We start from the raw sequence: 144,179 nt of genomic DNA, 5'->3' as shown, positions 1-144,179 counted from the left end.
GGATGGTCACAGGAAGTAAAGATGGTCGCGAAGGTGGCAGTTCTTTAGTGTTTGTAGTCGCGTCGCTCCCCTCAACTCGGCTGGCTTTCGCTTCGCCAATAGGCTCCTTGGATGGGCCGATCAACAACAACCCATGACTTTCTAACTCGGCTTCCCCTTGAGTGTTTATCTCTTTGTCTGCTAACTTTGTGGAGTCACTCAGCAAAGCCTTCTACATGATTTTAGTTGTAAAATAGAAAAAGAAATCAGTTAGATCCAACAATAATAGAAGAATGAATTTCTCATCGAAGCTATTAGGCTATCTGGTTCGGATGGGATTCAATCCAAATATGTATAGCACTCCCTCAGTCATCAACTTATGAATATGGTACTTCAGACCGACTAGCTGAGCAAAGGTCATGAGGTAGACCGACTCCCACTTGTACTTGCTTAACTCAGGAGTGTTGGCAATTCCATTTGCCACCCGGTCAGCAAGGTTACTAGATGGGTCGATCGGAGGTAGAAGTAGTGGAACTTCCATCCTTTATTAGACAAGGGCATTTTATCAAAAAATATTGCACCCACTCGAGCTTGGACCGGAAGATAAAAAATATCTGGCTTGGACTTCTTTGGATAATAGTAGTGAAAGACCTAGGGGTGTAAGGGGACATAGTACAGACGGAACAATATGATGACCTTGCACAGTAACCTAATGGAATTAGACGCTAATTGTTACAAATGGATATGAAAATAGGAGTAAACTTCTGAGAAAAAAGGATGCAAAGGAAAATGAAGGTCGACTATAAACTGGTCCTTGAAGAAATAAGAAAGTTGACCGGAGGAAGATGAGGGTGGTCGTAGCTAGAGGGGATGATAAAGCGATGGTCGAGGGAGTATTGTAAGGGAACACATCTGGTCCATCTCCTCGCCATTGAATTCAGAGGCTGTGGAGGTATACCAAAGCCTGTGGACAGTGACAGGGGGATGATAACGAGTCTGTCACACTCGTAAAACAAATTAACAATGTATTTTCCACTGAACCCCTTATCTACACAGTCATGTTGTAATAACGAGCCCAGGATCGATCTCTCGAGAAACCAACAGTAGGATGCAATCTAGGATTGTCAGTTATTCCTATTTTTGGGGTTTTAATATAAAAATGGGGGTTTAAGCTTTGAATCTAAATCAAACAATTGACAAGCAAGCAAATAAAAAACTTATCTAATGCATAAATGAAATCTACATGTGTGCCAACAATCAAACCCAAACGCATTGTCACTCTACGTTGTGATTAAATTATTAACACACACTTAACCTAAGATTGAAATAGCAAATATCAAATTAAATATGATCTACAGCAAAATGTAAACCCTAACTTATAACTTAAACTCTAAACAATTAACCAAGCATCAATTAAACACAATGAAGCTTCAACAAGGAAATGAAATACTAGATTACTTGCTAAAACATAACAAACATTAAAAGGAATCTGTTCTAAGCTATAAAACAGTAGCAAAATGAAATAAAACCCTAAACTAATCCATTCTCACAATCAATCTAACAAACAACACATTCTTGCCGTCACACAAGAGTGCCGAAGTCGAGAACACCCAACTCCGGACCTCAGCGGAGAGTCCCTACAGCGTATCAGCTCAAGGATTGCTCAACAGTGTCGACGGACCACCCCCGGTATGCTGGAAACACCCAAAACCCTATGAATGGCCAAAAATATGGATTTCTGCTAACCGGAGCTCTCTGAATCTGGATGAAGGTTGTGGATTGCGGATGATCATCGGATAAAGCTCAGGAACACCGGAGGACCACCGCCGAGTGTCACTGATGAGAATCAGAACCTCAGATTGAAGGAACACCTCCAAATCTGAGGTGGAACAGAGATATGCCGGGAGAAGAAAACGCGCTGGAGGGAACACCCGCCGGTGGCACCAGATGATCGGGATTCAGCTGACTTGAAGCTCTTCACTGAGGTAGTTGCTTGGAAGGTTGATCGGAGAAGAAAATTGGGGCCGGAACTCGTCGTAGACGCGCCACGGGATGCGAACAGTGTGAAGAGATCGACAACCACGAACAATGTAGCTTCTCTGTTTTAAATCAGATCCAGATCTGAACGGACGACTGAAATCGATTTGGAGCTTGATCAACAGTAAAAAGTCACTAAAAATCCGATCCGAAGGTGCTGATCTTGATCTAGGGTCTGGATCTACTCTCCCTTAGGTCTGATTGACCAGATCTTCACTGGATGACTCCGATCTATCAAATCTTTGATGAACGCCCCATAATGCTCCATAGCTTGATCTTCTCGTTTGAACTCCGATTCGAGCACAGTTTCGGTTCGAATAGATCCAAATCCAAGATCCTTTGACGCCTACAAAATAAGAATCAAATATTAGCATCAAATAACACAAAAATAAAATAATTTGCAATTAAGCCCAAAATAAAAATAATACATAAAATGTGATGTAACCATGATTTAAACCTATGAAATCAACATCAAACCATGCATATATGAATCAAAATAATATAGTAAAATCATGGTTATCAGGGGAGCGAATGCCATGAAAGAAATATGACTTACTAGAGGATCAAAGGGTTTGAACAAGCATTAGCAATAGCGAGCGAAAAATGAAGAAGAAGAAGATAGAGAGAAAGACGCAAGAACGATGAAGTGGTATTAAAATGTAAAGCTTAAAAACCCTACCGAGAGTCTCAACAAGCCATCCGATCAAGGGTACGGAGATCAGAGATTTAATCTAGATTATTGAGTTTGAACAGTCAATAGTCACATTGAATCTCAAACAGGCGCCTGTCACATTAGATATTCTTTTCACCCGTGTGCAACATGTGGCGCCCTGACACATGGTGCATTTATAAGGGATGGAAGACAATAAGCAAGCTTATGATAAAAAGATGTGTTCATCATGTTCAACATTAATAATAAGTGATGTACCTTATTTACAAGGTGTCAGAGTGATGTCAGCTCGAGCTAAGCGATGGTACAACAAATGAACGCCCAGTTGGGAAACATTGGATCCTAGAAACACTACCGGCTAAGTATAACATCAGTTCGAGCCAAGTGGAAGTAAAGAGAATAAACGCCTGATCAGAGGACAATGAGCATAAACAACACAAGTGTCTAGTTAGTTGAGCTTGCAGTCTCCTTCGACTATACTTGAATGGGAGGCTTGTGATACGACAAGTAAGGTGAGGCCACCGAGTCATGTCAAAGGCCAGGAGGCCAGCTGATGTGGAGGTAAAAGTCAAGGAAGGGTCAACCCTCGAATTTAGCATAGTCGATCATCACAGTCGAGAGTCTATCCGACCAAACCATTGGGTCGGTCGGTCGGATGCCGAGTCCCTCAGTATTAAGGGATAACTAAAGATGAGTTAACACCCTCAAGAGCCAAGTCCTCTTCATCATTCGAAACTTCCATGATTAACTACTTACTCCGGCCGAGTTATTTAGCCGATCAGACTTATGGTCTGACCAGACAAACTAGATACTTGGTCTGATCAAATTCAATGGCTAGACTAAAAGGTCGATCAGAGGAGGAATCCCCGACAACATCCCCAAAGCCGCCCCAGTGACTCTTGCGAGCAATAGCCGGTCGGGCTTTACGAAGGACTCGGCTAGCTTGCCAGGGAAGCATATTGTGGGCTCCTCAACCCAATGACTTTATATTTCTTTTTGGTATTTTGTGCCACGGAGGACAAAGAATACTCTATATGCAAACTTTACATCAGAAGCTTCTAGCATGTCAAACGCAGAGATTGCGTGCATATTTTGGGAAAGGTGTCAGAGTATCTTTATGGTTTGTCCTTTTTGTTGGGACTCATTAACCAGCTAGAAGGGGGGTTGAATAGCCCTGCACAAGTAAAACAAACAACCCTTCTCGGACTTAAAAGAACACTTGCATAAAATAAAATAAAGAAATAAATTAAAAGACGAGGCTCACAGATTTTACTTGGTTACAACCCGGGAGGTTGTTAATCCAAGGAAATGAATCGCACTAAGTATCTTCTTCAGGCGGAGAAGCCTCTTACAGCAGTGAAAGCACAGAAAGATGAAGCTAAACTAACAAAATGAAGCGCACAAGTGTTGAAACTCAAATTGCTTGTTGTTGTTAAGCTTCTGGACCAAGGCTGTATTTATAACTTCTGTCGGGGCACTTGGAAGGGTTCCAGGCGCCTGGAGTGGGATATATTTCTATCCCGGACGCAACAGTCAACATCCACATCGATGATGATAAAAGTTGGGTTCCGGGCGCCCGGACCCTCAAAGTCAACCCTATTGACTTTTTCGGTCCTGACCCTCTGCTCTGGTGCTGCTCGCTTCGATCTGGATCTTACACTTCGGTTCTGCTCGCTTGAGTGATTTCGGTCAACCGAAATAAGACTAACCCGAACCCAATTTCGGCCTTCTCCTCGAGCAGCCTTCCTCCCCAGCTTCTCGTCCCTCGAACGTCGTGCACATTCTTCTCGTCCACCGGTGTACTCTTCCGCGGCACCTCATTCCTCGGATGCACCGATCCCGTCGGCTCTCTCCCGTGCCATCCTTCTCTCTAGTTGCGTCTTCCGCTCGACTTCCTGTGCTCCTAAGCTCCTGCACACTTAGACATAGGGATCAAAACTAACAGAACCTAACTTAACTTGTTTGATCACATCAAAATAATCTTAGGGTTCCAACACTTTTTTGAAAATGCTTTGAGATTCTTGTACAAACAAACAATAATATTATAAAAAGGGATCTCCATCTACAAGCATGGGTATGTGATGTTACGTAATTTTACATACTCATAGCCACTATTTATCTTATTGTTCACATTACTCGATTCGATCACTGACTTGAACGTTAGAGTGCTTGTTGGGGACCCCTTCCCTGACCCGATTGCTAACGCTCCTTTTGACACGTAGAATCGCTCGGAGTCATCATTCCAACGAAGAGTCTTCATTCCGTCAACATTTAAGTCACATTTCTAATTAGCCATCTTCTTCATTTTTGGACAGTGGACCAGATCAATAATGAAACTATTGTATAAATTGAAATTTTAAAATAGGAAGGTTCGAAAAGAATAATTATGTAATTATTTTATAGTGTTTTATGATTATAAGTTTTTATATTTTTTATGTTATTAATTATATTATATTATTATCTATAGCGAAATAAGATGCGAGCTCCGCTCCGTAAATGTTATAAAAATATTAAAACGACCGGTATAACCATTATAATTGAAGCAGACCCTGAAGAAAAATAGAATAATTTAATGTATATAACAGTATGATGTAGTAATTTTAATTAAAAGTTGTTGATCGTCCTCTTATTATTTTTTGATAATAGTTATACATTTATACACCTTCAAATTTGACTTCTAAAACCAAATTAAATAAAAATTACAATGTTGTTCGAGTAGTTTAAGCATTGCTGGCGTAACTTAGCTGTATAAGGACGGGGGAGTGTCTTTACAATATATCATTGTTATATATCGGTGATATTAATGATTCTCAAATCAAAATTGTGGATAAAATGGCTTCCCACTCATGTCTTGATCGCAATTGAAAGTTCATGTCTATTAAAAAAAAAAACATATATATATTCTATTAGTTCGTCTTCCATATGTGAAGATAAATCTTGTATTTATAATATTAGATTGCATAATATTATTTATGGAATTTATCATATCAGAATCATAAATGAATTATGTTATCATAATCAATGTTATTTTTCATAAAAATTTCTCCACCCTCAAAGTGCCCTTCAGGTTTCAGCCAAGGACATTTGACCAAGAGGCCAAGAGCAATGCCATACATTTTGTTTTTTTTCAAAAATCATCTTTTTATGCAAAAAAAAAACAAAGTCAACTTCTAACCTTACTCAGAGTCAACTCTAAAATTTTGTGAGAAGTTAGGGAGAACCATTAAGTATTACTTTAATAAATAAATAAATGAGTAAAAATAAAGTATATTTATCTGAATATTTGTCTTTGCTCATTATTATATTTCATCATCCATGCTAGTCCCGTTCGAACCGAACCGAGCGAAATGTGGGTCCGGATTCTATCACCCAATCAAAAGCCTAGTACGCGAGGGTGTATCAGGGTTTAATTTGTATTCGCAGTCGCCTACTGGAGAAATCCACGCGAAGGAGAAGTCGCCGTCGAGCTCTGGGAAATGGAGGGAGGCGGCGCCGGACGTTTTGTTGGTTGATGCGAGCGATGTCAAATCCGATCGCCATTTCATGCTTCCGATCGACGGATCGCGGCTTCTCTCGCACTCCATTTCTTCCCTCGTTCTTCAAATCGGAGCTTGAGCTGCGCGTGGATTGGATTTGGGAGGTGGTTCGTCGTCCCGTCGTTTGATTTTGTTCTGGATTTGGAGCGGTAAGCTCGAGATCGGCTACAGTTTATCAACCAAAGCCCTATAACCAAAACTTGGTTCGGAGGGATGAACTGTCTTCCGCAGAAATTTTTGATCTGATAAGCGGAAAGATCAGTTATTTGATGAATTTGAGGCGTTCTCGGTCGGTGAGGCTGCTTTCCCCCAATTCGCCGATGAGTCCACCGCCGGCCATCAGCACAGTCTACTGCTGCGTCGCCAAAGGCAGAAAGGTGATCTATTTCTACAACAACGCCGGCCAGGAGCTTGAGACCCTCGCCGCCGAGTGCCTTCAGAACGCCCCCGTCTTCCATTACTGGTACTTCCACACCGCCGGAATGAGGACCTTCGGCTTCTTAATAGCCGACGGCTACACTTACTTTGCGATCGTCGATCCCAGCGCGGGGAGTTCGTGGGTCCTCACATTCCTGGAGAACATCAGGGCCGCCTTCAGGAAGTCCCCCAGGAACGAGTTGATCTCGGTCATCGAACACTTGGTGTCGACGCTCAAATACACGCCTCGTTCCTCCTTTTTGATCCGCGATGACAACGGCGAGGGGAGCCATGCTTCACCTTCAAGAAGAAGTGAGGAAGACGAAGATGACATGGTGATGATCAACATGCCAATGCAGCAAGAACTGGAGGTTGCACCCTTGCAGAGTTTGAGCTCAAATAGGCCGCCGCGGTCGCAGCCAGTCGTCGGATACAAACTGTGGTGGCGCCATGTAAAGCTCATCGTCTCCGCGGATATCATCCTTTGCCTGGTCTTGTTTTCGATTTGGCTAGCGGCCTGCAACGGTTTTCATTGTGTTTCCAAGTGATGAGCAAACATATCGAATATGTGACTGAAGAAGATCCAGGTATACACATACATACATCTTGTGAATTATTGATGTTTATCAACTGATTTTTTGCATCCTTTGTTTGTGTCTCTTAATTTGTATTCTTCAGTTTAATTCAAGTTGTTTGGTTGATTCTGCTTGTTTTACTTAGTACATTGAAGATAAGAAGTTGGAGTAACAATTTGGTTCTTGATGTCAACTTTTAATGAGCAAACTGTGAGACATCTGCGAATATATGTTTTTGATTTAGTAGAATTCTCAATACAAGCAAACATCCAAAGATAATGACATTTTCGATGAAGATTTATTGAAAGAATACTAACTATAAGTAGCAGCGAAAAAGGTATGCGAAAATGGGAATAATAACAAATATTTACCAAAACAACCTATGCATTCACAAAAGCTAATTTTAACATATGTCCAGTATAAATCTAAACCTAAACCTAAAAAAAATGACTAATAAATGAAGCAACATGTACAATTTTTATTTTAAAGTAGCAGATCATGGCTATAACCTGAGTTCATGACCCTAGTCATCTTGTCTTGGCTTTCTGCTCAAATCAGAATATTGCCCTCCCATCAACTGCAAAATCTCTTCCCACAAAATTGGAGAGTGAGCGGAAGACTTGATCAAACCCGAGCTGCAAGCAGCGACGACCCAGTAGTCGGACTTGATTTCTTGCAGCAACTGATCGATATGCCAACTGGCATAGCCAACGAAAAATCTGATATCATTTGGATTCACAACTCCTTTTTTGACCAATGCTGCAACTTCCACTACGTTGTTCATGTCTCCGAAGCAAATGCCTGATATCATCTCGTTGAATCTTGGGACCAGAGAGCTGTCTTGGGAATTCATCAAGAACAAGTCACCCACGAGTGGCCCTCCATAATCAACAGTACAGTTGGCAAACGTAGATGCAACCTCAGTGTTCGAGGGATTCATGTCCTTGATCTTAATATGGAGATGGTGGTTTAGGATGATTCCAATGGGGCCGTCTCTTGGATTTTTAGTTCCTAATCTGAGGAGGAGGATGACAGTTCTCCCAAAGTTGGGTTCTCGGTCGAGCTTTTCTGTAGCAACTAACACGCATCCAACCTCTGGCATCGGAATGGGGTGTGCCCACTTTACACTCAATTTTGTTGGGGAATCGTTAGAGGATGTATGATTGTGCAACTGCTCCTGAATCAACAATGAGCACATGCATCAGAGTTCTACTAAAAGAAACATGTGATCTTCAATAGGCTATGTGCCAATCACTTCTTTGGAATTTACAAAAATAGCATAAAAGATAATTCTTGTGATTAAGCCTAAATCCAAAGCAAAGATTATCCCAATGATTACTTGCTTTGGCGTTTCAAACATGCACTCAGCGATTAGACAAAAAACTGCAGTGATCGAACTAAAAAAAGGAACTGAATTGCTCTCTGAATCAGTTTCATTGAAAGTTTAGATAAGAAAAAGAAAAAAAAAAGAGGTAAGGGGTTCAAGAACCAGAAAAACTATACTATACTGGCCCTGATATTTAACTCCTGATCTGGTAATGAAATTGATTATATAATCTTCCATAGGTTCAATGGTGCATAGAATCTATGCCACAAAACCAGAATCGTAGCAGCATTCAGGAGCAGTGTTTCATGCATTTGGTAGATTATAGACAAGAAAGTGGCTTTAACTAGCATAATGACCACAAGTGGAACAGCAAATGAACAATTGAAATTAACCAACTCAGACAAATACAAGACTCTACCGCAAGACTCTTATGTGACAATAAACAACTCTGGGAAATACTGTATATAAATACCTCATCAGTTTCATCAAATTGTGGTTGTCCTAACTATTTGGATCAACTACATGAATATTATCTCTATATATAACTCTATATCCTTCACATCTAGAAACTTTCACTTTGATAGAACGAACTCTTCTAACTATTGAATTTATTGATCGCCTTTGGCCATATCCATATCATCTCACTTAATTTCTCTTATTTTATTATCAACGGGAGACATTCCTGATTGTTCTCAGATATTGAATCAACTTTATGTACCTATCTCTTTCTAATAGCTTTACACTCTGACCCATAAAACTTATGAGCATGGACTTTGAATTATCTTAAGTATCAAAGAATAAGCCCACAAATAACACACACCATAAGTTTAAATTAAAAATAAAAAAGTAAAGATTTGTCACCACACATTGCAAAATTTGTGTATCAATGATGCTAAAACATGACATGTGAAGTGCTTCATGGCTTGCATTGGCCATGCAAGCCCAAAACAGAGACTAGTTTAGTACCAGGCAAAACAACCATTAATGGATGATGTACTACTTGCATTTGTTTTCAACTTACCTTCTCTCTAGCAACAAGATTTGCCCTGAAATCTCGCCAACCCCACAATTCATGATGGGACTTGCTTGTGAGCTCATTGGGCTTTGGTTCCTTAAAGTGTGGAAAGTTTTCATCAAGATCATCCTCTTCTTCAGGGATTGAAGGGTTGCCTTTTCCTGCTGATTGGGACTTCATCATGGGATCGTTGGACTCTTGTTTCCCATGGTGTGCAAAGTTTTCATCAAGACCATCATCTTCTTCAGGGATTGAAGAATCATCTTTCCCTGCTAGAACATTTGATGAGATAAGAAAGTATCTCAAATTTGTCATTACAATATCAAACGGTTGACTAGTATGTAGTACCATGAAAGTTTAAATCAAGAAATAACTCTTTACTAATGCTTCAACTGAAAACATGGATGTGGGGAAAAAAATGCACAGTCAAGGCACGACCTATTATCATTTTTTTGCTTGTAAATTAGATCACTTAGTAGCTTATACAATATTATGCTTCACTTTACAACACAAAACAAAATATAAGTGTAACCTTATTAAACTATTGCACATAAAAAAATAGGTCCGCTCAAAAATTTATACTTAGTCTGAACAAAGATGGAAGAACCAACTGCTGAGACCTTCAACCAAGAATTAAGTTTAGTACCTCTCAAGGTATGGATTTGATTGAGTTCAACAGAAACATATTATTGCCATTTTTAAATAATCATGGCACTGCTGATGAGGCTTAAGTATGAAACAACCACTATGGCTTTCCACTACCTCAATAGCTGGTATAATTTATTGTAGTATTAGCTTAAAATTAATGTTCCTCCTGTTGTCACTAGTTTATATTTGCTTCTTCAAAATCATGGCACTGTTGAAACGGCTTAAAACACCTTGACATAATCTAAACAGATAATATTGCTTCATTATTGAATGAACCATTTTCAGCCTAAATTACAAAAAGATAACACCAATCTTCTATATAAATTTAGAGTCTCCTTCAGCACTCTGAACAGAAGATAAACTAACTTGATATCATGATATCCAACTGCTAAATGTATTGAAGTGTACTTTTGGGTTGCTCTTTAATATCATTTATATGAAGGGGATAAAATTCCCATCTGTATAGTCATATTTCATATTGATATACCCAAGTACAGATATGAAGAACATATAGCAAGTTCAGAAATGTATTCAGAATGGGTACAATAACGTTTATCCATCCACACAAACAAAATCCGCAAAACACATTTTTGTTGAGAAGAATAAGCATCTGGTATACTCAGAATCAAGAAAGGGAAAATGATGTTTTCTTTCAAATGTATACAATGATACCAAGTCAGCAAGCTCAAAATTTTCGCTATTAGGATTATCTTGATGTTCTGGCTGATCCAGTGCACCCTTCTCCACATACTAATGCCACAATATAACGCAGAAAATCGAGAAAAAATAAAATAAAATAAATCTCATATATCAATAACATTTTTGAAGTGATATAGTATGGAATGGTAAATCTATAAAATTTCTTCTCTTTGATCAGAATCCGATATCGTGCTAGAACCCTAAATATATTACCAAAAAAAAAAAAACAAGGGAACAAGGGAGAAGGTGAGGCCTTTACCTGAAGAAGAGGAATTTCCATGGTTGTTCTTCTTCTCACTGCCGGATCTCACCACCGCAGACCGGAACCTGGAACTCGGACTCCACCTCCGCCCCCTTGCCGATACACGGACCTTGATCCTTGAGAACGCTTCTCCGCCGACGATCGCCCAGCCAGCTACAGAAGAGTAGAGCGGGGCTGATCCCATCGTCACATTATTCCTCGCCGCTCGGAGTTGGGGAACCGCTCCTCCGCTGCTGAGATTGAGAGCACAGGCGTCCATGGGCGATCCCCGAGTGCCCTCCCTTCCAACGATTCGCTCGCGGTCGAATTGGAGATGATGTGCTAATGAGTACAGTCACCGGCCCGTGACGCTAAGAATGTTAGGACATGTTAGGATTTGTGACTCTCTTTAGTTTCACCTCTGACGTTGGGTGCGAGTGCGACCCGAGTGCCTTTGTCTCATGGGAGGTGAGAACACTGGCGGAGCAGTTGGAATCTTTTGGTCCGCAAATTGCAGATCAGGAGATGGTCCATTGTACGAGAGCCCTTAATTTAAATGAACCCTATCTTTACATAGATAGGGTCCATCCAAATCAACGGTGTAAACAAGTGGACCATCCTCTGATCCGCAATTTGCGGACCAGAGGATCCGTGCTCCGGGCGGAGGCCGGTAAGCCTATTGGCTGTCACCATTAGACGGTCAGATCCCATAGGAGAAATGATCTAACGGTGTAGCAAAGTTTTATAGGAAAGGCCTTAATCCGACTTGCTCATCACCATTCGACGCTCAGATTCAATATGACAAATTGATAACCATAATCATCAATATTCTACGATCAGAGTTGATGTAGAAAAAATGATCTAACGGCTCAGGAAAGTATTACGGCCTCACAGAACCTAGTCCACTTTAATATTCACAAAAACTTAATCGGTCAGATTCGATATGGAGAATTAATCCAACGGTGAAGAAAAGCATGGCTTAATCTGCTTTAACATTCACGAAGTTTTCAGGTGTCGTTGATTTTTTTTTAGGCATTTTACTGAACAGAAGTTTAGATAAATTTTTAAACTCGTAAATACTTGATAAATTTTATTTCATTAGCACAATGATATCCACCGACCAATAAATTTTTAAAATTCACCTTAGAAAAAATATCATACTTTTAAATTTATGAATAATATAAATTCACAAAATGAACACTGATGGCCGATGGAAGCTAATAAATCTAAAGCAATCTGTATCATTTTAAATTAAAATTAATATATTTATCTAAATTTTTTTAATAACCAAAATTTAAGGGGGCGGATCCTCTAGTCCTAAAAAGGGAATCAATTCAGGGTCCAGTCTTTACATTGGTAGGGAATAATAGCCCCCATTTATTAACAGGTGGAGATTATTATCTCTGACCAATCTCTTTATCCTGGTTTAGGAATAGATCAGGATAAAGAGACCAAGAGACCAGAGGATCCGGTCCCAAAATTTAATACTTTAAATTGAGAAGATTAAATTTGTAATCATGAAAAAAGTTCAAGCTTATTATAAAATACAATAATATTTACAAACTAACATTATCAATAGATTCTACGACTCCCTAATTCAAAAAAATATTTTTTAAAAAATTTTGAATGATGTATATCCCTGGTTTAGAATTTAAGTTTGTTTAGAATTTAAATTTTTTTTAATGTATCCATACCTTGTATCTATCTGAATTCCATAGTAATACGGTAGATGATATGAAGCCTCTAAGTCAAGTCAAAATAAAGAAGGTTGATTGATATGACAGTCAAAATTAAGGAGAAGTCAATCCTCGATGCTAGCGTAGTTGATCATCATGACCGAGAGTTCGTCCGACCGGACTGATGGGTCGATCGGACGCTGATATATTGAATACCAATAAATAATTAAACATGAGTTAGCACTTGCTCAAGCCAAGACTTCTTTGACATTCGAAGATAGCAAGATTAACTTGCTCGATCGAGCAGTCTAGCCAATTGGAATTACGGTCCAATTGGATAAACTGGACGCCCGATCCAATTAAACTCTTTGGCTAAACAGATAACTCAAGTGAAGGACAAGTCCTCGATAATACTTTATAAATTCGATTAGTCGCCCTTGCAAGCGATGGGCGATCAGGTCATAAGAGGACCTTGGTCGGCTTGTCATGTAAGTATATTATGGGCCCCTCAATCTAACAGTCTTATATTCCTTTTTAGCATTTTGTGCTATGGAGGATAGAGAATACTCTACATGCATGTTGTACACTAGAAGCTTCCACCCTGTTAATCATCGAGATTGTGAGTCCATTTTAAAAAAGGTGTCAAAGCATCTTTATATATGGTTTGTGCTTTTTTGGAAATACTTTAGAGATTCATTCATAAACATTAACACTATAAAAAAAGGTCTCCATCTAAATGGCAGGTACGTGATACTACACAATTACACACGCTCATAGTCACTGTTCATTCATACTATTGTTTACTCGACTCAATTGGATCACTGACTTGAGCATTGGATCATTAACTTGAGCAACAGAATGTCTATGCCGAAGACCTCTTTCCTGGTCGAAGTGCTAATGCTCTTTTTGACACGCGAAAGCACTTTGGAAGCATTTTTTAGACAACATAGAGTCTTCATTCAATCAATATCAGAGCCACATTTTCTAGTCTATCATTTTCTCCGCTTTAGAACACGATCATATAAATTAAGATAGTAAACTTTTAACGGCAATTTACCAAAAGGTATTTTAGGTTTTTCAAATTTACCAAAAGATGCATGAAACTTTGTTATTTACAAAACGGTGCACCTTTTACCGTGCTTTTCTTTTTATTTTCTCTGTCATTTCTCTCTTTCTTCTCTTTCCTTTTATGCATGGAACATCTCTTCTCTTTCTTCTCTTCTTTTTTCTTTCCTCTTTTTTGCACGCCGATTCTTATGAAAATATTTTAACATATATGAGAAGCCAAAATAAGAAATGAATAGCATCGTTTAACTCCTTACAATTCTAGAAATCCACAGGAATTAAAATGAATGTAATCGGAGCTTTCTAGCCTTATGAATAGTGACTAACACATAAGGGAGGTATTTACCTCGGCTATGTCGAGACTTGAACCCCAGATCTCATGGTGGCAACTCATGTGTTATCATGCATGGTGGCAAAAAGATAAATACGCTCGCCCCCAGCGCCCCCGCCAACCCGTCCTAACGCCAACATGGAGGAGGTAAATCACGGACGACTACTAGCTTTAGAATAGTGATTAGCACATAAGGGAGACATTTTCCTCGGTCGTGCGTTATCATGCATAGTGACATGGTGGCAAAAAAAAAAAAGGCGAGTACACTCGCTCCAGCGTCCCCGTCAACCTGTCCCAGGGCCAACACGGAGGAGGTGCGTGCGTTATCATGCATGGTGGCAAAAGGCGAATACGCTCGTCCCCATCGCCCCTTCTAGACCTGACCACGGTTCGAAACCGACTGTTCGGAACCGCCAGTTCGACGGTTCCAGGCAGGCCGACCCTTAACCTTAACCGCCCAAGACGGTTACGGTTCACGGTTCAGAACCGCCGGTCATGGTTCGGAATCGCCAGTTCACGGTTCATCACGGTTTGTCACGGTTCAAGATTATTATGTTAAAAAAATTAAAAATTAAAAATTAAAAATTATTGGAAAATTGACTTGCACTTATTTAAGTTGCCTACGTATCCCTTTGGGAGAATCAAAGCCCACGTAGTTCTTTTACATTTTTATCGTTTTACATTTTCTTTTACATTTTTATCCTTTTACATTTTCACTCACTACTATTTCTTGTTCTTGTCGTATTTGTTCATTCAGTATCAAAATCTTCAACTTCGTCATCTGAAAGTTGCATTCCTTGGATTCTTTTCTCCGCTCTGGTCCAATCGTCCAGTAATGCTTGGGCTTCCAATGAGTCGGGAGACAAAGTTGATCGTCGTTCATCTAATATGTTGCCGCCGGCACTGAACGTCTGCTCCACAGCAACAGTTGACACTGGACAAGCTAAAATTTCTTTTGCGATCACGGAGAGAACGGGAAAGCTTTAAGCCTTCTGTGACCACCACTTTAAGATATCGAAGTTTTCACTATCTGCTTCATTAAAATCAAAAGAAGTCGTAAAATAATTCTCAAGTTCCTATGTGGAACTTGAGGATCCTCGTGGACGTTTTGTCCGTTCTTTTAATAAGAGTTATGCTTTTGTAAATTTTAAATTACTACTAGTAGTTTGTTGTATTTTAGAAATATTAATTTGTGTTCCATATTTTGCATAATATTAATTATAAATATCATATAAATAAATTCTAACATTATATATAATATTAACTGGATAAGGGGAAAAAGAATCTTTAATTGGAATTAAAGTGTCATAATATAAAATTAATATTTCTTGTAGAACTTCTAATTTAAATCTAGGATCTGAAGCAAATGCAATTAAATAAATTTCATGAATTAAATAAAAATAATTTTCCCATTTAGTTTTCATAGCTAAGATGCAGAAAGATAAAGATTCATTATTAATATGTTCATTTAAAACTAATACTATATTAGAAAAACTTCTAAAACTAATTGAGCAGTGGGATAATAAACACCGGAAAGTTGTTCGGTTGTATCATCAAATACTTTTAAAATTTCACAAATACTACTACAAATATTCCATTGTTGTGAAAATAAATATATATTAGTATTAGTATTTTGTGTAAAAAATGAACATAATAATTCTTTATATTGAAATGAATCTTGTAATAATTGGTATGTTGAATTTCAACGTGTTGGTACATCACATGGAAAATTTTTAGGTTTCATCCCATTAATTTTACAAAACCTACCTCATTGTTTCATTATAGATGGATGAGACCATAAATAAGAAATTACAATTATAATTGGTTTAATATAACTTTCTAAAAATTTTAAACCATCTTGAACACATAAATTTAAAACATGGCATACATAACGAATATGAAAAAATAAATCTCCAATAATAGGTTGACAAACAAATTTTAGATCATCTATACAAGCGGTATTGGAACTAGCATTATCTAATGATATTGAAAATATTTTATGAGTTAAACCATATTCTTCTAAAATTAAACATAATAATTGTGTGATATTATGAGCATTATGTGATTCATCAAAAACTCTATAAGCTAATAATCTTTTTTGGAGGTTTCAAGAGTTATCGATCCAATGACAAGTCACACCCATATACGAATGTGTTTGCCAATGATCACTCCAAATATCGGAACATAAAGAAACTTTATTATCTAATTTACTAAATTCATCAATTAAATTCTTTTTTCCTTGTTTTACTAATTTTTAAATTGTACGAGTAAGTGTAGTTCTAGGAACACGTTTAGCACATAGATTAAGAGATTCTTTACAAAAATCTTCAAATGTGCATTTAGATCCAAAACTAAAAGAAAGATGTTCTACGGAAACAAATTTAGCTAATGATTCTCTTAATTTATTATCCGAATATAAAAATAAACCGGAATCGATACTACCGCTAGTTGAATAAAATATTGATAATTGTGTTTGAGAACGGCCGAGTCTATATTCCGTCGGGTGCTTCGTTTCTACATGTCGTTTCAACGACCCATAGCCGCTGCCGGCTTGGAATTTGTAGGAAGCATTGCAGTGCTTACATTTTGCACTCATTTCTCCCGACGGAAGAGTAACCTTCTCAAAATATTTAGTGAAAATAGAAGACTTTAGAGGAGGAAGTTCCCAAACCTTAGAAGTAATTGCATCGGTACTTCCTTGTGTTTCGGGTGTCGGATTCAGAAGATGCTCGATCTCATCATCGGTGGATTGAATGTTGGGGGCCTCCTCCCGTGGATTCATTATTTGCTTTCCCTTCCGAGCTCGAGATGATGCACCTCCGCGGTCTTCTTCCATTGTAATTGAAAATTGGAAACGAAAGCGTGTAGAGTCTAGAGATTAGAGAATATGAAAATGAGATTAAGAGTAGAGAAGATGTGTGTGAAAAATGATGAAATGAGCTCTCTATTTATAGAGTTTTGATAGTAACGAATACTAAACCATAGCCATTGATCAAAAATCGGTCAAATGATCCTAACCGTTGAAAAAAAATATTCAAAAAAAATCCTCCCAACGGCTACGAACCGTCGGTTAACCGGCGGTTCCAACGGCTATAAACCGCTGGTTAACCGGCGGTTCAAGCCGCTTAAGGAAAAAAAATTATCGGCTGAACCGGCAGTTCAACCCGACGGCTAACCGGCGGTTCGCCGATTTTACAACGAATGAATCGGAACCGGCCCGGCAACTTGCCGGGCCGGTTCCGGTTCCGGTTCGACCCGGCGAACCAGATCAACGGGCAACCGACCCGTTGACCCGGTTACGGGCCCGGGCCGGGTCCGGGCTAGACCCGGCTCGGGGTCGAGTCTACCCCCGCCAACCCGTCCCAGGGTCAATACGGAGGAGGTAAATCACGAGCGGCTACTTGCTTTTGAAATAGTGACTAGTACATAAGGGAGACATTTACCTCGACTTTGCCAAGATTTGAACCACAGACCTCATGGTGGCAACACCTCATGCGCTAGTCACTAGATTGTCCCGAGGGGACGTGTGCGCTATCATGCATAGCAGCAAAAGGGGAATACGCTCGCCCTCAGCACCCTCGCCAACCCGTCTGAAGGCAAACACGAAGGAGATAAATCACGAGCGACTACTAACCTTTGGAATAATGACTAGCATATAAGGGAGGCATTTACCTCGGCTTTGCTGAAATTCGAACACAGATCTCATGGTTGCAATACCTCATTTGCTAGCCACTAGATCATCCCGAGGGGACGCGTGCGTTATCATGTATAGTGACAAAAGATGAATACGCTCGTCCTCAATGCCCCCGTCAACCCGTCCCACAGGCAACACCTCATGCATGCGTGTGTTATAATGCATGGTGACAAAAGACGAATACACTTGCCCCTAGCGCCTCTGCCAACTCACCCCAGGGCCAATATAAAGGAGGTAAATTACGGACGGCTACTAACTTTTGGAATAGTGACTAGCGTATAAAGGATTAAAGGAACAATGTGACATGCGTTATTATGCATGATCAACAGAGGAAAGAGGAAAGAGGAAAGAGGAAAGAAAAAAAATAGAAAAAAAAAAAGAAATAATAGAAAAATTTTAAAAAAATAGTCAAATTTAATAAGATAAATAGAAAAAGTATAGTAAAAAAGTACGTTTTTTATAAATAATTAGTATTTTTTTTTATAAAATTTAAAATCTAAATACGCTTTTTTGATAAATTGGCGAACTTTTAAACGAATACAATACAAAATTTAGAAATGCACGTGCCTAAATTCATATAATTATTTCGTAATAAAAGAAAACGGAGTATAAGTAAGCACGTGATATGTGTTTTTAGAATTATGAAAGTTAAAGTAAATAAGTTAATGGTTAAATTTATAATTCGAAAATTTATTTATAGAAAGAAAATTGTAATGTCAAGTACAACTTATATCAATTATCTAATTAAAACAAATAATTTAACCACTACGTATTATTTAGAGAGGTAAATTGCTTTTCCCACCCCTCTCACAGCACACCCTTTCTTTCTCCCTTGTTAAATGACTTTTTTATCCCTTTTCTTTAAAATAACAAGTTATTTTATTTACTTTCTTAATTTTATTTTTTCAATTTTATTTACTTCCTTAATTGTATTTTTAAAAATAAATTTTATTTATTATTTTTTCAGTAATTTTTTTTAATTTTTTATCCATATTTTACTTTTAAGTTTTTTATAAATAATAACCCCTAAAATCTACTATTAAAAAAAATAAAGATTATAAGATATCGAATCCTCTATCCCAATATCACGTGTCCCTGTATCCTACTCATTGTCCCAGCCCATCGTCGGTGGCACCGTCGGCGGCCTTCGGCCGTTGTCCCGATTTAAACTATATCCTAGGAGGAAGGTGAATGTGGTCGCCATCGACGCGATCAACCCCGAAATTCGATCAGATTTGAATAAACTTTTCTTCGTCGACGATATGAGTCCCTGCTTAAACTCGTCCGAATTTCGGCATCGATCGCCTTGATAGCGACCCCCGGGTTCACCTTCCCTTAGGGTATAGTTCTGATCGGGGTGACGACCAGAGACCGTCGGTAGTGGGCTCGAGGCGACGAGTGGGATAAGAGGACAGAGAAAATTGAGGACAAAAGATCCAATCTCATATTACAAATATAAAAAAAGCATGATATTTTTGTCGAGAAAATACTTAAAAAAAATAAAAAAAAATGATATAAAGATAAATAATATGGTGAGACTGGGAAGGAAGTGTGTGTAAAAATCTACTATAAAAAATAAATAAAAGATTATAAATATATAATAAAAAATTTTAAAAAGAATTAAAATTATAAAAAAAACTGATTAAGAAAAACAAAAATTAATAAAATAAAACAAAACAAAATAAAACGTGGCACTCCCCCCTCAATATATAATAATTATATATATTGATCTTGTCTGAATGTTGAACCAACGGACGCTGGGCACGTGACGCTCCCCGGCTGCTGACGTGGATCTTCGACTGGTTGCACGAACCTCCGACGAACCTGCACGGAAGTCGGGCCGGGAAGGGGTTCCCGGCGGCGACCCTTCGACGCTCAAGTCAGGCAAGCAAGCAGTGAAAAAGTGGCTCCAAAGGTGTTTAACGCGTACCTCCGGCGAAGTATAAGGTTCTTTATATAGAGCGGTGCAAGAGCTCACGCACGTCCACCGAGGCGCATACGTGTCCGCAGCCCATACTTCGGTATGTGTCTGTCAGAAAGCTTACCTGACGCCATACCGCTACAGTCCAAGCACGCCTTGGATGGGACAACAGAACACCTCGTTGTCAGACTTGGAGTATGGCCTAGCCATAGGACTTGACAGCTGTCATAAGATGTTCTTGTCCTTCTCTACCCACCACAAGCCGGGGCGTCCGGCCGGCCGGCTGGACACATCACGTCCGGCCTGCCGTTTGCATCGATATGCTGGATAGATCCTCGGTAAGGTGCTGTGGGGACTGCTAGCAGTATGTCACCTTGTCTTCGGCCTTCCGCTCGGCTCTTCGCTACTGTTCAATTGAGCGCCGGAACCCCGACTTCTGTCAGGGTGCCTTTTGCCATCGGTTATTCACCGGTCGGCCGCCCGGGAGGTCGGCCCATCCTTCTCCGGTCGGCCACATGGCCCTTTGACTCCCACGTGGCATTGACCCCTCAGAATGGGGGTCCCCTGTTCTAACCGCCGGATCACTTGCCTCCCCCTCAAGTCTAGTCGAAGGAGGCGAAGTCCGACTGACTGGACTGCCGATCTGACTGGATAACGGCTGTTGCACTAGTCCGGTCGGCCAGGCATAGAGGTGCTCATCCGGTCGGCGGTGTCTTGCTCGTGCCTTGTATTCCCTTGAAATCCCTATCAAATCCTTTCCCTTACTGCCAATCACGTGCGCTGCGCACGGTAAGGTGCGCTCATTAAATGCGACCTGTGTCCTGCTGACACGTGGCAATCCTGCTCTTGTCAGCGTATGGCGGTGGCGTCACCTCCGATGGGACATCCGCCGTTTGAAATGAACGACCGGATGATGGCCTCGTTCTTCACAACCTGAATCAGACGGTGGAAATTGATTGCGGCCGTCATTATAAAGCTTTCGACTTCTCTTCGCCGCACTTTGGCTTCATCGATCCTCGACGCCCCACTGCTCCTTTCTTCTCCGGCGACCTCGCTTCTCCGACGACCTCGAAGCCCCTTTCGATCTTCCCTTTTGCTCGTAAGCCTTCCTTTTCCTCGCTCCTTCCTTCTTTTTTCTGTTTGCTGTCCCCTTCAAATCCACCATCTTGTTCGAACTTTTCTTTTTGCCCAGCATCTCTTACTGCTTTTCGCCCATGACTAGTACTTCACAGTCGACAGGCGGCGCTCCTGGTCTCTGGTACACGACCATGGAGAGCCGGTTCGACGAGGAGGACGCACTGCGCCTCGCTCGAACTTATGACCTCCCTTCCGACCACCATATAGTATTAGCCACCCCCGCCGACCGGCCACATGAACCGCCGCCCCGCACCGTTCTTTTCTTTCGAGACCAATTTTTGGCCGGGCTACGCTTTCCACCCCATAAATTTTTCTTGCAAGTTTGCAATTATTTTCGCATCCCGCTCGGCCAATTGGTCCCGAACTCCATTAGGCTGCTGAGCGGGGTGGTAGTTCTCTTTAAATTGAACAACATCCCATTAGACCCCAAAGTGTTCCATTACTTCTACTACCCCAAGCAAGCCGAGTGGGGAACTTTTGTTTTCTAATCTAGAATAGGTTTCGTCCTTTTTGATAACATGCCGAGCTCCAACAAACATTGGAAGGAGCACTTTTTCTACGTGCGTTTCCCCGAGCCACCTGCCTTTCGTATCAAGTGGCAAACGGCGATGCCCGCGCAACCGGAGCTTGGCAAGTTTAGAGGCGATGCGACCTATCTTCATGCAGCCGATCGGCTGGTCGGCCAACATTATCACATCGACAAGCTGCTCCTTCCGGGAGTAATGTATCTATTCGGCTTGTCTTCCGTCCCAGCCGATCTGCCTTGCAGCATGAGTAAGTTCTCTTATCTTCCCGTTTCTTTTGTTCTAACTGATTTATTCTTTGCTTTTGCAGCTGAAGTCATGTGGCGCGTCAATGCTACCGATCGGCTAAAATTGAGAGCCGCTGAGATCGAGGCGGCCAAGAATAAGGAGGTCGCCGAGCGGGGCTTGGCTTCAGCTGATCCGACCGGCGAAGAAGGTGAGGGGACTCAGGATGTCCCCGAAGCCTTAGACGCTCCTGCTTCTCACGGCTAGGTCGCAGGCGACATAGAACCCTCTACTCAAGTCGAGGTAGAGGGCCGTTCGGCCGACGACGTTCCCCTGGCAACTCGGAAGCGCAGACGGCCAGAATCAGCATCTATACCAACTCCATCTGATGAGCCACAGTCTGAGCGGGGCGATGAGGCTCCAATATTATCCGGGACAGTTTCTATAGAGAGTACCCCGACGCCACGCGACTCTCCAAGGGCTACCTCTGAGGTGCCGCCCTCCAGTCCTCCCCGAACTCTGCGGCGTCTTAAGCGGTTGGGTGACCGTCCTTCTTCCTCCACCGGTGAGCCGTCCGGTAAGGCCGCTGCTTCTCAGGGTGATCCGAGCGCAAAAACTCCATGATTGGTGTCCTCCAGTCGCTCGACAACGTGAGGCCCTCCATCCGGTCGACATGCGCCACCAAAGATACTTGTTCAATTGGCTGCTGGATGGCGCTCGGCGTTATTGAGCTTGCAAGTTTGGCTAACTCATCAGCCGCTTAGTTCTCCGCTCGGGGTATCTTTTGGATAATAACTTCTCTGAAGTCGGCCTTGAGTTTCTCGAAGGCTTGAGCGTAGAGCTTAAGCCGAGCGTTGTTAATCTCAAAAATACCTGTGAGCTGCTGAGCGGCCAACTGAGAGTCTGAATGCAGCGTTACCCGTCCGACCCCTACATGTCGGGCTGCTTGCAAGCCGGCTATGAGGGCTTCATACTCCGCTTCATTGTTTGTAGCTCTATAATCCAGCCGGACAGATAAGTGCATCTTTTCTTCTTGGGGAGAGAGCAGCAGTATTCCAATTCCGCTTCCGAGCCAAGTGGACGATCCGTCCACATATATTCTCCACATAGCTTCCGGCTCCGGATTCTGCACCTCAGTCACAAAATCCGCTAAGGCTAGCGCTTTAATCGCCGAACGAGGCTGGTATTGAATGTCGAATTCGCTCAATTCTGTAGTCCATTTGATGAGCCGTCCGGACGCTTCTGGATTCGACAGAACTCTTCCCAGAGGACTATTCGTACGGACGATGATGATATGAGCCAAGAAATATGGTCGAAGGCGCCGAGCGGCGAGGACCAGAGCGAAGGTCAACTTCTCGAGCCAGTGTAGCGAGATTCAGCATCTTTTAAAATATGGCTCAGAAATATACAGGCTCTTCTCCGCTTGCTCTCACTAGTGCCGAGCCGACTGCTTAGTCGGTTGAAGACAAGTAAATACAAAGCTGCTCCCCTACAGCTGGCTTGGCTAGTATCGGGAGAGAATTCAAATATGTCTTCAGATCTTCGAATGCCCGATCGCATTCTTCGTCCCATTGAAACTTGGCGGCTTTGCGTAAGATTTTGAAAAAAGGTAGGCTCCGGTCGGCGGTCTTTGAGATGAATCTGGACAGAGCGGTTATCCGACCGGTCAAGCGCTGCACTTCCCTCAAATTTCTTGGGGGCGGCATATCTTGTAAGGCTTTCACTTTGCTGGGATTTGCTTCAATACCCCGCTCGGTCACTATGTAACCCAGGAAACGCCCTCCTTTGGCTCCGAACAGACATTTCAGGGGATTTAGTTTAACTCCATACCTTCTTAGCGTTCGGAAAGTCTCCTGCATGTCTTCCAAGAGATCAACCGCTCGGACGGACTTGATGAGAATGTCGTCCACGTATACCTCCAGATTTCGCCCGATCTGCTCCTTGAACACTTTGTTCATCAAGCGTTAGTAAGTGGCTCCTGCGTTCTTCAGTCTGAACGGCATCACATTATAGCAATATGTGTCGTCGGTGGTGACGAAGCTAACCTTTTCTTGGTCTTCACGGGCGAGCGGCACTTGATGATAGCCTTGGTAAGCGTCGAGCATACATATCAGCTCGCAGCCGGCCGTAGAGTCCACCAGTTGATCGATCCGGGGCAGGGGATAAAAATCCTTTGGGCATGTCTTGTTGAGGTCCCGGAAATCGATGCATACTCTCCACTTATTGCCGGGCTTGGAGACAAGCACTACGTTAGCCAACCAACTCGAGAATTGGACCTCGCGTATGTGGCCGGCCTCCAGAAGTTTCTCAACCTCCAACCGGATGATGACATTCTGCTCGGCGCTGAAATCCCTTTTTCTCCGCTTCACTGGCCGAGCGTCCGGTCGGACATGTAGCTCGTGCTGCACTATGCTCGGCGAAATTCCAGGCAGCTCGTGCGTCGACCAGACGAAGATATCACAGTTTCTCTGGAGGCATTTGATCACTTCCTGTTTTCGGCTTTCCTCCATGTCGGCTGCGATGAACGTTGTGGCCTCCGATCGGGTCGGGTGAATCTGCACTTCCTCTTTTTCTTCATAAACTAAAGAGGGAGGCATTTCTGTTATAGCGTTCACCTCGATCCGTGGCGCTTTCCGAGCGGAATTGGCTTCTGCTCGGACCATCTCAATGTAGCATCGCCGAGCTGCCAGTTGATCCCCTCGTACTTCTCCCACTTTGTCCTCGACGGAGAACTTGATCTTCTGGTGGAAGGTGGAAACGGCCGCTCGAAATTCGCTGAGTGCTGGTCGCCCCAATATGATGTTGTATGCTGACGGAGAGTCCACCACGACGAAGTTTTCTGTGCGCGTCCTTCTGAGTAGCTCCTCTCCCAGAGATATGGCCAGACGGATCTGTCCGACCGACTGAACTTCATTGCCCGTAAACCCGTAAAGGGGTGTTGTCATGGGCAGCAGCTCGGCTCGATCAATTTGCAGCTGATCGAATGCTTTATTGAATATGATATTGACCGAGCTCCCTGTGTCAATAAAAACGCGGTGAATAGTGTAGTTGGCTATTACCGCTTTGATGAGAAGGGCGTCGTCATGGGGGACTTCCACTCCTTCCAAGTCCCTGGGTCCGAAACTAATTTTGGGTCCGCTCGCCCGTTCCTGGCTGCAGCCGACCGCATGGATCTGGAGCTGTCGGACGCTCGCCTTTCTTGCTCGGTTAGAGTCACCTCCGGTCGGCCCGCTAGCAATGATGTTGATCTCGCCTCGGGAAGTGTTACTTCTATTTTCTTCTTCCCGAGCGGACGGTCGAGACCGTTCTCTAGACATTCGGCGATTCTCACGCCTTGGAGAGCGATGCCGATCGGGAGTTTGTTGTTTTCGCCTGTCACTTTGAGTCCGATCGGCTTCATGAGTTCTCTGTCGCCTATCGGATGAGGGAGATCGTCGACCACCATTCCGGGGAACGGGTTGAGCAATCAAGGGAAGACTTCGACAATCCCTTGTGTTGTGCGTATCCATCCGGTGGAAGGAGCAGAACATCGGGGTCCATTTCTTCTTTGGCTTGGGCCGGGAGGCAGCTACCTCTTGCACTTGGAACCTGGCATGGGGGGAGCGGATTGCTTCAGCTCTTGGTCCTCTGGGTGAGTGAGCAGCGTGCTGCTTCCGCTCGGCAAGAGGAGCCCGCTCGGTTGGAGTTTCTTTTTTTCGGGCTGCTTGGGCTTCCTCCACGTTGATGTATTCGTTGGCCCGGTGTAGCATGTGGTCGTAGTCTCGGGGCGGCTTTCGAATGAGCGATCGGAAGAAATCCCCATCCACTAGGCCTTGTGTGAAGGCATTCATCATGGTCTCCGAGGTGGCCGTTGGAACATCCATGGTCACCCGGTTGAACCGCTGGATATAAGCTCTGAGCGGCTCTCTTGGCTCTTGCTTGATGGTGAACAAGCTGACACTCGTCTTCTGATAACGCCGGCTGCTTGCAAAATGATGGAGGAAGGCCGTTCGGAAATCCTTGAAGTTTGTGATGGACCCATCCGGCAGCCTCCGAAACCATCGTTGAGCCGATCCAGAGAGGGTGGTTAGAAAAACTCGACACTTCACCCCATCCGTATATTGGTGAAGGGTAGCAGTGTTGTCGAATTTACCCAGATGATCATCCGGATCGGTGGTCCCATTGTATTCGCCGATCGTCGGGGGCACGTAGTGCTTTGGCAAAGGATCCTTCAAGATGGCTTATGAGAACTGGCGATTAATTCGCTCGGGCGATGTATCCGCTCGGAGGGCTTTCCCTTTTTTGTCGTCTCGTCTTGGCCTTTCATCCGAAGAAGATCCCCAATCTCGATTAGTTGTTGCGGCTTCAGGAGTGCGGAATAGGGCCCGAGGGAATGCAATGGTGGCCTGAGGCGCTTCCGCTCGGCCTCCTGATGCTGATGTTGCTTGCTGCTCAGCCCGCTCGGCTGGTGCCTTCTGTTTCTGTTCGACGAGCTTAGCGGCCCTCAACTCGATCAGAGCGTCGAGTTCCTCCGTGGAAAGAGTCACCGTATGCTGTCGTCCAGCCTCGTCCATTGTTTCCGCTCGGATGCAGGAGCGATTCCCACAGACGGCGCCAAATTGATCCTGTCCGAATGCTGAACCAACGGACGCTAGGCACGTGACGCTCCCCGGCTGCTGACGTGGATCTTTGACTGGTTGCACGAACCTCCGGCGAACCTGCACAGAAGTCGGGCCGGGAAGGGGTTCCCGGCGGCGACCCTCTGACGCTCAAGTCAGGCAAGCAAGCAGTGAAAAAGTGGCTCCAAAGGTGTTTAACGCGTACCTTTGGCGAAGTATAAGGTTCTTTATATAGAGCGGTGCAAGAGCTCACGCACGTCCACCGAGGCGCATACGTGTCCGCAGCCCATACTTCGGTATGTGTCTGTCAGAAAGTTTACCTGACGCCATACCGCTACAGTCCAAACACGCCTTCGATGGGATAACAGAACACCTCGTTGTCAGACTTGGAGTATGGCCTAGCCATAGACTTGACAGCTGTCATAAGATGTTCTTGTCCTTCTCTACCCACCACAAGCCGGGGCGTCCGGCCGGCCGGCTGGACAGGGAGTCCGCCCGTCCGACCCTCATCTTACGCGTCGGCCGGACGACACTCACATCACGTCCGGCCTGCCGTTTGCATCGATATGCTGGATAGATCCTCGGTAAGGTGCTGTGGGGACTGCTAGCAGTATGTCACCTTGTCTTCGGCCTTCCGCTCGGCTCTTCGCTACTGTTCAATTGAGCGCCGGAACCCCGACTTCTGTCAGGGTACCTTTTGCCATCGATTATTCACCGGTCGGCCGGCCGGGAGGTCGACCCATCCTTCTCCGGTCGGCCACTTGGCCATTTGACTCTCACGTGACATTGACCCCTCAGAATGAGGGTCCCCTGTTCTAACCGCCGGATCATTATATATATATATATATATATATATATATATATATATATATAATTTTTATTTTGATCCATATTTTTATACTATTTAAATTTTTACAAATAATAATTCTTAAAATCTAACATAAAAAATAAACAAAGATTAAAATATATAATAAAAAAATTATTCAAAAAATAAAACTCATAAAAAATAAAATTAGTTAAAAAACAAAATTTAAAAAAATTAAAACAAAAAAAAAACGTGAATAAACGTGAATGAGAAATAAGGAAAAGGGTAGAAGGGTAAATATAATTATATTTTAGGATGGGTCCGGGGAGGGAAGGGTGTCAGCAGGGTGGGAAAAACAGATCTCAGACAATTAATAGAAGGTGAATAGCAAATTAATAATTTGTTTACTTGATTCTACAATAACAATTAATAGACAATAATAATATACAAATAAAAGAAACTAAATAATTTTAGCAGTCCTCTCGTTACTAGGAAATGGGAAAAAAGGAAAAAAATTAAGGATGAATGGAAATGAAAAGATTTCGAGTCAACAGACGGCAGCATTTGCACCTACCCCCAATCTACATAATGAGACGACACTTTCATTTTCACCCACCATCGTACCTTCTCATACGTTAAATGTAAGTAAATTAAAATACTGAAAAAATAGGGAGAAGGTAGTGGTGGTTGGTGCAAGGGCGATGGCGATGGCGATGGCGGTGGCGGTGACCACCACGATCGCCTTCTCCCCGTCTCCATTAAAAGCCCATGGGACGGTCCTTCCTCACCTCGCTCTCGCCCACGGCAACCCTCACCTACTCCCCTCTTCCTCCTCTGTGATCTGCTGATCTTATGGCTGGCGAAGCTGGGGATGGCGTGGTGGTGCGGAACAAGCAGGTGCTGCTGAAGAACTTCATGGTCGGATCGGCTAAGGAGTCTGACATGGAGTTGCGCGAGAGCACCATCAGCCTCAAGCTTCCTCCCGGGACGGAAGGCGCCATCTTGGTCAAGAATCTCTACCTCTCGTGCGATCCCTACATGAGGGGGCGGATGAGGGAGTACTACGAGTCCTATATCCCGCCTTTCCAGCCCGGGAAGGTACTATCCCTCCACATCTAGGGTTTTGTTTCGCTTCCCCTTGAATGGTCCTCGATTTGGCTATTCTCTTTTCTTTTGTATGTTTCCCGAGGCTGCTTCCTCCAAATCCTCGTCATCTGTTACTTCTCCAGTAGGCTACAGAAGTTCTAGTTACTCTTAGAGCATCTGCAGTGCTTTTCACGCCTTAATGTTTGTTTTTTTTTTTTTTTTTTTTTTTTGTCATACATATATTAACGCGTTCATATGTTTGAACGCGTAAATGTTACAGTATTCAAAGAGGGCAGTCAAAGAAAGCGTCACGTCGGCAATAATGCCTCTACAGAATTAATAAAAAGGCGCCACAACGGTGTTAATGCCTCAGGCATTAACGCCGTTACAGATGCTCTTAAAGTTCCTTTTTTTTTTTTTAATGAAAACCATGTTAATTTTAATCATTTAGGATTTTTAAAATCAACAGTAAGGCTCCGTTTGGTAGGGGTGGGTGATAAGATTAGGATTATATTTTCAAAAACTTACCCCTACCAAACGGAGCCTAAGTGAGTAATTTTGTTTCTTGATAGGAACGAAAGGAAGTATAGAACCCTAAATTAGGCAAAGACAACTAGGAACGAACATCTGGCAAATAACTTCTGTGAGCTAAATTATACTTCAGCTGAAAAGAACAATATTTATTGAGATTTGATTACTATTCTTACATTGACAAGGAGCTTCTGTGAACTAAATCATGCTTCAACGCAAAAGAAACAACTTCAATTATTGGTGTGTTTAGCCATTTATAAATAGGTAATGTGGGTAGGTAGTCTCAGTATGATCCACATACTTCAAGATGAACATATTCAATGACAGTGCTGAGATAGGATATGTTTAAAATATAAGATGGAAAACTACAGGGTAGGTTGACATATGAACAAAGTATAATGTGATCGAACTCTAGTGGAAATGATACTACACTGCTTAATGTCTAAGATTCTTTTCGAATTAAGTATCTTACAATATATACTTTGATTTCTTATTACCAAGTTGTATGCATTGGTTCGATTAAGAATATGACTTGTATAGGCAATCATAAGCAATCCAGGTTCATGATTTATTTGTGTTGCTGTACCTATTTGACTCATTATGCATTGCATTGTAAACGAGAAGTCTAGAACCAAATTGTTCTATTGGATACCATGTTCCCCAGTTATGATTATTCAAAGTCGTCTAATGACTGCCTTTTGTTGTTCTCATGAAGCCCATAGAAGGATTTGGGGTGTCCAAAGTGATTGATTCCACAAACCAGAAATTTGGTGTGGGTGATTATATCACAGGTCTAACTGGCTGGGAAGAGTACAGTATTATTACAAGGACCGAGCAGCTGAGAAAAGTTGAAAGTCTTGACATCCCTCTTTCATATCACGTCGGACTTCTTGGTAAGCAACTCTTCTTATCCTGGGCATAAATGACATTATTTTACTAAACTATGGAGTTAAATGAAGCTATAGCTAATCTTATAAGAAAACACTTGTATCATTCACCTCTGTTTCCTCTTCTTCATTTGTCATTTGTACTTGGTCATATATGTATAAGAAACATGGTTTGAGAAAATACCGTTTGGAACAGGTATGCCCGGTTTTACAGCTTATGTCGGCTTCTATGAGATCTGTTCTCCAAAGAAAGGTGATTGTGTCTTCATATCTGCTGCATCTGGAGCAGTTGGCCAACTTGTTGGTCAGCTTGCCAAACTACATGGTTGTTTTGTCGTTGGAAGTGCTGGGTCAGCCGATAAGGTATCGCGGCTTCTTAGTTAAAGTTATATATCTTTGTTTTTATTTCCCACATGACTAACTCAACTACATGTCAGATTGAACTTCTGAAGCACAAGCTAGGATACGATGAAGCATTCAATTACAAAGAGGAACCTGACCTGGTTGCAGCCCTCAAGAGGTTAGTATCAATCATCCACATGAGCGAGTGTATTGTTATACCAACTTATGTGTCCAGTAGCTGTGTATCGTTATACCAACTTATGTGCCCAGTAGCTTACACGTCATCAGAGTCCATTCATCTTGCCGTGACTTTTATTGATGGCCTTCATTCATCTTCTGCGTTATCCATGTAAATCAAGTGTACTCAAAACTTCTCTCATGTCTGACACCAGGTACTTTCCCAATGGCATCGACATCTACTTCGACAATGTAGGTGGAGAGATGCTCGATGCAGCACTCGTCAACATGAAAGTCCACGGACGAATTGCTGTATGCGGGATGGTCTCTCAAAGTGCTGTCTCTTATCCTAAGGGTATCACCAACCTGTACATGCTAGTGACCAAGCGCCTCACCATGAAGGGCTTCATCCAGAGTGACTACCTGCACTTGTTCCCTCAATTCTTGGAAGCCATATCAAACTTGTACAAGCAAGGGAAGATTGTTTATATAGAGGACATGAACGAAGGGCTGGAGAATGGCCCGGCGGCCTTTATTGGACTGTTTTCTGGCAAGAATATTGGCAAGCAAGTAGTCCACGTCGCGGACGAGTAACTGAATTTGAAGTCTATGCGTTCCTCTCATGTAATGTCGAGTAAAAGAGTATCGCACAAGAGGCATATTGATTGTTCGCATTCCTCTTGTATCGTTTGATTTTTGATTAAGACAATCTATTTATCAAATATGAAAAATTGCTTCCATAGGGATGCCATCTTATGAGTTTGCAGGAGTTGATGCAATGAAAGCTGCTAGCTAAAAGTGTAACTTATATCTATATGGTTGCCAGAATAGTTATAATCTGTTTACTTCGGTGGAAGGAAAGGGATCAACAGAGGAATCAACTAAAGCATTCACATTTGGATTAGAGGAAGGCTTCAATTTAAAATTTTAATTATAACTTCTATGACCTTTACCAACTTGAGCTAGTTGATATCGTCAACTATGAATTTAGCTTTGACACCAAGTGTAGTTTCAATTTTAATAAATAATTTTTTTTAGCTAATATACGGTATCTCGCCCTTTGGAGCCGATTAATCCTAGAGATGCCAAATCGATCATGAAAATAAATCTGAAAGGTATCTCGCCCTTTGGAGCCGATTAATCCTAGAGATGTCAATTTTATGAAAATTTTTCATCGATCATGAAAATAAATAAATCTGAAAAGATTCGTAGCGAACGGTCTTGCAATCCAACATTTCATATTTATCATCCCACTAAAAAAAACATGAGAATCAAACCATAAATGCTTGAGAAAGTACATTAGCACCCTACAGTTACACCCTAGCGCAATAAAAATAAATTCAGAGTGGCTGATAATTGAATCAAATATACTCCAAACGGTAGGAATATAAGGAGATTAAATATCTTTTATCAACGTAAACTTTAAATTCTAGATATTGTTTACAAAAAGTTTAAGATTAATTATATTTTTAAAGAATTGAGTTATATAACGTAATTAAATTTTAAAAATAACCTTAGATCATTTTGAGAGGTTTTATCATCATCGTTAGTTGTGTTTAGAGTTTAGACACTATTATATGAACAAAAAAAAACACACGATAATTAAAACAAAAAAAGTGTCATCTTGTTGTTACATGCAGAAGTCTTCATCAACACTAATGAAAAAGCCTTAAAACACTATTTTTCTCCACCGAATCGAAATTAATTGAGCTTGATAATAGCTTATTGGGCATAAGACACAATAGAGTATACTCTGGATAATGAAACATGAAGGTTATAGCATGAAATCTCACTCTTGATCTACCTTTTTGCCGCAATCTTCTTCACTATCCTTCAAGAAATGAGAAAACCAAAGGGCACTCGATTTGGGGTACCTAGTAAGACCATTCTTGTAGTCGATATAGACCATCCCAAACCGTTTGGTGTATCCTTCGGCCCATTCGAAATTATCCAAGAATGACCATGCAAAATATCCCCGGACATCGACACCATCCCTGTAACAATTATGACAAATACACGAGCTATATAGCAAGAACCACCAGCTTATGCTGCCTGAAAACAACTAAAAAGATGTTGTTTAGGGACTGTGATAACGTACTTGATTGCATCAGCAACTGCTCTGAGGTATGTTTTATAGTAATCAACTCTCATTTGGTCATCGAGTAATTCCTCAAGACTGGCTGTTTCAGTTTCTTCTTGATCCATGCCTGGCAGTTAATAAAAGGTAGACAGTTATGAAACCAAATCTTACGAGGGGTAAGCAGGAACTAGTTTGTGGAGCTTTCTTTCAGTATTCATATAAGTCTGCGATAAATCTCTTAGGGAAGTATGTAAGATACTTTTGTTTGTTCAGCTAAGTTAAACTACTTTTGGGGACTTTCAGAGGTATTTTCCAAGTCTACTACAAATGAGAATTAGTAAACAGGCCATTAATTTTCTAGTGAATTTCTAAAACAGAAACATAAAACCTGATTACTTTTTATGGTTGTTCCAAATCTGAATAACTTTTGTTAGTAGAGAGAACCCTAGAAGAGGAGGTCAAACCTTTTATTGCAGTTCCAGAATATTCTAGAAATGACAACGGGTAATGTGAATTTTATAAGGTTTCATCAAACAATTTTATTGTTTACCATATTCTTGTCCTAGTTCAGGAGTGATACATCAAAAAACAATACAAAGAAAGGCCTAGAAGAATTGTGACTTACCATTCTCAGTAATGTATATTGAAGGATTGTGGTAGCGCTTTGCTATATAGTTAAGAAGCTTCCGTAAACCCCATGGAACAATGTAGAGCCATTCTGATGCAGCCTGCAAGATAGAGTTTACCGAACAAGATTATGCATCCTTATGAATTATGGGGGGGAAAAATCATTATTTTTGCAGACGGATAATTTCATCAATGAACATGAGTAAATTTTTATTTGTATACTTTGGGAGGAGGATTTCATCGATGAACATGTCTAAATGTTTATCTGTGTACTTTTTGAGGAGGCAGATGCTTACCCTTGCACCAACAGCTTCACCATCACTCCCTATGGCTTTTCATGGCAAACAGAATAGAAAATTGTTAAATAGAGAAACACTATTAAACGTAGAACTAATGTAGTTTCTCGAAGTTAGGATGAGCAAAGGAGCTAACAAGCATTCAGTTTGATAAGAGTAAAATTGTTCTTTTGAGGATGGTGCAATAGTAGTCATTGTTTTCCTAAATGAGCAGTATGAATACTAATTATCTTGCACATTGAACTTGAGAGTCCAACTTAACTAGTACACATTTAAAATGTTTCTGAATGCTCAAGTAGAAGAAGTAAAGAATGTACAAGAATATTTTGCTATGATAAATTCCCCAAAAACTACTTAAATAGTGTACCAAAAGAGCATATTTACTGAAATATAAGGTGGCATAATAGGTTTCTGATATTAAACATATCTTCTAATGTGCATAAAGAACAATGACAATTAAAACAATATACTAAAGTCTAAATGTAGATCAACGGGTAGGCATTTTGCCTTTGTTTATACCTGTGATATGTGATTCTTGAACTCGATAAAAATGAAGACCTCCTGTGTTTTCTACATGACGAACAAACTTAGTGGTGTAATGATTAAGACCAATAAAATCAGTTGAATTCCTCAACAACTCCTTATCTGCCTCTGAAAATTTTGGAAGTTGATCTCCAACCCTCTCGCGCATAGACAAGGGGTACTCCCCATGGTAAATTGGATCCAGATACCTTGGGACAAAAAAACTGTGTTAGATAGCTTCTATAAGCTCAAACAACTTGTAAAATGTTACCCAAACACAAAATTGGCCAAGTATTTCAATCTCAGGGATCAAGAAATAGCTATTTCTAGCTTTACTTCAGGAAAAAAAAAATAGTAATACGAGTTGTTTGTAAATAATATTATCTCTAGTGTCTCAAATTGCTAATAACCATTTTTCACAAAAAAAACAGGATTAGAAATCTCATGTTAGGGGTACATATTGCCCGAACTGGGAAAGATAGACCTCTCAATTTCATATATACCATGCCAGTTCATCCTATACAGAGGTTTGAGGAAACGAGAAGGGATAGGACGAGAATTACATGACAATGACTAGCATTATTTTGCTTATTTTTATTGGTAGGTTCAGAATTATTTCATATCTCATCCTCTCATTTCAAATTCTTTCTTTAACTTTTAAAAGTTCAACACAACATTCTTTCTCAAATTCTGTTAGTTCCAGAGATGCATGGCCCTGGAAATATAAAATGACGATCTTCAAAAAGTCGGACTGAGCAAAGTTGGGAGACATCATGTAATTGGCGGTGGTGGTCTTGCCGTCAACAGAACTTTAACAATTAAACAGCAGTTAAATCACAAAGTTAGCTCAAGCTATGCAAAAAGGAGCTCAAAGAGTGAGCTTTAAAATAGTTAATTTACAATGTACTCACAGAAATGAAACTGAAGAGGAACCTAAAAAGGTAGATTGCCACATTCTTCCATAGTATAAGCATGAAAAAAGGTGGCATACTGGCTCAAAAATATGGTAATCGCTACATCTATAGGTAGGCCCCAAAAATACTTCATTATCTGTACAGGATTAATGTTTAAAAAAAATGGAGAATTCCAGAAAACTCCTGAGTAAAGAAAAAAACTTCGTCCATTTCCTTTGACAATCCATACAGTGTAGTCACTAAAAAGACAAAAAAAATGCGATATAAAAGAAAAGCAATTGTTCGAAAAAACAATATAAAAGGTCACAAATAGTGGTTTAACTGAGGTCAAACTGTCATGAAAACAAGACTTAACAATAGAAAGAAATTAAATGAGCAATTCTAATAAAAATGTAATTGACAATAAAGAAGCGCTATATGAAATGGTACAAGGTAGCCCTATTTTTGATGTGGCAGTATAAAGAAGCAAGTTGACCTCAAAAATGAAGATATCCAACTGGAAATTAAAAATACAAAAAAATTACCATCCAAGCTGAAAGTCCAGCCATCTCTCAGCAGCAAGTTTATCTTCCAGTTTATCAGAAAATGGTTCAGCCCACTCACAATCCACTACCAGGCCAATTAGACCACCTTGAGTATCCTGGAGAAAGCATAGTTAACCGAACTCATTGTCATAATACATGACCAAAATATGGTAAAAATGAAGAACAAATTATAGTTCGATCAACAATAAGTAGCCATCTATTATGCTTCTAACTTATGCAATAAGCGAATCACAGGCTAAACATCCTTTGACTTAACATGGTATCCTAGGTTTCCAAAAAATGCAGATAAATTGTACAGACATCAGACCTTAAATTTCTTCTGGTAAACAGAAACAGCAGCTGCATGAGCCAAAAGTTGGTAATGGGCAGCTAAATAAGGCTCCACAGATGAGTTTTGATGTCTTCCAGGAGCAAAAACACCATAACCATATCCATTAATAGCTGTTTGTCGTGGTTCATTGATTGTTATCCAGTGCTTCACCCTGTCTCCAAACTTCTCAAAACAAACTTCAGCATACAATGCAAAATATTGCCTGTCATAAAAAGAGTGACAAATAATCAAAATAAAAAATCATCTAAATTGATTGATAAAACCATAAATACTAGAAATGAAGATTAAGAACTATAGTGTTTGAAGGTGACATTTATTAGCTGTACTGACTGTATAGTAGAGATGACATGTATTGGAGCAAAAGGTGAGAATGCTCACTTTAGGCGGCTGCCGACCCCTGACTAGATACAGGCAGCTAAATCAAGGAGGTATTTTGCCCTAGCACAGCGGCCCTTTGTATGGGGAAAGTCAGGCACCCAATGAAACATTTTACACCCGCTGGAATTGACTTAAGATCTATTAGCTATTGGAACAACCACTCCTATAAGTACCAATTGTGTCGATCCGTGGGAACTAGAGATGAAGTGTATTGGCTGTACTGATTGTGTAGTAGAGATCATTATTTGGGTCAAATAATCTGGCATCAAATTCTAACAGGAACTTCTCAGGTCATGAGAGCAATGATATTTACCTATGTGTCCCCAGGAATTAGGCTTCTATGACCCAAATGACGAAGTAAATGATAATAGAATGGTCATACTAGTTTCTTGGGAAATTTGGATTATCTCCTACTATATCAATCAATTATGTTTTGATGGAGGGCCTCAAGCAGAATAAATAAAGAATAGTAATATGAAAGAGAAACTAGAAGTACTATGCTTCAATTTCACTAAAATTCTAATATAGGGGGAACCTCTCAATCAGCGGGTTTGAGGAAAAAAAAGACTTCCATCAGTTATAATGGATCATGTGATAATAATGTTGAACAAAAGTGATTGTAAATTGTAGTGATAATTCAAGGATTTGCATAATCACAATATGAATGATGTACGACAATAAACAATGTTTCTCTAGTAAAAGCCACTTTCACAAATAGGATGAAACAAATGGAAAGTTCATGCAAACAAAGCAAGCAAAAAAGATCAGTATGCTTTCCACTTAAGAACCATTTAACTTAGTTGTAGCATTATGACAATCCAATTTAATAACTTCCTCAGGTGCAAGAAATGCTATTGTAATCATATATACTATGACAAGTCAAAATACAGAGACAGCAGATGTTTTCGAAGTGCCAGTTGTATGGTTCTGTTTGTTATAAAACAAGATTGGTTGAAACAAGAGACGTAGATATATTATAGCATCCATGATTGAATTTCAATAAACCTATATCAAGCATGAACTTTTTATGTTCAGACATACACAATATTCTCTGACAGCCATCCCCCTATAGACTCGTGCAGAATATTTGGAAGGTCCCAATGATACAGTGTGGCATAAGGCTGTATACCTGCAATTCAAAGTTTTCAAAATCTAGAGCATAAAGTTGATGGTCTAAATTACTGTCTGAAGGTACACATGATAGTTAATGACCTTTTTCTAGTAGAAAATCGATCAAACTGTTATAATAAGCAACTCCATCCTCACTGATCTTACTTCCTAATTCATCTGCCAGAATGGAAAAACTGTCAAAAAAAATAATGAAATTCTTCAAAAGCATTAAAACATAATCTGGGTAAAGAAAATATAGTCCAAAAATTTTAGTGAAAGAGATACCAAATAGTTTACTTCAACCATTATGGAAATGGTTTTACAATCATTACCTTGTATGAAAGAAAAAGGATGGACCTGACAACCAGACATTTTTAATCTTCAAGTCATTGGTTAGTGAACCTGTTCTTCAATTAGATCCATTTTATGTAGTCAATATGACATAATTGACGTAGTTTTATCTCACTGAACACCATTTAGATTTTAGTGCAATAACAATATGGTTGTAATGCAAAACAAAGAACTACAGATTGACTAATTGAACATCAGTTAACAGGAAAGAAATAGAAACATCCACCCTATTTAAATGGATTCTTATGCTGGTGTTAAACTTAAAAAATTTAGTAAAATTTCCATAATATTTATCAACAAGTTAAAAGGAAACTGAGAAAATTTTGGGTTTCTAAGAGATAACTCAAATTAATTATAATCAACTTGTTCTCTTTGTGTATTCTTAATTTCCTATGAGTAGCTAGTGTAGAAAATGGGAAACTTTCTGATGGCTCAAATAAATGTCTAAGAGCAATCGGTGATAATTGATGACTTACCACCTTATATAATGTAGCTCATTTAATCACCAAGTTTAGGTCAACACTTGTATGTTAGAAAATGTACCAGGAAATATTCGAGTCCAAGCTATAGAAAATCGATAAGCTCCAAACCCTAGAATGCACATAAGCTCCACATCCTCCTGTATAACAAAAAAAATGCAGGTTGTAACAGATAGCATTTATGTTCCATCAAAAAAAAAAAAGGGGGATCATTTATGCATAGTGAATCTTGAACATAAGCTCTATGGTTCCCTTTTTTTATGAAGTATTATAGTTGAGTGTTTGATATGTTATAGTACATTGGTTTAATAAGACTATGTTGCTGAACTCGAATCTGACTGGTTAGAATTTGACCCAATAATATTGTTCCACACAATAACTAACAAACTAGTTACAAAAGGCATTTGCTCTTAAACTTTCCTCTTTTACATTTGTTCAGTTATAAGAGAAGAGACCTCTGGGTTCTCTTTTTCTTAAAGCAAACACAATTCTAGTGATAACATAAATATCCTTCCTTAGTTTTTGCATGATTTCAAATTTTGAAATGCCTGGAGTAGGTTTATATGAAAAAATTGCAATAGAGAGAAAGGTAAAATTGATTGAATTGTGATGTTAAATAAAATAAACAAATAAAAAAAAGACAACTGCCAAGAACTAAAATGTTTCTCTTTGAATTGAAGAATGGGTTGTCTTGTTTCAAACTCCATATTCTTTAACTTAATTGTGCAAGCATGATAATCATGTGACAAAAGTCCCAAAATAAGGAACTGCATCAAGATTCATCATTCAAGAATGACTTATATAAAAATTAGCTCCAAACATATTGGTTCAGAGTGAAAATACTTGACTGAAAATATGTGATATATTATGGCTCTGCAACCTGAAGCATTAGAATAAATAAAATGATAAGATTCATTAGGTAGTCAAGATGAGAAGAAGTATATTTGACCTTGAAACGATGATATTGATCTACTGCAATGTCTCCATTACATCCATCCTTTATGTTCTCTGATCATACAAAAAATTAATAGCAGATAAATTGAGGTTGGAGGAAGTGAAGTTTACAGAAAATTTTGAATCTGTACCTTTTTTCCCTGAAAAAATATCCCAAATGCTATCTCCTTTTCCACCCTCTCTTCTTGCTCCTTCTACCTAATAAATTGAAACAAAAAGCTTCCTTATCATCCAAAAGAAATAATTTCTCATTAAACTGTCAAAAAAATGAATGTGCTGAAAGAATTTAATGCATTACCTGTCATCATGAAAACAAGATATAAAAAATCTAGTAAGATCCATCTAAAAATTTAAGTTACTGTATTGAGAGATGATAATGAGGATTTATTTATCTAGTTATGTATAAAGAACTTAAAAATGGTAAACAGTCATATATGAGATACTAATTGTCATGGAATCTGCACATTGAGGAAATTTCAAAGATATATAATATTCTAATGTGCACTATTTTGGATTGATAAAAAGATCTATCCTCTGAAGGACTCCTACTAAAATGGACAAGCTTTCCTCCAAGCATATCTGGTAGTAGGTTACACTAGCTTTCTTAATGAGTTTCATATTCCCATTGTACAAGAACAACTGTGTCAGTCATTACCCAGGACTTTTGGTACTCAAGTAAGTACGTCGAACCCATTGCGAGTAGGGAAAGAACAATGCATCCTCTTTTATAGGCAGAGACAATATTGAGCATTTCCACGTGTTAGATAGGTTGGTTGACACTCGACTAACCGGTATGATGCGGCGAGGCATATCAATGAGTGTGGTTTGGTTGGAGAGGAGTTGGGACCTGAAATGCGGTAGGCTATTGATAATAGGTATAGTGTAGGATCAAGAGTCACAGAACTCAAGCAGGTACTGTGTACAGTCAAGTCACTCACGGAACTCAAGCAGCACGTTTTTTGTGCAAAGAGAAAGAAAGATATGAGACATACAGTCATACAGAGTCACTTCACTAAGTCACTCAAACACTCGTCACTTGCAAGAAAACACCTCACTCACACTCTAACTAGTGTACTTCACAGTTCACACTCATACATTTGCACTTGCAGCTTCACCTACATTTGCACCCACCACTAATTTCTTACAATCTCACTTAGATTTTCAACACACAAACTTATACTTATAGCAGGCTAGGAACTTCATGTGATTCTAGATACAAAGTCCGAAAATGGTAGAAAAAGTTGGAACATTTGGAAGCTTGTTAAGTGAAGTGATTAATACTCTAGACAGAGTATATGAGGCTTATGAAAACGGGACAATACTTCATCACATTCCTCTCCACGATGTTGGAAAAATAATAATTGGATCAAATAAACTCATTGTTGAAGATAATTTGAAAGGTACCTTTCTCTCATTGCAAACAAGCTCACACTGACATTTGTAATATAAAGAAATAATTGTTAGTAAAATTTACCCGCCATTGGACTGAGCTATTTCAGCATCACAAGAATAAACCAAGAGAACAAAAACAATCAAAGGGGAAACAAAAACGTAGAACTGTGTTCGAGATTCAGAAAGAAGCAAGAGATAAACAGGGAGAGGAATGAGGCGTCTCGTGAGGACCAGAGAAAAAGGACGCAGGAAGATCGAATTGAGATCCATTACCTGGTAAGCCGAGGTGGCGGATCCGAAGACGAAGCCCCCGGGGAAGTCGCGCCGGGTGACCTCTCTGGCGACCTTTACGCCGCCATTAACCACCTTGGAGCTGGCCATCGACAGGAAGAGGCGCGGCCCTTTCAGATCCCCACACCATTCGCACCGGACTCCACCATGGCTCTTTAAATCGACCCAAGCGAACGAAAGAGGGGTCGGCCATAGCGAGGGCATTATAGTCAGCGAAGTGAACAAGTAAGGGTATCTCTGCTATTTCAGAAACTTGTAGCTTTTAATTGAAAACATTTCATTAAAAATTAAAATGTTCAATATAGCTGAATTAAGAATCACCAAAGCTGCTGCCCTACAACTTTACCACGACTCCAGGATCGCTTTTCGTCCAATCAACGAAAACTGATGGCTGACTCATGGAGGCCTACAATTATGATTTACGATGACGTGTCGAAACAGTGGTGCACGACGCGTCAGGATGCGTTGGATTATCTCGCCTCACAGGTTGTCTTAGACGGGGACCACAACAGTCTCCAATAACAGAAGGCCACGTATGTAAATATCGAATAAGCACGCACTTAACCTAACGTTTCCAATATGGTAGTTGAAGGGCGAGTAGGAAAGGTTGGAACGACTGACAGTTGATCGGTTTGGAAGATTTTTTAATTAAAGATTACGGTTTATATTTGTATAACTGTATTTTTGACAGAAATTTAATATTTTTATTCTTATTCATATTCTTATTCTTAGGTTTGAATAAAATTAAGAAAACATTTGATTTAAGGATTTGAAAATAAGAGAATAGATTTATTTCTAAATTTTATATTTAGTTGATGTAAATAAAATCAAGATTTTAAAATGAAATTTAAAATTTTAAGTATTGATGAAACTCATCTCCTCCCTAAGTTTTAATGGAAATGAGATGAGAATTAAGTTTTAGATAAAAATATCCTTAATAATTTGTTCAATTTTTTTTTCATTTTATTTTTTCTCTCCTCATTCTCTCATCACACCTCCTCTTTCAACATATTTTCTCTCTCCTCATTTTTTCTCATCACACATTCTCTATTATTTTCTTTTTGTATTCTCGTCTATCACACACTCTCTCCTTATTTTCTCTCTCTTCATTTTCTTTCCTCACATTTTCTTTCTCAAAACATTTTTTCTCCCATTACACACCTTTTTCATTTTTTCATCATATTTTCTCTCTCATCATACTTTCTCTCATCAATCTCTCTCATCACACTCTCTCCTCATTTTCTCTATCACACTTTTCCTCTTTTCATTCTCTCCCATCACATTGTCTCTCCTCATTTTCTCTATCACACTTTTCCTCTTTTCATTCTCTCTCATTACACTATCTCTCATTTTCTCTTATCACACTTTCTCACTCTTCACTTTTTTCATCAAACTTTCTCTCTCAATACACTTTCTTTTTCACTCTTCTCTCTCATCATACTTTCTCTCTCTTTCTCTCTCCTCATTTTCTCTAATCACATTTTCTCTCTCATCATACTTTTTCTCTTCTCAATCTCTTCTATCATGTTCTCTCCCTTTATTTTTCTCTCATCACACTTTCTATCTCTTTATTTTTTCCATCACATTTTTTCTCTCATCACACTTTCTTTTTCATCATATTTTTCTCTCACATTGAACTTTTTCTCACATCTAATTTTTTTCTCTAAGGGTAAAAAAATATTTAAATTCATTTCGATTGAAAATATTTAACTAACCAAATATTATTTTTAAGAGTGATACTTAAACTTATACTCATTTCCATTCCATAATACTATGATACGTATTTTTATTTCGATTTCTATGAAATGACTCAACGTCACCTCAATTCTATATTTAATATTCTAGAGAAATACCTTTTGATAATAAAATAATAATAATAAATTTAAACAATTAAGAAGAATCCTACGTTGATTATTATATTTTTTCAGTAATTTATTTATGATAAAAATTAGAAGGATATCAATTTTTTTTATAAAAATGACATCTCACTCACTTTATTTTTTTAATGTTAAAAATATTTTTACTTTATATTATAGTAATTTTGATTAATTTTAATCAAAATATTATATATGCAGTGGTTCTAATTAAAATCATTATAACTGATCCTGTCCGAATGCTGAATCAATGGACGCTGGGCACGTGGTGCTCTCGGTTACTGATGTGGATCTTCGACTGGTTGCACGAAGCTCCGGCGTACCTGTACAGAAGTCGGGCCGGGAAGGGGTTCCCGGCGGCGACCCTCCGACGCTCAAGTCAGGTAACCAAATGGTGGAAAAAGTAGCTCCGAAGGTGTTTCGCGCGTACCTCCGGCGAAGTATGAGGCTCGTTATATAGAACGGTGGAAGGGTTCCTGTGTGTCCACCGAGGCACATACATGTCCGAAGCCCATACTTCGGTATGTGTCTGTCAGAAAACTTACCTGACGCCATACTGCTACAGTCTAATCACGTCTTCGATGGGACAACAGAACACCTCGTTGTCAGACTTGGAGTATGGCCTAGCCATAGAACTTGACGGCTGTCAGAAGATGTTCCTGTCCCCCTTTACCCACCGCCAGCCGGGACGTACGTCCGGCCGGCTGGACGGAGACCATCGTCCGGACGGCCCTCATCCCCTGCGCCGGCCGGGCGGCACGCCCCTCACGTCTCGCATGTCGCTTGCATTGATATGCTATTGGCGAGTGCCTTCCGCTCGGCTCTTAGACCTTGTTTCAACTGAGCGTCGGAACCCTGACCCCTGTCAGGGCACCTCTTACTGTTGGATGCTCCTCGGTTAGCCGATCGGTCTATCCTTTTCTTCCGAGTCCGGTCGGCTCATCCTCCTCCGGTGGACCCCCCCGGCCCTTTGATCTTCACGTGGCGTTGACCTCTTGCAATGGGGTCCCCTGCCTTGACCACCGGATCAATAACATATCTATAATTATAAACTCTATTATAAGTTGATTAAAATTATTTTAGATTCATAAATTACTTCAACACTATTATAATAATATTTTTTATTAAAATTATTACAACCGTATTAAATAATGTTAACCATCTTTCACTAAGACACCCTTTACGATGATTTGATCTATACTACTTATATAATACTTTTGATAAAAAAAAAAATAATATAATAATATTGAAGCAAGTTTTTAATAAGATACCTCTTTTTAAATTAATTTAAAGTAATTTTAACTAATTTATAATAGTTTAACTATCATTAATTAGAGTAATTTTGATTAATATTAGAGCTATTTAACCTATTTTAAAGTTTAGATTTCAGCGCCACCCCCCCTCTCTCTCTATATATATATATATATTTCTGTAAATTAAAAATAATATGCTGCGGACAAAGTCCGAGCGGACCGTTGCGGACATACCTTTCTGATCGGTCACCAGATCGATCAGGGAACTGATCATTTTCTGATCGGTCACCAGACCGATCAGGAGGTTCCCTGATCGGATTGGTGACCGATTAGGAAGACAAATCCGTAGCGATTCGCACGGCTTTATCCGCAGCATATCATTTATGTGTGTATATATATATATATATATATTTTCTCGGAAGAATCTTAATTATTTATATAATTATATTTATAACCATTATGAAAACGTAGTTAACATAAATGTTAGATGAATAAATTAAGTCTGTTTTATATCAATTATGATTTTATAGTTGATATAATATGATTCATTTAGTATTTAAAAGATTAATTAATGATCAGTCCACTCTTTCATTTAATATTAACTTTTTTTTGTTTTGTCACTATTAATTGGCTATGAATTTTCTATATGCTTTCCTAATTTTCTACTGTTGCTATCTAAAAATTTACTCCTGTTAAAATCTCTTTTTGCTCCAGTATCATAGATATTTAGGTTAAAATGTTAAGAAAGGGTGATGATGATAGCCTATAAGCGAGCAGCAGAAAATAATGATAGAGGTCTAGCACAACTCCATAGATAAGGGAATGGCCGGAGCAGAAGATCTAGTGGCTGCGGCTACTGGCGCTAAGTCAAGATGGTGGCGCCGACTCAGAGCAGAGGGAGACGACGACGATCGGAATCAAACCAAGAAGAAAGGGGTGGCAATAAATCGAAGCTAGGGCTCGGGTGTGGCTATTGTGCCACGACCTGGCCACGATGGTTGGACCCGGGGGAAGATAGCGGATCGAACGACGATCGAAGAAGGTGACGATCGACATCATTAAGCTAACAGTGTTGCCTCCCATGTCGGTGCGGGTCGCTACGTCGCCGATGAATCTTGCGCGGATGGCTGGCGATAGTGGCATCGACGTGCGGTGAGGCGAGATAGCAGAAGCTCAATGTCGGCGATACATCTAGGGCACGGGTGAGGGAGATGAGCGGAATCGAGTGAGAAGGAGGAGTCGACTATCAGGTGGAAAAAGGAAACCGCAGAGGAAGGAAAAAGGAAGGGACTGAGGAGGGGGGGGGCAGAATTAGGTTTTTATTTATATAATATGAACTTAGGTTTAGACAATCAAAACTTAAGTTTATTTCTCAATCAACTCCCATGTTTAGGTATTATTTCAAACAAGCTTTCTTACAGCCCAATAATTGATCCCTTTAAAATACGTCATACGAACTCCGAAAATTTTTTAGAAAATTCCTAAAAATTTCTAGAAATTCCATTAAGATTATTTCTCAAATAACCTTATTATTTTTATTATTATTATTTGATTGTCGTATTTTACATTATTAGAACTAATCTAATTTAGATAGGGATTTCTGATCTATATGCTATTATTATTTAAGCTCATTTAAGTCAATCTCAAACTTATTGATCAAAGTCAGGTCCATTTGATCAATCCAATACCTATTGGATTAAGTCTAACCCATTAGAACAAATCTAATCTTTGTCTTTGATCAAATCTGACTCATTAGGCAATTTGATCAAATTTAATCAAATCCAGCCTATTAGAACGAATCTGGTCTGATTTGGTTAGTCCAACCTAAGTGATCAAATCTTGACCCATTAATTCAATAATAAATTGATACAAACAAATCAACCAATAGTCTGACCCAGATCTAGATATTATTGAATTAATCTGGTCTATATAAATCAACTAATGATTTAAACTAAACCATGAGTTTGATTGTACGAAGGAGGTTAGTTTAATTTTTAATTAATTTAACTATAAATTAATTAAATATATATTTATTATAGTAATATTTCGCTAATTAATAAATGCATGTAATTAAAAATGAATCAAACATTTTCGTGTAAATGTTTGTTTTTCTTAATAACTCGAAAACGTTTTGTTTTTTTTTTTTAAATTTGGTTTAATAAAATCAAAAAATTTCTCAAAGCACGGTCCAATGGATGAACAGTAATATCACTGTTCGGCTTCTTTACCAGGCTTCCCGCTGCCGACATCTTCATGCAGGATGCCGACAGGATTGCCGATTCTTGCAGAGATCGTGGAAATTGCAACATCACGATTTCTCAGTTCCACGCAGTGAATTTCATGCTTTCAAAATTAATCGCTCTGATTGTAGTCTCTGATAGCAAGAAACATATATAAAATAAAACTTGTAATCGACTCATAGTGATCTCTTGAGACAAACTGGGTTACGGCTTGACGACGGAAGAGTGATCATAAAACTTAATCGAAAATCTCTCCTCAAAGTTCACGAATCAAAATCTCGTGCTGTCGGAATGTTCTTCACTTTGCTTGCGATCACCTCCTCTAATCCCCTACCTTCTGATTTCTTGGATGCATACATTTATAAGATGAAAGCATCAGTTTATAACTGATACTTTGAAGGTTGTTAATCGCATTATACGTTGAGGAAGATGAACCATCCTCAACGTAAACATTGCACATCTTTTGCAATGTAGTGATCTCCAACAGCTACTCTCTCTCTTTCTCTCTCTCTCTCTATATATATTTTTGTGCTGCGGTGCTTATGGTGCGGTGTCATGCGGTGCAGTCCACGTCAGTAGCGTCAAGCGCGTGAAACAAAAGAAATAAAAGGGCGTGAAAAAAACAAAAAAACGCAGCGAAAACCTAGCAGAAGTCATCTCCTCTTCGCGCTCCGCGAGCCACCTCCTCAACCCTAGCAGAAGCGCGGCGTCGCCACGAGCTCTCTCCCTCGCCGAGCTCTGCTCTCTCCCTCGCGAGCTCTCTCCCTCGCCGAGCGTTGCTCTTGTTGGGATTTTCGAGCCGCAAAAATCGCTTTTTGTGTTGCGAAAACCCCGAAATTCCCATGCCACCGGATCCGTGCGAAGATTAAAATTTTACTTTCGTGTACGAGTTTCTCTGACCTAGATCTACACTAGATCTACACGGAAAAAGAGATTACCCTTGATGCGATGCTCTTCGCTTATCCCGCTCGTCCAAGGTTGTCGGATCTCGAGAGTGTTCAAGTGGACACTCCTCTATACGTATCCACACGAACGATTAGGTGGAGAAGACCAAACAAAAGGTGTGCTAGCACCTTTGAAGGTCACGACAAGGAGGAAGAGAGGGAGAGAAGAAAGGTAGAGAGGAAGAAGAAGAAATCAATGAGAATCAATTCTCACTTGTAACTCCAAAAAACAAAAAAGTGGTCGGTCACCTTTTCATGAGAGGTTATATACTCCATGGGATTTCAAGAGCCACAACTCTTGATCTCTCTCATGAGGTGGCACACAAATGTGCTAGTCTTGATGATGTGGCACATCATCATTAGCCCACTTAATGTCAACTCACAAATGAGGTGGTAAATGATCAAGTCAAACTTGACCCTTCATCTTCCTCTCAAGTCAAGTCAAACTCGACCACTTCTCTCCCATGGTTGATCAAATCTAACCATTGGTTCAAGTTAATTTTAATTTAATGAATCTTTATTCATTGAATTAAATTGACTCAATGAGTGTAAGTCCAAATTAGACTCATTTAACACATGAACCAAATTGAGTCCAACTCAATTGGTTTAATTTGGATTACTCTTAATCCAATTTGGTTCATCACATGAACCTAATCCTCTTAGTTCATCATATGAACCTAATCTCCATCTAATTGCCCTTTGTGTGTGACCCTATAGGTTCTTGTAACGTTGGCAATGCTCCTAAACTCATTTAGAATCATAAGTAATGAGCGATATTTAGCAACACATCATTACTACCCAAGTTACAAGAATGTTGAGATCCAACATCACCTTGCGCCTAGGAGTATGCTGTCGTTCAGGAGTCCGTCTTTGTAGGCCATCAGATATAGTCTGATCGGCTCCATGAGTTCTCTGTCGCCTGTCAGACGATGGTGATCGACGACCACCACTTCGGGGAACGGGATGGGCGATCAGGGGAAGACTCCGACAATCTCTGGTATTGTGTGTGTCCGTCCGGTGGAATGAACAAAACATGGGCGTCCATTTCTTCTTTGGCCTGGGCCACTCGGCTGCTACCTCTTACACGTGGGACCTCCCATGGGGGGAGCGGATTGCTTCAGCCCTTGGTCCTCTTGGTGGTTGATGAGCTGTGTGAGGCTTCCACTCGACAGGAGGAACCCGCTCGGTTGGAGTTTCTTTTTTCCGGGCTGCTTGGGCTTCCTCCACGTTTATGTATTCGTTGGCCCGGTGTAGCATTTGGTCGTAGTCTCGAGGCGGCTTCCGAATGAGCGATCGGAAGAAATCCCCATCCACGAGGTCTTGTGTGAAGGCATTCATCATGGTCTCCGAGGTGGCCGTTGGAATGTCCATTGCCACTCTGTTGAACCGCTGGATGTAAGCTCGGAGCGATTCGCGGGCTTCCTGTTTGATGGCAAACAGACTAACACTGGTTTTTTGATAGCGCCGACTGCTTGCGAAATGGTGTTGGAAGGTCGTTCGGAAGTCTTTGAAGCTTGAGATAGATCCGTCCGGCAATCTACGAAACCACCGTTGAGCCGACCCAGAGAGGGTGGTGAGGAAAACCCGACACTTTACCCCATCTGTGTATTGATGCAGAGTTGCCGTGTTATCAAACTTGCCCAAATGATCATCCGGATCGGTGGTTCCATTGTATTAGCCAATTGTCGGAGGTACGTAGTGTTTGGGCAGAGGGTCTCGTAGGATAGCCTCTGAAAATTGGCGATTAATCCGCTCGGGAGATGAGTCCGCTCGGGGGGCCTTTCCTTTTCTGTCTTCTCGTCTAGGCATTTCATTCGAAGAAGATCCCCGATCTCTATTAGTTGCTGCGGCTTCGGGGGTGTGGAATAGGGCCCGATGAAATGCAACGGTGGCCTGTGGTGCTTCCGCTCGGCCACCGGGCGCTGACGTTGCTTGCTGCTCCGGCCGCTCGGCTGTTGCTTTCTATTTTTGCTCCACAAGCTTGGCGGCCCTCAACTCGATCAGAGCGTCGAGTTCCTCCGTGGAAAGCATCACCGTGTGTTGTCGTCCAGCCTCGTCCATTGTTTCCGTTTGGATGCAGGAGTGTTCCCACAGACGGCGCGAAATTGATCCTGTTCGAATGCTGAATCAACGGACGCTGGGCACGTGGCGCTCCCCGGCTGCTGACGTGGATCTTCGACTGGTTGCACGAACCTCCGGCGAACCTGCACAGAAGTCGGACCGGGAAGGGGTTCCCGGCGGCGACCCTCCGACGCTCAAGTCAGGCAAGCAAGCAGCGAAAAAAGTGGCTCCAAAGGTGTTGAACGTGCACCTCCGGCGAAGTATAAGGTTCTTTATATAGAGCGGTGAAAGAGCTCACGTACGTCCACCGAGGCGCATACGTGTCCGCAGCCCATACCTCGGTATGTGTCTGTCAGAAAGCTTACCTGACGCCATACCGCTACAGTCCAAGCACGCCTTCGATGGGACAACAGAACATCTCGTTGTCAGACTTGGAGTATGGACTAGCCATAGGACTTGACAGCTGTCATAAGATGTTCTTGTCCTTCTCTACCCACCACAGGCCGGGGCGTCCGTCCGGCCGGCTGGACAGGGAGTCCGTCCGTCCGACCCTCATCTTACGCGCCGGCCGAACGGCACTCACATCACTTCCGGCCTGCCGTTTGCATCGATATGCTGGGTAGATCCCTGGTAAGGTGCTGTGGGGACTGCTAGCGGTATGTCACCTTGTCTTCGGCCTTCCGCTCGGCTCTTCGCTACTGTTCAATTGAGCGTCAGAACCCCGACTTCTGTCAGGGCGCCTTTTGCCATCGGTTATTCACCGGTCGGCCGGCCGGGAGGTCGGCCCATCCTTCTCCGGTCGGCCACCTGGCCTTTTGACTCCCACGTGGCATTGACCCCTCAGAATGGGGGCCCCCTGTTCTAACCGCCGGATCACACATCATACTACGCCTTGAGTTAGCTTTGGCTAAATCACCCAAGACTTAGTATGATCGGTAGGTAACTAATTACCAATTACATCTCTATGCAACTCTTGTTTATAGGATCAAAATCCGCATTTATATTAAAACTTGAGTTAGCTTTGACTAAATCGCCCAAGAGTTAATATAAATGTGATTTTATCCTATCTTCCAACTATTGGATAAATGCCTACAGTTAAACTTGATTTAACTAGTTGTACTCAATCTAATTGAGTTTCTACTCACCCACGCGTTGATAGGCGGGACCAAGATTGTCCCTCCGCGCCCTACCAAGATAATATGCGTTGCTCTGCTTTGGCAGATTCAACAACAACATGTGATCGAGGTAGTGATGGGTATCACGGCATGGTAGGCGTTTCGAGTTGACGCGATTGAGATCTAATCTAATCGACGATGTGTATCATATACACGATTTAGATCTAATCTAATCGTTAAGACACTAATTAATTACTGTTCTAGCATGCATCACATACACACACACAAGCAATTAATTAAATTTTGTGATTAGTCATGGCCCTACTACGATCTTCTCAAGCCAATGAGAAGATCGGATTGTCAACCTAGGGGCAACAGCTTCTTCAAGCTCCTCCCTTTGACCGTTATGTGTTGCTCGCACCCTCCTCGTAACTCTGTCTCGAGTGGACCTTCCACCGCCTCATTTTGTACATTACAAAAAGGTGAAACTCGAGTTACTTTCGAGTCTAAAATTATTTACAACAAGAATATAAAGAGAGGCACGACGCGCAGGTCGCGTATCAAATATACAACACGCACAATCACAAAAATGGCACGCAGACCATATTATGAATTACAACACATTTTTCATCCAATCAAATTGGGGTTTTGGGCCATGACCAACACAAAATTATACATAATTATAAATTATGTATTATTTATAAATTTCTGTAATTTTATTACTGTTTTAATGATTTTATGAATCGCAACTTCCCGGCGGTCCCGTTTAACGGTTTTCGGGCGCGATCGCGGGACAATGGCCCTTGCGGGGTTAGGGGCAGCACCCCTTCTCATGAAATGAGTCTCACGAGTGTCCCACGACGATCTTACAGTGTCCTAAGCCACTGTCCCAAAATGATTCGGGCGAGACCTTGCCGTTTCGGAAGGTTTTTCTCAGTAGCCGAAGCCTACAAGTGTCCAAACACTTGTTGCTTCGCCTCTACGAGAAAAATATTCATAAAATGCATAAAAAACATAAAATCACAGAAACTTACAGAACCTTAATTTTTCATAAAAATTAAAATAAAGCACGTACACACTTCGCACATGGCTTTAATACTACTGTTGGGATTTTCGGGCCGTAAAAATCGCTTTTTGCGTTGCGGAAACCCCGAAATTCCCATGCCACCGGATCCGTGCGAAGATTAAAATTTTACTTTCGTGTACGAGTTTCTCTGACCTAGATCTACACTAGATCTACAAGGAAAAAGAGATTACCCTTGATACGATGCCCTTCGCTTATCCCGCTCGTCCAAGATTGCCGGATCTCGAGAGTGTTCAAGTGGACACTCCTCTATACGTATCTACATGAACGATTAGGTGGAGAAGACCAAACAAAAGGTGTGCTAGCACCTTTGAAGGTCATGGCAAGGAGGAAGAGAGGGAGAGAAGAAAGGTAGAGAGGAAGAAGAAGAAATCAATGAGAATCAATTCTCACTTGTAACTCTAAAAAAAAAAAGTGGCCGGCCACCTTTTCATGAGAGGTTATATACTCCATGGGATTTCAAGAGTCACAACTCTTGATCTCCATCATGAGGTGGCACACACATGTGCTAGTCTTGATGATGTGGCACATCATCATTAGCCCACTTAATGTCAACTCATAAATGAGGTGGCAAATGGTCAAGTCAAACTTGACCCTTCATCTTCTTCTCAAGTCAAGTCAAACTTGACAACTTCTCTCCCATGGTTGATCAAATCTAACCATTGGTTCAAGTCAATTTTAATTTAATGAATCTCTATTCATTGACTTAAATTGACTCAATGAGTCTAAGTCCAAATTAGACTCATTTAACACATGAACCAAATTGAGTCCAACTCAATTGGTTTAATTTGGATTACTCTTAATCCAATTTGGTTCATCACATGAACCTAATCCTCTTGGTTCATCATATGAACCTAATCTCCATTTAATTGCCCTTTGTGTGTGACCCTATATGTTCTTGTAATATTGACAATGCTCCTAAACCCATTTAGAAGCATAAGTAATGAGCGGTATCTAGCAACACATCATTACTATCTAAGTTACAAGAATGTTGAGATCTAACATCACCTTGTGACTACTAATTGTACTCACTCAATTAAATGAGCTCAATATCTCATATTGACTCATTTGGGCATGTCATGCACTTAGTGGTCTCGCTCTATCAAGAATAATGATGTCATTCCCGTCATATAGGAGGGATAAATCCCATCTACATCACTCACATCCCTCCGTATAATTTGTTACATACCCAATAATCGCCTTTATAGTCCACCAAGTTACGGGTGACGTTTGACGAAGCCAAAGTATGTAACTCCTTATGTAGGGAACCATAGTGACGTCATGTCCAAGGACTCATAGTCATACTAATAGGCACATGAGAAAGTATATGACACTCATATAACGATCCATGATACTTTCTCATGGCGGGTCATTCAGTATACATTCTCCAATGCATACCCATGTGTCAACTTGATATCTCTATATCCATGACTTGTGAGATCAAGTCATCGAGTTGACCTACATGCTAGTCTCGTTGCATTAACATTGTTCCTGAATATTAATACTTGACTAGGAATGATTAAGAGTAGTGTTCCCTATATCATCTCACTATCGATTCAACCAATCGATTGATATAGGTAAGAACCTTCTACTCAATGACGCTATTATATTTAGTTATTTGGCATCAATACAAGTAAGTATAATAACCAAAATAAATACTTTTATATACATAGAAATATGATACAATGAGTCCATACAACAATCATCAAATGATGGGCTCTAGGGCTCTAACTAACAGCTCTCTCCCTCACGAGCTCTCTCCCTCGCCGAGCTTTGTTCTCTCCCTCGCCGAGCACTGCTCTCTCCCTTGCCGAGCACTACTCTCTCCTGTTGGTTGCTACTCGGAAAACCTAGAGGTTCCACTGTACAAAAATTTTGTACAAAGGTCTGAACCTTTTCCTAGCTACCATGTGTTCTTTTAAATTAAATTTTGGATCGCCTGCGGAACTTAACACGTTTGATCCAAAACTTAATCTATTCGTTCTTTTAGGTTTTGACTTGGGTCTCCTGCGGAACTTAACACGTTCGACCCAAATCACCTTAAGTTATTAATTCCATTAAATATTAATTTCCATAATTGGTTCCCAGTACTGACGTGGCGAGGCACATGGCCTTCTTGGATATGGGAGCAACCACCACCGACTAGACAAAACCTTTTATGGAAAGCTAATATTTAATTTCCTAAAATAACTTTAGGTTAACCGAAAAGAACAATCAAATCACAAGGAAAAAGAAAACAAAAGAACACAACATCGAAAAACATATTCGAAATACTAGAATCGCATGCCTCTTGTATTTGGTATTATTTCCAAAAATAACTAGTATGATGCGGAAAGAAAAAAATACTAGTTATACCTTTTAGAAAAACCTCTTGATCTTCTACCGTATTCCGCTTCTAACATTGGACGTTGTGTGGGCAACGATCTTCCGAGATGAGAAACCACCAAAGCACCTTCTCCTTTCTTCAAATTTCGGCCAAGCACAAAGCTTCCAAAAGATGAAGATCTTTTCCACCAACCAAGCTCCAAGGGATACAAGCTTTCTCTTCTTCTTCTTCTTCTTCTCCAAGTAGTATCTGGCCACCACAAGAGCTCCAAGCCAATAGAGAAGGTTCGGCCACCACCAAGAGGAAGAGAGGTTGGTCGGCCACAACACCAAGGAAAAGAGGAAGAAAAATAGAATAGAGTCGTTAGCCTTGAAGCCTCCTCTACCCCCTCTTTTATAATCCTTGGTCTTGGCAAATAAGGAAATTTAATTAAAAAACTTCCTTAATTCTTTTGCCATGAAAAGGAAAATTTTATTTAATTAAAAACAATTTTCCTTTTCTCAATTTACATGGCCGGCCACATCAAAGCTACAAACAAGGAGAGTTTTAATTAATTAAAATTCCTAATTTGTCTCCAGAAATTTATAAAATTTCTTCAATAATTTAATCCCTTCATGATTGGTTTATAAAAAGGAAATTTAATAAATTAAAATCTTTCTTTTAAACATGTAGATAAAAAGAAAGTTATCTCTAAAAATTAAAATCTCTTTTAATCTACAAATAAGGAAAGATATCAAATCTTTTCTCAATCTTTTGTAGAAACTAATAAAAGAGAATTATTAATTTTTAAACTTTCTTTTAAATCATGAACATGGTTAAAAAGGAAAGTTTTCTTAAAATTTAAAATCCTCCTTTAATCAACAAATAAGGAAAGATTTCAAATTTTAAACTCTCTTTTAAACATGTAGATGATTTACAAATAAGGAAAGTTTTTACCAAAAATTAAAACCATCCTTTTAATCTACAAATAAGGAAAGAGATTAATCTCTTCTCTTAATCTTTTGTAGAATGTTATAAAAGGAAATTTTTAATTTTTAAACTCTCTTTTAAAATCATGATATCCACATAAGAAATAATTTTAATAAAAATCCTTTTAATATTCTAGTGGTCGGCCACCTAAGCTTGGGACCCAAGCTTTGGCCGGCCACCTACATGACTCATCCACTTGGTCTTGGCCGGCCCTAGCTTGGGTTCCAAGTTAGCTTGGCCGACCCCATTGGATGGGTAAGAAGGTGGGTATGCGGTGGGTATAAATCTCTATATACTAGAGGCTACGATAGGGACCGAGAGGAGGAATTGGTTTTGGTCTCCCGATGAAATTAAGCATCCCGTGTTCGCCCCGAACACACAACTTAATTTCATCAATAATAATTCATTCCACTAAAGAACTATTATTGAACTACCGCACCAATCCCAAATTATATTTTGGGCTCCTTCTTATTATGAGTGTGTTAGTCTCCCTGTGTTTAAGATAACAAATGTCCATTAATTAAGTAAGTTACTGACAACTCACTTAATTAATATCTAGCTCCAAGAGTAGTACCACTCAACTTCATCGTCATGTCGGACTAAGTCCACCTGCAGGGTTTAACATGACAATCCTTATGAGCTCCTCTTGGGGACATTCTCAACCTAGATCACTAGGACACAGTTTCCTTCTATAATCAACAACACACACTATAAGTGATATCATTTCCCAACTTATCGGGCTTATTGATTCATCGAACTAAATCTCACCCATTGATAAATTAAAGAAATAAATATCAAATATATGTGCTTGTTATTATATTAGGATTAAGAGCACACACTTCCATAATAACTGAGGTCTTTGTTTCTTTATAAAGTCAGTATAAAAGAAACGACCTCTAATGGTCCTACTCAATACACTCTAAGTGTACTAGTGTAATTATATAGTTAAGATAAACTAATACCTAATTACACTACGACCTTCCAATGGTTTGTTCCTTTCCATCATGGTCGTGAGCTACTGTTTATAATTTATAAGGTACTAATAACATGATCCTCTGTGTGTGACACCACACACCATGTTATCTACAATATAAATTAATTGAACAACTACATTTATCATAAATGTAGATATTTGACCAATGTAATTCTTATTTCTAGATAAATGTTTATACCAAAAGCTAGGCTTTTAGTATACACTCTAACATCTCCCTCGTCGAGCGCTGCTCTCTCCCTTGCGAGCTCTCTCCCTCGCCGAGCTCTGCTCTCTCCCTCGCCGAGCGCTGCTCTCTCCCTCGCCGAGCGTTGCTCTCTCCCTCGCGAGCTCTCTCCCTCGTCGAGCTCTGCTCTCTCCTCTCCGCGAGTCGTCTCCTCTCTGTGAACCCTAGTAGAAGCAGCGCCGACGCCTCCCTCTCCGAACCTAGGAACCGAAGCCCCTCTCTCGCTGAAGCTCAGACGCGTTGCTACCTCTGCCCACGCCACGATCAGCCGCCCACACCAAATTGCACGGCTAGGTTTTTGCCTGGAAAATCCTTCTCCGGTAAAAAAAAACTTCCGTGTCGGTACTTTGTTTGCTCTATTATCTGTTCATCGCTATGAAAATTAAACTATACATTAGCTTTATACATTATAAGAAAATGCTAATTTGAAAGTCCTATAGAAACAATGCAAGGTGTATTGTTTGCTATGATTCAAGTAATATCAACCTGAATAGTGCTACATTTAACTTATAGTTGTATTCTTGACATTTGATTCCATATTTAACTTAGCTGATGTTCTATTAGGACAAGATATATGTGTGCCAAACATCCAAAAATAGCAATTGGTATCTACTAATATATTTATATTATGTCTATGACTTAAAGTTATATCTATATCAGAATCACTATTGTTTTATTCTGTTAATTGGAACGACTTTTATTTATTTATCTATTATCAAATATAATGCGAGGGCGCATAGAAATTGAAGAAAATAGAGTTGATGATCAAGAATGTATTCCCCAAGTGGCAGATGATCGAAAGCCATAAATTGGAATGGAATTCTCATCTCTAGAGGATGCATATTCGTTCTATAACCAATATGCACGAGAAGCCGGATTTAGTTCAAGGAATAGCACTAGCAGGAAAAATAAAATGACAAATGAAGTGACGTGGAAACAAATTGTATGCTTTAAAGAAGGGCATACAGATCTAATGTGACACAATAAACATCCAAACCTTGATCAACAAACAAGGGAAAGAACACGTGGCACAGTTAGAACCGGTTGTAAGGCAAATATTGCATTTGTCAAGAAACAGACGGGACCTGATTGGGTTGTCTGTAACTTCATAGAAGCCCATAATCATCCGCTCTCGACTCCATTAAATGTGCATTTGCTACGCTCACATCGTAGTGTTTCAGCAGCCAAAAAAGCATTGACAAAACAGTTTTCAGAGGCCAATGTACCAACTTGTCAACAAATGTGTTTATTAGAGATAGAGTATGGAGGCCCTGAACGGGTAGGTTGTACAGACACTGATATTAGAAACTTTGAGAGAAATCTAAGGGATGAACAAAAGGGCATTGATGCTGAAACACTGATCGAGTTTTTTACATCTGAGCAAGAGAAGAATTCAGTTTTTTTTTTTTTTTTGCCTACGAGACTGATTCAGATAACAAATTTAGTAGGTGTTTTTGGGTTGATCATGCTTCAAGAAGGGCATACAGTGTATTTGGTGATGCTTTTATATTTGATACGACTTATAACACCAACAAATATGGTTTGATTTTGGCACCATTTGTAGGAGTTAATCATCATCATCAGACAATTCTTTTTGGTTCCGAGTTTCTTAGTGATGAGAAAACTGAGTCTTTTGCTTGGTTACTTACAAAGTTCTTAGAAGGCATGCCTAAAGGTGCACCAAACATTATTATCACTGATCAGGATCCTGCGATGACAAAGGCTATTGCACAGGTTTTGCCTCAAACAGTGCATTGATATTGCTTGTGGCACATATTGAACAAATTCCCAGAAAAATTAGACCCTTTGACTTTTCGAAACCACTATCACAGCATAAAGAACGTCATTGCAAATTCTACAACACCTGATGATTTTGACAAGTCATGGGAAAAGACTATCAAGGAAGCTAACTTAGAGAAAAATGATTGGTTGTCCTTGATGTATGAATTACGACACAGATGGGTCCCAACATATTTTAGTCATGTATTTTCTGCAGGAATATCAAGTAGTCAAAGATCTGAAGGCTCACATGCATTTTTCAAGAAATATGTCTCAAATAAGAACTCATTAATGGATTTTATCACACGTTTTAATAGAGCACTGAGACACCAAAGACACAATGAGTTAGTTGCAGACCATATTGATATGAATGAGCATCCCAAGGTTAATACAACTTGACCAATGGAAAGTCAAATGGTTAAAACTGTACAAAAAAAAAGAAATGGCTAGAGTTTCAAAGTGAAATGACCTAGAGTCATAGTTATTATGTGCAACAGATATTTACAGGAATTGCCACAGCAGTTTATCACGTGATGAAATTTCAAAGTTCCTCTTCCTCAAAATCAAGAGTGCTGACACATGACAAACAAAGGGATTACATATCGTGTAGCTGCACGAAATTTGAGTTTAAGGGCAATCCATGTAGACATATGTTAGTTTTTTTCATATTAACCAAGTATTTCATTTGCCTGATACGTATATACTCAAAAGATGGACGCGAGATGCAAAAGTTAGAGCAATATATGCTTTAGGAGAGCAAAATGTCATTGATGATCCAAATTCATAAAGGTATTTGATGTCGAGGTACTCGAGGTTATCTTATAAAGCTTCAGTGTTAGTTGATGATGCATCTTTGAGTAATGAGAGGACAACCTTCTTGGATGAACAATTCGATTGTATCTACAACAAAATTCAAGAGATGTCCATTAGTACAACATGCAGTGATAGAAGTCAAAGAAAAAAATTCATTTATGAGACCCTTGGTATTATTGATCCTTCTGTAGTAAGAACTAACACTACAAGAGAACATGACATCATAAACTGATTTTTAAAACGAAAATAATTTTTTTTTAAAATTTTAATAAATTATAAACGGATTAACTACGGAATTATTAATCCGTTCTACTTTAAAAAAATAATATAAAAAAATATTTTTAAAACAGAATTTAAAATAAATTAGAAACAAAATTTATAAATTAATTTTTATAAATAAAAATAAATACGGATTAGTAACGAAATTTGATATCAATTCCTATTAGTTTATAAATCTGTTTTAAAATATTTTAAACAGAAAAAAAATCAGTTTATAATTTATATAATTTAAGAAAAAAAGCCTGCAAGCCCGGCGATTTTCTTCTCCGGCTGCACGATTTTCTTCTCTGGCTGCACGCGATTTCTTCTCCGGTCCCAAATCAGGCATGGCTCTAAGGCAGGCATGGCTCTGACTTAAGGGGTAAGCAATCTTCTTCTCTGGTCCCAAATCTCGCACGACTCTAAGGCACACAACGCTCCGGCTTAAGGCGCTCGTGATCTTCTTCTCCGGAGTTCTTTCCACGATCCACCAAACAAGCTCAAGTTCAGGTAATCCTAATTTTCTTCTCCATCCTTCTTCTCCGTCCTAGAACGTGCAGCACTAGTTGCGTCCTACTCATGCGATCGAGGTCATGACCTAATCGCGCGGTGGTTGTCGCACGGGACGCCAATCGCTCGCGCGACCTAATTGCGAGGTGGTTGTGCCTAGCCATTGCTGTAACCACCACATTGGTTGTAGCCTTGGTCATCTTGGCTGCTGGAAGTGACAGCAAGGTCAGGGACGCCAGCAGATAAAGTCTCAGCTTTCACTTGCTTGGTCGAGGATAACCCCATCGCAAATATGAGGGCACTCGATTCCCTTTTGTGTGAGTTATTCTGCTTTCCTTTCATCACATTAACACACTGTTCAAAGTTAAATCCATTATTTAAAAGATTGTACTTTAGTTTATGGACATTTGAATTATGTGTATGGTCTAGTTTAACTTTCTTAACATTATTTACTATCTTATTTTTTTACAAGTATTAAGATGTACAGTATGTTCATGCTAATCATTGACTTGACAACTGAACGTCATGAGCTTAACCAACACTCATAGTCATCTGTAGCCAAGAAATCTCTTACTATAATTGATTTATTATCACCACAAGCAAGCTTCTAAGTGGTTAACTTTCTTTAAATTGTTTTCTAGGCCTGGGAATCCTTCAAGTATACCTTGGATTAGTAGTTGAAAATGAAGAGTGCAGGAATTTGATTTTTCTCATTGGTGTATGATTCATCAGCTATTTGTTTTTTTTGGGAACGGTAAATATATATAGATGAATTTAAAGAGACTATATAAGCACTAGATGTATGCAAAACAATAGAAGTCTGCACTTTGTGCATATTCATAACAAACATGACAACAAAAAAAGGAAATGTAGTTTACTAGGAAAGGCACAAGAAGCATAGTTCATTGGGTTGGTACTGGTATCAATATGAGTCTGGCAAAAATTTATGTATCACCCTTATTGGAAAAGAATGATAGAATTGATAAAGTTACAATTTGATATGAAAACTGAAAGACAAAAAAATTGTTTAATGTATGAAATTATATAAAATTGTAATGAGAGGATTTAGATCTAAGTTTACCCTGTTTAGATTCAAGTGCATGAATAAAACACAACAAAAATTTCCAAGGAAAAAAGGAAACATAGTTTACTAGCAACCAAGGATTTATATCATGAGCCATGCCAGAGTTTGAGTCTCTATCTAGAATGATATAATTTTGGTATTGCATTATGCCGTGTTGATATGGATGCGATGATGATTTTGTTTGTTCTTGAGTAAATCAATGACCTTGATTGATTAAATTATAATTGATTGGATTATTTAATAAATTAATTAGATATATAGTTCTATCAATACCTTATAAATTTATCTACCATCTATTAAAATATTATATAATTGTTTCAGTGCAATTCTAGAAAGCAACGTACGATAGAATCATTCATGGTCCTCTGATCTAGACTTGGTAGATTGATTAAACATAAGAGGAATCACATAGACCAAAAACAACTAGATAAGGGACTAAATTTGACGAGGAACACGAAGCAACATCTCAAGTTGCTAGTAGTTGTAGGAGGAAGCTAGCTAGTGATAGAGTGCTCAACTTCTTGGTTGTCTTCTGCTTATTGGACTCATCTATCCTCCCTCTCATCTCTTTGTCAACATGAAACAACATGGCCCCAAGTAGAACTCAAGTCTGATGAGCACATTTGGTATTCAAATTGATTTGATCACCTGCCCAAAATTATGTCTCAAATCACAGTTGGACTTGGATTCACAATATTCATTCTAGATTCTTTGTCTCTATGTCATTCCTTTTTGCGGTTGCTGCTAGTTCACCTTTTCCCCGTCTCACTCTATATAATTTTATCTCCTCCACATGATTGACACACAAAATCAAAGGATGAGTTACTTCACAAAATCAAAGGATGAGTTACTTGAAAAATATCTTACTTCGGCTAGTTCTTAATGTCATTAGCTAAGGCAAGCTTTGCCTCAATCAATCCTATCAAAATTGTGTGGCCTGTGGCATAATAATGCTTACCTATGTCTTTGATTGGCAATTGGAATGATATGTTTTGCGCAGTCTGATACCGATTGACAATTAAAACCATTCATAGGGTAATGAATTTATTATTATTATTATTAAGGTATATATTGTGATTGTTAGTAATACTATCATATTCTTAGGTAGAAATTGCAATCATAATTCATAACAACCAATATCGTTGATTGCTGCAAAATGTTGAACCAGATGATTTGGTGAAAATATTGGTACTATTTTCAATATTATTAGTATTATTGAGGTATCTATTTTGCTATTAATATTATATCCTAAGGTTGAGATTGAAATATAACAACCATGATAGTTGGCCTTTTCTGCAAAATTTCTATTAGATGATTTGGTAAAAATCTTTGTACTAGTTCTAACTGTTTTTCAGTTTGCAGCTCTTGGATCCACTAAATGACTAATTTGCTATCTTACTGTTGAAGCATGTGATTTGATGCATTATATACCAATTGTCTATGCCTAATACCATTCAAGAGTCTTACCCTTATGTACTTTTGGTATTGAAATAACTAAAAAATTTCTTCATCGAGTTGCAGCTATGGTGACATCCAAGGTAGGGAAATGCTATCCATTTACTGGCTTTGAAGCACTGAAGGAATTGTTCCTTTTGAGGTAAGATGTCCTCCCTAAATGCACTTCTTTCTATTGTTTCATCCTCGTGTTTCCATTAATTGGATTTGTGGGTATATACCCTAAATTTATGTTAATATTCTAAAGACTAGCTCCAGTTTGCAAATAGAACAAATACCACATTATTCTAATAATTTAAACATCTGATAAATTTATTAAATATTTGACATTTAGATATAAATTCAGTGTATCTCATTTGTTCTATTTTATATTGACATATATTATGTATAATTGTAGAAAAAAGATTTGGGACGAGATATGGATGCATTTGAGGTTTTTGAACGAATACATAAAAGAAAACAAGGTACTGGAGAATTTGTGGATAACAAATCGGCTCGAGTTAGTGTAAGTCAACATAATTAATTATTCATTAATTTTTTATTATCTTATATTGATTATTACTTGTTTGTTTTTATATTTGTTAAATTAATATAAACTATTGTAATATGGACAGGAACAATGTAAAGAGAGACAAAATGTTGATGATCAATCTACTCAATCTTCATTCAATCTTAAGTCATGGTGTGATGTGGTGGATATCCATCATTTGAGTCTCCAACAATTATTCCAATAATTACATATCCGATTTGACCGATGGACGAATATGCAAGCATACGTTTCATGCTTGTTTGAGTAATAGCAATGAGATTCCCCAATATCATGCTAAGAATAGCTAGGATTTCCAGAAGAAGATGCCATTCGTCATGCAAGGTGAGAGTGTACGGATTTGGATGCAATCAACACTTTAGAAGATTATACAATGAAAATTCCAATGAAATGTGCTCCCATGAGAAGAACAAGGAATTATTTTAAGAAATTGAAGACATGCATGCTACTAACAAGAGGATGGAGGAAGAAATTACTGAAAGTAAAAATAAATTGGAACTTATTATCAAAGAAAATAGACAGATGGAAGAACAACGTATCCAGGAAGGTACGCAAAGAGAAGAAAATCTAAAGGAGATGATTCGTAAAATGATTCAAGAGGTGGGATTTACAAATTATTTATATCTAAGAGGATCTAGTCCTCGTGAGTGTTGTGATAAGTGAAATAAAGATTAAATTACTTTATCTTTGATTAATGGTTAAATGTATTTAGGTGGTGTGAATATTTATTTATTTCAATATTAATTGTATGATATTTTGCATTAAAATTAATTGTTTTAAATATTTTTTAATTTGTTTGAAATGTGTTATTGTTAAAAGTATTATGTAGATGAAAAATATAAAAATATAATATAATATAAGTTTAGTAATAAATTTTAAAATGATTATATTCGGATTTATAAATAAAATTATAAACGAATTTATAAATAGATTAAAATTATTTTTGATATGTTATTTGAGATAGATTAATTGGGGATTTAAAACAAAATTTAAGACAGAATTTATATAAGAATTTATAAACAGAATTATAAATGAATTTATAAACAGATTAAAATTATATTTGTTATGTAATTTGAGACAGACTAATGACGGATTTAAAATAAAATTAGAAATAAAATTTATATTTTTAATTAATTTCATTTGGTCAAATAAAAACATATTCATAAACAGTTTTTTAATCTATTTTTGAAATTAGAGACAGAATATATCCGTCTCAAATTTAGCTACGGGGCTTTCACTAATGGATATTTGAAACGGAATATTCCGTCTCAAACATTCTTTAGAGACAGAAAAATAACTTTCAAAGACAGAATTTTTCGTCACTGAAGCCCTGTTTTTCTTGTAGTGTAAGGGATGTGGGAAGCGATTAAAATCATTAAAGGAAAAAATCAACATCAAATTCCAGGTTTTGTCGTGGATGCGGACATCAAGGAGTCTCACATGATAAGCGTAACTGTCCCAATTTGCAACAAGGTATGTGTCGATTCAATTTTTCATTATTTATTATATTTTTTTCTTGCAATTACAAATTTATCTTATTATCTTTTGTATATGACAATGTGTCAATTATCAGATCAATTGAAGATAATACTCATATCAGTCTTGACGACACATATGAACCGGATTTGGGATCTATAGCTGGTACTATAAAAGTTTTAATTAGTTAAATTATAGTGATTTATTGTTTATTGAGAAAATAAAATTAATAAATTATCTTTATTGTTACAGGTTCTAATAGCATGCGCTAGGATGTTGGAATTATCTATGGTTGGTATATCTATTTCCTTTGTTTGTATGTTTGTTTGGTTTAGTGCATTTCTTGTATTGAGGTGTTTGTTATTTGATTTAGTGCATTTGTTGTATGTATCAACAGTGATTAGAGAAACACAAGCTTTTGTTATATAAATGAATAGGATCTCCCTCCTTCTAAGATATGTTTTTCCTACGGTTTAAGGTTAAATATTTTTATTCTTGTTGTTTGTATTTAACTTGATATGTGTTTTCTTTCAGTGAATCCAGTGTTAGAGAAGATTTGCCTTGGCTTTGATTTCAATTTGGTGTATTTCCTTTGCTTCAGTGTTAGAGAAGCTTTCACTCAACTAGAATTAGCCAATAATTTTTTTTAAGTTTGATTATATTGTAATCAAAGAATTGTGTTTTAATGCCAAAATTGATTTAAATTTTATATGTTTCTGGACCCAATTGACCTATTACAGATGGATGGTTGGAATTTGTATCCATTGTGTTGTAATCGATGTAAATCTGAAGTTCATGGTTTCTATCCAATTTAGTTTCTAGCAGTGTGTTTGTTGGCTTTTGCTTCTCTGTTATATGCACCTTCTCTTCTGGAAATGGCTTGTTAGCATCAGCACTTATAGTGACTAGATTGTGCCCAATGCTCAAATTATAGTAGACATGAACTAACTAACGCAAACATGACTGACAAGTTGCTTTAGATTAGTCAACAAAATAAATCTTTATTTACATTTTAAGGTTAAATTCTGTAACTGGATAAAGACATAATCTTCAAAATTTTGCAGGTTGTTTGTCCAACGGATCAGGGCATCTGGATCGATCCGATCTAGCTCTTTCTGTTCGAACAGAAAGGAGCTGGATCGATCCAAACCCCTGGATCGATCCAGTGATCGATCCAACTCCTTTATGTTCGAACAGAAAGGAGCTGGATTGATCAAGTGATCGATCTCCGGATCCTGGATCGATCATTGGATCGATTCAGACCCTGGATCCATCCAGTGATCCATCCAGCTCCTTTCTGTTCGAACATAAAGGAGTTGGATTAATCCAGTGATCGATCCAGACCCTGGATCGATCCAGATGCCATGATTGGTTGGACAAACAACCTGCAAAAGAGACGGCTCGTGAGGGAGAGCGTAGAGCTCGGCGAGGGAGACGGCTTGCGGAGAGGAGAGAGCAGAGCTCGACGAGGGAGAGAGCAGAGCTCGGCGAGGTAGAGAGCTCGCGAGGGAGAGAGCAGCGCTCGGCGAGGGAGAGAGCTCGTGGCGGCGCCGTGTTGCTGCTAGGGTTGACGAGGTGGCTCGCGGAGCGCGAAGAGAAGATGACTTTTGCTAGGTTTTCGTTGCGTTTTTTTGTTTTTTTTTCACGCGCTTGACGCTGCTGATGTAAACTGCACCGCAACACAAGAATTATATATATATATATATCATGTTAAAATTTGATTGCTTATACAAGAGTCAAATTAGATTGACTGAAAAATGTGTAATAATTGAGAATAAAAAACATTTGACAAAAGGAATAAAAGAAGTGAAACTAATACCATTTGAATTGTAGATACTACTCTGGAAGAGACTTAAGCATGTTCTCCACGACATTTGCGTTCTTTGGATTCCTGAGTAATCGATGTCAGATAAAATTCTTAGGTGGCACTGGCACAGAAGTGTCGAATTTAGTAAAAATAAAGATTAGACTTCTTATTATGCATTTATCGACTTCATTCTAATTTACATTGACCACGAGAGAGATTCCAACATAAGATAACGACAGAGTATAGACTGATAATTGCCACTTTTTCGGAAAACACAACGCTAATTTTTAATGTCTTCTTAAGTAGGACAATTTTAAGTCAGAAATAGAACAACTACAGCAATTTATTAAAGCACGCACGTAAATATATATTTTGATATTTCAATCCTGTTCTCGCCTCTTCCCTCTCTCATGTAACCTTTCTCTTCATTCCTTTTCTTATTCTCTTTCGTCTCTCGTTTTAGATGCACGCATAACATGCAGGCTCATGTTGTCCATGTTGCCCACGTTGAATTTAATATAATTCATATTAGGTTAAATTAATAATATGTAATACCTTAATTCAAAAAATTGAAATAAGCAATTAAAACACCATTACACTCATTAGAGCCTTAGAAAAAAATTCCCATGACCTAAAATGTGACAAATTAAACTTGTTTAAGACCATTAATAGATTTCAATCAAAACTCACTAATGGATCTAGATAAGTTTGATTAGACTTGTTTCATATCATGTGAATTTATAAGACTATAAGAAATCCAATGATATCTTCCATTACTTATTTTAATTTTTCTAGGAGGTGTTATAATGTTATAAAAAAAAATGTTAAATTCTAGACCTCATGAATTTGATATGTAATCATATCAAACTTAATGTATGTTTGATATAGAATCATATAGGCCATAATATTTAGGATTTAGTTAATTCTTTTAATATTACTTTAACACCTTCATAAAAATCAAAATAAATTATGAATGATACATTTGACTCCTTCCACTTTCAAAAATTAACAAGACTTAAAATAAATTTGATCAGAACTATTTAAATCTATCACATAATTATTGGCTCCACTACATCTCAGAACATTAATGTCCACTGACGGAGCCAGCCTGGGTAGATCACTCGGGCGGTGGGCTACGCCGACGCTGTCATCCGGGTTGCTCTTGTATTTTTTTTTTCTTTTTCTCAAGGTAAAATTCATAGTTTTTCTCCTTGACTGCCATAGGCTACCCGGGCTACAGCCCGGGTAGCTTAAAGCATGGCTCCGCCCTTGTTAATGTCAACGTTAATGTCCCCGCGGAACGGTCTAGTGGCTAGCGCATGAGGTGTTGCCACCACGAGGTCTGGGGTTCAAATCTCGGTAAAACCGAGATAAAATATCTTTCTTATGTGCTAGTCACTATTCCAAAGTCTAGTAGCCCGGCTAGTAACCGTCTGTGATTTACCTCCTCCGTGTTGCCCCTATGATGACTTGACGGGAGCGCTGAGACAAGTGTATTCACCTTTATACCACTATTAATGTCAACGTTAATAATTGCCACTATTAATGTCAACGTTTAATTCTAATATAACAATTTTTAAGTAAAATAATTTTAAAATTAAAAAATAATAATATACTATTGATCTTATAGAGAATTTTAAGGTATAAAAAAAATATAAGATAGTAGAGATTGAGTTTTCGATACTATTAAAATTATATAAAATACAATTAAAAAAGTTTAAGAAAAAATATTTCTTATTTTTCTTAATCACATGACCATCAACTTAATTATAAATTCAAAATTGATTATAAATTATAAGCATAATTCAGTATTTTTTGGTGAAATCCCCATAATAAAAATATTATTACATAGAATAGCGGTCAAGATTAAAATTTGGTGTGTTTTTTTAAAAATTAATTAATTAATTTTCCCAAAGGATGTAATTTTTTTTTGAAATATATATCTTTTTTCATCTATTTCAATCTTAAATTAATATAAAATTTATTTATTTAATTCAAAATAAAAAATAAAAACTTAATTATTTTGTTAAGATTTTTCATAAAAAAGAAATTAATGATATTGACAATTTAAAAAAAAAAAAATACATCATGACATCAAGATGATCATCAAATTTATTTATATTCTTTTGTAATTTTTTTGTATTTTTATTAAGACTTTAAAATTAAAATAAAAAATATACATAAATTTAGAATGTAAATTTTAGGGGTGAGCATTTGGTTAATTCGATTAATTTGTTATTAATTTTGTATAATTTTTTAAACAAATTCGGTTAATTCTATGTTAACTAATATAATTTATTTTTAATTTAATTCAATTAATCTAGTTTTATTAAAACTTTGATTATTCAATTCGATTAGTCAACATTAAATTGATTTTTAGTTAATTCGTTAATTTATATACCGAATTAATCGAATACTCAAAATTTAGAATAAAATTGAGTTCTTTATAAAAATGATAAATTATTTTTAATCAAAACTTAGTAATAGACTTAACAAATTTATTTGTTAAAAAAAATATATAAACAAATTAAGAAGATGGTTGAAAGTGAAAAATATTAATTTGATATATATTTTAGATTTTTAATATGACTTTCATATAAAAGTTCTGCATAGAATAATTTTTTTATTTTTTTATTTTTTTCTTTTATTAATTTTGTTTTTTTCTTATAATTAAATATAAAAAAATATTTTAAAAGTTTTTTATTTTTATTACACATTTAAAATTTAAAAAATATTAATATAAAAAAAAATTAAGAACTAGTTTATATATATATAATTAAAATTTTAAGTTCCTTATAAGCATTAATAAACTTATTTAAATATGAAAAAACTGTTTTTTTACTCTAATTTAGGTTAAAATAGGTAAAAAAAATATATATTAGATTTTTAATATCGTTAATTACTTTCATATAAAAGTTCTGCATAGAATAATTTTTTTATTTTTTTTCTTTTATTAATTTTGTTATTTTCTTATAATTAAATATTAAAACTAAAATATAAAAAATATTTTTAAAAGGTTTTTTATTTTTATTAGACATTTAAAATTTAAAAATATAAATATAAAAAAAAATTTAAGGAATAGTTTAATAATATATATATATATATATATATATATATATATATATAGGTAAAAAAATTATTTTATCAAAAATTGTTCTATTTAATCGATCTCGTCGCCAGCGGCGCCCTCATTTCCCTGAATTCCCTCGCCGCCGTTGCCTCCATCGTCTGGCTTGCCGCAGTCACCGCCATCGTCGGGCTCACTGCCATCATCGGACTCGTTTCTCTAGACATTTTCGTCGCCAGAGCAAGCACTGACACCAATGACGTAGCTTCGCCTCCACAGTCCGCAGCACCGAGATCACCTTAACCTTCGCCTCCCGCCGGGGATTAGATGGAAGTCGGAGGTAGGTCAGAGTTCTTGAAAGGAGTCTAAGATGTGAGAGTCTTGGTAGGAGACAGTTTGCTGATGGTCGGTTGGAAAATTTTTTTTCTTATTTTTTTTTTCTACTATTTCCAATTTTTTTGCATGTGATTCTTCCAAATAAAATGTTATATATATATATATATATATATATATATTAGTGATCGGCACACGCGTTGCATAATATAATTCTAAGAATCAAAAATTAATTATTTGGGTAAGATTTGTTAGTGACGGGCTTCCATATGTAAAAAATTAATTAATATTATACCTATTTTAGTAAAAAAAAACTAATAAAAGTATATTTTTTAACATCGTCGGCCTAAAATATTTATAGAAGTTTCTTTGATCATAGTGTTGTCAATTCTAAGATGTGGGACTAAAGATAACTATATTTTTTTATATAAAACAACCAGAGAAAATTAATGATGAGAAAAAGTCATGATAATACGTCGTAGCTAAGTCTCAAACTATAAATCACTGATTGTTTCGCTTGTGGAATTACTAATAAACCTTGGAATTATTTTTAGTGTGAATAGAAAAAGGACATTAACCTAAATTCATTTTAGGTTTCACAAAGTTAGTTAGTAAAGGGGGAGATTTTTAATAAAATAGTAAGATATATATTTTTTTAATTTCTGATGCGCCCATAAACTGACCTATCTAGGTACACATGCAAAGAAATAAACATAGGTACATATGTCAGGTAATAAAGCTAGGTACGCATGCCAAGTAATAAACCTAGGTACACATGTCAGGTAATAAACTAGTAGCTAGACCTGTATCCTGTAATACATTGTATGTCACTACATAAGTATACATGGTAAGAAACAAGAGAACATAAGCATGAATGCATAATAGATAACAATAAGGGCAAACTACGGGTATCAAGTAGTGACATACCAAGAAGATATAAACATAATCATTACTACTAGTTATAACCTACTAAGCATGTCAGAATGACAATATCAAAAGAGATAAGTCAAAGGTACCTGCCTTTAATGTAGATCCGATAAACTAATCCCACATCGATACGCTCGTCTCGAATCAACGTCCTGCAATTCATATAATATGCAATTTAGCTAATCATATAAGCAACAACTAGTTAAACCCAAAGATCCAAACTCATAGATAAAACCCTAATCATAACGATCATTAATTATCCTTAATTAATGATTAGCTTCAATTACTCTAATCCATGAATCATTTAACCTTCCCAACTATAATCTACACTCCCTTGATCAACAATCGTATTATAATCATCTTCATCCACCTAATTAGATTAGGTTTATCATATCATCCAACAAATCCAAATTAGTAATGGATTATCCATCATACTCATTGAATCCATCCATTAATCAACCTAGTGCAAATTAATCCCGTTCTAAAATCAATTAGCTCATCATTCACTCCATTGTATCAACTACAAGCATAATGAACCACTAAGATGATAATCAATTACAACCACATTGGATAAAGCATTCCAAAATCACATTAGGTTAAGCTAATTTGCATCAATCCCAACTCACTCGAATCTTAGATGCTTCCTGATTGATTCACTGCAGTGGACCCTATTGTCGGATAGGATGACCTAGTGGAGTTGCTGTTGGAACCAGGGATGGAGCTACAAGGGTTGATCCAACAACTACACACATTCCAAACTAATCCATATCAATTATAATCAAAGCAAAAATCCCCAAATCCAAACTCCTCTAATCGTTACCTTGTTTCTGCCGGAAATTCACTGCTGATGCTTCATGTTGGATCAAAGAAAGAGGTCTAGCACAACTCCATAGATAAGGGAATGGCCGGAGCAGAAGATCTAGTGGCTGCGGCTACTGACGCTAAGTCAAGATAGTGGCGCCGACTCAGAGCAGAGGGAGACGGCGACGAGCGGAATTAGACCAATAAGAAAGGGGTGGCAATGAATCGAAGCTAGGGCTTGGGTGTGGCTGTTGTGCCACGACCTGGCCACGATGGCTGGACCCGAGGGAAGATAGCGGATCGAACGGCGATCGAAGAAGGTGACGATCGACATCATTGAGCTAACAACGTTGCCTCCCACGTCGGTGCGGGTTGCTACGTCGTCGATGAATCTTGCACAGATGGCTGGCGATAGTGGCATCGACGTGCGGTGAGGCGAGATAGAGGAAGCTCAATGCCAGCGATACATCTAGGGCACAGGTGAGGGAGATGAGCGGAATCGGGTGAGGAGGAGAGGGAGGAGTCGACTATGAAGAGGAAAAAGGAAACCGCAAAGGGACTGAGGGGGGGGGGGATTAGGTTTTTATTTATATAATATGAACTTAGGTTTAGACAAATCAAAATCTAAGTTTATTCCTCAATTAACTCTCATGTTTGGATATTCCAAACAAGCTTTCTTACAGCTCAATAATTGATCCCCTTAAAATACGTCATATGAACTCCGAAAAATTTCCAGAAAATTCTTAAAAATTCCATTAAGATTATTTCTCAAATAACCTTATTATTTTTTAATTATTATTTTATTGCCGTATTTTACATTATTAGAACTAATATAATTTAGATAGGGATTTCTGACCTATATTCTATTATTGTTTAAGCTCATTTAAGTCAATCTCAAACTTATTGATCAAAATCAGGTTCATTTGATCAATCCAATACCTATTGGATTAAGTCTAACCCATTAGAACAAATCTAATCTTTGTCTTTGATCAAATCTGACTCATTAGGCAATTTGATCAAATTTAATCAAATCCACCCTATTAGAATGAATCTGGTCTGATTTGGTTAGTCCAACCCATGTGATCAAATCTTGACCCATTAATTCAATAATAAATTGATATGAACAAATCAACCAATAGTCTGACCCAGATCTAAATATTATTGAATTAATCTGGTCTACATAAATCAACTAATGATTTAAACTAGACCATGAGTTTGATTGGATGAAGGTGGCTACTTTAATTTTTAATTAATTTAACTATAAATTAATTAAATATATATTTATTATAGTAATATTTCGCTAATTAATAAATGCATGTAATTAAAAATGAATCAAACATTTTCATGTAAATGTTTGTTTTTTTAATAACTCGAAAACGTTTTGTTTTTTTTAATTTGATTTAATAAAATCAAAAAATTTCTCAAACCGTACTGTCTAACGGATGAACAGTAATCTAACTGTTCATCTTATTACGAGGCTTCCGGCTGCCGACATTGCCGATGTTTAAACACGGTGGCTGGCGCTCCTATGCCGCGCCTCTGTACCACCGAGGATTATACGATTTTCATGCAGGATGCTGGGATTGCCGATTCTAATTGCAACATCACGATTTCTCAGTTCCATGCAGTAAATTCCATGCTTTCAAAATTAATCGCTCTGATTGTAGTCTCTAATAGCAAGAAACATATATAAAATAAAACTTGTAATCGACTCACAGTGATCTCTTGAGACGAACGGGGTTACGGCTTAACGTCGGAAGAGCAATCACGAAAATTAATCGAAAAGCTCTTCTCAAAGTTCACGAATCAAAATCCTGTGTTGTCGGAATGTTCTTCACTTTGCTTACGATCAACTCCTCTGATATCCTACCTTCTGATTTCTTGGATGCATACATTTATAAGATGAAAACATCAGTTTATAGCTGATACTTTGAAGTCTGTTAATCGCATTATACGTTGAGGAAGATGAATCATCCTCAACGTATGTCCAAGATATATATATATATATATATATATATATATATAATGTTAAAATTTGATTGCTTATACAAGAGTCAAGTTAGATTGACTGAAAAATGTGTAATAATTGAGAATAAAAAACATTTGACAAAAGGAATAAAAGAAGTGAAACTAATACCATTTGAATTGTAGATACTACTCTGGAAGAGACTTAAGCATGTTCTCCACGACATTTGCGTTCTTTGGATTCCTGAGTAATCGATGTCAGATAAAATTGTTAGGTGGCAATGGCACAGAAGTGTCGAATTTAGTAAAAATAAAGATTAGACTTCTTATTTTGCATTTATCGACTTCGTTCTAATTTACATTGACCACGAGAGAACTTCCAACATAAGATAACGACAGAGTATAGACTGAAAATGCCACTTTTTCGGAAAACACAACGCTAATTTTTAATGTCTTCTTAAGTAGGACAATTTTAAGTCAGAAATAGAACAAAAGATCTTAGTTTTCAAAAAGAAATAAAATAATTTTTCTGCTCCCTTCATCTGCAGTTATTTTTTTTTAATCAAGGGAAACAAGACACTGACTGAGAAATGGCAAGTAAGACCCTTTGGTAAATATGTTCTGCGCTAGAACAGTGCCGGACATCGGGACATGACACTAAAAGGAGGCCATAATGAGACAAGTTATCGCCAAAAGGCCTAACTACATAACGTCCAAACTTGCGTCATAGCACCTCTGCACCTTAAATTGTTCGGGGATTAAAAAAAAATAAAAAAAAATAAAAAAAATTGACAGACAGCTAAAAACTACGGCAATTTATTAAAGCACGCAGGTAAAAAAAAATTAATATGTACAAGGAAAAAAAAAAATTAAAAAAAAATTTAAAAATAGACACATAAAATAATAGAACCTAAAAAAGTAAAATGATGGGTCATGATATATCTATCCTTAAATTTTTTCTTAAATTTTTTTTCTTGTACATATCATTACCCTGTACATAAATATATATTTTGGTATTTCAATCCTGTTCTCGCCTCTTCCCTTTCTCATGTAACCTTTCTCCTTCATTCCTCTCCTTATTCTCTTTCGTCTCTCGTTTTAGATGCACGCATAACATGCAGGCTCACGTTGTCCACGTTACCCACGTTGGATCTAATATTTAAATTAATAATATTGTAATACCTTAATTCAAAAAATTGAAATAAGCAATTAAAGACACCATTACACTCATTAGAGCCTTAGAAAAAAAAATTCACATGACCGTATCTAGAAGTGATTAGACCTATTTCATGTCATGCGAATTTATGAGACTATAAGAAAATCAATGATACCCCATTACTTATTTTAATTTTTCTAGGAGGTGTTATAATGTTAACAAAAAAAAAGCAGTTAAATTCTAGACCTCATGAATTTGATATGTAATCATATCAAACTTAAGGGAATCATATAGCCCATAATATTTAGGATTTAGCTAATTCTTTTAATATTACTTTAAACCTTCATACAACAACAACAACAACCAAGCCTTTTCCCACTAAGTGGGGTCGGCTGTATGAATCCTTTTACGCCATTGAGCTCTATCTCCTATTATATCGTCATCTATATTTAAATAAATTTTATCTTGTTTTATTGTTGCTAACCAAGTCTTTTTTGGTCTTCCTCTTCCTCGTTTTATATGCATGTTTATCATAGTTTCACATCGCCTAACTGGAGCATTTATTGGTCGTCTAAGTACATGTCCGTACCATCTTAAACGTGTCTCTCTGAGTTTTTCCTCAATAGATGCAACTCCGACTTTCTCTCTAATGCTCTCATTTCTTATTTTGTCCATCCTCGTATGTCCACACATCCACCTTAACATCCTCATCTCTGCAACTCTCATCTTCTGCTCATGTGCTCGAGTCATAGCCCCATATAACATAGCAGGTCTAACTGCTTTATAGAACTTACCTTTAAGTTTAAGAGGTACTTTACGGTCACATAAAACACTCGCGCTCCCCTCCATTTCACACATCTCTCTCAATCCCTCCATCATTTTGTAAAATGATCCTAAATATTTAAATTTCTCGGTTCTGAGCAACTCGTCCTCTCCTATCTTAACAATTGTTTCATTACTTCTAATATTGCTAAACTTAAATTCCATATATTCCGTCTTTAATCTACTAAGCTTAAAACCTTTCCCTTCTAGTGTTTTCCTCCAAGATTCTAGCTTAGCATTTACTCATTCACGTGTCTCATCTACCAAAATAATATCATCTGCAAACAACATGCACTATGTCTTGAATGTGTGCAGTGAGTTCATCCATAATTAATGTAAAAAGATAGGGACTTAGAGCTGATCCTTGATGTAATCCTATCTTTATTGGAAATGCTTCAGTTACTCCACCTGAAGTCTTTATTTTGGTCGTTACATCCTCATACATATCCTTAATTAGTTCAATATATGTTACGCTAACACTCTCTTTTCTAAAATTCTCCATATAATTTCTCTTGGAACTCTATCATATGCCTTTTCTAAGTCAATGAATACCATGTGTAGATCTTGTTTTTGCTCCCGATATTTTTCAATTAATTGTCTAAGAAGATGTATAGCTTCTATTGTCGACCTTCCAGGCATGAACCCAAATTGATTTTCTGTCACTATGGTCTCCTTCCTTAATCTTTTTTCTATTACTTTTTCCCAAAGTTTCATAGTATGACTCATTAGTTTAATACCCCTATAGTTTGCACAATTTTGTACGTCTCCCTTATTCTTATATAAGGGAACTAGAGTACTTATCCTCCATTGATCAGGCATTTTTTTCGTTTTCAATATCATGTTAAATAATTTTGTAAGTCATTCAATACCTTGTTTCCCTAAGCACTTCCATACCTCTATCAAAATATCATCTGATCCAACGACTTTTCCATTGTGCATCTCATTTAAAGTTTGTTTTACTTCTGAAGTTTGAATTCTACGATAAAAATTAAAATTTCGATGCTCATTTGACCTAATTAAATTACCTAAGTTAAGTTGGTCTCCTAAACCTTCATTAAAAAGTTGATGAAAATACCTCTTCCACCGCTCTTTTATTTCTTCATCGCTTACTAATACCCTATTACATTCATCTTTAATACATTTTATTTGGCTAAGATCTCTTGTTTTTCTTTCTCTCGCTTTAGCTATTCTATAAATATCTTTTTCCCCTTCTTTTGTATCCAATTTTTGATATAACCGTTCAAAAGTTTCATTTTTTGCTTCACTCACTACTTTCTTAGCTTCTTTCTTGGCTATTGTATATTTTTTTAAATTTTCCTCGTTCTTACAAATATATAATTCCTTATAAGCTATTCATTTTTCCCTCACTTTCTCTTGTACTTTCTCATTCCACCACCAAGATTCTTTACTTAGCGGTGCATGCCCCTTTGACTCACCGAGGACACTCTTAGCTACTATTTTCAACTTTGATACCATCTTATCTCATGTTGTATTAGAGTCATCGTATATTTCACCTAATGCTTGTACTTCTACCTTATCTTTAAATATATGTTGCTTCCCATCCTTTAACTTCCACCACTTAATTCTAGGAATTGTATATATTTTCTTTCTATTGATACTATGTTTGAGGCGTATATCCAACACTACTACCCTATGTTGGGTAGTTAAGCTTTCTCCAGGGATGACTTTGCAATCTTTACCAATCTTTCTATCCTTCTTCCTAACCATAAGAAAGTTAATTTGCGATTTATTATTCCCACTTTTGAATGTGACTAAGTGTTCTTCTCTTTTCTTAAAAAATGTATTAGCTAATATAAGGTCATATGCTATCGCAAAATCTAATATAGTTTTCCCTTCCTCATTTCTCGTTCCAAACCCATAACTCCCATGTACTCTCTCATATTCCTCATTTTTCACTCCGACATGGCCATTTAGATCACCTCCTATTAAAATCCTTTCATTTGGTGGAATATTTTGTAATATTTCATCTAAGTCCTCCCAAAACCTTAATTTAGTAGCTTCATCTAATCCTACTTGTGGTGCATATACACTAATTATGTTCATAGTTTCTTTCGCCACTATTATCTTAAGAGTTATAATTCTATCCCCTTTTCTAACTACTCCTACAACTTCATCCTTTAACAAACTATCTACAATAATACCCACTCCATTTCTTGTTTTACTTTTTCCAGTGTACCATAACTTAAAACCCGAGTTCTCTATCATCTTTGCCTTCTCACCTGTCCATTTTGTCTCTTGTACACATAAAATATTAATTTTTCTCCTAATCATCATATCTACTACCTCCATTGATTTACCAGTGAGAGTTCCTATATTCCATGTTCCAAATCTTAGATTATTAGTTTTCCTATCATATTTGTTCTTATCTAACCTATGGTGTGAGAACTCTTGCCTATTTAACACTACACCCAAGTTCTCATGGAGATGTAGCGGTCCTTGCTGAGACGCTACAGTCGGACCCTGTAACGCGAACTCTTGCATATTTATCACTACACCCGAGTTCTGGAGATGTAGCGGTCCTTGCCGAGACGTTACAGTCGGACCCTGCAACGCGTTCCTTCCGGGGAACAACCTAGCATTAGCACAATAGTTTAATGGATTCATTCATGAAATTTTGCCATAGGTTGACGCTGGCTGGCAACCTAACGCAACCCTCCTCCTTTATCCGGGCTTGGGACCGGCCATGACTGGTCATCATGGGCGGAGTTTACTTTAAACCTTCATAAAAAATAAAAATAAATAATAAATAATATTTAGGATTTAACTAATTCTTTTAATATTACTTTAAATCTTAGAAGAAATCAAAATAAATAATGAATGATACTATTGACTCCTTCCACTTTCAAAAATTAATCAGACTTAAAATAAATCTAATCAGAACTATTTAAATCTATCGCATTGGCTCCACTATGTCTCGTAATATTAATGTTAATGTTAATGTTAATGTCCCCTTGGGATGGTCTAGTGACTAGCACATTAGGTGTTGCACCATGAGATCTGAGGTTCAAATCTCGATAAAGCCGAGATAAAATGTCTCCCTTATATGTTAGTCACTATTCCAAAGTTAGTAGTTTGGCTAGTAATCGTCCGTAATTTACTTTCTCCGTGTTGATCTTGGGACGAATTGACGGGAGCAATGTCAAAGTTAATAAATTGCCACTATTAATGTCAACGTTTAATTATATTCTAATATAACAATTTTTAAGTAAAATAATTTTAAAATTTAAAAATAATAATATACTATTTATCTTATATAGAATTTTAAGATATGAAAAAATATAAGATATAGAGATTGAGTTTTTGATACTATTAAAATTATATAAAATACAATTTAAAAAGTTTAAGAAAAAATATTTCTTATTTTTCTTGATCGCATGACCATCAACTTAATTATAAATTCAAAATTGATTATAAATTATAAGCAAAATTCAGTATTTTTTTTTTTTGGTGAAATCCGCATAATAAAAATATTATTACATAGAATAGCGGTCGGTCTGTTTTTTAAAAATTAATTAATTAATTTTACCGAAGGATGTAATATTTTTTTTGAAATATATATCTTTTTCATTTATTTCAATCTTAAATTAAATTAAAATTTATTTATTTAATTTAAAATAAAAAATAAAAACTTAATTATTTTGTTAAGATTTTTCATAAAAAAGAGATTAATGATGTTGACAATATTTTTTTTTAAAAAATAGATCATGACATTTAAAACGATCCTCAAATTTATTTATATTATTTTGTAATTTTTTAAATTTTTATTAAGACTTTAAAATAAAAATAAAAAATATACATAAATTTAGAATGTAAATTTTATGGTGAGTATTCAGTTAATTCGGTTAATTTGTTATTAATTTTGTATAATTTTATTATTTTTTAAAACAAAATCGGTTAATTCTATGTTAACTAATATAATCTATTTTTAATTTAATTCGGTTAATCCAGTTTTATTAAAACTTTGATTATTCAATTCGGTTAATAAATATTAAATCGATTTTTAATTAATTTATTAATTTATATACCGAATTAATTGAATACTCATTCATAGTAAATTTAGAATAAAATTGAATTCTTTAGAAAAATGATAAATTATTTTTTATCAAAACTTATTAATAGAAAATATATATAAACAAATTAAGAAGATCATATGAAAGTGAACAATATTAATTTGATATATATTTTAGGTTTTTAATATCGGTAATGACTTTCATATAAAAGTTCTGCATAGAATAAATTTTTTATTTTTTTCTTTTATTAATTTTGTTATTTTCTTATAATTAAATATAAAAACATATTTTAAAAGTTTTTTTATTTTTATTACACATTTAAAATTTAAAAAATATAAATATAAAAAAATTTAAGAACTAGTTTATATATATATATATATATATATATATATAATATTAAAAATTTAAGTTCCTTATAAGCATTAAGCATTAATAAACTTATTTAAATATGAAAAAACTGATTTTTTACTTTAATTAGGTAAAAAATATATATATTTTAGATTTTTAATATCGTTAATGACTTTCATATAAAAGTTCTGTATAGAATAATTTTTTTTTCTTTTATTAATTTTGTTATTTTCTTATAATTAAATATTAAAAATAAAATATAAAAAATATTTTTAAAAGGTTTTTCATTTTTATTAGAGATTTAAAATTTTTAAAATATAAATATAAAAAAAAAATTTAAGGACTAGTTTAATAATATATATATAGGTAAAAAAATTATTTTAATAAAAATCGTGCTATTTAATTGACCTCGTTGTCGCCGGCGGCGCCCTCATTTCCCTGAATTCCCTCGCCACCCTCGCCGCCATCGTCGGGTTCGTCGTCGTCGCCTCCATCGTCTGGCTCGCCGCAGTCACTGCCATCGTCAGGCTCGTTTCTCTAAACATTTTCATCGCCAGAGCAAGCGCCGACACCAACGACGCAGCTTCGCCTCCATGGTCCGCAGCACCGAGATCACCTTAAGCTTCGCCTCCCGCCGGAGATTAGATGGAAGCCGGAGGTAGGTCCTACCTCATGTCAGAGTTCTTGAAAGGGGTCTGTGAGAGTCTTGGTAGCAGACTAGGGCTGTCTCAACCCTTCTTGAGACCCTAGGCAGAAAAAATAAGGCTTTAATATTTTTTTAAAATAAATATTATTAGAGATGTTAAATTTTATTAGTTATAGTAAAAAAAGTAGAAGTTGCCACCCCTAGCAGCCCAATATGGCTCGGAAGTAAATCGAGAAGTTGTAGTTGACCACGTGGGAAGAGCATTTTTCTCGGCTTTACTGAGATTCAACCCTTGTCCATTGTAGCAATATCAATTCTGCATTAGCCAACTCAACCATGTCCGGGGGCGACATTTAATTTTATTAGTAAAATTTAAAAGAGCAATTTCATATATTGTCAAATTATAATTTATACAATTGGAAGTAGTGACAAATTATGCCACGTAACAATAACTTTATCTTGTGTCAAACTTTATTTTTTTATTAGTAAAATTTAAAAATTAAAAATATTTATGTTAACTAATTTGGAAACGAGTAATAACTTATTATAGTATTATTAATATGCATTTTAATTGCTATTTAAAAAAATATCAATCAATTTTAACTTTGAGGAAAGAAAGTCTTGACACAACAGTAAAATTATTGTATGTAACATAAAAAATAGGTTCTGAGTACTAGATATAGTCATTATGTAAAATAGGCTTTTTCTTAGAATCTCGTATTAGAGAGAGCTTCATAAATCAAACTATCTTTTTATCAATTTTAACTTTGATAAATTATTAAAAAAATTTATTTAACTAAAAATAGTTAGCTAATAAACATCAACGGTGGATTATTAAAAAATGGAAAGAAAAATAAAATCTTTAAAAAATGATAACAAGGAGTAGATAGAAAAAAAATAAAATTTAGAAAAAAATAATAATGTAATATTAAATTTTTATAAAAAAATATCAATTAAATATAGGGTTAATAACTTTAAGCCCCCCTGAATTTTATAGCGAGTTACATTTTGCACCCCTCTATTTAAAAAACTACACTCAACCCCCCTTGACATGAAGTAAAAAAATAAATGATCAAAATAATCCTAATCTAAATGACTTCTAAAAAGAAAATGAAAAATAAAAATAAAAATCTTATAAAACCGTTAAAAACTTAACCTTAACTCAACATAATTTATATATAAGTTCAAAATCTCACTTGTTTCTAGAAAAATATCCTCATAAAATTCATATATGTACTAACATAAATAACAGAAAAATAGTAACTCTGAATTCTAAATTAATGAATCAAAATTAAATAAAAATAGAACAAAATTTATCATTAAAAATAAAAAATGAAGTCCATTTATGATTTAGAAAAAAATCATCCTTTTAATTTTTACCCAAAAGTAAATTTTCATTTCAAAACATCTTTTTGAAACGAAAAGTATTTTTAGCTGCGTTGAAATAAAAATTTACCTTTGGACAAAAATTAAAAGAGTGCTTTTTTTTCTAAATCGTCAAAGGGTCTTCATTTTATTTTTTTAATGATAAATTTTGTTCCATCTTCATTTAATTTTGATTCATTAATTTAGAATTTTAGCTCTTTTTTATTTGGTAAAATGAGTTTTTGATTGATTAACACTTTTAGAGTTGTTGTTTTTCTGTTGTTTATACTGGTGCATGTATTGTGGTATAAGAAAAAGGCGAATGTGCTCGCCCTAGCACCCCCGCCAACCCGTCCCAGGGCCAACACGAAGGATGTAAATTTATACTGGTGCATGTATGAATTTTGTGAAGATATTTTTTCTAGAAACAAGTGAAATTTTAGACCTATATATAAATCAGATTTAGTTAAGATTAAGCTTTCAATGATCTTATGAGATTTTTTTTTATTTTTTTCATTTTCTTCTTAAAAATCTAATTTAGGTTAGGGTTATTTTAGTCATTTATTTTTTTTTCTTTTTTTTACTTCATGTCAAAGGGGGTTGAGTGTAGTTTTTTAAATAGAGGGGGGCAAAATGTAACTCGCTATAAAATTCAGGGTGGCTTAAAGTTATTAACCCTTAAATATAACTTATAAATATTTTTAATTTATTAACCAAACTTAATTTTGATTAATAAATTAAATTTTTAACAGTAAAAAGTTAAAAATGACTAATTAAATTTTAATAAAAAAATAAAAATAAATTATCAACCAAATGTAATTTTAATTGTAAAAAAATTAAAAATATCAATTAAATTTAATAGGAGTAAAAAAAACAAAAATGATATAAACTTTAATCTATTAAAAATAAAAAAAATAAAAAATATTAATTAAATCTAAAAAAATTTAAAATTACTCCCTAAATATAATTTGACTAGTAAAAAAATTAAAATTATCAATGAAAATAAATCTCCACTACATTTATTTTAACCATAATTTTAAATATTTAATATACAACTTCATATATTTTTAAATTTATATATATATATATATATATACGCCCATGAATTAACCTATCTAATTAGTAACCCGCTTTGGATTAGATCAACCTGTCCTACCCAACCAAATGGTCGACCCGCCAGGTATGCAAATTTATTTAAATATGAACAAACTGATTTTTTTTTAACTTTAGGTTAAAATAGGTAATGAATTATTTTAGGGGGAAATATTTACCTTTCGCAAAAATAGGGAAAAAAATTTACTTTCGTAAAAATCGTGCTATTTAAACGGACGAAATACCTATCCTTCGCGGAGCGATCTTGTGGGCGGCCATGGCGATCTGTTTGAGCTGCGGGGAAGACGATACCGTGGTGGATCCGGACTCAGGCGCCTGTGTCTGTTGCTCCTGCGGCTGCGTAGTCTCCACCGACGAGTTCCGCCACCAGGCCTTCACCTCTGACGGCCAGGCTACTGGCTTCCTCCACAACATCACCGATTTTGACTACCGCCAGCGGAAGCTCCACCGCGCTCGATCCCAAATAGAGGATCTTACCTCTGCCCTCGGCCTCTCCTCCCTTCGAGCGACCGATGTTTCGGACCTCATCTCCGAAGCCACTGACGGCTCCTTTGGCGACGGCCAGTGGTTCAGCGACCTCATCGCTGCCTGCTCCTACATCGTCGCGCGACGCCACCGCATCCCTACCTCCCTTACTGAGGCGGCCGACGCTGTAGGCCGTGATGCCTGTGACGTTGGTCACATGGTCACCCGTGTCGTGCAGCATCTTCGCCTTCCCTCGCTCCCGGAGTTCAATATTGCTGCTGCCCTCGATCGCGTGGTTAATACCTGCCAGAGCTTCAAGGGGCTGGATCCTGAGAAATCGAAAGAGTTAATCGGCCAAGGGCAATTCCTTCTCAACTGCGCCACCAAATGGTTCCTCACAACTGGGCGCCAGCCGCTTCCGCTGGTTGCTGCGGTCCTCGCCTTTGTGGCGGATGCTAACGGGGTTAAAGCTTCCGTGGAGGAGATTGCGGAGGGGATTCCTGCTGGGGTAACCACAAGCAAGCTCCGGCTCAAGGAGCTAACGGAGACCCTCATTAGGGTTGCAAGATCCTTGCTTCCATGGGGGAAGGACGTCACACTCCAAAACCTAACGCTAAATGCCCCTTTGCTGATTCGCTTGATGGAGAGGAAATCAAAATCGGACCGTTCTGTGGATATTGGCTTTGGTTTCGATGCCTTTTCCGGTGCTTTGAGAAAGGACAACGAGGACGAATCTAAGTACTTCAAGATCGGTGAAGAACAAGATTGTACTGCAAACTGTGACAATTTTGCGTATGCTAAACTGTCAGGGGAGTGCATATCAAGTGCCTACGATAAAGTCTTGGAAAGAATTGATCACCTTAAAGCAATTGGAGGGTTTGATAAGGACCGATCAAAAAGGACGAGGAGAGAGATATTGGAGACCAGGGCACTTCAAGATGCTTGGGAGGGGAGGTGGGACAGAGAAAATAAATTGACGCTGGAGCAGGTCTTGGAACGTGATGTGGGCTTTTATGCTCTGCCCCCGTCTTTTGTTGCTGGTGTGCAATCCAGGAGATTCAGGAGAGCTAAGATAGAAGCTGCTAAACAACGGATTCAAAAGATTATGAAAACATTTGGAACCAAGCAAAATTCCGCTGGAGGCGTCAAGGTGGAGGATTGTGTTGTGGAAGAGAGGGTGGGCAGGAAGAGGAGAAGAACAAAGAAGCAATGTGAGGATAAGCTTGATTGGGAAGACTGCATAATTGAGCTTTTGCTGCTTCATCGAGTGGAGGAGGATGAAATAGAGCAAGGTCAGTATAAAAGATTGCTCGACTTGCATGTATTCTGTTTGTAGGCAGAGTTATGAAACACCAAACAGATCATGCATTGACAGATTTGAAGAGTCAAAGGTCGTTGAATTCATTTTGCCAATTATTTTTTTGAATATTACTTCTATTTTGATACAGAAACAAAATTTTGTTAGTGATTTTTGTCAGTGTGATTTAATTTTGTTTTATCATGATATATTTGTACCAACAATTCTGTAAAGAGACACTATAAACCTGAGAACTTATTATGAATGGCCAATTTACTTTGTCGATTTCTCAATTAAGCAAATATCTGATATGTTTTTTGTGTTGTTTTTTATCTGAAGTTTCATTTGATTGTTTTTACTGAATTTTTCAAGCATTTTTCTCCTTTCTCTATAAATTGTAAAAAATTGATCTTTTCAACTTTTTTGATTACTGAACTAGAACATTTGAAGTAGAAACATACATGAAACTTATGTTGCATTTAACATTCTTAGATGTGTTTCCCAACTGGAATTTCCCCTGGGCTACAGATTTGTTCCCCCTTGGTGTACATGCACATTATTCTACATAGTGTTCCTTCTGTGATATAGGATAAACAATTTGAAATGCAGATGAATGCATGAATAGGAATTATACAGTGTAAATATCTGCAAATATATTTATATTAATATTTGCATCTAAGGCTGTTTTATATCATATCAAAATAGATAAAAATTTTGTTTGTCATTTTAAAAAGAACCAGGGCTGAACATTCTCATTTCATTTGTAAATCTCATGGCTTTAGTTTGGTTTTATTTTTATTTGAAAACTTACAAATGAAAGTTCTAGTTTGGATTGAAATTTGTTCATGTTTTGATAAATCAATTCTGCATACTCCTACATGCTTATGAGTTTCCAGGGTGACAGTGATGAGGGAACGAAAGAGATGGGTGTGAGAAGCTTCATAGCATGATTATCTCATTTAACATGCTTATTGGCTTGCGAGGAAGATGAGAGAGATTGTTCCCCTTTTCTTTCAAAAAAATCATGGAATTTCATTCTAAAATAGTGATTTTATCATTTCATATATATAAATTTATATATTTGTTCATTTTTTGTTTTGATCAACATCTGCTGGAACAATGAAGATGCCCAGACTTGTTTGTCAAAGCTACAACCGAAGAAGTTGAAAGTTATGGTAAGTGTTATCTTTTGTTTAACTGCTAGATTCTGTGTGCAACCTTGCTGAGTTGAATGTGCACATTGTGCTCCTTTTTTTGGTTTTTGGGTTTTGTCTGATGATTAAAGTTTGTGTATTTCATTTACATTATAGTGGATCTTGATACCTTTTTCTACTTTAGGATTCTGTCCCATCTTCAAAGGCCTAACCTGTTGCCAAGACTGTCAACAAAGAGTGCAGCAGTAGTGAGGAAGATGATGATGATAGCTCTGAAGAAAGTTCAGACAATGAACATTCAAAATGGCAACAAGATAAGAAGGTAACTCTTGACTTTCTATCTTTTCAAACATCTATGCTGTCATGCTGTCAACAAGCTGCTAGATTCTGTGTACAACATTGCTGAGTTGAATATGCTCGTTGTGTTTCTTTTTGTGATTTTCTGGTTTTGTTTGACGATTGAAGTTTGTGGATTCCATTTACATTATGTGGATCTTAATACCTTTTCTGTTTTATGATTGTCCTATCTTCAAAGACCAAATCTGTTGCTAAGACTGTCAAAAAAGAGAACAGCAGTAGTGAGGAAGATGAGGATGATAGCTCTGGAGAAAATTCAGATGATGAACCTTCTGAACAGCAACAAGCTATAAGAGGTAACTCTAGACTTCCTCTCTTTTCAGTCATGTATCTCGCAAACAAGCTATGAAGATCATGTACGGTGTTGAAAGTTAAGCCAAGTGTTATCTTTTGTTTGGCTGCTAGAATATGTGTATCAATTCACTAAGTTGAATATGCACATTGTGTTCCTTTTTTGTTTTTGGATTTTGCTTGATGATTAAAGTTTATGTATTCCATTTACATTCTTGTGGATCTTGATACCTTTTCTCCTTTAGGATTCTGTCCCATCTTCAAAAGCCAAACCTGTTGCTAAGACTGTAGCAGTAAGGAAGATGATGAGGATGATAGCTCTGAAGAAAGTACATATGATGAACCTTCAAAACAGCAACAAGCTAAGAAGGTAACTCTAGACTTCATATATTTTCAGCCATATATGCTGTTAGCAAGCTAAGAAAATAATTCTAGCTTTTCTATTTTTAATCATATATTCAGTTATCCAAATTTTCACACATATGTGAACCTTCAAAACAGCAACAAGCTAAGAAGGTAACTCTAGACTTCATATATTTTCAGCCATATATGCTGTTAGTGTTAGAGTGTATACTAAAAGCCTAGCTTTTGGTATAAACATTTATCTAGAAATAAGAATCACATTGGTCAAATATCTACATTTATGATAAATGTAGTTGTTCAATTAATTTATATTGTAGATAACATGGTGTGTGGTGTCACACACAGAGGATCATGTTATCAGTACCTTATAAATTATAAACAGTAGCTCACGACCATAAATGGAAAGGAACAAACCATTGGAAGGTCGTAGTGTAATTAGGTATTAGTTTATCTTAACTATATAATTACACTAGTACACTTAGAGTGTATTGAGTAGGACCATTAGAGGTCGTTTCTTTTATACTGACTTTATAAAGAAACAAAGACCTCAGTTATTATGGAAGTGTGTGCTCTTAATCCTAATATAATAACAAGCACATATATTTGATATTTATTTCTTTAATTTATCAATGGGTGAGATTTAGTTCGATGAATCAATAAGCCCGATAAGTTGGGAAATGATATCACTTATAGTGTGTGTTGTTGATTATAGAAGGAAACTGCTGCCAAAGTGATCTAGTGTTGCAGAGAGGAGCTCATAATTGTCATGTAAACCCCATAGGTGGACTTAGTTCGACATGATAATGAAGTTGAGTGGTACTACTTTGGAGCTAGATATTAATTAAGTGAGTTGTCAGTAACTCACTTAATTAATGGACATTGTTATCTTAAACACGGGAGACTAACACACTCATAATAAGAAGGAGCCCAAATGTAATTTGGGATTGATGCGATAGTTCAATAATAGTTCTTTAGTGGAATGAATTATTATTGATGAAATTAAGTTATGTTCGGGCGAACACGGGATGCATCGGGAGACCAAAACCAATTCCTCCTCTCGGTCCCTATCGTAGCCTCTAGTATATAGAGATTTATACCCACCGCATACCCACCTTCTTACCCATCCAATGGGGCCGGCCAAGCTAGGGCCGGCCAAGTCCAAGTGGATGAGTTATGTAGGTGGCCGGCCAAAGCTTGGGTCCCAAGCTTGGGTGGTCGGCCACTAGAATATTAAAAGGATTTTTATTAAAATTATTTCTTATGTGGATATCATGATTTTAAAAGAGAGTTAAAAAATTAAAATATCCTTTTATAACTTTCTACAAAAGATTAAGAGAAGAGATTAATCTCTTTCCTTATTTGTAGTTTAAAAGGATGTTTTTAATTTTTGGTAAAAACTTTCCTTATTTGTAAATCATCTACATGATTAAAAGAGAGTTTAAAATTTGAAATCTTTCCTTATTTGTTGATTAAAGGAGGATTTTAAATTTTAAGAAAACTTTCCTTTTAAACATATTCATGATTTAAAGAGAGTTTAAAAATTAAATATTCTCTTTTATAAGTTTCTACAAAAGATTAAGAAAAGATTTGATATCTTTCCTTATTTGTAGATTGAAAGAGATTTTAATTTTTAGAGATAACTTTCTTTTTATCCACATGTTTAAAAGAAAGATTTTAATTTATTAAATTTCCTTTTATAAACCAATCATGAAGGGATAAAATTATTGGAGAAATTTTTATAAATTTACAGAAAAAAATTAGGAAGTTTTAATTCTTGTTTAATTAAAACTCTCCTTGATTTGAGGAAATAAGTGGCCGGCCATGTTATAATGAGAAGAAAAATTATTTTAATTAAAATAAATTTTTCCTTTTCATGAAAAAGAATTAAGGAAGTTTTAATTAAATTTCCTTATTTGCCAAGACCAAGGATTATAAAAGAGGGGTAGAGAAGGCTTCATGGTGAACAACCTCTATTATTTTCTCCTCTCTTTTCCTCCTTGGTGGCCGGCCTCTTCCTTTCTCTTCTCTCCATCTTGTGGCCGGACCTCTCTTCCTCATCAAGATCAAGTGGTGGCGGATTTTAGCTTGGAGAAGAAGGAGAGAAAGCTTACATCCCTCGAGCTTGATTGGTGGAAAAAGATCTTCATCTCTTGGAAGCATAGTGCTTGGCCGAAACTTGAAGAAAGGAGAAGAAGGTGCTTTGGTGGTTTCTCATCTCGGAAGATCGTTGCCCACACAACGTCCGAGGTTAGAAGAGGAATACGGTAGAAGATCAAGAGGTCTTTCTAAAAGGTATAACTAGTAATTTTTCTTTCCGCATCATACTAGTTATTTTTGGAAATAATACCAAATACAAGAGGCATGCGATTCTAGTATTTCGAATATGTTTTTCGATGTTGTGTTCTTTTGTTTTCTTTATCCTTGTGATTTGATTGTTCTTTTCGGTTAACCTAAAGTTATTTTAGGAAATTAAATATTAGCTTTCCATAAAAGGTTTTGTCTAGTCGGTGGTGGTTGCTCTCATATCCAAGAAGGCCATGTGCCTCGCCACGTCAGTACTGGGAACCAATTATGGAAATTAATATTTAATGGAATTAATAACTTAAGGTGATTTGGGTTGAACGTGTTAAGTTTCGCAGGAGACCCAAGTCAAAACCTAAAAGAACGAATAGATTAAGTTTTGGATCAAACGTGTTAAGTTCCGCAGGCGATCCAAAATTTAATTTAAAAGAACACATGGTAGCTAGGAAAAGGTTCAGACCTTTGTACAAAATTTTTGTACAGTGGAACCTCTAGGCTTTCCGAGTAGCAACCAACAGTTAGCAAGCTAAGAAAATAATTCTAGCTCTTCTATTTTTAATCATATATTCAGTTATCCAAATTTTCACGACTTATCTTGTTGTGCCTCACATGGTTAATATACTTTGTTCTTTAATATTGCTAGGCGACTTGAGCATCTACAAAGAGCAATCGCTCTGATTCATTTGAGGAATTTTTTGATGAGGAAAGTGAAGATGAGAACTTGAGAAGCCACTTAAGACTCCAAAGAAGGTAGTTTTGAGAAGTAGTAGGTACATGCATGAGCATATGTACGCCCTTTGTTTACATGGCAATTATGTGACTGACTCATCTGAGGGATCTTTTGATGAGGAAAGTGAAGATGAGAAGCCACTTAAGACTCCAAAGAAGGTAGTTTTGAAAAATAGTCGATACATGCATGCATCAGCATATATATGCCCTTTGATCAAATGGCAATTATGTGACTTTGTGTATCAGAACTACCTATTAAACATTTCCACATAGGGCAATCTTAGAGCATGTGTGGGAAAGATGGCCAGATGATCAATAGTGTCGAACTGTTTTGCACATCCCAATGATGAATGGTGCTGAGATATGCTAGCAGTGCATTGGAATTGACATCTCTTGCATTATCTAGTACTACTGAACTTAGTTTGTGTTAGAAATCCAATCATAAAGCAAAGTTTTCTTTGCATTAAGGAGAATCAAACCAGGAAACCTATCTTATAAATTTTTCTTCTTTACCCTATTCTTTCAAAGTTGTTTCCTTCCCTCATAGGAAGCATGGCCTAGAGGACTCATCACTTTTTGTTCTTTTTTATTGCATCATTGATTTTTTTTTACACCCTATAAATGTATACTACTTTAGAACAAATTCACAATCCATCATATAGTTGGATTTTTCTACTTCAGGTCTGGTTCAATTCAGCCCATCTAGTTTGAATTATTTTTGACCTATTAGATCTTGCACACTGGTGAGTTAAAATAGTTGATGATTCAAGTAATCAGTGAAATTTTGATAAGTTAAACTTGCTTTCCTTTATTTGACATCAAGCAATTTCTAATATGTCCAAAATTATCTGTCCTGAAGATTTAGCTAACGGAGAATCAAGAAGGCAGGTGTTTTAACCTCTTTGCATTCAACTCTACTAATTTTATGAGCACTCATCTTGATTCGATACCCTAGGATGAATTTCAAGTTCTGCCATGATCCTAAAACACCCAGGATTCCAACTTTTGGGTCTGAAAATCTCTGATTGACTAGTATCATCAATATAATTGCTTAAATTTTGGTCATCCATAATCATATTGCTGAGTAATAGCAAGGTTATGTTTGACACAACTGTCATCACTGACTGTGACCTGCTTTGTTTGGTGTTTTGGGGATCTGGTTAGTTGTTTCTATGAGATGGTGTTGTTGCTAATGCAGGATAATGATGTTGAGATGAAGGATGCTATTGTGGTTAGTGCTGAAAAACAAACTGCTACGAAGTCTGAAAAGAAAATGGTATGTATGATTGTGGACAAAATTTTAGTTCCTTTTCTGTTCATATAGTCAGGGCAAACTGATTTTTTTTTATTCTTTATTATCTTAAAATTGTTACAACTCAGAATCAAGCTCCTGGATCTCGAACACTATTTATTGGAAACTTGTCCTGTGATGTTGGACAGGATGATGTGTAAGTGCAACTTTATATGAAATTTACTATGATGCTTCTATATTATATATAAAACTTTTGTGATGTAATATTTTGATTTTCTTTCTTTCAGAGCTGAATTCTTCAAGGCTGTAGGGGAAGTTGATGTTCGTTTGGCTACAGCAGAAGATGGAACCTTCAAGGGATTTGGCCATGTTGAATTTGCTACTGAGGAAAATGCTAAGCAGGTTTATCATCTTTTAATTGTTTAATCTGCTTCAGTCATCAGCTTTCTTTTTGACCTTTTCTCTCTATTAGAATTTAACCATTGCAAAGCTTCTTTCAAATTGTGCAGACAAATAACAGAGATTCAATTGTTTTATAAAATTCATTTATTTTTTTTTCTTTACTTCTTTCTGTAGGCACTCGAATTGAATGGCAATGAATTATTTGGTCGTGGTGTTAGACTTGATGTGACCCGTGAAAGAGGTTCCTATACCCCTCAGAGTGGGTAAGTTTCTCAACTAAATCTGGTCAAGGTCGTAAGGGGAAAGGCATTCTAATTTGAATGAATTTTTTTAGTGTCGTCATATTTGCACATCATTAAAAAAGAAAATTTTCAAATAGGTTCATCTAAAGCATTTTTTTTGTAATATTTCAAAGGATGCATCTATTCTTTTTCTTTTGCAGTAAGGATAACTACCAAAAGGGCAGCAAAGGTCAAAGTCAAACCATATTTGTGAAAGGCTTCGATAGGTCACTTGAAGAGGATCAGGTATATTGTTGTATTTCAATGCATCTTGTATTCTCCTTTCAAATGTTGTTAAACAATGATATGCTCGGCACTTGTACAGATCATGAGCTCTCTTGAGGAGCATTTTGGCTCATGCAGAGGGATTACTCGTATCTCCATTCCCAGGATTATGAAACTGGAGCTCCCGAAGGGTCTGTTCCTTTTAATCCAATCTGGTTTCGACTGGCATACATATATTTGAGTTAACGAAACTCTCTTTAATTTTCTTTATACTTTCAAGTTTTGTGTCAGGATTGCATAATGGGCTTCAAGGATCAGGAAAGTTTCAACTAGGCGTATCAGCTCAATGGTTCTTATCTTGGAGGATGCACATTAACTGTGGAAGAGGCGAAGCTGAGAGCTGATAATTGTGATGGTGGCTGGAGTGGTGGCAGGGATGGTGGAGGTAGAAGCGGCGGGAGACTTGGAGGAAGAGACAGTGCCAAATGTGGTGGACCGTGGCAGTGGACCTGACTTTGGCAGCAGGGGCTGTGGTTGCGGTGGTACACCTTTCAGGCAGCGAAGTTCTGGGGCACCTAGTACATGTTTGTGAACAAGTATAATCACTTTGGATAATCTCATGCATCTGTGCCCAGCATTTTTGATAAATTCACCATTTTGCTGGAAAGAAGACCACTTTTGGTGACGACTAGTCAAATTTGGAATCTTCGCTGAAGATCAATTTTGTCTGGTGGCCTGTGTTGGTTCAGCAACACCACCGTCACCATTGCCATCGATGATGATTCCGTTGTGTTTGATCCACAAGGACCTTGCAAACGTTCTAAGGTATTGCTTTTGTCATCGTTATTGTTGATTTCCAATAATAGCTCTTGCCTGCCATTATAAATTTTCAACAAATTTATCATAGAACATTTCACAATTGCTGGAAATCTCATTTTCAAACTCGTGTTCTTTCCAGAGTTCTAAACTGCCAAAATGTTTGAAAAAATAAACATTATAAAGCTATAACTGCATCTCTGTAACATCACATATGCAAATCCTTCCATTGTAAAATATAGTGATGTTGTCATCGTCCTCTTGCTTCAACTCTGGAGCTTTCCCTCTTCTCAGAGATCAGAGGATGGTACTCCTCACATAACTTCATATTTCTATAGTCAAGCTTTTAGTAACAGCGTCTGTTCTAGTTCTAGAACTGCTACATGTTACTAGTGTTGCAAATAATAAACATCTCAACGATGTAAGTTTCCGACATCAAGAAGTCATTTCTAAAAGCTATAACATTTCTGAAAGTTTACGTTTGTAATCTATCTGACTAACTCGAGAGATACTCTCACTTTGATCTTGTATGCAAATCCTTCCATTGTAAAATATAGTGATGTTGTCATCGTCCTCAATACATGATCTTATTGTGAGTTTCAAAATATCTTCATTGATCTAATCCAATGTTGTGCAATTGTATCGATGAACTATTACATTTCTGAAAGTGTGTAATCTTTCTGACAAACGGAGAATAATCCCCTCCTTTGAAGGAAACGCAGTGCTAAGAATAACTAAGTGTTTGCTCAAACTATTTGCACCACATTGTCTCGTCATATCCAATTTACAAGATCGCTAATCGTGAACAAAGTGTGCCGAAATCATGAATACAAAGTAAGACATTACTTATCACAAGAATAGAACGAATATTATGGTTCTTGTACATTTGTGTGAGTAGCAATTGCTATGTGATCGCCAATAATATTGTAGCGGTAACAATGAACTTAACCAAAAAAGTTACACAACAAGTTCCACATCTCTACCGGGCACAACATTCATCTGAAAACTTGCAGTAGGAAGTGAAGAATCTGCCATAGTTTCAATCTCAATGAATGAGAGGGCAAGAGTAGTGGTGCGCTACAAGCCAACCAAGCAGTGAATGATCCTCCAATAATGTCCTTCAATCGACGATGCAACTAATATCAGGTTTTCCCCATATCAACAACTTGGGCAAGGGCTTGTAGAGAAGAACCCACAAATAACTCAGAATCTATCTCACAATTCAACTTTGACACTTGTTCTTGAGTCCAGAAACAACAAATCCAGTGCTCAAGCAGGACCGAGATCGCTCACAAAATGCCTGGTAAGGAAGGAAAAAAAACATAATTTGATGTTAGGATCACACAAACCTAACATCAATCGCCAATCCAAGAACCTATCTTTCCAAAAAAAATGCATCGGCATAAGATATCTAACAACCCAAACACTATGAAAACAAGCACTTCATAGGGAAATCACAACCGAAACGATAGCAAGGACGAGTAAATCGAAATCTCGGGCTCGTTTTAGTGAAGAAAGAACGGAGAAGATTGAAATAGTCCATACCTATTATCGGAGAGGTTTGGTGATCAAGATCCACGAACCATATCTGAGTTTCTCCTCGGACCTCGAGGACTTCCTTCTTAGCGCATTTGTAATTTGTTAATAATCCAAACAAACGAAATCAAACCAAATGAAATTGAGAAAAAGCTTTTAAGCAACGAAAAACATATATAAAAAAACACCTCTAATTACTTAAATAGTCAAATGGGTATTTTTTATATTATACACTCACATAAATTCATCAGGCAGAATGCAAAATGTCCCTAATAATTATTTGTATTCTAATATCACTATTTATTCCAACTCACATAAATTCGCCGTCAAACAGAAAATTAATGATTTCTTTTAAATTTTATCATGATTTAATTCGATTATTTTATTTTATTATTAAGAAAAAATGAGTAGTCTCTCCCTTCCTTTTTAAAAAATAGAAACAATTAATTCGATCATGGTTTTGCCACCATTAAATCTTTACAACGTACAATGAATTACCGAGCAGCTGCCCACTTCTACTAAGGTTGGTCTGTTCCCTTCCCCTTTCGCTTTTGGGGAACGTCACACGTGGGAAGCACTTCGGCTACCTTATCGCAAGGGTTTCGACGAATAAAAAAGCATCCCCACTAAATCAAGAGTTTAGATGCCCGAAGATCTAAGAAGGTTGAATCAGGAATAAGTGGGTGATTTCTTGAAGGAAGAAGGGCAAGTCCGGTTCGAATCCAATTCGTGAGATGGCAGTGATCTTTAGCTGGTCATGGCCATAATGTGCTTTTCTTCCTCCTGCTTTCGTTGTCGATTTGGGAAACCCTCGCCGCCATCGTCAGACATGGAAAGACACCGGGGAAGTCGGAAGCCCCAAGCCCGCCGAGTGCGTCATCTTCCTGAGGGCGCCGCTCTCGCCCCTCCTCTCCTGTGCGAGCGACGCCGATCCGGAGCAGTGACCCCTTCAGCAGCATCATCTCTTGTGAGTGGAGGAATCGAGGCCCTTGGGAGCAGAAACGGACCTTCAAAGAGCAATATGTTTCCTTTTCGTTTCCTTCGTCCATAGTTGTTCCTAATCTCTTTGTTCTTCTTGTGTTGTGCAGCAATTTGGGGGAAGACAACGAAAACTCCGAATTGAGTTTTGTCGTCAACAAAGTTTTTGTTTTGAGGTAAGGATTTAGGAATTTGTAAAATTTAAAACAGATTTTACATAATATTTTTAGGGATAATTTCGTTAGGTCAGTCTGTTTAGATTATCAGGTAGGAGTTGATTGAGCCCTAAACATAGGTTTTAATTAATTAAAACCCAAGTTTTAATTAAACCCTACTCCCCATCGCCTCCCCTTCCCTTCCTTCCAGTGCGCTCACAGCGCTGTTCCGCCTCGCGTCCAACCCGGCGCGCTGTTCCGCCTTGCGTCCAACCCGGCGCAGCCCTCTGCTAGCGAGCAGCCGACGCCACTTCTTCTTCTCCTTCCCGCACTTATGACATCGCGTGTCCGGCCACCTGCCGCAGCACTTGCCGCCTTCTCCCCTGTTTCCACCGCCGCCACATTCCAGCTTCTCTGACTGCCACAGATTAGTTAATCATTATTTTGGTTAATTAGTTAATTAGTTTAGGGTTTTAATCTGTTTAATTAAGACTATCAGATAATAATTAATCAAGATTATTTGATTAATCAAATGATAATCAATTAATTAAGTTATTAATTAATAAAATTAAGATTAACCTAGTTTAACTTATTAATTAAGTTATTAATTAATCAAATTAAGATAAGGTAAACTGTTAAATTAATTTATTTGATTAGTTGATAAGTTAAACATGCCTATTGGCTATATTTGTTCATTTTTTGTTTTGGCCAACAGCTGCTGGAACAATGAAGATGCCCAAGCTTGTTTGTCAAAACTACAGGACTCTTTGCCCAATGGTTTGTTTTTGAATTTTAATGGTATTTGTCATCTTATTATGGGCAAAATTAAATAAAAAAATATATAATTCATTATAAAGATATATTTAATCAGATGCTGTTGTTGTTGGGAGTTTCCATGTTTGTGTTAGTGTTTCTCATTATTCAAGAGACTAAAGGAGATTGTAATAGAGAAGAAATCATCACAGTTGTGTCACTCATTAAGGACCATGAGAACCAATTGCTTCAAATAGACACCATGATGCGTGGGATAACACAGACCCTTACTTGGGAGAAGAACTTGTCTTTTCTCTTCACCACACAAAGCAAGGTAATATAATGTAACAATTTGCTTAGATTTTGTTTTATCTCCCAATTTAAATTTAACAAAATTTGATATGTAGATAGTCCCACAACTTTACATGGCAATTATGATGCAGAAATGGGTTGCAAAAATTTCTTATGTAGAGCCTCAAGGGAAAGTTTTCTCATATTATGGTCAAGGAAATGAAACTTATGTATTGTTCTCAAATGATTATGATTATTTATGGTGCGCCCAGGGATTGAATGGTATTGGAAATTCTCTGATGAGGTTACATGTTCACCACCAAGTCATTTGAATGATTCCTTGTTCCACAATGCATCATATGTCGGGATAGGTTTACAAAGCATTCATATGCTATTCTTCAACACTCCACTTGGAAATTCCACAAATGAGGTTTTGTCGGTGGGAGTACCTCTAGAAACTCTCAAGGATTCAATCTCAAGCATCAACATTCATGGTGGGCACTTGCATTTGGCTACCCGAGGAGGAGAAGTAATTGCACCAGATGGACCTCCTCATACTCATTTTGTTTAAATATAGATGATGATATAATAGGAGATAAAGCTCAATGACGTAAAAGGATTCATACAGCCGACCCCACCTACTGGGAAAAGGCTTGGTTGTTGTTGTTGTTGACAGTGGAGTATCCGTTCTTGCAATGGATGAGGATGATATGAATGTTGTAGAGAAGTATGATGACTTACCTTGCCATGGAAATATCTCTGTTTGGCCATCGCATATTAAGTGTTTGAAGATTCAAGGTAGGAGGTATCAGTTTGGTTGTTTTCTCCTAGATGCATATAGAATGGAACTGGTGATTAGTTTAATATTTAAGAGTATCTTTCTTCATACTGCATTTCAAAACTAGGATGAAAGAATTGATCTTGTTCTGACTTGAACAATGTTTGGTTGTTTACTAGGTATACGTAACAGCTTTCCCTGTGAAGGAGGTGTATCATTGTTGAAAAAGACGAGGACTATTGTTGTGATTCTAGTATTACTCATCATTCTAGGCATGGTTTTTTTGGAAGTTATGTGCTGCTACATCTACTTCATAGGTCACAGTTACAGGAAGGACTGCTATAAGCTAAACTTATCAAGCTTAAAGGAGCAATTCAACAAGCAGAGAGAAAAAGTATGAACAAGAGTTTGGCATTTGCTAGCACTAGCCACGACATACGTACATCTCTTGCAGGCATTATTGGATTGGTGGGAATTTGCCTTGCTGATGCACCTCGAGTTTCCGAGCTACATTCAAATATGCAACAAATTAATACTCGTGTAACAAAATTTCTTGGTGAGTAGTAGTATTAACCATTAGAACCATAGATGTTCATTTCCTAATACTGGTTTTGTTTTACATAACCTTTGTGTGACATGATGGTTGCAGGGATACTAAACTCTGTCCTTGACATAAGCAAAATTGAAGCAGGAAAAATGCAACCAGAAGAAGTTGAGTTTGATATATGTTAAGTCCTTGAAGAATCAACTGATATCTTTCACATTTTGGGACTCAGTAAGGGTTTAGAGGTCATATAGGATCCTTGTGATTTTTCAATTTTTACATCTACCATTGTGAGAGGCGACTGTCAAAGGCTTAAATAGATAATTGATAACCTATTGAACAATGTAGTGAAGTTTACATCTGAAGGGCATGTTGTTCTGCGTGCATGGGCTAGAAAACCAAGCTTCAAAAAAATTGAAGTTTCTTCCAGAAAAGGTTATAATTTAAGAAATGTGTTGAATCCTTTAGTAGGATGACTTTCCAAAGATAGCTTGGGGGACAATTATGTTGGGAATCTAATTGAAAGTGATCCCAATCACATTGAGATAATCATAGAGGTGGATGATACAGGTGTAGGAATCCCCAAGGAGAAAAGAACTTCTATTTTTGAAAACTATGTTCAAGTTAAAGAGTCAATGAATGGAGGACATGAAGGCACTGGCTTATGACTTGGCATAGTCCAATCCTTTGTAAGGACACTTGGAACTTTTCTTTATATTTTAGTGGTAATATCATTTACCTTTATGTGGTGGTTAATTTTTTTAATCAACAGGTGCGTCTTTTGGGTGGTGAGATCAAAATCATGGATAAAACTTCTACTGAAAAAGGAATTTGTTTCAGATTCAACATTCTTCTGAAATCATGCAAACCAAGTGATGCAAATGTGGATGATGAATCAAGAGCTGAAAGGTCGAGTTCATTGCCAACCAACACAATCATCATTAAGGATTCTGCAAATTCTCAGATTGTGCAATCTACTATTTTAAGTATGGGATTTAGAAAGGGTTTAGCAAGTGATAGCATTCATGCCATACTTTTTGTTCAAGGTGATGAAAATACACGAATAATGCAAAGATGGATGGAAATCTCAGGAGTAGAAGTGTGGGTGATTGATCATTGGAGGCTTATTTATTCCATCACAGAGAAAATTAAGAATAGACTTGGTTGTTTAGGGAGATCTAAGTCAAGGTCACTTGCAAGTTTGTTGACCACGGCAGCTGAATTCTCACACTCAAAAGATAAGTTTCTACCTCTCTCCGATATAGAGTTCAAGACTAGCTCAAAAGACTACACAAGTAGTTGTGTGTTAATTGTCATTGATTTCAGTCATGGGAATTTTCCAGAGATTGAATTAACTTTGAAGACATTGATAACTGACAATGAATCTCTCCACTTCAAGATTGTTTGGTTGGTTAACTCCAATGCTCCTACTAATGGATTAAGAAGATCTAAACACGTGTCATGCCACCTCATATTGCAAAAGTCAATCCATGGATCCCGCCGATATGCACTCTCGAGACTTATACAAGATTTTGGGAGAGAAAGTGAACATGATTTGCATAAAATGCCTAGTTATATGGAAAGTAACAAATTTGCATCAAATTCTTCATCTTTCCAATGTAGTAGCCATGAAGTGTTTTCATCAAGTCTAAATTTGGAGCATAAGCCGTTAAACGGCATGAACATATTCCTTGCGGAGGATGTACCTATACTGCAGCAAGTGGCTACAAAATTAATTTCTCGCCTTGGTGCGAGTGTTACTTCTTGTGAAAATGGGTTGAATGCTTTGGATTTAATTCGAGATGCTTTAAGGAAATTAGATTCCACGCATGAAGGTAATGCAAGTAATGATTCAAAGGGCTTTCCTTATGATGCTATTCTTATGGATTGTGAGGTGAAAATCATAAAAGCGACGTTGTTTAAGATGTCTTAAAATTCTAACTAATCCTAGTCTAATTTTTTTCCTTTACATTTGTACCATAGATGCCATTTATGAATGGTTATGAAGCAACAAGGCTTATTCGCGAAGAAGAAAGAAATTATAGCCTCCGAATTCCAATTATTGCTCTTACGGCCCATGTTTCACCTGAGGAAGAAAGAAAGACAGCACTAGCAGAAATGAATTTCCATTTGACAAAGCCATTACAAGCCAATCAATTACTTCATGTCATCAACACTGTTATAAAGGTAGCATATAATTAAATTTACATATCAGTATTACATCTGTAAAATTTTGCATCCAAATTCTGATTTTGCTTGATGAAAATGCTCTAAACTTCATGATTTAACTGAAATCTAATAGCAGGAATCAATCTGACAAGTTTAGAGAAAGACTGGAAGTAAAAGATACTTGTAATTTCATTGGAGAAAGCATCTCTTCAGGCATCCTTTGCGTCATTTCTAAAGTGCCCTTTTTTGATCCATGAAGATGTTATTATCCTTTTCCCTGGTCATAAATAAGAAGGGCGAGATAAGTTGATTTATCTTGTCTACTTGGAAGAAAATAGAGAGTTTTATTGACATGACATAGTTTTCGCTTTGCACTTTGCATTACCTTTCCTGATTTTGGTCAAATTCTGTCAAATGCAGAAATATCTTTAGCCTTGAGAAAAGAAGAATGCGTAAAATTGCCATCTTTATGAAACAATTGTATTGAAAATTTTTGATGCAATTTGACATTCATGTCGCAGAGCTCATGAGCTTTTGCAAAGGTGGAGAAACCTGATTATGCATCTGAACTCCATGATTTCTAGATGTGTGCCTAAACACAATGACTGCAATTTGTATTATCATATAGTAAGTTTGATGATCTATGTAGACCTATTCATTAAAGATTTATCTTCTCTACAGCTTATGGATTCTTGAAATGTCTATCTACGGTGAAAAAATTGCTGTGTATAATGACTGCGAAAAAAATCCAAAAAAAATAACTTATTCTGGCCTCACTATTCTTGTTTTTACATGTTTTTTTTTAATTACCAAGATCACTTTCAAAAGTTTTTCCGCAGGTTAATGTCTGGTGGTTTTGTTGCAAAAGTAATAGTTGAGAGCCTTTCTATGTTTTCACCTGCTTTTGTTTCTATGTTGATTTTGACTTATTTTTTGTTCGAATGGGAGTCACTAGAATAGGGAAAAAAAAACGTATTGGCATCTTGGAGCTTTTGCTGATAGTATCTGTTCCAGTTCTAGAACTGCTGCTTGTTGACGATAAACATCTCAATGATGCAAGTTAAATCATTTCTAAAAGCTATAACGTCTCTGAAAATTTACGTTTATAATCTATCTGACAAATTGGAGAGATACTTTCACTTTGATCGTGTATGATTGATACCGATTTTGTTTTATGAGTTCAACCCTGATCTTTTTTTATCTAGGACAATTACAGCGGACAACAGGATCTTCATCGATTATTCCAACGTCCTGCAATTGTTTTGACGAGCTATACCATTTCTTAAAGTTGGTTTGTAATCTTTTTGACAAACTGAGAATAATTCTTTCTTTTGAAGCGACAGTCATGAGAATAACCAAGTGTTTGCTCAAACTATTTGCTTGCAGCTATCGATAAACCTTTTTTAAAATGATATATCTTAAACAAAAGTTCACATTTAGAATATCTCTAATCACGAACAAAGCGTGCTGAAATCATGATACTACAAAATATCAGGCATTTAGGGACGAATTTTTTTAAAAAATTCGTTGCAAAATTATTTTGCAACGAAATTTGCGACGAAAAAATATTCATTGCAAATCAGTCATCCCTAAATTTAGCGACGAAAAACTTCTCTTGGCAACCGAAAATCTATTTTTTGCAACGAAATTCTAAATTCGTTGCAATCTGTAACGAAATCAAAATTTGTCCTAATTTGCAACGAAAACTAAATTCGTCGCAATTGGCAACGAATTTTAATATTCGTTACAAATGGCAACGAATTCAGAATTTTGTTGCAAATCTAAGAAAAATTCTAAATTCATTGCAAATCTGCAACAAATCAGATTCGTTGCAAATCTGCAACAAATTTTCAGTTTTTCGTCGCTAAATTTAGGGACGACTGATTTGCAATGAATATTTTTTCGTCGCAAATTTCGTTGCAAAATTATTTTGCAACGATTTTTTTTTTAAAAATTCGTCCCTAAATGCCTGATTTTTTTTAGTATCATGATTTCAGCATGCTTTGTTCGTGATTAGAGATCTTCTAAATGTGAATTTTTGTTTAAGATATATCATTTTAAAAGAGGTTTATCGATAGCCGCAAGCAAATAGTTTGAGCAAACACTTGGTTATTCTCTTGACTGCCGCTTCAAAAGAAAGAATTATTCTCAGTTTGTCAGAAAGATTACAAACCAACTTTAAGAAATGGTATAGCTCGTCAAAACAATTGCAGGACATTGGAATAATCGATGAAGATCTTGCTGTCCGCTGTAATTGTCCTAGATAAAAAAAGATCAGGGTTGAACTCATAAAACAAAACCGGTATCAATCATACACGATTAAAGTGAAAGTATCTCTCCAATTTGTCAGATAGATTATAAACGTAAATTTTCAGAGACGTTATAGCTTTTAGAAATGATTTAATTTGCATCGTTGAGATGTTTATCGTCAACAAGCAGCAGTTCTAGAACTGGAACAGATACTATCACTAAAAGCTCCAAGATACCAATACGTTTTTTTGTTCCCTATTCTAGTGACTCTCATTCGAACAATAAATAAGTCAAAATCAACACAGAAACAAAAGCAGGTGAAAACATAGAACGACTCTCAACTATTGCTTTTGCAACAAAACCATCAGACATTAACCTGTGGAGAAACTTTTGAAAGTGATTTTGGTAATTAAAAAAAAACATGTAAAAACAAAAATAGTGAGGCCAGAATAAGTTGTTTTTTTGGGTTTTTTTTCGCAGTCATTATACACAGCAATTTTTCCACCATAGATGGACATTTCAAGAATCCATAAGCTGTAGAGAAGATAAATCTTTAGGGAATAGGTCTACATAGATCATGAAACTTACTATACGATAATACAAATTGCAGTCATTGTGTTTAGGCACACATCTAGAAATCATGGAGTTCAGATGCATAATCAGGTTTCTCCACCTTTGCAAAAGCTCATGAGCTCTGCGACATGAATGTCAAATTGCATCAAAAATTTTCAATGCAATTGTTTCATAAAGATGACAATTTTACACATTCTTCTTTTCTCAAGGCTAAAGATATTTCTGCATTTGACAGAATTTGACCAAAATCAGGAAAGGTAATGCAAAGTTCAAAGCGAAAATTATGCCATGTCAATAAAACTCTCTATTTTCTTCCAAGTAGACAAGATAAATCAACTTATCTCGCCCTTCTTATTTATGACCAGGGAAAAGGATAAAAACCTCTTCATGGATCAAAAAAGGGCACTTTAGAAATGACGCAAAGGATGCCTGAATAGATGCTTTCTCCAATGAAATTACAAGTATTTTACTTCCAGTCTTTCTCTAAACTTATCAGATTGATTCCTGCTATTAGATTTCAGTTAAATCATGAAGTTTAGAGTATTTTCATCAAGCAAAATCAGAATTTGGATGAAAAATTTTATAGATGTAATACTGATGTGTAAATTTAGTTATATGCTACCTTTATAACAGTGTTGATGGCATGAAGTAATTGATTGGCTTGTAATGACTTTGTCAAATGGAAATCCATTCCTCAGGTGAAGCATGGGCAGTAAGAGTAATAATTGGAATTCGGAGGTCATATTTTCTTTCTTCTTCGCGAATAAGCCTTGTTGCTTCATAACCATTCATAAATGACATCTATGGTACAAATGTAAAGGAAAAAATTAGACTAGGATTAGTTAGAATTTTAAGACATCTTAAACAACGTCGCTTTTATGTTTTTTACCTCACAATCCATAAGAATAGCATCATAAGGAAAGCCCTTTGAATCATTACTTGCATTACCTTCATGCGTGGAATCTAATTTCCTTAAAGCATCTCGAATTAAATCCAAAGCATTTTGTAGCCACTTGCTGCAGTATAGGTACATCCTCCGCAAGGAATATGTTCATGCCGTTTAACGGCTTATGCTCCAAATTTAGACTTGATGAAAACACTTCATGGCTACTACATTGGAAAGATGAAGAATTTGATGCAAATTTGTTACTTTCCATATAACTAGGCATTTTATGCAAATCATGTTCACTTTCTCTCCCAAAATCTTGTATAAGTCTCGAGAGTGCATATCGGCGGGATCCATGGATTGACTTTTGCAATATGAGGTGGCATGACACGTGTTTAGATCTTCTTAATCCATTAGTAGGAGCATTGGAGTTAACCAACCAAACAATCTTGAAGTGGAGAGATTCATTGTCAGTTATCAATGTCTTCAAAGTTAATTCAATCTCTGGAAAATTCCCATGACTGAAATCAATGACAATTAACACACAACTACTTGTGTAGTCTTTTGAGCTAGTCTTGAACTCTATATCGGAGAGAGGTAGAAACTTATCTTTTGAGTGTGAGAATTCAGCTGCCGTGGTCAACAAACTTGCAAGTGACCTTGACTTAGATCTCCCTAAACAACCAAGTCTATTCTTAATTTTCTCTGTGATGGAATAAATAAGCCTCCAATGATCAATCACCCACACTTCTACTCCTGAGATTTCCATCCATCTTTGCATTATTCGTGTATTTTCATCACCTTGAACAAAAAGTATGGCATGAATGCTATCACTTGCTAAACCTTTTCTGAATCCCATACTTGAAATATTAGATTGCACAATCTGAGAATTTGCAGAATCCTTAATGATGATTGAGTTGGTTGGCAATGAACTCGACCTTTCAGCTCTTGATTCATCATCCACATTTGCATCACTTGGTTTGCATGATTTCAGAAGAATGTTGAATTTGAAACAAGTTCCTTTTTCAGTAGGAGTTTTATCCATGATTTTGATCTCACCACCCAAAAGACGCACCTATTGATTAAAAAAATTAACCACCACATAAAGGTAAATGATATTACCACTAAAATATAAAGAAAGGTTCCAAGTGTCCTTACAAAGGATTGGACTATGCCAAGTCCTAAGCCAGTGCCTTCATGTCCTCCATTCATTGACTCTTTAACTTGAACATAGTTTTCAAAAATAGAAGTTCTTTTCTCCTTGGGATTCCTACACCTGTATCATCCATCTCTATGATTATCTCAATATGATTGGGATCACTTTCAATTAGATTCCCGACATAATTGTCACCCAAGCTATCTTTGGAAAGCCATCCTACTAAAGAATTCAACACATTTCTTAAATTATAACCTTTTCTGGAAGAAACTTCAATTTTTTTGAAGCTTGGTTTTCTAGCCCATGTACGCAGAACAACATGCCCTTCAGATGTAAACTTCACTGCATTGTTCAATAGGTTATCAATTATTTGTTTAAGCCTTTGACAGTCGCCTCTCACAATGGTAGATGTAAAAATTGAAAAATCACAAGGATCCTATATGACCTCTAAACCCTTACTGAGTCCCAAAATGTGAAAGATATCAGTTGATTCTTTAAGGACTTGACATATATCAAACTCAACTTCTTCTGGTTGCATTTTTCCTGCTTCAATTTTGCTTATGTCAAGGACAGAGTTTTGTATCCCTGCAACCATCATGTCACACAAAGGTTATGTAAAACAAAACCAGTATTAGGAAATGAACATCTATGCTTTAAAGTTTCTAATGGTTAATACTACTACTCACCAAGAAGTTTTGTTACACAAGTATTAATTTGTTGCATATTTGAATGTAGCTCGAAAACTCGAGGTGCATCAGCAAGGCAAATTTCCACCAATCCAGTAATGCCTGCAAGAGATGTACGCATGTCGTGGCTAGTGTTAGCAAATGTCAAACTCTTGTTCATATTTTTTCTCTCTGCTTGTTGAATTGCTCCTTTAAGCTTGATAAGTTTAGCTTGTAGCAGTCCTTCCTGTAACTGTGACCTATGAAGTAGATGTAGCAGCACATAACTTCCAAGAACCATGCCTAGAATGATGAGTAATACTAGAATCACAACAATAGTCTTGTCTTTTTCAACAATGATACAACTCCTTCACAGGGGAAAGCTGCTACGTATACCTAGTAAACTACCAAACATTGTTCAAGTCAGAACAAGATCAATTCTTTCATCCTAGTTTGAAATGCAGTATGAAGAAAGATACTCTTAAGTATTAAACTAATCACCAGTTCTATTCCATATGCATCTAGGAGAAAACAACCAAACTGATACCTCCTACCTTGAATCTTCAAACACTTAATATGCGATGGCCAAACAGAGATATTTCCATGGCAAGGTAAGTCATCATACTTCTCTACAACATTCATATCATCCTCATCCATTGCAGGAACGGATACTCCACTGTCAACAACAACAACCAAGCCTTTTTCCACTAGGTGGGGTCGGCTGTATGAATCCTTTTACGCCATTGAGCTCTATCTTCTATTATATCATCATCTATATTTAAACAAAATGAGTATGAGGAGGTCCATCTGGTGCAATTACTTCTCCTCCTCGGGTTGCCAAATGCAAGTGCCCACCATGAATGTTGATGCTTGAGATTGAATCCTTGAGACTTTCTAGAGGTACTCCCACCGACAAAACTCCATTTGTGGAATTTCCAAGTGGTGTGTTGAAGAATAGCATATGAATGCTTTGCAAACCTATCTCGACATATGATGCATTGTGGAACAAGGAATCATTCAAATGCCTTGGTGGTGAACATGTAACCTCATCAGAGAATTTTCCAATACCATTCAATGCATGGGTGCACCATAAATAATCATAATCATTTGAGAACAATACATAAGTTTCATTTCCTTGACCATAATATGAGAAAACTTTCCCTTGAGGCTCTACATAAGAAATTTCTGCATCATATTTGCCATGTAATGTTGTGGGACTATCTGCATATCAAATTTTGTTAAATTTAAATTGGGAGATAAAACAAAATCTAAGCAGATTGTTATATTATATTACCTTGCTTTGTGTGGTGAAGAGAAAAGACAAGTTCTTCTCCCAAGGGTCTGTGCTATCCCACGCATCATGGTGTCTATTTGAAGCAATTGGTTCTCATGGTCCTTAATGAGTGACACAACTGTGATGATTTCTTCTCTATTACAATCTCCTTTAGTCTCTTGAATAATGAGAAATACTAACACAAACATGGAAACTCCCAACAACAACATCTGCTTAAATATATCTTTATAATGAATTATATATTTTTTACTCAGGATCTTAGCATCCTCTGTGTGTCTCAACTGATTCTTTAAACAACAAAAAGTGTGTAACACAGAAAATAGTTATCCATCCGATCTTTTTATGGTGTCTTTGATCATGAGTTGAAAATTCTAGTTGGAGGTTGGAAGCAAAGGAGGGAGCAAGCCAAATAAAGTTTTTTTCCCCCACAAGCATATAAACAATTGAATTTCAGAATCTCTTTACTAGTAAAGTAAAATTACTACGTACTGAAGGGCTCGTCTTTGGTTATGATGTTGAAATATAGGGTAATGACAATTGGAGAAGTGGTGTTCTTTTGACAGGAAACTTTAATGCAAGTTTATGCTTGGCTAGAAATAGAGTAGGGTAAAAGATAAATAGAGAAAGATAGGTTCCTAATATGATAGATCACCTGTTTGGGTGCATAGTGAGCATCAGAATGCAGTGAATCTACTTGGTATGAGGGAAAAAAGGTTCTTGGGTCTTGGTGTGCCACATGGGAGGTTGTAAATGGTAAAATAAGTTTCTTTTTAAGTTTGTTTTTAACTGCTCATTCATTTATGTCACTTTTTTCCCCCCATTTTCCATGGGATTTTTTTCGTATGTCAGATAGAGAGTTTAGTGGGTATCAGTCACTTGATGAACTCATTTACATGATAAACTATGTGCTCTGCTGTCACATCCTTTTGTACTTATTCCAGGTTTGTGTTGTCTATCTCGGGTTCATTTTGTCCCACTATGTAGCAATGTTTCAAAACTTGGTACCTTATGAACAGGTTCTATCCTGTGTGAAATTACAGTCTTTATGCCTTTTTTTGGTTTTCCAGTCTTTATATGCACTTGACATACCAGGTCTTATGCCACCAAATATATTCACTTCTTATGACATTGCTACGAACAAACGTTGAGGTAGGTACTTGGGCTTCAACTGACTATTGTGGACATTAATATGATCTTTGACTTATTTTACATGATTACTCAATCCAAGCTTGAAGGTGAAGCTGGGTAGCCTATGTTTCGCTGATTGGTTTTAAGAGCAGTTGCAAATGTTATTAAGATGTATTCTTCTTTGCTTACAACAGAAACTGAGGTACATGTTTTGTTACTTCTTTTTAACAATGTGTCATGCTTAGTTATATGCAATAATTTATGACTTTTCAGATAGGACCTTATATGTCAGGCTGGCCTAATTATGCGGTGCTAATCAAAGTATGCTGATGGAAAAATCAAACTGAACGAGTTCAAAAATTCTTTTTTTTTTTTTTCAACTCTCAGGCTGCGCTTGTTTTCCTATCAAATTGAAATTTAGGTCTCTGTTAGGATCTGTTTCTTCTCTCTGACCTATTAGAAACCATGGTACTATAGTAAAACTCCTTCTAATCCATTCATATTGGTGGATTTCTGTTTCACAACTTTGCTTATAGCTGGGTTTAGGCCTGGAGGAAAACGTTACCGGAATATTTCAGATTCTTTTGAATTTTCAACTCTTAGGCTGAGCTCATTTTCTCATATTGGAATTTAGGTCTCTGTTGGGATCCGTTTCTTCTCTCTGACCTAGTGGAAAACATTTCAGTAAAAAATTCTGCTAACCCATACATGTTGGTGTATTTCTGTTCCACAACTTTGCTTGTACATGGGGTTAGGTCTCGAGGAAAACATTACCTGAATATTTCAATTTCGGTGAAGTTTTCCACATAAGCCTGGCTTAATCCACTCATGAACACCTTACAACTATGCATCCTATCTGACAGACTGCTAAATTTTGTGGTTCTTACACAGATTACCCTTAGTCGGAGTTACCCGCATATATGACCTAATGTTGCCTGCATCAAACTATAGCATTTGAGGAACAACAACAATAACTAAGTCTTATCCCACTAGGTGGGGTTGGTAGCATTTGAGGATGTGGATTAAAATACCATGTCGAATCGGTGGAAACTAGCGAAACATTTCGCCCGGCGACCGGCGTTGACACGACCCAACACGAGGCCTCGCAACAGCCGAGAGGCGTCTCGCGATCCCGCTGCTGTAGTGGAGGGTTCGCATGACCCCCTCGGCAACCGAGGGGCGTTGCGCGACCCCCCGGCCGCAGAATTGTGCTGGTTGACAACGAGTGTGGGATTGGGGAGGAAGATGAAGAGGATAACAAGGAATGAGGCCTAACTATTCTTGTTTATTGCCTTCATGAATTAAGGTTCTTTACTGAAGAAGACTACTTACTCGCCCTTCATACCTTGAGCTTGCACACTAAACCTTGTTGCTCCCCAATGGCATCACTGGTCAGGCAGTCTCCCTCCATTTTTCCCTTGTCTTAGTCTAGAGTCAGGACTACACCATTTTAGGCTTGACATGTGATCTGATTAGCATGCACCACTAACTTCAAGCGACAAAGACTGAGATATAAAAGCTAGCCTTGCATTGATGATATTTGTAAAAATTGAGAGTGAAGAGAACTTTCAGCTTGAATTTTTTTTCACTATTGACTGAATGAGAAATCAGGAGGTGGGGTGCGCTTCAAAAAACATCCAAACCTAACATAGAAAGCCAGAGAAAAACTGGATAAGTTGTGTCTCAGCTTTTGGAGCCAGGTCAAAATTGTTGGGGCTTGTCCATTTGGTATTATAGATTCTTTTGCTCGTGCTACCTAAAATTAGGTTGTCTGCCTATGGATCCCTCTGTGTGGCTCAAAATTCCTAATGATGGTTGAATGGTTCACAATGTGGCCATCATTAACCATAGCTGAAAAGGAAATAAAGCTTCTAAAATTTTCAGATTTTCTTCCTGGAATATATAGAAGGAATAAATTGGAAGTTACCTTTTTATTTTCTTAATAATCTAACCCAACTAATTGAGACTCACAGGTTGCTGTTGTTGATGTTCTTTTGCTTCATAATTGATTAAGTGCAGCTATTCATATCTATCTTTTACAAATATGGAGCATTTGATAGTCATTCTCATATCAATTAGTCAATGCTACCATTTTCAGTATTTCCTCCATAGCAACGTGTTTGTTTTTTTCTGATCCATCAGATATTCAATTCCCAAAGAAGAAGATTCTGATTTTTTTTTATTACCTATATATGATATCTGAGATACATCTTTATTCAATATATTTTCTGGTATTAATCCAGCTGCATAGAAGTCACTGGCGCATACAGTGCTCAGAATAAGGAGATAAATATAAGTTTGCCAGCAATTGGTCTATTGTGGAGTGCAACAGACTTCATTGGCAAAGGATTGGGTTAGAATCTTGTCCATGAAGCTCATGATTATAGTGCCTCTTGCATTTACATGACAATGCCTTAACTTAGCGAATATCTGACAGGGGAGACTTCTGATATTACTTCAATTGCGGAGCAGAATAATTATTATGGAATTTGTGAGGATGTTCAAGACATTCATACTACTGAAGCTAATGAACCAGTTCCTATGAAAAAGTTGATTGATTATAAAAGCTTGCTCTTTTCAGTTTTCACCATTCTTGGAATCTTGCAGCAGATGAGTGGCCTGAGGTATATTGCTTTCCCTACAAATGAGTTTACTTATACTTTCTGGATTATTTGTTCGTAGAAAACTACCTTCACCGGTTGATCTGTGCACTGTCCAGTACAATCCATACATGTTGTTCAGTGCTACTAATCAAATTTGAGCTTTCTGTAAACTGCAAATGGTTTATATGAAGTTGATTTACATTTACAGTATATATCAGTTTACTTTTAGTGAATATGTACACAACATTTGTAGCTTTCTCTTGGCACGCTTAGAGGTGTAAATTGGGCAGTGTGGCCAGGGGCACGGCCATACTCGTGGCACGACCTAGCATGGCACTGCCCAGGTTGACTTGGGCCTTGCCACGCCCGGCTAGGCATACCTGCTGGTCCAGGCCTGACACAGAGGTAGCCACCCTGGGGCTTGGGCCCAAACTGAGCGATGCTTGGCCTGACATAGTCTGTGGTGGTCGAGCCTTGTCCAATCCTCTTAGTAATATTTTTTTCCTGATTATTTGTCTTTTTTTTAGAAATTTTAAAGATGCTTATTGTTATTATTTTTAAATAAATCAGCTCATGGGCTTGGAATGCCATGAGCTTGAGGTGCACAAACCCAAACTCAGGTTCGGCAATGGTATATGGATTAACAGACAGTGTTTAACATGTCTGATTGCTTCTTATATTAAGTCGGGCTTAACATGAAATTAAATGAGCCCATCAGGCCCATGCTAGGCCCAACAAGATACAACTTGTTGACATCTCTAAGCATGCTTGGGTTCGAGTATATTTGATGTCATGGCAAAGGGAGACACACATGCTTGTTTTATCATGTGCCATGGGAGGCAAGAAAGGACTCTCTGTCCTCGTAGATGATTTAGTCTCAATGGTGAAGGTCAACAAGATGATATTTTGATTGATGTTGTTAGCTTCTGCAGGAGGTGGAGGCACAGAGGCTAGATAAAGAGGGCAAAGAAAAGCAGCAATAATTAGGTGTACGGAAGTTGGTGAGGGATTTACAATCTTGGACATGAATAACCTATCCCTTAAAAACTTAGTAAATAAATAATCTACTCACTAAAATCACATGAACCACAACACTTTTTTTTTGATGAAAGGTAAAAGGTAAATTACGTGAACCACAACACTTGTTCATATAGAACATGGTCATGAAGCACTGTGGTTTCTAAAATTACAGTAAAATATTGATGAATTTTTTATTAGCAAAATGATATATGGTTGACAATAGTCCATAACAGAGTTGGATATAAGTTTTCATTAATTCTGTAAGTGCATGCTTCGCTACGATTTCATTATGTTAGCAACTATAAAAGTAGTTAATCTAAGATCACTGTAAGTCATTTTTTTGTTTCCCACTAAAAAGATAAAAATGGGTTGGAAGGTACACTAAGGAAGATTTTATAATTGATAGAACTAGGCCATGCATCGTGCAAACACATACTCTATTCAATTCCTTGCCTTGAATGTTAAAATGTTTGGCAATCTTGGTCGATCCCAAAATGGATTGACTGAGTTGGATAGATATTGATGTTGGTCGATCTGATTAGTGCCGATTCTTGGACAAGTTCTAGAAATTCTTTAATGTTGAAACATCAATCTCAATTTGATGAAATTCTAGTAGAAAGCAATGACATAGTGAGAAAATTAGACAAAATTAGGTGAAAAATAGAGGTAATTAAGCAATCATGTTGACCCATTTGGGAATCTCCCACCAACAGTGAAGACAATTTTGTGGAAAGCTGCTGGAGTGCCAAGGACAAGGAGATTGTGATAATGTGTTTTGACTCAGGAGTGCATATGATGTTTATGCATGCAACATGTTGCATGTGCGAGGTGCGACACTTCTCTTCCGTGTTGGCCTGAGGACAGACTTGCGGAGGCACTGGAGGTGAGCGAATTGTCCTTTTGCCACCATGAGGTGCGACACTTTTTTGCTAAGGAGCACAAAACTTTTTCCTGGTATGACTATTAACTTTAACACATTGATATCTAATAGGTACTTGTATTTATTTTATTTACATAGTAGTTAATTATGATTAATAATATTTGTATAGTAATTAATTATTTGTTGTCCATTAGTTATTTATGCCATTCTAATTTAATTAATATTTATTGTAATTATAATTATATTTATTGTAAGCTTAGTTGATTTAGTTTTAGTTTAATTCAAAATTCTCTAATGAAATTAAATTAATATTTTTGTAAGTTTTTTGATTTAGTTTAATTTAATATAAGCTACATAATTTAATTAAATCAGATTTAAATTATATAATAAATTTATGTATCAATATAATTTGATTAATGAGTTTTAATTTAGTTTCAAAGGATTTAATTTATTAATGCTATAAGATTATTGATCATTTTTAGATTTTTTAATCAAATATAAGTTTGATTGTTTATATATATATTTTGATGTGTTTTCTTATTTGGTTCATTTATATTGTTATTTTATTGTTTTCATTTTTTTCTTTCTTTGAATTGTTTTACCTATTATTGTTCCACCGATCCCAGTGATCCAGCATGCGGATACTTAATTTTTTGGAACTTCCAATATGGCAACCATGCTTCCTTATCAAATCTAAAGACGACAGCGTAATGAGGCTATCAGTAAAAAAGAAAATGGAGGATTGAATAGAAAGCACATCTGGGACCTTAGCTTAGCCAACTCTCTGAATCTCTCCCTCCCAATAACTGTATAACACTCACCTGCCATTGCCTCCGCTTTGAGATTCTAAATCTTTGGAAGTTCAGCCAAAGTTTTTGTCATTTCTGCCAAGCAGCTGATTTCTAGAAGTTTTCCCACATCTACAGAACCATAGATCCATCCTTGGATCAGGGTATTATCAGTTTATGCCATATGTTTGGATATCTTGTGGTTCCAATCGCATCAGGATTGGATGGTAAAGGGACTTCCACATTGACTTTGAGCTTTTTTTTTAACAAAAACACATCCTTCTACAACTTTTCTACATTCTAAAAATAGGTGCTGAGCTAACTCCGGAATCTGGCGAACCCCATTTAAGTAAAAACGTTAGTTTATGTCCTCTATAAGAATACCCTTCTTTGACAGCCTAGCTTTTGTGTTTACTCTATCAAGGAGGACTAGCCACATTAATATCTTTTAGAGGAGTAGTAGACTTCCAGATTATTGTTTCAACATCAAAAGTGCATACCCAAACTGATCAAAATGATCATAGGCTGAAGCCACATAAAAATTACCATCTCTGCACAATCTTTACACAAAACTATCCTAAATTGAGTGGATGGAGTTCTGGTGAATCCTCTCGTGTAGAGCTAGCAGGTTAGAATGGTGTATTCAAGGTTTAAAATCTTGACCCGTGCTGAAGTTTCGGTCCCAGACCGGAACGATACGGTTTCGGTATCGTATCATGCTGTGCCGATACGGTTTCGACATTTTTTTATTTATATATATTAATTATTAGATAAATATGTTTATTGTGTATAATTTAAAAATAAGTTGTATATTGATTTTATATAAGTTCTCCGTTATTGAACAACTTAATATTGTTTGAGAAAATAATTAAATATAGTTTTCTTTAAAGAAAATTGATTTATTAAAAAATCGAATTAAAATTGATACATCATAATATATTACCTTTCTAATAAGTGATGTGAATCAAATGGAAGCATTAGTTCTTGTAACATTTTCTTTAAGTCAACTCTATAGTTATTTAATGCTCAGATTAAATAATCATAATTATATAAATTAATACAAAGATGTTATGTTATATATAATAATTATATAAATTAACTATTTATTTATTTATTTAATTATTAATTTAAATAATATATATTTAAAATAGTAAACAATATATTAGAATAACAATTAAATATTAAAATAGAAAAAATACAAAATAATTTTAAAAATATCAGAATATAAATTTGTTTTTTTTAAAATAATTTTTTTACAATTTTTTAAAAAAAATTTAGAGTTTTTTTAACTTTTTTAGATTTTTAAACAAAAAATTAAATTTTTTAAATAAAAGTTAAAAAGTAAAAATAATTTCAGAATATTAATTAATAAAATTTATTATTATTTTTAAAATTTTAAATATATTTTTTTGGGATAATTTAATTAGGAGTTTATGAAAGCCTCTTTAAAATATCATACTTAGGAATTGTTTAAATAATTAAATCTCATTATTAACCTTAGCATTGCCTCCACCCCCGCGTCGCCCCGCGCCTGCATTGCCTCCAGCGGCTCCGGAGGCGTCTTGCGATGTCTCCGGTGGCGCTAGAAGCTTCGCGGGACGCTTCCAGTGCCGCCAAAAGCGTCCCGCAACGCTTCTGGCGACACCAGAAGCTACCGGCGACAACTCAGGAAGCGCACGCTTGACGCTCAAAACGGCTGCGCTTGCGGTGCCGGTTTCTCTCCCTAGGCAGAAAGGTGAATTTCGTTCGTGCCGCCCGGCACGAAACGGAATTTCAACCCTTGGGTGTATTGGTCTGTTAAACCAGAATTCTTCTAATTATTGTTGCTTGCCTCTTTTCAATTATACAGGTCGTCATATTCTAGTATTCACACCACAAAACCAGAAATCTGTCTGTTTATATGTTGGTGCCCTACTCTGAATTCACTCCATCCACAATTGTTAATATAGAATTGAAAGCTAGTAACTTGCTAATTGCCTACATACACTAAAATATATTGTTTTGGAATTCTACACTAATACAAAGAATGGGGTTTTCACCGTGGTTTTTAATCTAATTGTCTAGATTGATTAAAATACATTATTTTGGAATTATGGACTTTTTTTTTGATAAGAACAAATATCATATCATAGTTCAAGAATACAGAAAATGGTCTATAGTGGCTACTTATTGCTAGGACCAAAAGAATCTAGATATCTCCACAATGGTATGATATTGTCCACTTTGGGCTTAACCCTCATGGTTTTACTCTTGGGCTTTACCCAAAAGACCTCATATCAATGGAAATATCTTTCTCGGTAAAGACCTCATATCAATGGAAATATCTTTCTCTTATAAACCCATGATCTTTCCCATGTGTTTTCAATGTGGGACTATGTTTACAACCTTCAACCCCAACAACCGCTCCCCCCAAACAAAGGACCACAGGATCCCCCCCTTAAGTATCGGGTCACTCTTGACCTACTCAGGGTCTTCCCTTGAGTATTGGGTCACTCTTGACCTGCTCAGGGCCTCTCCTCGAGTATCGGTTCACTCTTGACTTGCTCAGGGTCTCCCCTACTTTGTTCAAGGTTTCACCCACGGTTCGATCTTGGATCATGACTTTGACTCGTGCTTCTTTCGGCGGTTAGTCCGGTGAAAAACGACCTATCTCTGATACCAATTATTAAGACCAAAAGAATCTAGATATCTCCACAGTGGCATGATATTGTCCACTTTGAGCCAAAGTCCTCATGCTTTTACTCTTGGGTTCTACCCAAAAGGCTTTATACTAATGAAGATATCTTTATCTTATAAACCCATGATCTTTCCCATATGTTTTTAATATGGGACTATGTTTGTAACCTTGCAACCCCAACACTTATGACTGATGCAACATTAGATCAAAATACACTTCTAAAGACCTATACATGTATACACATACTCCTGAATATCGTTTTAACACTTAATTGCCCGCTCTCAAAGATAGTATCAATGAAGACAATGCTAAGTACCGGGCCTTCGTAATACCCTATTCCTATGGTAACATCTCCCAAATACTCTTAGAGCTTGTCTGAAAGTGTAGAGCCAGTCTCTGATCCTCCTCCATAACTCAGGAATAGGGGGACACTCAAAAAACCAAATGCTCCTGTATCTCCAAAATCTGTCGACAAAATGCACACTGCTTATCCTCCCAGTACTCCTATCCGTCTTTAGTGCGAAGCGTCCCAAGGCCAACGTCCAACAAGTGGTAGCATGACTAGGCTGCAAGTAAGTTTTCCACACCGTTTGTGCCCATACCTTCTTAGGATTGGATGTTTAAAGAAATCATATGCTCATGCCACTCCACTGCCCTGTGCGAACCATCCTGCCCGTCTTTGTCTAGCAGCAAATGCCGAGCCCACATCCGAAAGAATTCGGTCCCGTATTAGGAGTAACCTCTTAATCAAGGGTGAATCTGAAGGGGATACTTCCCAGGACAACACATCTGCATGCCTCATATACATGTGGTGAACCCATTTGATCCAAAGAGCGTCTGCTTTTACCTCAATCCACCAAAGTACCTTAGCTAGCAGAGCTAAGTTCCAACTCATTAACTCCCTGAATCCCAAGCCTCCTTTCTCCTTCGGTTTACACATACCAGCCCATGATACCGGAGGGTGCTTAGATGTCCATATGAAAGATTTGCAAATGTTATAGATATGGTCTAGGCACTGGTAAGATGGGCATCTGTAGATGTAGCGGAGGCCGGCAAGAGGGGGGTGAATTGCCTGAAAAAAATAAAAACTATATCCTCCTTGTGCTTTCAACTCAAATAGTGCAATAGTAAATAATAACAAATAAATTAACAGAAACGAAAAGAGACTCAACTATTTACTTTGTTACAACCAAGAAGGTTGTTAATCCAAGGCAGTAAGAAAAGCGCACTGAAAGATCTCCTTCTCTGAAGGCGAAAAAGCCTTTTACACTTTGAAAGCTTAGAACTATTGCTAGAAATAACTACACAGTTGATTGCTTGAGTTGATGAATAATTCCTAGCTCCAGGGACCTTTAAATAGCCTCTGAAAATTCTATCTCGGAGGTCCAAGGCGCTTTCAACTGAGGTCCAAGGCGCCTCTATCGAGTGAGTGGATAAAACTTTATCTGCAGCGCAAACGGTCATTTTTGACCAGATCAAGGCGCCTTCAATGAGCCATGAAGGCGCCTCTGTTGCCTGCTTGGAGGCGCCTTCAAGCACCATGAAGGCACCTCTATGGGCAGTACAAAATTTCAGCTTCTTCGTTTTGGCTTCCGACGCTCCGTTCGCTTGGGTCATTCCGGCCAACCGAAATAAGGCTCACCCGAACTCAATTTCCGGCCTTCTCCTCGAGCAGCGTTCCGACCCGGCTAAACGTCCCTCGAACGCCGCGCATGTTTTTCTCGCCCACCGGTGTACTCTTCCGCAGCTCTCTCGTCCTTCGGACGCACCGAACCCGTCAGCTCCCTTCCCGCGCCGGCCTTCTCGCTAGCTGCGTTTTTCACTCGACTTCCTGCGCTCCTAAGCTCCTGCACACTCAGACACAGGGATAAAACACAAAGCAGGACCTAACCAACTTGGTTTATCACATCAAAACAACCACGGGGACTAATAACATCTAGAAACATTCCACCCTTTGAAGCACTGAGGAAATAAGCTGTGCCTTGCCTGTATAAGATAGAGTGTGTCTCGGCCAACCATTAACATGCTGGACTAAGGAGTTAAGGAGAGGGTTATAGTCCGAAATCCGAAGCCGCTTAGTTGCAAGGGGAACCCCAAGATATTTAAACGGTATAGATCCCTCTTGAAAGCCCATGATGGACAACAACCTCATGCAGACCCTATCCTCAACTCTAGCCAAGTAGGTGCATGATTTCAACCTATTAACCCGAAGGCCAATTCTTTCCCCAAATTCACGTAGACAGGAAGGAAATTCTGCACTAATACAGAAGAAGAATGGACCTTTCACTATGGTTTGGAATCTTGCATTGTACAAGCCAAAGCAATCAAAATGTATTGTTCTGAAAAATTACTAAAACGCAATATTACTCAACATAGATAATGTCTCTATTTTATTGTCAATCATGCCAAAGTATCATGCCAGCTTTCATCACCCCTTGGTATGCTACAATATAGGTCAAGATGAGTTAAGATAATGTTGCTATTTTTATACCTTGACAATGTCAAAACTATTTCATTTCAAAAGGAACACAAAGCTCAAACTTTAGTTTGTAGTTGTCGTATCTTCTTATTTTTCTTCATTTCCTTCCACCCCCAATTCGTCACTAGCACCATATATCGGAGCGAGGTTCAAAATCTTGAACAATGCCGAAGTTTTAATTTTTGGATGAAAGGATATTGTTTCGGCATCGTACCGATGTTCCAATGCATGGTGCCAGTAGTGAATTGGAGGTTGAAGGATGACAGAGATGAAGCAAGAGGAGACATTTTGGTAATTTATTACATCTTAGTGTCTACATGATATCAAAGCAATATCGTTCTAGTTAAAGGCCGAAACTTCACAACAATTCAAAATTTTGATATTGGTTTTCACTAGGTATGGTTCCATAAATCTGAATTTAAGGTAAGGAAGACGAAAATGTTCAACAATATCACATGATCAATGGTACAACAACGATGTTAGACTAGCTGGTAATGTGTGACGTGATGTTGATCTTTCAAGTGTAAGTAGTATTTTTTTTACCATGTATTTTATTTCACGTGGTAGAATCATGTAAATCACATTTTTCAGGTGCTTTCAATTACCTTTTCTGCTTTTTACTTGATTTGAGTTTGCATTTTAGCTTACATTTTGTTTTACACTATGAGCATACTATACTGGAAGTTATAAAACAATTAAATTAAGCATCTAACTGTGCATGCCTTTGGAAGCCACAAGCCAGCAGCCATCAATAACTATCTAGCAGTGCTCGTAGGAACTGAATTAGTTTGGTTGAAGTTCTCAGAATTTTCATTTTCGATTTTGTGTTTCACTAAAACAGTTTTCATTTTTTATTTCTTTTCTGAAAACTGTTTCCTATAAATTGAGAACAAAAATTGAAAATTCTGAAAATTTTCATAGACCAAACACAGGTTTTTATCATCTTAAAGGTCCAAATTCAAACATAATTATTATTTCTCAATTATCTTTCCCTATTACATTTGAATTTAATTAAAAATTAAAATATTGCTGATCTTTTACCGTTAAGGAATTCAGCAATTAGAACTTTGTTCCAGACTTTAGGCAGTCACGGTCAGAAGATTTCCAGACATATGTGGGAGGAATGCCTCTTGAATTATGTGTTTCCCATTTTGGACGGTGTAGATGTGCAAAAATTTAACCTGCTTCATCTTTCGGTATGTTAACAATGCTTCCCATAGGCATCAAGTTCATTGAGGGAAGAGTGACAAGGGAAAGATCTAGGAACTCAAGTAGGAAAAGCTATTCATATGCTCATTCACCATAGGTATAAACTGTGATGAATATGCATTTTATAATTTTAGTTGCCTTTAGGAAGCATGAAAACTGTTTCCATGAGCTGATAAACTGAGTTTCGTAATAGAGCCCCAAAGCAATGGGATGAAACAATTGTATTGGTTTTGGGATGAATAACAAGGATGTTATGCTCATTTTTCCCTTTTCTTCGGATCCAAACTTTCTTGATCTCTTCAATGAGTTAAAGTTATACGGACTCCTGTAGAGTAGCATAATAAATGGGAGTAAAGAAGTTGCTCTGGCAGCAATAATCTGTTTACAGACAGTTGTTAGTTCTCATTGTCCCAAGGTCGTAGTTTGTATGTCCAAACAAATGGCTTATAGTTTTTTAGCAAATAATGGCTGAACATAAGAACCGAATCCAATCCAATTTAAGTAGAAAAACGGAATACTCTTTCATGCTATGAAAAATGTAATAGATATTCATGAAATCTTTTACTGACATGACTAGTTTCACTGAGAAAAATTATTGCATGGAAATTTGGCATCGTCTTATATAAAATCCATGCTTGATGTCTATAAGCTTGTAATTCAGATGTTCCCCAGTTATACTAGTAGTTCAGCCAGCAATGTTAAGCAGGAGATACTGCTTGGACTCGGTAATTAATGGAAAATATGATTGTATAAATTGTTTATTTTCGATTTCCCATTTTCCATTGATTTTAAGGCATTGTCTTTAACAGGAGATCTGTATACTCAAGCACACATGATGTTTAATGTGGATATGTATTTGCAGCTTCTTGGTATATTGCATTTGGCAATTAGAAGTTCAAAGAATTCAAGCAATGTGGAAAGAGAAGCTGTAAGTTCTCTCATCACAGATATTTTTAGTGGGCTTTACCACGCGTTAATCTGATCTCAGCTTTCAGATATTAGTTCTTCTATAAAGTGAACAAATTCAGTTAATAAAAGTAGAGAGTAGGCATTGTTCAAATCTTCACCTGCTCCAAGGACAGCACAGGAGGTCCATAAGATGATTGAGAAAAACAGAGATGTCTCAGTTGCATTTTGCAGTAGAAAATACGTTTTAGAGGAGAGGAGAACTAGATGCTTGGAGAAAGTAAAGATGGGGCATTCCCTTCTTTGGATCTAGCTCGAGGAAGTAAACACTGTAGAATAACCTTCTGAAAGCCAGCCAAGAGACAAAACCTGGAAGCACAGTTGGGTTAACACAGCTTTACCATGCCTAGGACGTGCTATTTTGGTATAGTAACCGTGCTGGATCTGAAAGTGTGGAATCTCTGCAGGTGGGGCAGCAAAATATGGAACTCGAAAAGGTTATGTAGGAATTGGTCTTTATAAAGTCAAGGCTCATAATATTGGTTGTAGGTGATATATACTAGAGGAGGGAACAGAGGCCAAAAGTTTTGTTTTCTCTGGAGCCAGCAGTAGTTTCCATTGGATGAAGTAGGCTGACATGAATCTGGAGACCACTGATAAAATAGTAGCAGTTCACGGCTGAACCGCGAGTCGCGTTGATCGTAAGATACAGGATGTGGGAGGCCCAAGACATGGGAAGATATCTTTGGAGAGGAAGATCCCATGGGCAGGAAAGTCTCGTGGCGTTGCATCTGTATGAAAGTAAATGATGAGTGTTGAGGACTGTGATCTGGTGGCAGAGTCTAATAGAAGGGCATTGTGAGGTGGAAACGGGTTTAATATACAAAGAAGATAAAGTTAGAATAGGCATAAAAAGACAGGCACACGAGGTGAATAAAAGCCACACTGCTTTGTTCTTTAGAACTTGGGGAAGAAATTACTTAGGCTTGGAAGACCATGCATCCAGAATCATCTACGCCTACTAAGTATGGGAAAAGGTTGTATTCTTGTTATTTATTTTATTAAAGACAACTATTACAAGGTATATAGGACACTATATAAGCTATGCATCAAACATCCACTGTGAAACTAAACCCACTACTTGTAGCTAATGATATAATACCTTTACTATTGTTAAATATTTCTTCAGAACTGTTACCATTTGCAGATCCAGAAATCTCACTTGTCTTCATTACTATTTTTAAAATTTTACACTCCATTATCTACTTTACAATCCACTTGGCCCTATTTATCAAAGGCTCATTTTATGTGATTGGATGGGAAAATGATACATCTCAGTAGATGATGTGAAATTGACACTACTTTTGAACCATGATCAAGGGGTAGTGTAGTAGTGTCATAATGCTTCAAATTCACAAACAAATTTGAAGGAATTTATCCAAATAAAAGGAGATAATGCAAAAATAAAGATACGTCTTCTAATGGTGGCTCTTACAGCTGTGTCAAACTTGCATTATCCAGATACTATGGTGATATAGCAACAGTCTTAAAATCTGGTGTTTGGAGAAAACTTCTTCCACGTAATTGTAAAGCTCAATCAAACTTCTCTAAACATTCTCTGTCTGCAGAGGTTTTTGCTGGACTAGAATCAGTTGTCTCATTTTCCGAACAACTTCAAATCTATATTCATTTCTCCCTTAAACTGTCAGGTCTATATATACTTGCTTTAAAGCTTTTATCATAATGGTCTTCTTACGAGTTCTTGTTTTAAAAAATGATATTTAGTTTATAATTTGTAGCTTTTATCTTACAAAATGAAAATCAGGTTCTAACAAGACAGCTTCCAGAAATGTGACATGATGAGTAATTTACTTTAATCAGTTACTTGTCCTATTCCAGACTAGCAAATTAATAATATAGAGACGAAAACTTGACAATTGACAATCTCAGTACATAGTTTTATAATGGACAAGAACCTGATGTTAAACAAATTTTAATTTGATCATTGGCAAGTGAATATACTAATCTTATGCTATCGGGGTCCAATGCGCCCTGCGTGTAAAACTAGTGGGGATTCCTTTGTGCAATTACAAATTTAATTTGATTGATGATTTCAATCTAGGTTTGCCTAGGTGGAAGTGCTAGGTATGAGCAGACCACTTGTTGAGACTTCTCCCAGGAAAAAAATCACAAAAAATTGAAAAACTTCTAGCACACCTTTATATACTCAGGGTTTTATTTGGATGGCTCGTATATGAAATTAAAGCCACAACTCTAGCACTTCTAAAATTTTTATTCTTTCTCATCAATTTGTTACTAAGTGGATGAATTATGATACAAATAACTTGCCATAAAACAAGCGAGGTACTAAAGTTAAATATTTGCATTGGGTATAATAGCTGTCAAATTTACAATTTGAATACATAAGTAGTCAACTTTTTAGCATTGTACAGTTTTGAGTTTATCATCTAATAAGGTTTAAAATCAAATAATCAGTTCGTTATCGTGTTGATACGGTTTGGTGTTTATTTATATATACAGTAATTATTAGATAAATATGTTTTGTGTCTATAATTTAAAAATAAGTTATATTAATTTTATATAAGTTCTCAATTATTGAGCAATTTAATATTGTTAGAAAATATAATTAAATATATATATTTCTTTAAAGAAAATTGATTTATCAATTTAAATTAAAATCAATACATCGTAATTATATAAATTAATTATTTAATCATTTATTAATTCTCGTTATTAAATAATATATTGGAAAATAGTAAACAAATGTTAGAATATAATTAAATAGAAAAAAAAATACAAAATAATAATAAAATTATCGAATATAAATCTAATTTATTATAGATTTTTAAATACCAATAAAATTTAACATGGTAAAAAAAATCATAATATCAATTAATAAAATTTATTATTTTTTAAAATTTTAAATATATATTTTTATATATTTTATTGGAATAATTTAATTAGGGTTTATGAAAGTCTATTTGAAATATCACATCTTAATTGAGAATTGCTTGAATTAATTAAATATTTTTTTGGAATAGAAACAATATCACGTGCCTGGTAGGCGGCGCTAGAAGCATCAGCAACGTCTCCGGCTACGCCGAGGCATCCTGCGATGTTGCCGAAATTTCAGATTGTCTGTCGTACAGGGGTGATGTTGTCGAAATTTCTTCGGACAGGGACTCCTCCGGGGCGTGACAGTGTACATGAAGGGCATTATGTTTTTTTTTCTTTTTGAGAAATAAACATTGGAATTTGTTGTGCTTTTTTGATAAAGATTTTTTTCTAGTTATGAGCAAAATATTTAGATAACTTGCATGGAAAAATTCATGTTTTTACTATTTCGTTTAAAAAATATTTTTTTCCCTCGTTCATGCTTGACAAGGTATTTTCAAACTACTGAGAAGTTGTGGCAATCCCTTCTATAGAGTTTCCTAACTAGAAATTGTACCATGTATTATTTAGCTGTCCAACTTATTAGCCACTTATGATTTATCTCTTCTACGTTGTTTGAAGATAGATTGACGGAGGTACTGGGGGTGAGCGAATCGCTTGTTCGCCACCATTAACTAGAAATTGTACAGAAAACCACTATTTTCTATTAGTATGTTAGCTACCAGATTATAGAAGATCTTCCATTTATCATTGAAGAAAATTGTATATGGAAGATAATATAAATATATTCATTTTATATTGCGCAAGTCAAAACTTGTGCTTCATATTCCATTCCAGGTTTAGTTTTCAGGACACTTGGTGTCAAACAAGATCGGAAGTTAGCAAGATCACTCTTTCCATTCTTTCGACAAGAAGTGAAATTATATTGGAGAAATTTTTTGGCTGATGAAAATAGTGTAGGTAAGTTTTTAGACATCATAATTAACCTTTCTTCCATTACAATAAAATTGCAATTTTTAGTTTTGTTGTTTATTAAGACTTATTTCACCAAAATACAAGTTCATCATATCTTGTAAGCTCTTTCTAATGTCCATAAAACTAGTATTGCAGGAGGGCATCTACTACCAATAGTGAGAATTGAGGAAACTACATTTGGATTCCTTGATCTAGTTGGTATTATTAACTATCCAACATGTGTGAGATCATGGGTTCAAATCCAAGTAGGGGGCGGAGAATTGAGGAAACTATTTGTCCTTCAAGAACTTGTGTTATATATATCAAAAAAAAAAATAAATAAATAAATAAATAGACATAGGTATATTAAGAGGGACATAGCCATATTTATGGAGGATTATAATAAATTTGCAATTCAAAAAGGGTATTTAAAACCTGCCAAATAATCAAATTATTAATGAAATTTGGTAGATAGGATGTGAAATAAATATATAAGAAAATGTTAGATTTTTTTTGGAATTATCAGAATTAGAAAATAAAATTGTGGATAATGTAGGTGCAGCGGAGGCCGGCAAGAGGGAGGTGAATTGCTTGAAAAATAAAAATAACCCTCCTCAAGGCTTTTAACTCAAAATTAAAGCAACTATATTAATAAAACAGAAAGAAAATAGAGAAGACCCGGAATTTTACTTGGTTACAATCAAGACGGTTGTTAATCCAAGACAGTGAAAGAGCGCATTAAGAAAGTCTCCTTTACTGTAGGCGGAGAAGTCTTTTTACACACTGAGAAAGCTTACAAGCTGCTAGGAATTGATTACAGAGTTGATGAATGAATTGATGTTTAATTTCTAGCTCCAGGGGCCTTTAAATAGCCTCTGGAAATTCTATTCCGAGGGTCCAAGGTGCCTCCATCGAGTAGGCGGATAAAACTTTATCCGAAACGTAAACGGTCACATTTGACCTGTTGAGGGCGCCTTCATGCTTCATGGCGCCTTCAAGCTAGTTTTCCAGCTTGGTTACTTTTTTGCTTCAGCTTCTGAAGTTCCGTTCTTTTGGTGATTCCGGTCAATCGAAATAGGGCTCACCCGAACCCAATTTCCGACCTTCTCCTCGAGCAGCCTTCCTCCCCGGCTTAACGTCCCTCGAACGCTGCGCACGTTCTTCTCGCCCACCGGTGTACTCTTCCGCAGCTTTCTCGTCTTTCGGACGCACCGAGTCCGTTAGCTCCCTTCCCGTGCCGTCCTTCTCGCTAGCTGCATCTTCCGCTCGACTTCCTGCGCTCCTAAACTCCTACACACTCAGGCACAGGGATCAAACACAATGTAGGACCTAACCAATTTGGTTGATCACATCAAAACAACCACGGGGTCCAACAATCTCTCTTTTTAATGTGTATCAACCCAAGTTCAAGTTAAGGTAAAAATAGACAAACAGTAATTTTAAAGAAAATTACTAAACTAATATGTCAAACATAAATTTGCAATAAATAAAATTGCAACTATTTAATTAAAATTTAAATAGAATTTTTCAAACATAGTTTTAAAAACATTTTTCAAACATATTTAAAACTTAGAGTTTTGAAAAAAATTCTCTCCCCCTAAACTTGTATCTTTTCTAAGTTAAATGATTTTTTTGAATTTTTTAGAAAAAAAAATTCTAAGTAAATTGAAATTTTAGAATTTTTTTAAAAAATTCTAAGTAAACTGAACTTTTAGAATTTGTCAAAAATTTCTAAGAAAAAATGATTTTTTTTTGAATTTTTCAAAAATTTCTAAGAAAAAATGAAGTTTTTGAATTTTTCCAAAAAAAAAAATGCTAAGTTAAATGATTTTTTTTTTTTGAACTTTTCAAAAAAAATTTCTAAGTAAAAAAATTCTAAGTATAAATTTTGAAGATTTTCTAAGTCTTTTGAAAATTTTCTAAGTCTTTTTTTTTAAATATATATATTTTTTATTTCAGAAGTGTTTAAGAAACTTTTTAAAGCATTATCCAATTCTAATTTTAAAGCTTTTACCAGAAAGTTAATTAAACTTTTTATTTCTATATTTGGCTTCCAGTTAGTGGCGAGATACTAAGCCTTCTTGGTTATTGGAGCAACAACCACTTTCTAGTCAAAGTCGCATAAGGAAAATCGATGTTTAATTTTCTCTCTTTAAGTTTTTAGTTTTAAAAGATTAATTTAGCACAGATTTTGGAATCCAATAGAGGTTCCTTTCTACTGGATTATTTAAAAACTTAGGAGGTATATAACTTTTGGGCACTTTTCTAAGTTGATCATGGTGTTTTCTAATGTATCAATTTAATTTTTCATAAATTCTTAATTTTGATTTTGGAAATTTATTTAAGCATGCATCATGATTTTTCAATTTCTCAATTTCAACTTTTAATTTTTAATTTTCTAATTTTAAATTATCATACATCTCAAGTGGACATGCTTTTGCTAATTTTATTTTCAATTCAGTATTTTCTTTTTCTAACTTAAATAGATCTTTAGAAAGAGACTTAATAAATTGAAAGGACTGTGTCGGGGTTAGATTACGTACCTTACTTACCTGACTTGGTGATACTCCCCCTTCATCATCGCTTTCTTCTTCTGATGATCCTCCCCCTTCATCTATGCTCATCTCTGAGCTTGAGTCATCTTCGGGAAGATGGTTAGCCATCATTGCTAGTCCGGAGAAGGCTTCGACGTCTGATTCGGAAGAAGACGAATCTGACCAAGTAGCCTTTAGGTTCTTGGAGGATTCTGGTTTCTTGTACTTTGTCTTTTCCTTCTCTTTCCCCATTTTCTTCAATTTTGGGCAGTCATCCTTGATGTGCCCTTTTTCGTTGCAGTTGTAGCAACGGGTTGTCCTTTTCTTTTGATGACGTTTACTCGACTGTGATATAAATTTGTTAAATTTGAAAAACTTATTAAAACGTCTTACCATTAACGCAACTTCGGTTTCGTCAATCGATGCATCAGAGTCAGATTCGTTTGTTTTTGCCTTTAAGGCAATGTTCTGACTAGTCTTCTCTACTCCATTGGGCTCTGCAACTCGAGATTCGTGAAGTTCAAAAGTAGAAAATAAATTTTCTAAAGTACTTACCTCGAAGTCCTTAGAGATGTAATATGCATCTACTAAGGACGCCCATTCTTGAGTTCTGGGGAAGGCGTTGAGCACGTATCGGATCGAGTCCCGGTTCGTTACTTCTTCTCCAAGATTGCTGAGTTGCGTGATCAGTTCTTTGATCCTCGCTTGGAGTTGCGCTACCTTCTCGCCTTGGTTCATCCGGAGGTTCGTAAGTTGAGTCCGGAGAATGTCGCGTCTTGTAAGGTTCGCTTCGGATGTACCTTCGTGAAGCTCCAGGAATTTTTCCCAGAGGTCTTTCGCGGAGTCGTAGCTTCCGATCCGACTTACCTCTTGAGGTGGCAGCACGCTAAGCAGATGAAACTCTGCTTTTCCGTTGGCGACGAAGTCTGCTTGTTTCTTCTTCGTCCAGGTGTATTCCTCCTTATCTTTTGGAACTGCATAGTCATATTTCATGATTAAACAAATATCAAATTCTGTCTTGAAAAATACCTCCATCTGGTGTTTCCACGTCGCGAAGTCTCTGTCGAACTTCGGGAGATGAATATTCGTTCTGGCCATCGTCTTGATCAATGTGCTTCAGTCGGCGGTTAGTTCTTCTGAGGCGGTTTGGCTCTGAAACCAATTGTAGGTGCAGCGGAGACCGGCAAGAGGGGGGTGAATTTCTTGAAAAATAAAAATAACCCTTCTCAAGGCTTTCAACTCAAAATTAAAGCAGCTATATTAATAAAACAGAAAGAAAATAGAGAAGACCCGGAATTTAACATGGTTACAACCAAAACGGTTGTTAATCTAAGACGGTGAAAGAGCGCACTAAGAAAGTCTCCTTTACGGTAGGCGGAGAAGCCTTTTTACACACTGAGAATGCTCACAAGCTGCTAAGAATTGATTACAGAATTGATGATTGAATTGATGTTTAATTCCTACCTTCAGTGGCCTTTAAATAACCTCTGAAAATTCTATCCCGAGGGTCCAAGGCGCCTCCAACTGAGGTCCAAGGCGCCTCTATCAAGTAGGTGGATAAAACTTTATCCGAAATGTAAACGGTCATATTTGACCTGTTGAAGGCGCATTCATTAAGCATTGAAGGCGCCTTCATGTTGAGGGCGCCTTCATGCTTCATGAAGGCGCCTTCAAGCTGGTTTTCCAGCTTGGTTACTTCTTTGCTTCAGCTTCCGAAGCTCCGTTCTTTTGGGTGATTCCGACCAATCGAAATAGGGCTCACCCGAATCCAATTTCCGGCCTTCTCCTCGAGCAGCCTTCCTCCCCGGCATAACATCCCTCGAACGCCGCGCACGTTCTTCTCTCCCACTGGTGAACTCTTCCGCAGCTCTCTCGTCCTTCGGACATACCGAGCCCGTCGGCTCCCTTCCCGTGCCGTCCTTCTCGCTAGCTGCATCTTCCGCTCGACTTCCTGCGCTCCTAAGCTCCTGCACACTCAGACACAGGGATCAAACACAAAGCAGGACCTAACCAACTTGGTTGATCACATCAAAATAACCACGGGGTCCAACAGATAATTCATGGGGGTAATATGGAAAAGGTTGGAATAGTTTATGGGGTGATATGGGAAAAATTATGTGGAATTTATTATTAAAGAGAAGTTGGATTAATTAAACCGTGCCCTAGCTTTTCCGTCGACACATTCCCCGGCGACCTCTTTTCCTCGGTCCTTCTTCCTCCAACCGACGGCGGCCTGCCTCACAGACGCCGCGCATGCGGAGGCCGACACCCCTGCAACCTTATGCTCTTCTCCCGGCGACCTCCTCTGTCCGATGTCGTGCCTTCCTCCGCCGCCCTTCTCCCTACGACTCCCTGTAACCGACGCTGACGGAGCCGCATCGCCACTTCCAGCCGTTCACATCTAGGTAGTAGGGTCGGGGTGGGGGTTGCTAGAGGTTGAGACGTTGCCGACTGCCCCAAACCTATTGAGATCCATTGCCTTTGCCAGCCTCGGTCAGCCACTGTCGAAGAAGAAGAAGCCAAGGGTAACCTTTCTGCTTTACCTAAATTGGGTTCAAAGTATCCTATTTCCGAGCAAAATTTGGAATTTGAGGCTGGTTATGGATTTTGGGAATTAACAAGTTGCTGTTAACAGGGAGAAGATGAATTAAGTGCCTTTCGGTTGATTTTCGTATGCTAATCGTAGGGTGATCTCACTAGCAGTAGGAAGTTGTTATATGGGTTGATAACTCTCTGTTAATAGTGTGGTTGGTGAGTTAACCCTCATCCAAGGTATCATCACCAGCTAACACTAGGGTAAGGTTTATTAATTTTGATTAGTTAATAAACTAGAGATTTAATTGTGTTAATTGCAGATGTATTAGATTCTTAAAATGGTAACCGGGTAGCTAGATTACTGCAACCATGGATCCCATAACTAAAGGACTAACAAGCAAATAGAAAATCGATATGAATAATATTTTTGTATAAAGTTTGTTATTAACATTAGCTTAGTACTTAAATATCCTTGTATTTGCTCATCTTCAGGGTTCGGACTTGAGACTGAGCCATGGAATTTAAGGCCAGTAGGTAGTCCTACATCTGAGGTGGGTAGTTCTTTCTTGTTCTCTTTTAGATACTATGTGCTTGGTGCATGATCTTATTTTTTTGACATGGTTTACCTTGACTGTACTTTTGATTGATGCTTGATATTGATACTTGTTATGCGTGTCCTTATGTTTAGTCTATTAGATATGTATGCAATCGCCTTATTTTTGATGCCTGTTTCTTGTCTTTATTAATTGGGTACTTGTAGACTGATTGCACACGAGACCATCCATGATAGCGTTTTCGCTCATAGTCCGTAGTTAGATAGTTATGTTCATGTCTTGTTTGTTTATGTGACCACCCGTGGTAAGAGCGTTCTCCCGCAGGTAGTGGCCACGGGTCTGTCCACAGGACTATCTGTAGTAGAGTGTTCTCCCGCAGATAATGATGTCTTACATGCCTTGACTGACATTTCGGCTGTAATAAATAGTTGTTGTATACTTGTTATAACTATATGCCATGTTTGGTTGTTCAGGTTTGTGAATTTCTAGGTTGGTGCTTTTGCTCTCACCTTTGCTAGTAAGTAGTGTTCTAGGCGCTCGGTGGCCAACACTCACATCGGAAAGGTGTGGGGCGACAAGCTTAGGCTGCCAGTCGCCTAGGAGGCGTTGGGCGTCGTTAGGTGTCACGGAAATTCCCAGCGGTGAGCGAAACGTGACTAATGAGTGCCAGGCAGAGCGGCGAGTGAAGCGATGAAGGCCGACTGAGCAACAGCGGTGAGCGAAACGCGACTAATGAGTACCGGGCAGGGCGGCAAGTGAAGCGATGAATGCCGACCGAGCAACAGCGGTGAGCAAAACGCGAATGATGAGTGCCGGACAGAGCTGCGAGTGAAGCGAATATGATGAGTGATGGACAGAGCAACGAGTGAGTGATGAGCGCCAACCGAGAGGTCGTTAGGCGTGAGAGCATGTTCACTTATAACTCGCACTAGGGTGAGAGTCTGGAATCCCGACCGGGAGGTCGTTGGTCGTGAGTGCAGTGCTCACTTATAACTCGCACTGGGGTGAGAGTCTGGGACCCGACCGGGAAGGTCGTTGGGCGTGAGAGCAGTGCTCACTTATAACTCGCATTGGGGCGAGAGTCTGGAGGCGTGAGAGCAGTGCTCACTTATAACTCGCATTGGGGCGAGAGTCTGGAGGCATGAGAGCCTTGCTCACAAATAACTTGCACTGGGGCGAGAGTCTGGGACAACCGACCGGGAAGGTCATTGGGCGTGAGAGTCTTGCTCACTTATAACTCGCACTGGGGCGAGAGTCTAGAGGCGTGAGAGCCTTGCTCACTTATAACTCACACTGGGGCGAGAGTTTGGAACAACTAGGGATGTAAATGAACCAAATGGTTCGCGAGCTATTAGGAGCTCGATTCGGTAAAAAGCTCGTTCGAGTTCGTTCGTTTATCTTATCGAGCCGAGCTCGAGCTCGATTTTGAGCTCGACAGTTTTATCGAGCCGAGCTCGAGCTTAAGGATATTCGGCTCGTGAGCTCGCGAACATGTTCGTTTATAGGCTCGCGAGCCAAAAAAAACGAACCTTAAATCGAGCCTTAAAACGAGCCTTAAACGAGCAAAAAAATGAGCTCTAAAACGAGCTCTAAAACGAGCCTTAAAATGAGCCAAAAAACGAGCCTTAAAATGAGCCAAAAAACGAGCTCTAAAACGAGCCAAAAACGAGCTCTAAACGAGCCCGAAAACGAGTCTGAGCTCACTTAACGAGTTAGGCTCGTTAACTTTGATAATCAAGCTAATAACGAATCGAGCTCGAACTGTTCGCGAGCCTGATAATTCTAAAACGAGCCGAGCTCGAGCCATGTGATAAAAGCTCGATTCGAGCTCGAGTCGAGCTCGAGCCCGAATATAACTTAAACGAGCCGAGCTCGAGCCTGATACTGTTCGGCTCGGTTCGGCTCGTTTACATCCCTAGGAACAACCGACCGGAAAGGTCGTTGGACGTGAGAGCCTTGCTCACTTATAACTCGTACTGGGGCGAGAGTCTGGGACAATCGACCGGGAAGGTCGTTGGGCGTGAGAGCCTTGCTCACTTATAACCTGCACTGGGCGAGAGTCTGGGGCAATCGACTGGGAAGGTCGTTGGGCATGAGAGCCTTGCTCACTTATAACTCGCACTGGGGCGAGAGTCTGGAACAGCCGACTTGGAAGGTCGTTGGGCGTGAGAGTCTTGCTCACTTATAACTCGCACTGGGGCGAGAGTCTGGGACAGTCGACCTGGAAGGTCGTTGAGCGTGAGAGCCTTGTTCACTTATAACTCGCACTGGGGCGAGAGTCTGGGACAGCCGACCTGGAAGGTCGTTGGGCGTGAGAGCCTTGCTCACTTATAACTCGCACTTGGGTGAGAGTCTGGGGTAGCCGACTTGGAACGGTCGTTGGGCATGAGAGCGTGCTCACTTATAGCTCGCACTGGGGCGAGAGTCTAGGACCCGCCCGGGAGGTGATCCGGAGGCCTGACTAGTAATTGATCTGGATATCTGACCAGGAATTGATCTGGAGACCTGACCGGGAATTGGTCTGGAAGCTCGACCGAGAGATCGTTAGCGATACTCCGATCCGAGACTGACAGTGAGACTTTGGTCCAAGACCAGTGGCCATAGCTCGACCCCGAACGAGGGGAGGATGGTCCTTGAAGCCCATAGAAGCGAAGCCTGTAGCAATATGAGGGAATAAAGCCTTTATCATATCTGATCGCGAAGTGATGTCAATCGACTGAGGATCTGTCTCGGTCCCTCAACTCCCGAATACCCGTGGAGCGAGGGGAGAAGATATAGGGCGTGAAGTCAATATAAGGGAGCAGAGCCCATAGTCATAGAAGGAAGCAAAGCATCGTGGATGAAGGGAGCAACACATGTAGATGTAAGAGGATGTATAACAAGTGAAGGATGCAGAGCATATAATAATAATAGAGTGAAGCGCTTATAGCAGTAAAAGGATGCTGAGCCCCATGGTGAAGGGTGCAGAGCCTGTAGTAATAAAAGGATGCAGAGCCTCATGGTGAAGGGTGCAGAGCCTGTAGCAGTAAGAGGATGCAGAGCCTCATGGTGAAGGGTACAGAGCCTATAACACACCTGATCGGGGAGTTGGAACCCTGGTCCGTGATCGAAGAGTAAGGCCCCTAGCCTGTAATCAAAGAGCGAGGCCCCTAGATCCTGATCGGGAAGTGGTACTGCGAGTCAATGATCGGGAAGCTGTGTCCCTAGTGTATGAGCGGGGAGCTGTGTCCCAAGTGTATGAGCGGGGAGCTGGGCCCCTAGTGTCCGATCAAAAATCGAAGGCCCTAGTCTTTGATTAAGGAACTAGGATCTTACTCTCTTATCAGAGAGCTATAACAGTTCCTATAATCATAAAAAGAGAGCAGAGCTTGTAGCGTACCTGATTGGGGAGTCGTGCCAACCGGCTAAAGGTTTGTCTCGGTCCCTTAATTCCCGAATACCCGTGGAGTCAGGGAAAAAATATAACAGAAAAACTAACCTGTCAGCCAACTGAAGCTCCACTTGATCCCTCGACTCTCGAATACCGGTGGAGTGAGGATAGAAGATAACATGTTTGTCGAGATCCTCCGGGATTGTGATAATAGCAGAGAACCTCCCGATGTCGTCTATCTTCACGTTCCAGAACAGATGCATGTTTTTCCACAGACGACGTCAAATTTGATCCTGTCCGGAATCTGAGTCAGACGGACCGCTGGGTGAGGTGGATGGAATGTTAACCGAGTTGTGACGTCCCGGAGGGGGGGGGGTATGTTGAGATGGCTTCGATGTTGACCAAGTCTTCAGAAATCTTCTGGTCAATGCTACCTGCAGCCAGCGACCGGATTGACTCGGCCCCCGGTACCCCGATGCTCGAGGTAAATCCAACGAATATATGAGTACCAGACTAAGCTATAAAATAATGAAATGCGTATAAAATATGAATGGAGAACGTACCCTGGCCCAAGGGGGCGCCCTCGGATGGGACACGGCTCGAGTTATCGGAACCCTGAAGAGTAGATGACGTCCGATCGGGATGGAGAGCTGGATCTGACACCGTGGAGCAGGACGCGGTACGGAGCCGAAAGACGAGCTGCAGGTCGGGAAACACTAGCGGCACGCAGACCGAGAGCTACTAGCGACACGCAGGCCGAGACACGAGATCGGCACACAGGCCGGGAGATAATAGCGGCACGCAGGCCAAGACACGAGATCGATACGCAGGCGGAAAGATAATAGCGGCACGCAGGCCAGCCCCAGACATCGACACGCAGACCGGAATAATACATCGACACAGGTCGGGGCAAGCTATTGGCACGTTGGCCGGGATACAACCTCAGTACACAGATAAGAATACAACATAAGCACACAAATCGAAATACAACCATCGCACAAAGGCCGAAATACGACGATGGCTCGAAGGCCAAATCAGTGCCAAAAGCGCATAGCGGCGTAAATCGGATACCGAATTGACGTCGAAACTACGCGGCAACGCGGATCAAAGCACGACCATAGCTGTGCAGTCAGCGGAAGCCGTGGATCGGTCGACGGCGGCTACTGTTGTGCAATGGGAAATGGCGGAGGGCGGCGATCCGAGCCAACTACGGGTGCTCGGAACCGGTGGTCGCCATGCGAAGACGAGGGAGAGGACAACGGCTGCTCAGGCGAGAGGAGGAGAATAAGAGGAGCGGCGACGAGTCGGTCCGATGGTGGCGTCGTGAGGAGGAGAGGTAGCGGCCGACGTCCCACCCCCCCCCCCCCCCCCGAAAACTGTAGAAGGGAAGAAGCCAGAAACCTTCTTCTTAGCGGTCGCCGCTCAAAAAATCACGAACCAACCTCCCCCAAATTCGCTATGAACAATGTCCTAAAAGGATTGCTACAGTACAATGATCATAATACCCCTCCCCTTCTCCTAATTCCCTCTCTACCTTTAACCTATATCCACGTCACTATACAATACCAATGCTCAACACGCCTTAAAGACTATCAAAATCATTTGAGATAAGTTTTATTCATTTAGTCCATTTTTACTTAAATTTTCTACTTTATTAAATTATTAGATTAGAAATATTTTTTAATCTTATGTGCTTTAAAGCTATCAATGTAAATTCATATTACTCCATAATCTTCTTTCACTTGTTTACTTTTACAAATGAAATTATAGCAATTAGATAATTAAATAAATTAAAATTTTGAATAAATAAGCTTTTAAAAAAAATACAAACATTACTTGACTCATCTAAACAAATGTCGAAGTGTGCCAAACAATATCAAGTGTCAACACAGCAAGATACTCATTGGCATAATTGGCACAGCGGCACGGGGAAGATTTACCCATGCAGATCACTATTGAATTTTAGTGAGCAACCATTTTGTGTTTGGATATATTCAAGATTTAAAATCTGGACTCTTAGCGAGATTTCGATTTCGAATCAGAGCAATACAATTTTAATATTGTATCATATGGTATCGATATAATTTCTATATTTTTTTAAATATAAAACATATTAATTAAAAATAATAAATAAATAAATATTTAAAAAAACAAGATTTTAACATTTTATATGATAAGTAAATATAAATATAAATTTATATGCTGCGGATATGTTCTTGTGGATTCGAGCACACCCATTGGAGGCGCCTTGGGTTTTTTTTTTTTATATTGTTGAGACGTCTAGATCAAATTCAAGCGCCTCATTTCTTTATTTTTTTATTTTTTGTTTTTTTAGTATATTATATGTATTTAGGGTTCAAGATTTTAGGATTTAGGAGTTGGGTTATAATAGGTCTGAGTCAATAAGATTTTTCTTCTAGTTCATGCTTCCCTCTTGATTTATAATGTTTAAGATTAACAATTTTAAATACTCACGGGGTATATTATATGGATTTAGGGTTAAGATTTTAGAATTTAGGGGTTGAATTATAATGAGTTTAAACAAATAAGATTTTTTCTTTATAATTTAGGCTTTTCTCTCAAATTATAGTGATCAAAATTAAAAATTTTAAATGCTCATGAGATAGATGTAGTATTCCTCTTTAAGAAAACTTATTATATATATATATATATATATATTATGAGTTGAGACGCCTGGATTTGATCCAGGTGCCTCAACTCTGTTAGAAAAAAAGTATCTGAGGCATCGCAACGCTTCTGCAACCACGCAAGGTTCACCGAGGTATTGTGACACTTCTACGACTTGCAGGGATTGTCGAGGCATCGCAACGCTTCTGTGATCCCGTACGGATCATCGAGGCATCACAATGCTTCAACAGGGGCCACTGAGGGGGCGCCGGGTCACAGCGCTTCCATGATGTAGTCGATGCAAGATTGCGGCTCTTCTACGACCATGCGGGGGTCACCGATCAAGGTTGACCCTGCCGCGGTCCGCAGTGTCAGTTCCGGATCCAAGTGGCCGCGGAACGGTAAGTTTCACGAGCAAAACATAAAATATATGTAATCCTTGTGGGGGCATATATGACAAAGGTAAAAGCATATAAAAAAAACTGTTAACTTCAAATTAATTCATTAATAATTCAACACATACAAATCCACCTGCAATAAGTGTGTCAGGTCCTCTAGCAGACGAAGCCCAAGATTAGCAACTTTACTGAGAACTTCTTGCTTTAATGAACCTCCAGAAATAAGATTGCCACAGAGTGACCTGTAAAAGTTCGAGTTGCAAATTTGCAAAAAGCTCAAAGTATGTTAATATGAATTTCGGTGAAAGTGAATATAACATATTTAAAATTCATGTTAAACTATATACATGGTGAAACTAATATTAGAGGTCAAAAAGAGAGAATCATATACAATGATGTACTGAAACTGCGGCTTATCTCATCAGTAATTGTAGTAGTTTGAGAAACATAAGAGCTGCAACCAATTCCTCTAAAAGGGAGTGACTCAACATAAACAACACTATAAAAACTAGAGCAACGACTATATGAAAATTAACAATAGACTTCAGATATTATTCGAAGTAATAAGTAGATAATCATCGAAGTAGACACACATGAAATAAAAGGGTCAATTTTTTACTTCGTCACACGATTATCGAAGTCTATCACTGATCCAAAATCGATTCAAAATCGGACCATTTTCAAAGTTAAAAAGTTCTATTACTTCATTTTCTTTTTTTTCCGAGACAAGTAAAAATACTGAAGTAGTTGATGATACATTATTTCATAAGTTACGTTGTTTAATGAAGTAAAATATGTATACGACTTCATAATTTTTAAATTTTTGTACAGTAATTGTTTAATTTTACTTCTACATAATTTGGCTTGATTTAAATATTTATTATTGTATTACTTCATCATAGTATAGAAGTAATAGAGCATATTTTACTACAAAAAAAAATTCAATGTAGGGAAGTAATTTATACGAACCATTTCACAAATTTAATTAGTATTGAAGTAAATAGTTTCTTTAAATACGCCACTATTTAAATTTATTGAAGTCTTTTGTGTTATATTACTCTATCATTTATTTCTAGTGTCAAAGTAATTGACCATATTTTACTACAATATAATTTTGTGTTGTAGTATATTATAATATTTTACTACAAATATATCACAAATATGTATCAAATATAATTCAAAAGTGTATTCATAAAAGACATGTTTAACTATAACAAAAGTGTATATTATAATATTTTACTACAACACAATATTTTTTTCACCAAAATTGAATAAATATTTCACAAATATGTATCAAATAAAATCCAAAAGTGTATTTAGAAAAGACATATTTAACTATAATCCAAAAATTTTTATATCCATAAATCTCTAAATACAATCCAAAATTTATATCACAGTCTACACTTAAGCACTTATATTGAAGTAGACGAGTTCACTCTATTCACTTCTGACTTTATCATACATACTGATATTGATTGTTGATCCTGTCCGAACCAGGAGCCAACGGACACTGGGCACGTGGTGCTCCCTGCTGAATGCTCAAGTGCTCCGGTGAACCTGCAAACAAAACCGAGCCGGGAGGGGTGTCCCGGCGACGGCCCTCCGACGCTCAAGTCAGGCGAGGAATGACAAAAAAGGTGGCCTCAAGATGAAGATCTTTCATACCTCCGGTGAAGGAATGGAGGCCTTATATAGACCCCTCGAAGAAGCCTGGGCGCGCCAATCAAAGTAACCACCTGCATTTGACCATGCCCAAGTATGGGTCTGTCAGAAGGGCCATGCCCAGATATGGATCCGTCAGAAAGACGTCCATGAGGTCATACTGTTACTGTATCAACCTTTCCATGATGTGACGGCAAGATCCTCCATCGTGCGATCTTGTGTACGGCCTAATCATCAGACATGCTTCTGCTGATATCCCATATCCCGAGCCGAGCGTATAGGCCGCTCGGCCACCTTTGTACCCTCGCCCTTATCTGGGCCAAACGGACAACCCGCTCGGCCCTTTGGCCCCAGCCGAGCGGACTCCCGCTCGGCCCTTCGATCCTCCTGCCTTGGCGTCGGAAACCCAAGCCCATGGATGGGTTATCTCTAGCTCCGCTCGGACCTACTAAGCCGCTCGGCCCTTCGATCCTCCTGCTGAGACCCTTCAGGAAGTGGGTCCCCCATTCTTATCGCCGGATCACTTGCCTTCCCTTCAAGTCTAGTCGAAGGAGGCAGTGAGTCCGACTGACTGGACTATACGTGCCCGAGCGGGCGGTCGCCGCCTTTCCATGGCTCATAATATTCTTGGGGCCGTTCGGCCCTTCTGCCAAATTCAGCCGTTTGGCTCTTCATTTCAGTTGTCTTGTCGCTTAATGTGGATATTTGCTTGTCTAGATCTTCTCGAAAATCACACAAATCCTCTCCATTAAGTCGAAGCATGCGCGGTATGGGCGCATTAATTGTGCTTGGCGACAGAGCGCCACGTGTCGACCATTGTGTGGCGGCGACGTCACTCACGATGGGATGCCCTCGTTTAAAATGGACGGCCCGATGGCGTCCTTGTCCTTCGTGACCTGGATCGGACGGCGGAGGCCAACGGGCTCCGGCTGTATAAAGTCTCAGTTCTCCTCCTCTGCCGCACGCTCGCTCGTGCTTCCTCCTTCTGCCTCCTCTGCCGCTGTAGCTTTCGGCGATCCAGCCCCATTTTCCGGCTGCTACCTTTTCCCCGGTGATCTTTTCCGCCCGTTTCCTTCTCAGTGAGTCTTCTTCCTTCACTTACTAGGTTTTCCCTGCTCATTTCGCCTCTTTCGCTCCCCTTCTTTCGATTTCTTGCTATCCTTTTGCCTCTCCGAGATGGCAAGTTCCTTTGAACCCACCACCAACGTTCACGGTCCCTGGTATATGACCATGGAGAGTCGGTTTGATGAGGAGGGTGCTCGGCGCCTGGTTCGGACGTATGGGATTCCCGATAACCATGAAATAGTTATAGCTGACCCGACTGACCGACCACATGACCCGCCGATCGGCACAATCTGTTTCTTTTTAGACCAATTCCAGGGTGACCTTAGATTTTCGACCCATCCCTTTATTTTAAAGGTTTGTAACTATTTTCGCATCCCGCTCGGCCAACTTGTGCCGAATTCCTTTAGGCTGTTGAGCGGGATGGTCGTCCTCTTTAAGCTGCATAGTATCCCTCTTGACCTCAAAATATTCCACTTCTTCTTCTATCCCAAACAATCCGAGTCGGACACTTTTATCTTCCAAAGTAGAATAGGCTTTAAATTTTTTGATAATATGCCGACCTCCAACAAACACTGGAAGGAGTTTTTCTTCTATATTCGACTTCCGGCGGCATTAGAACCAAATGGCGAGCCTTGACTTCGGTAGGAGCTCGGCAAGTTCGAAACAATCCGACCTATCTTCATGCGGTGACTGGTTGTGCAGTCGTGATACAAGATCGACGATTCTTTGCTCAAGTGTTGTATATTTTCGGATTGTCTCCGTTTGGGCAAATCTCCCCTTCCGCATGAGTAAGGTTCTTTACTCTCTTAGTCTTTTTGTCTAATTGATTTTAATTTCGTTTGTTGAAGTCATGTGGCGTTCCAAGGCTACGCTCACCTGAAATTGAAGTCCGTGGAGATTAGCGGCTACGAAAAAGAGCTGCCGAGGACTCATCCCGCCGACGGATGCGAGGAGAGGCGCATCACCAAGCAGCGCCCATCCGCTAGCGGAGGTTGAGGCGGATCCTGTTCCCTCCGCTGGGCGTCCCCAGGTTGGAGATCCACCATTGGAGGTTCGTGAAGCGTCGAAGACCCTGACCTTCCGACCCAAGAGGGGAACCACGCCGATCGGCGTAACCGGCTGACCGCCGCCACGCAGATCGGGACCCGTGGCCTCGCCTATCGCCTGACCCTCGGCTCTCCTCCCGAACTCGCCGCGCTTCGTCGGTTGGTGAAACTTCCACCATAGGGGAGTCCTCGCATCAAGCGGCCGCGATCAAGAAGCGCCGTCCAGCCACCCTACCATCAAGACTACCCTCCGATTCCGTCGGAGGAATATTTCTGTCTGCCGATCGGCCATCGAGCCATTCACGAAATAACCTGGTAGTCCGCTCGCCAAGCTCTTCGAGGGCCCTAGGTGGCCCTTATGACGCCCAAGCAGCTCGGCGATAACAATATGCAGCAGGCCACTCAGGTAAACCCATCTTTATTCCCGTGTCATGCTATTGTTTGATTCCTGATATTATTATTTCCCTTACAGCGCTGGGCTGAGCAAATCGCCTCGAGCCATCGGCTAACCGAGTTGGAGGATCTCCTAGAAAAACTCCAAGTGTCGGGAGGTCCCACGGCCGAGCGGGAGAAACAAGCTCTTGAGGCCGAACAGAAGAAGGCTGCCGATCTGGCTGCAGAGGTGGCCCGACTCGAAGACTTGGTGAAGAAGCGGGACGGGGACGTGAAGCGCGCCAATGGCCGGAAGAGGCGGGCAATTGCTGATCTAGATAAAATGAAAGTCGAAGTCCGGGCCCTGGATCAGCAGTCTAAGAAGCTAGGGGCCGAGCTGGATGCCGAGCGGGAGATCCGTTCGGCCGAACGCACAAAAGCTGAGATGGACTTGAAGGCAGTCCAAGATACCTTAACCGCTTCCCGAGCGGCACTCAAAAAATATAAGGAGGCTACATCCGCTCGGAGCGATTTGGCGAAAAGTTTGGTGGCAACGTCTCCTCAACCTTCCTCGAGGCGGTCAAGGTCATCACGGCGTACTTCAAGAAGGGGGGCATCTTCCTGCTGACCTGAGCATTCCCCCTCCCGAACTGGCGGCCATGATTGACGACATCCCGGACACCTTTTTTAATTTTGAGGATCCGGAGTGATGCGGGTTATTTCAAGCACTTTCTGTACTTCATCCGCTCGGCGGATGTAACATTTTTGTACGTGCCGTTCGGCATAATTTTTCTTCTAATGAAACGATGTCCCCTTGCTTGTCTTCCTACTCATTGTCCGTAATATTCTTCTGTTTGCTTAACATTGATGCTTGTAAAATTTTTGTCAGTCATGCTCTTAAGCTTTCTCCCTCACGCGTCCGATCGGCTTGGCTCATTGCATAAAGTCCGAGCGAGAAGGCCTACTCGCTCTGCACGTATCCTGCTCTGATATTCGTTCTTCCGCTTGGTATATTTATAGCCGATCGGCGCGGCTCTCGATTTTTAACGACGGTGCTCGTCGGCGCGGCTCTCGATTTTTTAACGACGGTGCTCGTCGGCGCGGATGTTTATAGCCGATCGGCGCGGCTCTCGATTTTTAACGACGGTGCTCGTCGGCGCGGATGTTTATAGCCGATCGGCGCGATTCTCGATTTTTAACGACGGTGCTCGTCGGCGCGGATGTTTATAGCCGATCGGCGCGGCTCTCGATTTTTAACGACGGTGCTCGTCAGTTTTCCGCTCGGTTTTTATAGCCGGTCGGCGCGGCTCTACGGTTTAACGTCTGGGCTAGACGACTCTAGCTAATTTTGACGCTTCCGTTCGACGAAGCTTTTTGCCCTCCTTTTTTATCACTTTTGGTTCCTTTCAACCAGCTCGGATAACGTACTCTTGGCCGAATGGCTCAGGGTCTGCTTCGTCGAGCATCTGAGCTAGGATAACACACCTCCGTCCGAATGGTACGGGGCCTTCAATTTTAGAGCGCTTGGCCCGACCCATTTACCTCCGGCCGAGCGGCTCGGGGCCTTCGTTCCTCGAGCGCTTGGCTCGACCAATTTACCTCCGGCCGAACGGCGCAGGGCCTTCGGAGGCTCGCAATTTACCTCCGTCCGAATGGTACGGGGCCTTCAATTTTAGAGCGCTTGGCCCGACCCATTTACCTCCGGCCGAGCGGCTCGGGGCCTTCGTTCCTCGAGCGCTTGGCTCGACCAATTTACCTCCGGCCGAACGGCGCAGGGCCTTCGTTCTTCGAGCGCTGGGCTCGACCAATTTACCTCCGGCCGAACGGCGCGGGGCCTTCGTTCTTCGAGCGCTTGGCTCGACCAATTTACCTCCGGTCGAACGGCGCGGGGTCTTCGTTCTTCGAGCGCTTGGCTCGACCAATTTACCTCCGGCCGAATGGCACGGGGCCTTCGTTCTTCGAGCGCTTGGCTCGACCAATTTACCTCCGGCCGAACGGCGCGGGACCTTCGTTCCTCGAGCGTTCGGCTCGGATATTATACACCATGAAGATAGGCCGCTCAGCCGATAATGCCAATTGCGTTCTTTAACATTTTGCTTCCTACATTTCGAACATACTGCCAAACAGAAAATATACAGCATATATTATATTGGCACACCTTTCACCCTGCCCTGGAAAGGCGGGAGATAATGTGCGCTTCCTGGTTGATCCAAGTCCCATTCCCTCTTCATTCGCTTGCCGACCCGTCTATCCATCTTCCTCCTATGTGGTCAATTCATCGCTTGACATCAAACTCCCGCTTTTGAAGTTCCAAAAGAGGGGTTTGCTATAAGTTGAATTCAGGAGACGAAGTATCTGCTTTTGAGGGAAATGGGGCTGTGGCAGTCGATGCTTCCGCTCAGCCCTTGGAGGCTGATGCCGCTTGCTGCTCAGCCGCTCGGCTTGCATATTCTCTTTCTGTTGCTTCATGAGCTTAGCTGCTCTTGCCTTGATTAGAGCGTCGGGCTTCTTTATGGAGAGCGTTCTCGTGTGTTGTCGTCCAGCCTCATCCATTGTTCCCGTTCGGATGCAGGAGCGTTCCCACAGACGGCGCTAATTTGATCCTGTCCGAACCAGGAGCCAACGGACACTGGGCACGTGGCGCTCCCTGCTGAATCCTCAAGTGCTCCGGTGAACCTGCAACAAAACCGAGCCGGGAGGGGTGTCCCGGCGACGGCCCTCCGACGCTCAAGTCAGGCGAGGAATGACAAAAAAGGTGGCCTCAAGATGAAGATCTTTCTTACCTCCGGTGAAGGAATGTAGGCCTTATATAGACCCCTCGAAGAAGCCTGGGCGCGCCAATCAAAGTAACCACCTGTATTTGACCATGCCCAAGTATGGGTCTGTCAGAAGGGCCATGCCCAGATATGGATCCGTCAGAAAGACGTCCATGAGGCCATACTGCTACTGTATCAACCTTTCCATGATGGCAAGATCCTCCATCGTGCGATCTTGTGTACGGCCTAATCATCAGACATGCTTCTGCTGATATCCCATATCCCGAGCCGAGCGCATAGGCCGCTCGGCCACCTTTGTACCCTCGCCCTTATCTGGGCCAAACGGACAACCCGCTCGGCCCTTTGGCCCCAGCCGAGCGGACTCCCGCTCGGCCCTTCGATCCTCTTGCCTTGGCGTCGGAAACCCAAGCCCATGGATGGGTTATCTCTAGCTCCGCTCGGACCTACTAAGCCGCTCGGCCCTTCGATCCTCCTGCTGAGACCCTTCAGGAAGTGGGTCCCCCATTCTTACCGCCGGATCAATTGTAATACTGTTTATTTTTTGATATTGCAAACTGGAATATTAACAGAAGTTTGAGGGTCAATTCAAAATGACTCGATATTTTATAAAAAAGATATTTCACAAAGAAGAAATTCACTTTCATCCCCAATTATGGATATTCATCCAAGACTAGCGATGTATCCAGGAATTCAAGCATGGAGGGACGATCGTGATCTGAGTTGAGCGCAGCCATTTTTTTTAACAATTAATTAATTATATGTAATTAAAAAAATATTTTTTAAATAACCACATACAATATTATAAAAACACCCATATAATAAGATAGGGATGGAATTGGAAATAAATTTAATTTTAAAATTAAATTTAAATTTGGAATTAAAATTTCCTTTTTCTTATTCTCTCTTACTTTTGTTCTTCTCCTCTACGCCAATCAGTTTCTGTCGCCGATCAACAAGGAGAGAAGATCTCCTTGTGCCGTCGTCTAAGCATCCATAGGTAGAAATTGTTCCGGCCAAGTCTTCCGTCGCCCGGGGGCCGCCTCGCCGTCGCCATCCATTTCCAAGACTATCTCTTTCATGTACCGCATTATACAATATCCATATTCAATATCACCATTTCATAATACATACCGTCAATTAGGCACAATGACATATGCATTTGCCAAAACAAGAAAGGGAAGGAAACATTATGAACAAATGGAGATTTTTTTAGTAGGATTAGCCATAACAAAGCTATAAAAAAATTATGAATGAATCGAATAATTTGATCTAATAATTGGATGAACTAAAATAAGAAAATAATTGTTCCTGTCGGGAAGCTGGGAAGATGGAACCGCCGGAGCGACGTGTCTGGAAGGTTGACTGCATCTCCATGACTCGGAGGGTGAGCTGTCTTCTGTGTTGACCGAGTCGCCAAAAGTCCTCTAGTCAATAATCCTTGCAGCCAGCGACCGGGCCACCCCGGTCTCTGGTACGTCGGTGCTCGAGGTGAATCACACAAATATATAAGCAGCCGAATACTAATAATAGAATAGTTAAATAAATGCAGGAAAGGTACGGTAACATACCCTGGCCCGGGGGGCGCCCTCAGAGGGATCGGTGAGCTGGTCGTGGTGCTGATCGAGACGTCGCGCGGCAACATGGGATCTGATGCAACAGGGGTCCAAAGAGGTGGCTCGTAGGTCGTCGCGCGACACGCAGGCCGTATAATATCAATAGCTCAGCTGCTCGATGGCCGTATAATATTAATAGCTCAGCGGCTCGATGGCCAGAACACCACACCCAAAGCACAATACAAACCATAGAGACCAAGGGTCGACCTGTGGCGGTCACTGGAGGTGGCGTTGGAGGTGGGAGTCGGCGGAGGCGACGACCGCTGGACTGGGCAGCGGCGGCTGGAAGCGGTGCCAAAGATGGC

At 38.2% G+C, this 144,179-nt stretch overlaps 9 protein-coding genes and 1 pseudogene across 20 annotated transcripts; 7 read left to right on the top strand and 3 right to left on the bottom strand.

The window, feature by feature from the left end:
* Positions 1-6,076: 6,076 nt before the first annotated feature.
* LOC121988614 (phytolongin Phyl1.1-like) lies at positions 6,077-7,407 on the top strand. Its single transcript, XM_042542138.1, has one exon. It carries the CDS (start codon positions 6,492-6,494, stop codon positions 7,185-7,187), a length of 696 nt encoding a protein of 231 aa, XP_042398072.1. The 5' UTR covers positions 6,077-6,491; the 3' UTR covers positions 7,188-7,407.
* A 173-nt stretch (positions 7,408-7,580) lies between these two features.
* LOC121988613 lies at positions 7,581-11,515 on the bottom strand. Of its 2 annotated transcripts, none has more exons than XM_042542136.1 (3): positions 11,163-11,515; positions 9,563-9,828; positions 7,581-8,391 (listed from the first exon to the last, which is right to left on the bottom strand). In XM_042542136.1, the coding sequence occupies exons 1-3, from the start codon at positions 11,422-11,424 to the stop codon at positions 7,738-7,740; spliced, it is 1,182 nt and encodes a 393-aa protein (XP_042398070.1). In that variant the 5' UTR covers positions 11,425-11,515; the 3' UTR covers positions 7,581-7,737. The 2 variants fall into 2 exon arrangements, with proteins under 2 accessions (XP_042398070.1, XP_042398071.1); XM_042542137.1 differs by having other exon boundaries at positions 9,563-9,825; positions 11,163-11,510.
* Positions 11,516-27,765: 16,250 nt separating this feature from the next.
* On the top strand, positions 27,766-30,881 carry LOC121988612 (2-alkenal reductase (NADP(+)-dependent)-like). Its single transcript, XM_042542135.1, has 5 exons — positions 27,766-28,218; positions 29,453-29,630; positions 29,821-29,987; positions 30,062-30,144; positions 30,359-30,881. The coding sequence occupies exons 1-5, from the start codon at positions 27,973-27,975 to the stop codon at positions 30,735-30,737; spliced, it is 1,053 nt and encodes a 350-aa protein (XP_042398069.1). The 5' UTR covers positions 27,766-27,972; the 3' UTR covers positions 30,738-30,881.
* An 840-nt stretch (positions 30,882-31,721) lies between these two features.
* On the bottom strand, positions 31,722-40,575 carry LOC121988611 (beta-glucosidase 4-like). Its single transcript, XM_042542134.1, has 13 exons — positions 40,396-40,575; positions 38,862-38,928; positions 38,726-38,784; positions 37,841-37,916; positions 37,049-37,123; positions 36,878-36,965; positions 35,435-35,660; positions 35,107-35,222; positions 33,666-33,877; positions 33,147-33,181; positions 32,849-32,951; positions 32,242-32,350; positions 31,722-32,137 (listed from the first exon to the last, which is right to left on the bottom strand). Exons 1-13 carry the CDS (start codon positions 40,501-40,503, stop codon positions 31,933-31,935), a joined length of 1,479 nt encoding a protein of 492 aa, XP_042398068.1. The 5' UTR covers positions 40,504-40,575; the 3' UTR covers positions 31,722-31,932.
* Positions 40,576-58,584: 18,009 nt separating this feature from the next.
* Positions 58,585-64,122, top strand: LOC121988610. 4 transcript variants are annotated; one of them, XR_006114059.1, is made up of 8 exons: positions 58,585-59,173; positions 61,462-61,537; positions 61,793-61,900; positions 62,010-62,266; positions 63,288-63,415; positions 63,516-63,583; positions 63,671-63,709; positions 63,816-64,119. XR_006114059.1 is itself a non-coding variant. In XM_042542132.1 (5 exons), the coding sequence occupies exons 2-5, from the start codon at positions 59,149-59,151 to the stop codon at positions 62,104-62,106; spliced, it is 306 nt and encodes a 101-aa protein (XP_042398066.1). In that variant the 5' UTR covers positions 58,585-58,856; positions 59,047-59,148; the 3' UTR covers positions 62,107-62,709. The 4 variants fall into 4 exon arrangements, 1 of the variants encoding a protein (XP_042398066.1); XR_006114060.1 differs by having other exon boundaries at positions 63,953-64,114; XR_006114058.1 differs by having other exon boundaries at positions 63,671-64,122.
* Positions 64,123-82,038: 17,916 nt separating this feature from the next.
* LOC121988608 (plant-specific TFIIB-related protein PTF2-like) lies at positions 82,039-88,772 on the top strand. 4 transcript variants are annotated; one of them, XM_042542126.1, is made up of 6 exons: positions 82,039-83,556; positions 84,687-84,736; positions 84,900-85,037; positions 85,251-85,368; positions 85,609-85,733; positions 88,671-88,772. In XM_042542126.1, the coding sequence occupies exons 1-3, from the start codon at positions 82,056-82,058 to the stop codon at positions 84,924-84,926; spliced, it is 1,578 nt and encodes a 525-aa protein (XP_042398060.1). In that variant the 5' UTR covers positions 82,039-82,055; the 3' UTR covers positions 84,927-85,037; positions 85,251-85,368; positions 85,609-85,733; positions 88,671-88,772. The 4 variants fall into 4 exon arrangements, with proteins under 4 accessions (XP_042398060.1, XP_042398061.1, XP_042398062.1 ...); XM_042542127.1 differs by lacking the exon at positions 88,671-88,772 and adding an exon at positions 85,826-85,899; XM_042542128.1 differs by lacking the exon at positions 84,687-84,736.
* An 11-nt stretch (positions 88,773-88,783) lies between these two features.
* LOC121988609 (nucleolin 2-like) lies at positions 88,784-92,266 on the top strand. Of its 2 annotated transcripts, none has more exons than XM_042542130.1 (8): positions 88,784-88,915; positions 89,955-90,032; positions 90,137-90,204; positions 90,296-90,410; positions 90,585-90,673; positions 90,853-90,937; positions 91,017-91,107; positions 91,208-92,266. In XM_042542130.1, exons 1-8 carry the CDS (start codon positions 88,802-88,804, stop codon positions 91,318-91,320), a joined length of 753 nt encoding a protein of 250 aa, XP_042398064.1. In that variant the 5' UTR covers positions 88,784-88,801; the 3' UTR covers positions 91,321-92,266. The 2 variants fall into 2 exon arrangements, with proteins under 2 accessions (XP_042398064.1, XP_042398065.1); XM_042542131.1 differs by having other exon boundaries at positions 91,197-92,266.
* A 1,499-nt stretch (positions 92,267-93,765) lies between these two features.
* On the top strand, positions 93,766-119,805 carry LOC121988607. Of its 4 annotated transcripts, XM_042542122.1 has the most exons (8): positions 93,768-94,235; positions 94,357-94,422; positions 95,117-95,178; positions 106,702-107,090; positions 109,132-109,241; positions 109,326-109,512; positions 119,206-119,269; positions 119,354-119,805. In XM_042542122.1, exons 4-8 carry the CDS (start codon positions 107,047-107,049, stop codon positions 119,378-119,380), a joined length of 432 nt encoding a protein of 143 aa, XP_042398056.1. In that variant the 5' UTR covers positions 93,768-94,235; positions 94,357-94,422; positions 95,117-95,178; positions 106,702-107,046; the 3' UTR covers positions 119,381-119,805. The 4 variants fall into 4 exon arrangements, with proteins under 4 accessions (XP_042398055.1, XP_042398056.1, XP_042398057.1 ...); XM_042542123.1 differs by lacking the exon at positions 119,206-119,269 and having other exon boundaries at positions 93,770-94,235; positions 119,407-119,805; XM_042542125.1 differs by lacking the exon at positions 119,206-119,269 and having other exon boundaries at positions 93,770-94,235.
* Positions 96,620-99,084, top strand: LOC121991315 (probable histidine kinase 2). Its single transcript, XM_042545327.1, has 5 exons — positions 96,620-96,779; positions 96,873-96,934; positions 97,540-98,661; positions 98,751-98,954; positions 99,073-99,084. The coding sequence occupies exons 1-5, from the start codon at positions 96,620-96,622 to the stop codon at positions 99,082-99,084; spliced, it is 1,560 nt and encodes a 519-aa protein (XP_042401261.1).
* Positions 102,435-105,123, bottom strand: LOC121991314 (annotated as a pseudogene).
* Positions 119,806-144,179: the final 24,374 nt, after the last annotated feature.

The sequence above is a fragment of the Zingiber officinale genome, chromosome 6B, assembly GCF_018446385.1.
Source record: "Zingiber officinale cultivar Zhangliang chromosome 6B, Zo_v1.1, whole genome shotgun sequence".
In the NCBI taxonomy this organism is placed as follows: Eukaryota; Viridiplantae; Streptophyta; class Magnoliopsida; order Zingiberales; family Zingiberaceae; genus Zingiber; species Zingiber officinale.
This window is presented reverse-complemented; position numbering and strand designations above follow the sequence as displayed.

Bases quoted from the DNA above. Each gene is read 5' to 3' on its own strand.
- LOC121988611 (XM_042542134.1), bottom strand. From the start codon at position 40,503: ATGGCCAGCTCCAAGGTGGTTAATGGCGGCGTAAAGGTCGCCAGAGAG. The intron at 35,223-35,434 runs GTCTGATGTCTG...TGCTTTCTCCAG, and splicing joins TTTACCAGAAGAAATTTAAG to GATACTCAAGGTGGTCTAAT. The intron at 32,952-33,146 runs GTAAGCATCTGC...TCTATCTTGCAG, and splicing joins GTGAAGCTGTTGGTGCAAGG to GCTGCATCAGAATGGCTCTA.
- LOC121988612 (XM_042542135.1), top strand. From the start codon at position 27,973: ATGGCTGGCGAAGCTGGGGATGGCGTGGTGGTGCGGAACAAGCAGGTG. The intron at 29,988-30,061 runs GTATCGCGGCTT...ACTACATGTCAG, and splicing joins GTGCTGGGTCAGCCGATAAG to ATTGAACTTCTGAAGCACAA. The intron at 30,145-30,358 runs GTTAGTATCAAT...GTCTGACACCAG, and splicing joins CTGGTTGCAGCCCTCAAGAG to GTACTTTCCCAATGGCATCG.
- LOC121988608 (XM_042542126.1), top strand. From the start codon at position 82,056: ATGGCGATCTGTTTGAGCTGCGGGGAAGACGATACCGTGGTGGATCCG. The intron at 83,557-84,686 runs GTCAGTATAAAA...GGAACAATGAAG, and splicing joins GGAGGATGAAATAGAGCAAG to ATGCCCAGACTTGTTTGTCA. The intron at 84,737-84,899 runs GTAAGTGTTATC...TTTCTACTTTAG, and splicing joins CGAAGAAGTTGAAAGTTATG to GATTCTGTCCCATCTTCAAA.
- LOC121988610 (XM_042542132.1), top strand. From the start codon at position 59,149: ATGAGGGCACTCGATTCCCTTTTGT. The intron at 61,538-61,792 runs GTAAGATGTCCT...GTATAATTGTAG, and splicing joins AAGGAATTGTTCCTTTTGAG to AAAAAAGATTTGGGACGAGA. The intron at 61,901-62,009 runs GTAAGTCAACAT...TAATATGGACAG, and splicing joins ACAAATCGGCTCGAGTTAGT to GAACAATGTAAAGAGAGACA.
- LOC121988614 (XM_042542138.1), top strand. From the start codon at position 6,492: ATGAATTTGAGGCGTTCTCGGTCGGTGAGGCTGCTTTCCCCCAATTCG.
- LOC121991315 (XM_042545327.1), top strand. From the start codon at position 96,620: ATGAACAAGAGTTTGGCATTTGCTAGCACTAGCCACGACATACGTACA. The intron at 96,935-97,539 runs GTTGAGTTTGAT...TTTAATCAACAG, and splicing joins GAAAAATGCAACCAGAAGAA to GTGCGTCTTTTGGGTGGTGA. The intron at 98,662-98,750 runs GTGAAAATCATA...TTTGTACCATAG, and splicing joins CTATTCTTATGGATTGTGAG to ATGCCATTTATGAATGGTTA.
- LOC121988613 (XM_042542136.1), bottom strand. From the start codon at position 11,424: ATGGACGCCTGTGCTCTCAATCTCAGCAGCGGAGGAGCGGTTCCCCAA. The intron at 9,829-11,162 runs GTAAAGGCCTCA...CAAATGTTCTAG, and splicing joins TGGAAATTCCTCTTCTTCAG to CAGGGAAAGATGATTCTTCA. The intron at 8,392-9,562 runs GTAAGTTGAAAA...TTGTTGATTCAG, and splicing joins ATCTTGTTGCTAGAGAGAAG to GAGCAGTTGCACAATCATAC.
- LOC121988609 (XM_042542130.1), top strand. From the start codon at position 88,802: ATGCATGAGCATATGTACGCCCTTTGTTTACATGGCAATTATGTGACT. The intron at 90,033-90,136 runs GTATGTATGATT...GTTACAACTCAG, and splicing joins CGAAGTCTGAAAAGAAAATG to AATCAAGCTCCTGGATCTCG. The intron at 90,674-90,852 runs GTAAGTTTCTCA...TTTCTTTTGCAG, and splicing joins TCCTATACCCCTCAGAGTGG to TAAGGATAACTACCAAAAGG.
- LOC121988607 (XM_042542121.1), top strand. From the start codon at position 107,047: ATGTTATTAAGATGTATTCTTCTTTGCTTACAACAGAAACTGAG. The intron at 107,091-109,131 runs GTACATGTTTTG...GTATTAATCCAG, and splicing joins TGCTTACAACAGAAACTGAG to CTGCATAGAAGTCACTGGCG. The intron at 109,513-119,205 runs GTATATTGCTTT...CTTGTAATTCAG, and splicing joins CAGCAGATGAGTGGCCTGAG to ATGTTCCCCAGTTATACTAG.